The sequence below is a fragment of the Phocoena phocoena genome, chromosome 13, assembly GCF_963924675.1.
Source record: "Phocoena phocoena chromosome 13, mPhoPho1.1, whole genome shotgun sequence".
NCBI lineage: Eukaryota > Metazoa > Chordata > Mammalia > Artiodactyla > Phocoenidae > Phocoena > Phocoena phocoena.
This window is the reverse complement of record NC_089231.1, coordinates 78,238,058-78,381,492: the sequence shown is the minus strand read 5'-3', so window position 1 is coordinate 78,381,492 and position 143,435 is coordinate 78,238,058. Positions and strand designations below refer to the sequence as shown.

At 47.0% G+C, this 143,435-nt stretch overlaps 3 protein-coding genes and 1 non-coding gene across 6 annotated transcripts; 2 read left to right on the top strand and 2 right to left on the bottom strand.

Annotated features, from left to right (window-relative positions):
- The first annotated feature begins 10,713 nt into the window (after positions 1 to 10,713).
- HRK (harakiri, BCL2 interacting protein) lies at positions 10,714 to 10,989 on the top strand. Its single transcript, XM_065890556.1, has one exon. It carries the CDS (start codon positions 10,714 to 10,716, stop codon positions 10,987 to 10,989), a length of 276 nt encoding a protein of 91 aa, XP_065746628.1.
- A 25,131-nt stretch (positions 10,990 to 36,120) lies between these two features.
- Positions 36,121 to 94,693, bottom strand: RNFT2 (ring finger protein, transmembrane 2). The gene is made up of 11 exons (XM_065889526.1): positions 94,674 to 94,693; positions 94,011 to 94,062; positions 93,439 to 93,497; positions 87,879 to 88,357; positions 85,425 to 85,501; positions 81,936 to 82,036; positions 78,626 to 78,779; positions 44,100 to 44,249; positions 42,709 to 42,774; positions 42,471 to 42,572; positions 36,121 to 36,448 (listed from the first exon to the last, which is right to left on the bottom strand). The coding sequence occupies exons 1-11, from the start codon at positions 94,691 to 94,693 to the stop codon at positions 36,314 to 36,316; spliced, it is 1,395 nt and encodes a 464-aa protein (XP_065745598.1). The 3' UTR covers positions 36,121 to 36,313.
- A 1,432-nt stretch (positions 94,694 to 96,125) lies between these two features.
- Positions 96,126 to 113,409, top strand: SPRING1 (SREBF pathway regulator in golgi 1). Of its 3 annotated transcripts, XM_065890123.1 has the most exons (5): positions 96,126 to 96,379; positions 105,661 to 105,817; positions 109,677 to 109,828; positions 110,221 to 110,334; positions 112,422 to 113,409. In XM_065890123.1, the coding sequence occupies exons 1-5, from the start codon at positions 96,269 to 96,271 to the stop codon at positions 112,503 to 112,505; spliced, it is 618 nt and encodes a 205-aa protein (XP_065746195.1). In that variant the 5' UTR covers positions 96,126 to 96,268; the 3' UTR covers positions 112,506 to 113,409. The 3 variants fall into 3 exon arrangements, with proteins under 3 accessions (XP_065746195.1, XP_065746196.1, XP_065746197.1); XM_065890124.1 differs by lacking the exons at positions 105,661 to 105,817; positions 109,677 to 109,828 and having other exon boundaries at positions 96,269 to 96,379; positions 112,422 to 112,505; XM_065890125.1 differs by lacking the exons at positions 105,661 to 105,817; positions 109,677 to 109,828; positions 110,221 to 110,334 and having other exon boundaries at positions 96,269 to 96,379; positions 112,422 to 112,505.
- On the bottom strand, positions 98,577 to 98,649 carry TRNAE-UUC (transfer RNA glutamic acid (anticodon UUC)). The gene has a single exon. It is a non-coding gene; the product is annotated as a tRNA-Glu (tRNA).
- Positions 113,410 to 143,435: the final 30,026 nt, after the last annotated feature.

Below are 143,435 nucleotides of genomic sequence, written 5' to 3'. Positions count from 1 at the left end.
CTGGGGAAGGAAAATCGGAGCTGTAGTTGATGAATTGCCCGAGGTTCAGTGTGCACAAGTCTGAGAGTTAAAAGCTCCAGGGGATCCAGTCACAGTGGGGCTCCACACTTTTCTGAGGTTTTCCTCCAGAAGCTCCACCAAGGTCTCACAGTAAATATCAGAGAAAAGTCCCCTCATAGTTGCAGCAGGGAGACAGGAAATGAACCATTTTGAAATACACCAGAGTAGTCTGTTCTTCTTAACCAGGCCTGCCCTTAGGAGAAACTAGTTAACCACAGGGTAACCTGCTAGGGTATTATCAGAACCTAACTGACTTGGAGGAAGGGAAATGTCCAAATCCAGCAGCTCCAGCCTCCACATGGGAGAAGGGAAAAAAGGAAAATGGATGTAAATTACTAATATCAGAAATGAAAGGGGGGATAGCACTACAGATCCCATGGACATTAAAAGGATAATAAAAGAATATTATAAACAACTCTATGCCCACAAATTTGATAACTTGGATGAGAACCCACACAAGAAGAAATAGATGATCTGAATAGGCTTACATCTACTGAAGAAATGGAATCAGTAGTTAATAACCTTCTAAACAGAAAGCACCAGGCCCAGATGGGTTCACTAGTGACTTCGATCAAGCATTTAAGGAATAAATTATACAAATTCTCCACAATCTATTTCAGAGGATAGAAGCAGAGGGAATACTTCCTAACTCATTCTATGAGGCCTGCATTACCCTAGTACCCTGACAAAGACATTATCAGAAAACTACAGACTAATATCTTTCATGAAGATAGATGAACATAGATGCAAATAGTCTCAGCAAAATATTAGCAAATCAAATCCACCAATGAATAAAAAGGATTACATACCATGACTGTGATAGTGTGACTTTTAAGAAAGACATATCAATATAATTGGTCATTCGGATGACCAAATATATTTCTCACACGTATTTGGTTTTCCTCTTTGTTTCCTGGCTCACAGCTCCTGAAACCTTTGGAATTTCCTAAGTTTTGAGAATGGCCAAGTTACCTTTTGTTACGCTAATGAGGTGACTTTTGGAAGGCACCTAAGGATGGGCTGGCTGCCCATTGAACTAACCATGTGATTAGAGGGTTGGAACTTTCAGTCCTACCCCCCTGACCTCTAGGTTAGGGAGATGGTCTGGAGATTTGATTCGATCACCAATGGCCAATGATTTCACCAATCATGACCGTGCAACCGAGCCTCCATAAAAATCCAAAAGGATGGGGTTTGGAGAGCTTCTGGATTGGTGAACATGTGGAGATGTGGGGAGAGTGATGAGCCTGGAGAGGGCACACTCTCTCCCCTCATACCTTGCCCTATGCATCTCTTCCACCTGGCTGGTCCTGAGTTATATCCTTTCGTAATAAACCAGTAACATGTTTCTGAGTTCTGTGAGCCACTCTGGCAAATTAATCAAACCTGAGGAGGAGGTCGTGGGAACCTCTGATTTAAAGCCCAGTGAGTCAGAAGTACAGGTAACAACCCAGGCTTTCGACTGGCATCTAAACTAAGGTGGGGGGCAGTTTTGTAGGACTGAACCCTTAACCTGTAGACTCTGATGCTCTCTCCAGGTAGAGAGCATGAGAGTTGATTTGAATCGCAGGACACGCTGCTGGTGTCTGGAACCCTCCCCACCAATGTTAGAACTGGATCCAGGAACCCAAAAGAATGACCAAGTAGGATTTATCCCAGCTATGCAAGGCTGGTTCAATACTCAAAAATCAATTAAGGCAATTCATCACATCAGCAGGCTAAAAAAGAAAAATCGAATGATTATGTCAATAGATGCAGAAAAAGCATTTGACAAAATCCAGCACCCATTCATGATAAAACCTCTCAGTAAAATAAGAAAAGAGGGGAACTTCCTCAAGTTGATAAAGAATATCTACCCAAAAAACCTATAGCTAACTTCAGACTTAATGGTGAGAACCTAGAAGCTTTCCAACTAAGATTAGGAACAAGGCAAAGATATCCCCTCTTACCACTCCTTTTCATCATACTGGAAGATTCTTAGGTTGACAGAAACAGAAACCCAACTTAAAATGACTTTAGCTAAAAAGAGAATCTATTTTTGCTCTGGGAAGTTCAAGGGTAAAGCAAACTCAGGCTTCAGATCTCTCTTACTCCCCCGCCTTCCTCCCCCACCTTCCTCCTTCTCTCTCTCTTTCTTCCTCCTTCTCTCTCCCTCTTTTTCTCTGTTGGGCTCACTTTCTTCTGCTGCAGTTGGGGATAAGCATTCCTGGAACATCAGGTGGCATAAAGGAAAGAGAATTAACTTAACACATGTACTACAATCCCTGACTCCATCGAGTACGGAATCTGGGGACAACTGGTAGGCAGTGTTGAGGAAAGAAGAAGCCCAAAGACATTGGCTGCTGTTCTAACACATCCAGGAGCTAGCTCTGTGATCTTGGGCAAGTCACCTGACCTCTATCATTCCCACTTTCCTCATCAGCAAAATATAAAAAATAACCTAGGCCATCAGTTTTCACACTTTAACGAGCATCAGAAACACAGGGGTTGGGACCCTACGCCACAGTGCCTGACTGACTGGTCTGGTTAAAGCTGGAGAATTTGCACTGCCAATAAATTTTCAGATGATCCTATTGCTGCTGGTCCAGGGACACACACTTTGAGATGATTTCTGGGGACTTTCCAAATCTGAGATTCTATGGATCTAAAAGCCGTGGGGATAAGCAAAGGAAAAGATTAAGAACGATAAAAGGTTTTTAGATTTGGAATCATGATTGTATGAGGGTGCTCTGTTGCTGTTGATTTGATTTTTTTTTTACTGTGCTAAAATATATATAACATTGGGACTTCCCTGGTAGCGCAGTGCTTAAGAATCCGCCTGCCACTGTAGGGGACACAGGTTCGATCCCTGGTCCGGGAAGATCCCACATGCCGAGGAACATCTAAGCCTGGGCGCCACAACTACTGAGCCTGCATGCTGCAACTACTGAAGTCCATGCGCCTAGAGCCCATGCTCCACAACGAGAGAAGCCACCGCAATGAGAAGCCCACGCACTTCAATGAAGAGTAGCCCCAGCTCGCAGCAAGTAGATAAAGCCTGCGCGCAGCAACAAAGACCCAAAACAGGCAAAAAAAAAAAAAAAAAAAAAAAATATATATATATATATATATATATAAATAACATAAAATTTACCACCTTAACCATTTTTTTTTGGCTGAGCCACATGGCTTGCAGGATCTTAATTCCCTGACTGGGGACCTCAGGCCCCAGCAGTGAGAGTGCCGAGTCTTAACCACTGGACCGCCAGGGAATTCCCCCATCTTAACCATTTTTAAGTGTACAATTTAGTGGCATTAAGTACATTCACACTGTTGTAACCATGACCACCGTGCATCTTCAGAACTTTTTCATCATCCCCAAATGAAACTCTGTATCCATGAAACACTAAATACCCATCTCCCCTCCCCCCAGCCCCTGGCAACCACCATTCTACTGTCTGCCTCTGTGGGTTTGACTACTCTTGAAACCTCATATAAGTGGAATCATACAGTACTTGTCCTTTTGGGTCTGGCTTATTTCACTTAGCATGTTTTCAAGACTCATTCACTTTGCAGCATGTATCAGAATTTCCTTCCTCTTCAAGGCTGAATAATATTTCTTTGTATGGATAGACCACATTTTGTTTACCCGTTCAGCCATCCATCCATAGTATAGCTGTCTTTAATATGTGTCAGGACTTTCATTTCAACAAAGGTGGAAGATTTAACATGGTTATTGTAGGGTTTCCCAGGAAGCCAATCTGAGATGGAGATTAGCATACAGGGGTTTGTTAGGGACACCCTTGGGATTGCCACCCAGGGAAGGGAGGAGAAAGAAGCAGGACTGGGCACAGGGAGAAGTTGAACTATGATGTGGTCCCCATGACAGACAGCTCTGTACCTTAGTCATTTTCCCTCTGTTTACGTCTATGTCCAAATTTTCCTCCTCTTACGAGGACATCAGTCATTGGATTTGGACACACCCTAATCCTGTATGACCTTGTCTTAACTTGTTTATATGTGCAAAGACTCTATCTTCAAATAAGGTCACATTCACAGCTTCCAGATGGAGACAAACTTTGGAGGACACTATTCAACCCAGTACACATGTGATATCTGGAGCTGTGGCAGCCATCTTGCAGCCATGAGGCAATAAGCCTGAGGACCAAAACCAAAATACTGAGGACTGTGGAGCAGAAGCAAAGACATAGCCTGATTCTTCATGAAATAATTGTACCACAAACCCAACCCTGAGCTTGTCTTCCTCCACACCAGGGGTTGACATACATTTTCTGTAAAGGGCAAGATAAGAATATTTTACCATTTGCAGGCCATATGATTTCTGTTACAACTATTCAACTCTGCTGTTGCAGCAGAAATGCAGCCAGAAATAATATGTAAATGAATGAGCATGACTGTATTCCAATAAAATTATTACAAAAACAGGCAGCAGACCGATTGGCTCACATACCATAGTTTGCCAATTTCTGCTCTGGACTCATTGTCAAGTAAATAGTAAAAACTCTTATGATTGAGCCTCTACCAAATGTATACCACCTGCTATATCTAGGACAGGGTTTCCCACACTTGGAACTATTGACGTTTTGGGCTAAATAATTCTTTGCTGTCTGTGCATTGTAGGCTGTTAAGTAGCATCCCAAGTTTCTACCCATTAGATGCTAGTAGCACCCTTCAGTTTTGATGACCAGAAAACACCTCCAGACTTTGCCAAATATCTCCTGGGGAGCAAAACTGCCCTTAGTTGAGGACCACCGATCTAGAGTAAATAGCTAGAAATGCAATCAGCAGGTCATAGGGCATGTGAATTTCCAATTTTTCCAGGTCTGCCAAATTGTTCTCTAGTATTTATCCTCTCATCAGTATAATTTCAAGTCTAGTGATTCACTTGTTTAAAGTAAGCTCAGTTGCCTACAATAAAGTGATTATTGCCTGAGCAAAGGACAATATGTCTGAATTTTCACAGCACGAGTACAAGTTTAAATTTATATTTTATTTGTTTTTTGCCTGCATTGGGTCTTCGTTGCTGCGTGTGGGCTTTCTCTAGTTGAGGCGAGCGGGGGCTACTCTTTGTTGCGGTGCACGGGCTTCTCATTGCGGTGGCTTCTCTTTGTTGCGGAGCACAGGTTCTAGGCATGTGGGCTTCAGTAGTTGTGGCTCGCGGGCTCTAGAGCGCAGGCTCAGCAGTTGTGGCACACGGACTTAGTTGCTGTGCCGCATGTGGGATCTTCCTGGACCAGGGCTCGAGCCCATGTCCCCTGCATTGGCAGGCAGATTCTTAACTACTGCACCACTAGGGAAGCCCCATGGGGGTACAAGTTTAATCAGCCTTATCTCCTTTGACTCCAGTAATCAAGGAATTAGGTTTTATTTAAGTGAGCTTCACCGTTTACACTTTAAAGTATTGATGAGACTCTAATTATGGGCTGGTTAATCTTTTCTCTCCTGCTGTGGATATTCGTCTGCTGTTTTCTCTTTACTTACAACAAAAATATCCTTAATGGAGAAGTAGCAAATGAATAATTAGGAGAGCCCTAGAGGAATTACCCCATCTTTCCAGGTATCAGAGGGTTAAATAGGATAAACGTGAGAGATGAGCTCCATGCTGCTCTGGCTCTATTGAATGCAAGGGACTTACCTAGGAATAACTGTGATGTAATTGAATATTGGACTCACTGAAATATTAATCCTCTTGTTTTCCCAGTGGGTTTGGGTCATGGTCCCCGTTCTGTTTCTTAAGTGGATGCTTAATAATCCTGATACATCAACAAGGGCCATAACACATATTTACTGAGTGCCAAGCACCATGCTGAACGCTTGATAACATTCTTTCTTTTAATCCTCACAACAACCCAGTGAGGTAGGTGTTTTATTATTCCCATTTTACAGATGGGAAAGTGGGGGCTCAGAGAGATGAAAATTATGCCCAAGGCAGGGCCCAACATTGCATGATGGGGCTAGAGTTCAAAGACAGGTTTCTCTGGCACAGAGTGTCAAACCACTGTGCTATAACTCTGATTTAGATTCAAGAACTCTGTTGTTCACCAGGCTAACACCTGGCATCAAATCTGGCCCTGGCATTAATACATGGCTTCAGGAAACACAGCTGTTTGGAGGAGGCAACAGCTGTTCATTCATTTATCACTTCACGAAGCCACATGAATTAAAACACCGTAAGGTAAAGCTCAGTTGGTCTCCAGCACCAGGATAGGTTATTATTGATTTAATTAAAGAAAAGAAATACTACCCACCCCCCCCCAATACACATACACTTCCTGCTAGAAACACTTGAGTTTTGATTTCTGTAGAGGTAAAGGAATGATTTGCGGCAACATTTTTTTTAATGTTATTGATAATAACAATTCTATGTACGTCACCATGCACGTCTGAAAGTGGGAAAGACAAATCAGGATGCTTGCCATTCACTCATTCTTTCCTTCTTTTCTTCCCTCCCTCTTTCTTTCTTCTTCCCTTCCTTTCTTCCTTGCTTTCTTTCTTTCTTCCTTTTGACAAACATTTACCGAACACTTGCCATGGGCTAAGCCCAGTTTTAAGCACTGGGGTACCATAGGAAGTCTTCATGGACTAGAAAAATCTATCTTATTTCTTTATAAGAGAGAGGCTGCACATCCTTGCAATTGGTATGGAAAGTTTTCTCTGGATAAAAGTATCAACTGGATTTCATGAACTATTTCTCAAAATAATCCCCTTAAACTCCTCCTCCCTTAAAGATCTCCAACAGGACACAAAGGAGGAGGAAGGGAAACGGATGAACAGTCCTAGAAAAATAGTGCTCGGCAGTAAAAGTGGCCATAGGCCTTTCTCACCTTCTGAGATGGCCCACACTCTGTCCGGGGAGTGTGTTTCTCTCTAAATAAATCCACTTCTTACCTATCACTTTGTTTCTCACTGAATTCTTTCTGCGGTGAGACATCAAGAACATGAGCTTCATTAAGTCCTGAAACCAGGTGTGTGATCTCAGTTGGAAAACCGTGGGTTTTGGCCGGGTTTGAGTCCTGGCACGTGGGTTCAAGTCCCAATCTGAGGTGCACAGTTTCAGAATCAGTAAGGTCTGAAAGCAAATAAAGCAACCTAAAAGAGAAAAAATAATGGGGGATGGCGAGGAAAAAGAAAAGAAAAAAAAAGTAGCCATAGTCTGGTGAATATCTGCTTCTAGCTTCCCTTTTAGGGCATTTTTCCCCTCTCACTCCCTCTGTATTAGGGCTGCCACAACAAAGCACTACAGACTGGGGGGCCTAAACATCAAAAGTTATTTTCTCACAGCTCTGAAGGCCAGAAGTCCAAGATCAAGGTGTCAGCAGGGTGGGTTTTATCTGAGGCCTCTCTTCTTGGCTTGCACATAGCCATGTACCTGTGGTGTCTCTCCCTCTTCTTATAAGAAGACCAGTCATATTGGATTGGGGCCCAGCTCTAATGACCTCATTTTAACTTAATTACCTCTTTAAAGGCCTTGTCTCCAAATACAGTCACATTCTGAGGTCCTGGGGCTTAGGACTTCAGCACAGGAATTTTAGGGGGACGCAGTTCAGCCCATAACAGCCGCCCTCCCTCCCTCTTCCTAAGTCCCCAGTGGTGACATAATGCCAAAGAGCATTAACTCTGGGGCCCGACAGCTGTATGACCTTTGGTCAAATTATTTACATGCTGGGATAGGGAGGGTGGGAGGGAGGGAGACGCAAGAGGGAAGAGATACGGGAACATAGGTATATGTATAACTGATTCACTTTGTTATAAAGCAGAAACTAACACACCATTGTAAAGCAATTATACTCCAATAAAGATGTTAAAAAAATTATTTAAATGCTCTGCCTCAGTTTGCTCATCCAAAATAAAGGACTAATAATCACACCTGTCCTATTACATAGGGTCGTTAAATGAGTTGATACATCTAAGGAACTTAGAACAGTGCCTGGCACAGCGTAAGCACCGTGTAAGCGTTTATTAAACGTGAAAATCAAAAATGCATTTTTACTAAAGCGTTAGGAGAGTGTTACATGTCACTCTCCCAAAGAATTTGCTTTTTCTAGACAATACTCAACATCAGTGACAGAATCGCTGGTTCACAATAGGGGAACCATATATATTTGAGGGTGCGGGCCTTCCAACATTCTTCAAAACGCACTGCTTAGCGAGCACATGATCTACTATAAAATAGTAACAGTAGCCAACATTTATTAAATGCTCACGGGTGTGCTGGGCACCGTGCTCAGGGCTTGCTGGTATGATCTTATTTATGAGGTAGGTACTATTGAAGTAGGTACTATTATTCCCAATTTACAGTTGAGGAAATGGAGGCTCCAAAAAGCCTCATCTCAAGGCCAAGTTCCCCAGTTAGTGAATGAGGAACTTGGTGGGCCCACTCTAAGGTGAGCCAGTTTAGGGACTGACTGTCACCTGCAGAGCATTGGGGGGAGAGAAGGAGGTCTCCTCTTCTCCCCCACTTTTCCATCACCCCCTCTTCTCCCTCTGCTGAAGGACACGTCCCCAGTGCCCACGGCCAAAGCTGCACTCTCTCTGCTACAGAAAACATCCAAGCTGCCGGGACCCGACCCAGCGGCACCTCACGAGCCCAGCATTTTGAGGGGCAGGCTTCCAAACAGGGTAATAATCGTCCCATTAAAATTAATGTCCATGAAGTGAGCCGTTAAAAGCGTGCAGATTAAAATGGGGGTGGGGGGGAGGGAACTGTTCAATTTAAATCCAAAGGGCTTTTTAAATAGACACTGTATCTTCATTCTTGGAACACTACCCTGGGCAATGGATCAGGTCCCCTCTGCGAAGACTAGGGGGGATTAAGGAGGTGAGTCCCAGGAGAATGGGGAAGTGGTTTCTGGCCAGAAGCAAAGGGAACCAAGGTTTATCCAGGGCCTGCTGCATGCCAGGTGCTTGGCAGACATTTCTCTCATTTAATCTCTGCCCCGATCCTAGGAGGGAGGTATTATTATTCCCAGATTACAGGGGGCAGTATAAAACCATGGTTAAGAGTTTAAAGTCTGCGGCAGACTGCCCTAATTTAGATCCAGGTTTATTCCCCATTAACTCTGTGATCTCCCGGCAAGAGACCTTACCTCCCTGTGCCTGTTTCCCCATCTGTAAAACAGGACAGTAACAGCACACTCTCACCACCCTAGAACGTGGAAACTCACTTTAGGCAGTGTAGACAGGGGCCTTAGCCCAGTAACCTACACAGAAGGCACTCAGTAAGTGTTGACCATTATTAAATAGGAGAATTGGGGTTGGGTGGATCTCAAGAACCACCAAGATCACAGAGCACAGCTGGGGTCTGAGCCCTGACTGTGCTGCAGGTCAAGGGGAAATCTCTCCATGATAAATCCAGACCCAAACTAAGTTCATAGTCTTGAAGAATCTTTTCCAAGTGACCAAAGGACTCCTCAGGCCTTGGCAACATCCTGCCGGTGGGAAGAAGAGGATCCGAGCTGCCTCAATCGGGACCTAGAAGGCTGGCTTGGAGCCAACTCCAGGCTCCCCCAGTTTTCTGAATCCCCATGGATTCAAGATGGGTGAAGGTCTCATTCTCCTCCAAAGAATCCTGAGAGTCCCTTCACTCATCTGCACCTTCACCAGCATGGACAGTTCCAGATTTTCTAGTCTGGAGGGTCATAGGGGCAGTTCTCGGATTGGAAAAAAAAAAAGGAGCTAGAATTCCCTGCCGGCGGCCCGCATCCCCGACCCCGCCGACCCCTTAGCGTCGCCATTGCGCGTTAAATCGGGATCACTGCTAGAAACTAACCCCTGTAGGAAAGTAATCTTGACAAAGGAAGCAGACAAAAATAAGTTTCCTTCTGGAAAACCCCTTGTGAGGGTCTTTCGGGCGGAGGCGCGGTGTGCCGGGAACAGCCGAGACTAAGGGCCGACCCCCTAATCCTCTCCCCGCCTCCATCAAGGTTTCTAGCGGCGCTGTGGGCGTTTAAGGGTCTGGAGGCCTATCTCAGATGGGGGTGGGGTTGTGCGTCGTGTGTGCTCATATCCGCAGCCTACAGGTGCGGAGTCAGACCTGAAAGTAGGCAAGTTGGGTTGAATCCGGCCCTCTCATGAGCTTTTGAATCGACCCACCTCCCCCAAACCAAACAATAGCTTCGGAACATTTTTTGAATAATGCAGCCGAATTCGATATCGGCTTCATCCAAAACGGCAAAAAAGCCTGCCCCCCTCGCCAAATCGGAATTGGATCTGAATTCAGGAAAAAGAGACGGAGCAAACCTCCCCCGGCGCTCCACGCCTCCGCGAGGGTCTCCGCGACCCCTGAAGCCAGAGACCCAAGCGGCCGGTCGCCTTCAGGCGTCCCAGCGCCCCGCGCTCCTTTTCTCCCAACCCGCGCGCCCCCTCACTGCCGGCGCCGCTAGGGTTAAAAGTTACCTCTCGGTTTCTTCTGCCTGCACCCCCCCCCCGGGGCCGGATGATGTAACCCCCCTCTCCGCGCCCTCCCCGCCCCCTCCACCATGTGACACTTTAATTAATAATAGCGCCGTCAGCACAACAAACGCACAACACAAGGAGAAACTTGGTGTCCAGGGGAGGCCCCCGGCGACTGGAGCGCGGCGGAGGCAGGCGCAGAGGCCGAGGCAGAGGAGGCGAGGGGCGGCCCGACGCGGGGAGGGAGCGAGGCGAGCGGTCATGTGCCCGTGCCCCCTGCACCGCGGCCGCGGCCCGCCGGCGGTGTGCGCCTGCAGCGCGGGCCGCCTGGGTCTGCGCTCGTCCGCCGCGCAGCTCACGGCCGCCCGGCTCAAGGCGCTCGGCGACGAGCTGCACCAGCGCACCATGTGGCGGCGCCGCGCGCGGAGCCGGAGGGCGCCGGCGCCCAGCGCGCTCCCCACCTACTGGCCCTGGCTGTGCGCGGCCGCGCAGGTGGCGGCGCTGGCGGCCTGGCTGCTCGGCAGGCGGAACTTGTAGGAACGCGGGGCTTCTTGGTGGGGCCGAAGCCGAGACCCAGCCGGAGCGAGCAACAGGTACGCTAGCGAGCGAGCGCCAGCGCGCGGTGTCTGGGGACTGGAGACTTGCGGCTGGCTTGGGAGCGGGAGAGCCTCAAGTTTGGCGTTCTTCTCTTCCCATCTCCTTCTTCTGCCGCAAGGATCTCGGTCCCGCTCCTAGGCAGTCCCCATCTCTCCTTCCAAGTACCGGCTCCACCGTTTCTGCCCCTTCTCTCCGAGTCCGTAAGCGCATCTTGCCACTCTCTCCATCGGGGTGGCTTTGGGAGGACTTTAGCCTCCGTAAGCCCCACCAGCGGCTCAAGCAAACACACAGTGCAAGTAAAAACTGGGCTTGCTCTAAGAACAGTTAAAGGCCAAGCCAAAGAATTATAATCTATCGCGGTTTCAAGACAAGCCCTCAGTCCTCTTTCAGACGCCTGCCACTCCAGAGTCGCCACCGTTTCCATCACCGCCGCTCCAAACCCCCTTCTCCTTAAGTGTCACTTCTCCAGTTTCTGTTGCCCGTCTCCCGGCGCCCCGAGCACTTCTCGCGACTTCCTCCCCTTCCTGGTTTCTGGCCGGCTCCGTCTTTCTCCCTACCTAAAACTTTGCAGTTTTCCTCGGCTCTGGCAACTTCTTCTCCCCTCCAGCGAGGTGTCCCGTTTGAGGAGCTTGGCCTCCTCTTCACCAAACGGAGGAACTGAGATGAAGGAGATGCCCCCAAGTGAGCTGGGATCGGAGGCTCTCAGGGAAACTCCAAGGGGAAGCCTTAATGAAAGAGCATCAGCTGAGCTCTATCTGGGTGCTAGGCCTTGTTGAGGGAGGAGGTGTTTGAGAGCCTGCAGTATGCTAGGCACTGCGTGGCGGGGGTGGGGAGTGAGTATGGAGCTAGTGTGGTACCAGTAGGAGAAAGGTACTGAGCACCTACTGTGCGCTAGGCCCTTGGGATTGGGGAATTACTGAGCACCAGCTGTGCGCCTGGCACTGTGCTAGGCGCTTTAGGGGAGCAAACGTGTAAGAATCGTCTTTTCAGATTCTGGAATAGAGAGGAGAGCTGCAGTGAGTGCGAGTGGAGAGAATCAGGCCGAGCCCACCAAAGGTGGGTCTAGGGCCGGAAGGTGAAGGTCGAAGGTGAGAAAGCCAGCCTCGGGATGCCATGGCCCACAGAAACAGAGCTCTCGGGTCGCGGCTGAGCCCCGCGGTGCGCCAACACCCTGGGAAGCTGGCGCGGCGCCCGCAGGGAGAGGCGGCAGCCGGAGCGTGGGGGGTGGCAGCGCCCGGGGAGATGCGGGGGTGCGCGGGGTGTGAGCCGGGAGCGCGGGCGACAGATGTCTCGTGGGCCGGCGCAGCCCGGGCGCTGGCGAAGAGAGGTGCGCGCTTCGGGACGCTCTCTGCCCGGCTCGGAGGTCACATCCGATTCCCCTCCTCCCGGAGGAGAGGCCCGGGGCTGCCCTCGACCGCAGAAGCCCAGGCTGGGGCCGCCGAATCCTAGAGGCAGGAACAGAATTTTGGATGGGGCACGGGGAGGTGGGGCAGAAAAAGGGAGCCAAGCAAGAGACGCGAAGCCCAAAGTGTTTAATTTAGGGAAAGGCGGAATGAAGATGGGAAAGGAGGCAAAGAAAAAACGGGCGGCGAGACGAGGAAAGAAAGGCGGGGGAACTGGAGAAAGAGAGCGTTCCTGGAGAACAAGATAGTGGGAACGTGGGTTAGAAAGATGGGAAGCGAGGGGAATCCAGTAGAAATGGGGAGGAGGGCTAGGACACCGCTTCCTGCAGTCTTGGAGACCAGGCGAGGCCGGGGAGGCGCTGCCTTCTCGGGACTAGACGGTGCAGGATGCTGGGCGTCCCACCTAGGGGGCGGAGAGCGCCCACCAGAGCCCGACTGGCGCGCGTCGGGCCGGGGGTGCTCCCGGGGCCCTCAGGAGGAGACTGCCGCCTTGGAGGTGGCCCGAAACCTCCGCGAGGGCGCGCGGGGCGAACGCAGCGCGTCTCTCTGAGCTCGGGCGCGGGGAAGGACCCACGCGACAAGGAAGGGGGACGGGAAGGAGTTTTCGCCGGTGCGGCGTCAGCGGATAATTGTCGTCGCAGAGTTTATTTCCCCTTCCTGACTCTGCTTCTGCCCCAGAGCCCCGTGCTACGTCCCGACTCCAGGCCACCTCCTCAGCATACCCCCGGGTTCTCCTCCATCCTGCTGTGTCCCGTCCGGGCGTCCCCAGCAGGCACACCCTCTAGGGTCCTCCCGCCTCGGGTGCCCTGACCCCAGGATGCCCGGCACGGCTTTCCTGCCGCGCTGCACCTCACTCCCTCGGATCGCCGGTAGAATGGTATTGAACAGAACGTATACCACTACCATCCCGGGGTTCGCCTTGCTGGGTCTCCCAGGCTCGGCCCCTATCACAAGGACTTGGCTTCTCTCGCTGCTACCTCCATCTCGGGGCTTTCTTGTGCTTTTGGCTTAACCGGGGGAAACCCATCTTTCCCCAGCCTTCGGTAAGTTAGCAAGACGTGAAAGGAAATCCCCTGGAGAAAGACAGTTTGTTGAGTTGTGTGTGGTCCTCTCCACATTTCCTACCCCAGAAGAGAAATGGGAATGCTCACAGGGTGCCTTATTGGTTTCAGGGAGGCCTGAATCAGCCATCTAGAGCAGACCATTCTCTTAGGTTAAAGGTGAGCTTAGCTATATGCATGACAGCAGTTTCAACAAGCTTGTTTTGAGCCTCTACTGTGAGCCAGCAACAGTTTTCTTAGAAGTCATCATTAAACAAACAAACAAAAATCCAACCTCCCCTTTGAGACTCAGTTTTCCCATATGTAAAATGGGGACAATAATAGTACTTGAATGCACAGCTGTTGTCAAGAGGGTAAAATGAAGTCATTTACAGAGAGCTCTAGAACACTGCCTGGCACATAAGAAGTGAATATAAATGTGAGCTATCACGACTATGATTGTGCATTTAATATCTTTCTTTCCGAAAGCAGACAACACTTTGCCATTGTCATTTCTGGTGATTCCACACCATTCTTACTTGCCATTTTGGGGAATCAAGGCCACATGGGCCAGGATAGTATAGAGGTTAAGAGCATGGGTTTAGGGATCAGATGAAACTGGATTTAAGTCCCAGCCCAAGAACTTTCTGGCAGTGTGACTTTGGGTAAGAACCGTAACCTCTCTGAGCCTTTATCTGTAAACCGGAGCTGTATCTCTATCAGGACTGTTGGGAGGTTGACAGGAGAGCATCTATTTCACGTGCCCAGTGCAGTGCCTGGCACTTAGTTCAGTTGTCAGAGGATGCTATGAAATGGTTAATGCCATTCAAAGGGGAAACTGAGGCAGAGAGAGTCCACCTGAGTTGTCCCAAAGGATCGATCAATGGCAAAGTCAGAACTGGCATTGGAGCTTCTGCCTTTGAAGGCCTGCAGCACACAGCCCGTTGGATGACTTGAGGGATGCAGGGGAGGAGATGATACCAGGGAGGCAAGCAGAAGGGGTGGTGAGCCTCGAATTCCTGCACTAGAGAGATTCCCTTTCTGAGGGAGCCTCGGGGGAAGGCTCCTTGGAGGCTGGGGAGGCCTGGCGGAGAATGAGTGTGATTTAACCAGTCACTGCTCCAAGATACAGGAGAGGGAACAAAAGATGCTTTATGGTGAGCGCTGGCTGGTGGAAGCGTGGGAGGGAGAAGTGTCACTTGCCTTGGGTGGGGGTGGGGGGAGAGGGAAAGAGAAGGAGGAGGATTCGGGCTGGGGTGGGCAGAACCTTGCCTTAGGACTAAGGAGAGGGGAGAAAGGGGTACTCTGTGCACCCAAGAGGCGACGTAGTCAGCAGCAAGGAAGATAATGGGCCAGCAGGAGCCTGCTTTAATGAATTAATGACGGTCTGGCCTGCCCGCCAGACATGCTAACTGGTTCTTGGCAGGTATTTTGGGGATTAAGTGGTTAAACCTGGAGGCGCATCCCTCAGGCCTCCCTCCCAGACTGCTGCACCCCTGCCAGGATTACTTTTAGAGCTTGAAAGCCTAGGCAAGGAAGGAAAGGAGTGAGCGGAGGAGGAGACAGCTGTTGGGGAGGAAACCCCTGCCGCTGCCCCCCTGGGAAGCGGCCAGATGTGCAGGACGGTGGCAGCCTTCCTGCCACATGGTCGCTGTCTGGAGTCACTCTCTTGCCTCCTGATAGGCCAGGACTCAAGTGACTGAGCTGTGGATGTAAAAACAGCCCCACCCGGGAATAATTAAATACACCCGCAGATACGGGCTGGGTGGATTTGGCAACCACACCTCTGGGTTTTGAAAAGTCAGCTTTTCAGACCTACATTGGGGGTGGGAGGAGTGGAGTGGGGGCTTCTGTCGCCCTTCTGGTCATCACTGTGTGTGACAGGATTTCATGGTAACGGTGAGCTGCCCCCACACTGTCCCTAGCCCACGGCAGCTTAGCTTGTCACATAGTAGGTACAAAATAACTATGATGAATACATGAATCATTCAGAAACTGTGCACGATGAGCATCAGTGTTTCCTAAATTCGGCTTCTTTCACTTTTTCTCCTATTAATTATTGAGTTCCTACTGTGTGCAGGGCATGGTGGACACAGGAAGGACCAAGACATAGAAGCCCCTGCTCTCATGGAGCCTACATTTTAGTGGGAAGAGACAGATGATAAATCAGTAAAGATTGTTCTGGTTACAGCTGCTGTGTAACCAATTACTCCAAAACTTAGTGGCTTAAAACAACTATTCAATTAGGCTCATACATTCTGTGGGTTAGAAATTCAGACAAAGCATAGCAGGGGTGACTTGTCTCAGTTCCAGGCTGACTGGGGGCTGGAGTCATGGTGATGGGATCTTCATTTATAGGCCTGGCTGTTGATGCTGGGTGCCAGCTGGGACTGCCAGTCAGAGCATCTACACTCAGTCTCCTCTTGTGGCTTGGGCTTCCCCACAGCATGGCAGCCTCACAGTAGATGGATTCTGACCTGGTATCTTAGAGCTCCGAAGGCAAGTGTCTCGGAGGGTCAGATGGAAGCTGCTTTGCCTCTTTTGACCCAGCTTCAGAAATCACTTTGGTTCAAAGCAGATCACAAGCCAGCCCAGATTTGAGGGGAGTGGAATTAGACGCTACCCCATGGGGGAGTGGCAAGGTTCTAGAATAGCAAATGGGAGAGAAGATATTGTTGTGGCCATCTTTGGATTATGCAGTCTAACACAGAATTTCGGAAAGTGTTCCAGAGCCCTGAAGGTAACACACGAAGATAACGTACAGGCATACCTCGGAGACATTGTGGGTTTGGTTCAGACCACTGCAATACGGCGAGTCACAATGTTTTGGTTTCCCAGTGCATATAAAAGTTATGTCTACATGATACTGTAGTCTGTTAAGTGTGCAGTAGTATTACGTCTTTAAAAACGATGTACACACCTCCATTAAAAAATACTTTATTGCTAAAAAATGCTAACCATCACCTAAACCTTCCATAAGTCATAATCTTTTTGCAACAATCACATCAAATATCACAGATCACTGTAACAAATTAATAATGATGAAAGATTTGAAATATTGCGAGAATTATCCAAATGTGACACAGAGACACGAAGTGAGCAAATGCTGTTGGAAAGAAAGATGGCATCAATAGACTTCCTCCACACAGGGTTGCCACAAACCTTCGATTTGTAAAATATGCAAACATCTCCGAGGTCTGCCTTTCATAGCGAGAGCCTGGGGCGCTCCTTACCTGCACTGGTTGGAGATGGTCACTTTGAGGAGGAACCAAGGAACCAATGCTGTGAGTGACGAAAAGGAGCCAACCACGTGAGTACCTGGAAGAAAGGTGTTCTGGGGAGGTGAGACTTTGCACCGTGTGCTTGAGGAGGAGGAAAACGAGCAGTGGGCTAAGACCACATGAACTTGGGGGAGAGGAAGACAGAGGGCAGGCAGGGGCCAGATCAGGCCATGGTAGGGACGTTGAGTTTTGTTGTCAAGGGATTCACAAGTGCTGACAGTACATGAAGAGGTGCTTTATAAGAGGAGAATTAGATGTGATGCAGTGAACTACCCATCCTCATGCATTTGCAAATATGAAGTGAGCACCAGCTCAGGGCTAGGCACCAGGATGCAGGGATGCAGAGATGAGTAAGTCCCAGAACCTGGCCTCAGATGCTCCTAGACCTCAGGGGCGGGAGACCCCGGCTCTGACCCCCACCCTAGCCTACTCTCACTGGAGGAGACCTCCCACCAAGGTCTGAGAGATTCTGGCCCCTGTGCCAGCTCTGCCCAGCCCTCAGTGCCCTCAGAAGGTTGTGGATACTGGCTGGATTTCCATTCAATTCCGTATTGCCTCCCCACCCTCCTTCCTGCTTTAAACTGGTGCCCCTGCAGTTGGGTGAGGGATCTCTGTTTTAGGCCACATCAGTGAGATGTGTCCTTTCAGTACTGCTGGATACCCAGGAAGAGAGAAAGCTCCTTTCCCTGCCCTGTGGAGAGAAAATTGGCTGCCCCACAGAGTGTTGCCATCTTTGAACTTTTGCCCCACAGGCCATGGACTTGGGCAAGATGGAATTAAATTGTTTTGGGAAACTTTATGTAATATTCCTTTTTTTAAGAAAAAAATAGCTTTTTCTCGATTACGAAAAATATTACAAGCACGTTATCAAATACTTGGAAAATACTGAAAAAAAGAAAGATTTAATCGATTGTTTTTATCTCACTACCCATTGTTAACATTTTGAGAGGTTTCTTTCCATTTAAAAAAAAATGCACTGAGAGGTACTTTAACAAATAGAATCCCTCTAAATGCATTCTCTGTAATTTGACTTTGTCATTATATCATGGACGTTTCTCCATGCTTTATAATATTTTCTACGACACGCTTTTTTTTTTTTTGGCGGTATGCGGGCCTCTCACTGTTGTGGCCTCTCCCGTTGCAGAGCACAGGCTCACGGGCCCAGCCGCTCCAGGCATGTGGGATCTTCCCAGACCGGGGCACGAACCCATGACCCCTGCATCGGCAGGCGGACTCTCAACCACTGCGCCACCAGGGAAGCCCTACAACACGCTTCTTAGAGGTTGCTTAGTATTTCTGTTTGACCCCTCCACCATTTACCTCCTCGTGCAGCTATTATTGGACATTTAGACAGTTTCCAGTGTGATGCAGAACATCCTTGGGTGTAACTCTTTGGGTACACCACAGATGATTTTCTGAAGAATGCCCACAAGTGGAACTTTGATATCAAAAGTGTAGGTAAACATTCTTTTATTCTAAAGGTCGTCTAAAAGAGTACAAAATCTTGTAGTTTCTAAATAAACTCCGCTGCTAGTTCCCTTTTCTCATTTACGTCCCTGGCCACTATCCATAATGTGGTCATTGGCTTGGCTGTGGAGCAGGCTGTTACCATCCCCAGCTAAATCTGTGTTATCTTTTTATGGAATATCCTTCACGGACCGCATCTGTAGCCGTTGTTGGAGTGCGTGAGTGAGATGACTGCTGACATGCCCTTTCCAACTCCAGGGAAAGGCTGCAGGTCATAGCAGTGTCACTAAGAGTTTGAAGAGCTTCTCTGCCTGCCTGGCTGTACTTGGATCTGGTGCATGGCAATTAATAAATACTGTAGGATGCTAACATATTGATGGTGGGGAAACTTAGACAAAGTGAGTTTGGAGGGGTCTTCAGAGGGTGGGAATGTATCGAGGGCCACGGGATAGATTTAAGAAGAGGTGGCGTTTTCAAAGACAGCCCAGATTTATAATGTTTCAGCCTGTTGGCGCACCATGGGGCCTCATTCTTGACTCGGAAAATTTAACTGCTGGAAACTGTTTCTCTAATTCACCTGGATTTTATGCCGAGGGAGGACAGCTTGATGGACGGTGACATGAACTTTGGAGTCAGGCTGACTTTCAGATCCGGTCCTGATCGGCCATTTCCCAGTTATGTGACCTTAGGCATGTCCCTCTACCTTCTGAGCAGTATAAGGCATATCACTGCTGTTCAGAAAAGGGTAAATGATAGTGCAGGATATGTGTTATTCTTATTTGGTGTAAATTTCAGTCCGCGGGCCCATATTCAGAGTATGGTGGGAACTCTTAGGGGACTTTTCTGAGCTTTTTGTACAAAGCAGTTGCTAATCCTGCCCCCGCCCCCAACTCTGTGGATCACCAACAGCCTTCTTAAGTCACTGCGCCGGGGCTGGGGGAACCTCCAGGACAGGACTCCCCAACCTGGGGGACACTAGCCTCCAGGTCCCGTGAGGGCCCCAGTCCTGGCTTTTTGTCCATCACTGTATCCCAGCACCTGGCATGGTGACCAGTGCAGAATAGGCATTCACTAACTACTGAATGAGTGGATGGATGAATGAGTAAATGAATGAATGAATTTGGGAGAGGCTCAGGGAATTGGGGACACCCCCCCCAGAAATGAGACATAAAATTGGCTGACTTCATACTCCTCTGTTCGCCGCCCCCGCCCCCCGACTTCAGAGAGAAATCATTGCTTTGATCTCAAAAGATCTATGACCCAAAGAGATCACTGTTCTAAAAACACAGCCAGAAATAGACAGGACTTTAGAAACCACCTAACGCAACTCCCTCACCTTATAGATGGGGAAACCAAGGCACAGAGATGGCTTCTGAAGGTGAAAATGAGGTGGGCTTACGTGCCAGCTGTCTCTGTCGAAGAATGTCTTAGCGTCTAGGCAGAAGTCGAAACCTGGTAGTTTCCTGGCTGTAATTGGCCTGCCTTTTAGCTTTATTTGACTTGCATGTCTTCTGCCACACGCTTAAAAATCAGGCACTTTGGGCTCCCCTGGTGGCGCAGTGGTTGAGAGTCCGCCTGCCGATGCAGGGGACGCGGGTTCGTGCCCCTGTCCGGGAGGATCCCACATGCCGCGGAGCGGCTGGGCCCGTGAGCCATGGCCACTGGGCCTGCGCGTCCGGAGCCTGTGCTCCGCAACGGGAGAGGCCACAACAGTGAGAGTCCCACGTACCGCAAAAAAAAAAAAAAAATTAGGCACTTTCATATTGAAGTCCAGGTTTCCAGTTTTTATTGAAAAAACTGGAAAGAAAAAGAAAGATCTAACAATACCAAGTCCCATGTGGCAGCAAAAAGCTGGAGATGAGTGGCAGAAACCTCTTTAGATGGGACACAAACTCTTCAGTGACCCTGGCCCCTCCTGGGCACATGTTACTGGGGCCAATGCATTTAAGTTTATGACCTCTGGTTTTGGAGACCACCCTGCCAGACTTCCCTTGATGCGTAGACACACCCACACTTGTATGCTATTTTAAGTAAATGAGATCATACTGTTCATGCTCTTTTGTAATCTGTTTCTTCCCCGATAAAAATAGGTTGCTGAGATGTTCCCACGTCAGCAGAGGTTTTCATCATCTTTTTTTATGGCTGCATGGTGTTCCGTTGCTTGGATGGACCACGATTTCCTTATTTGGTCACATCCCCAGGGATATTTACGCTGTTCCCCATTTTCTGATAGTTCGTAAGTGAGGTTTAGTGAACATTCTTGTTTGGACAACTTTGCAAAAAAAAAACCACAAAAAACTGAAGTTCCGGGCTTCCCTGGTGGCACAGTGGTTGAGAGTCCGCCTGCCAATGCAGGGGACGCGGGTTCATGCTCCGGTCCGGGAAGATCCCACATGCCGCGGAGCGGGTGGGCCCGTGAGCCATGGCCGCTGGGCCTGCGCATCCGGAGCCTGTGCTCCGTGGCGGGAGAGGCCACATCAGTGAGAGTCCCGCGTACCGCAAAAAAAACCCCAAAAAACCAAAAAAAAGCCCCAAAAAACTGAAGTTCCTAGAGGTGAACTTGTTGGGTGAAAAAATATGTGTGTTGTAACATGTGATACATAAGGCGAGATTGCTTTAAGAAGGGTCTGTCCATTTGGTTTGGTGTCGATTGTGTGCTGTGCTACCCCCAACTTCTCAGTGCTTATTCTTTTGGACATCAAGTTAGTTTGGCATTCAAGGCCCACCTGCCAGAACTTCATAGTGGGCAGAGTTCTGAGGTCTCTGGGCTGTCTCCACAGACTTCATATAATCAATAACTCTTCACTGATAGCATTGATAACTATTCCCAGTTAACAGGGGCAATAGATAGATAGGCAGAGAGAAGGAAGCACATCTTCCAGGAGCTGCCAATGGCCTCTTCCTTTCTCATACACCCCACACCTAGCCTTCTGCTCTTTTAGTCCCCTCAGCCACCGTCTCCTCAGAGCCCAGTGTCCTAACTGGCCAGCATGAGCTACATGGACAGAGATTTAAATGCTAACATGGACCAGAGCATCTTCCCTCTAGGAGGATTCCACATGGAGAGCTTTGTACCCATGATTCTTAGACATCAGGACCGACCACTGGTACCATTTGAACTCCATGGTCAAAATCAACCCGCTGAAACCAAAGATGGAAGAGTGGGTAATAAGAACCTACTGTCTAGCACAGGAAACTCTACTCAATACTCTGTAATGACCTATATGGGAATAGAATAAAAAAGAGTGGATATATGTACATGTGTAACGGATTCACTTTGCTGTGAAACTAACACGACATTGTAAATCAACTATACTCCAATAAAAATTAATTAAAAAAAAAACAAAGATGGAAGAGTGGGGAAGTTACCACCATTATTCACGTGCTCACTTAGCCACTGTCACTCAACAGGTTGAATTGAACACCTGCTCTGTGCAGGGCATGGTGCTGAGCCCTGAGGATGAAATGGTGGGTCAAGGGAAGAGACGAGGTGTGTGTAAATGCACAGAAAGTATTTTGGGAGGCTTAGGAGTGGAGTGAAGGTGGCTTTCCTTTTATTTCTATATCCTTCTCTGCTTTGAACTTCTAACTTATCACATATGCAAACGGCAAGAGCAAAAAAGATGTTTTTTTCAATTAAAAATTGGGACCTCTTAGGAGGGAACCCAAGAGTCCTAACTCTTCTCAGATGTAGGGAAAAGGGGGTGTGGCTCCTGCTGTAACGCTGCAGCGGGATTCACAGCTCACAGCTCTCCACCTGCAGCGCCCCAGCCCAGGCAGCCGGTCTCTTGAGGCTTCTCCCCCTTTGTCCCCCGCCCCTCCACTCTGTGGGCGCAAAGTGGAAATAGGGACATTTAAGAACAGGCATTTCATGAATCTCTTCAGTTGTGAGCTTTGGTTGTGAGTCAGCATTTGAGAAAGTGCTTTATGAGCCAAGTTTGAGGAAAAACATCCCAGGGGCAGTTCAAGTGGTTCATAGGGAGCTGTGGACTTTATGTTTTTAAACTAGTTTGAAATTGTACAATGACTCCTTACTCCTTTCAAAAAAAAGAAAAGAAAAAAATAACATAAACAATACAGAAGTAAAGTGTATAAAGTAGAGCGCTGTAGTTGTTCTTTTACTCCACCCCCAAAGCCACTCCCCTGGGGTAACTTTCAGTCTGGAGTATATAACAACAATAACAATAAATAACAAGTGCAGACCTTACTATGTGCTGGACTTCTAAGTCCTCACATATGTTAATACTTTCAGTCCTTACAGCAACACAGTAAGATTCGATATACTCCCCCACCTTTTCCGTATAAGGAAACTGAGACCCAGAGAGGTTAATAACTGGCCCAAGGTCACACAGCTTTTAAGTGTCTGAATCAGGATTCCAACTCAGGTGTCGAGCTCCAGAGTCTGGGCTCTTAACCATTATACTATTTTGCCTCTCTGCCATACTTTTTATATGGATATATAGATAGATATAGCTATCTGTGTACGCACACACACATATTCATTAAAGGAAAAAAATCTGGGGCATTTGCTCTTTTCAATTAAAAATCATAGCCATCTTTCTGTCTCACTACATTTAGATTTACCTCTTTCTAATAGGCAGGTGGCTTAATTTGTTAATCCAGTCTCCTGTCAATAAACACATGGGTTGTTTCCAAACTACAGATTTGTAATAAATTCCAAATTTATTACAAATAAAGCTGGAGGGAACATCCTTGCGCACATTTATCTGACTGCTCCTGTGGGCTATTGGAGGGTGTCCAATGTAAAGTCCCCCAGAAGAAACAAACAAAAATGAGTTATACTTACTGACATAACGTATCCTGAAGTGAAAAAAATGCTAACTAAAAAACAAACAAACAAACAAATCCTCCAGAAGTGTATGCTTAGGCCCACCCTCTGATTGTGGAGCGTGCTGTCATGGTGTCCACTGGCTGGTTGATGCCGTGCAGAGGTGTGCTTCTAATGTTCATCCTTCACTGTGGACGCCAACCGGTAATCAGTATACAAACGGGCACAGGAATTTGTCCATTTAGCAGCCCTGGGAAACCCTTAGAAAGACTCATTATAGGCTCAATGATTTACAGGTAGGGAAAGTGAAAATCAGTTGCTGGTCCTAGTTTTGCAAGGAAACAATACAGTTTCTTGCCTGATGCCACTGTTATTTTCCCTTCATCATCTCCATTCAACTCAGGTATCGACACAGCCTCAATTGTCACAACTTTCAGATGCAGTTCCCTGCTCGTCAGGGTCCCCTGTTTGAGCCATACTTGTCACTGCCCTTGCGCCTTGCTTAGGGCCTTTCCCCACCTAAACGATCCTGCCTTCTTCCAAATATGGCAAAAACATTGTCTGGGGCTTCCCTGGTGGCGCAGTGGTTGAGAATCTGCCTGCCAATGCAGGGGACACGGGTTCGAGCCCTGGTCTGGGAAGATCCCACATGCCGCGGAGCAACTAGGCCCGTGAGCCACAGCTACTGAGCCTGCGCGTCTGGAGCTTGTGCTCCGCAACAAGAGAGGCCGTGACAGTGAGAGGCCCACGAACTGCGATGAAGAGTGGCCCCCGCTCGCCGCAACTAGAGAAAGCCCACGCACAGAAACGAAGAGCCAACACAGCCAAAAATAAATAAATAAAATTAAATAAACAAACAAACAATTTAATTTAAAAAAAAATTGTCTGTGTATCTTCAAGGCCCAGTTCAAATCCTGCTTCCTCTCTGAAGCTTTCCTGGTGAGTGTAACCGCATATCGACTTCTGGGCTCTAAACACACCCAGACCAATGTGTCTGCACACTCGTTGTCTGCAGACAATGGTCTTTTACAGTCCTGGCCTCTGGCATTTCATGTCTTCCCCAGTAAGACTGGAGGCCAGTTGAGGGCAGGCACTGAGCTTTATCTTGTGCAGAGAACAATGCTTAGCACGAAGTCAGCACACTCCATAGCACACAGTAGGTGCTTAATAAACGTGGTTTCTTTCTCGCCCTCCGTCGTTCCTTTTTTGTACCCATGCTTAAGGCACATAATCACCTCAGGCTAATGCTGCAGGGTTCCACTGACTTTGACTCTATAGGTCAGTATGACTAGACACCAACAAAGTGAGATTTTTAGGGGTTACAGAAGCTGGTTTCCATGAACTAATTGAGTGTGCTTCTCAGTTGAGTTGACGGTGACTCTGAGTCAGTACTCCGTGAAAACATCTAGCAGCTACACAGTAAAGCAGAATGCCTTCTTCGCTTGTGCCCTGATGGGACAGGAGGGGAACGGGGTGGGTGTTGGTGGTTGGCGGGCTGCAGGGGTCTTCTCCCTCCACCTGAGCAGGTCAAAAGCAAAAGGTTTGAAGTTGCTGATTCAGATCCTTGTGACCAGCAGCTAAGGTCGATTGTGGGGTCCCTGTGATTATGGATGCAGTTGTATGTATCTATCGGTCAGGGTCCAAGTAAGAGGCAGAGAGCACCTCCAAACTTAGTAATCAGAGGAGAACTTAGTAAAGGTTCGATGGCAAAGTGTGCGCAGGGTTTAGGAAATCAGTGAGGGATCCTGCAGCCTCACTCCCAGGTTGGCAGCCCCCCGCCCCGGGCCTAAAGGCGAGGCGAGGGGACAGGACCCAGAGCCTGGAGAGGGGCTTGGAGCTGCGCCAGAGAGCTTCCTGGCAGGTACTCCGGCCGACCTGTGGCCCTGTCTCGCCATGCCATTGCCGCCTTCTGTGAACCAGACCCCGGAGGAGGCCAGAGGCCAAGGGAGGCTGTTGGTGCAGTTCATACAAGTCAATATCCCGGACTTTTGTCCACTTGAAGGTCATAAAGTCATCTCTGTCCTACACCATGTGGTTTGTATCACACACATGGCAGTTTTCCCACCACCTGCTTTAGAGTAATGTACGAATTGTGTTTATCTCCTCTGCTGACTCTCCAACCTCATCTCCCCCCTGGCCCCAGGGCCCAGTCTTTGGTTGAGGCTCATCTAGCTCCCTGACCTAGTCATGGTATGTCCTTCCTCTGTGTCCTGTTTCTTCTCCCTTCCTCCCCTCCTCTCTTCATCCCCTTCCTGTCCTCCCTCCCTCTCCTCCTCTCCCTCTTCCTCTCCTCCTCCTGATAGACTTCACATCCTTTTACATTATCCTTGTGTGTTACCTTTAGAGCCCTGAACACTTTCTGAAATTCTGTGTTAGACTGCGTAATCCAAAGATGGCCACAACAATATCTTCTCTCCCATTTGCTATTCTAGAACCTTGCCACTCCCCCATGGGGTAGCGTCTAATTCCACTCCCCTTAAATCTGGGCTGGCTCGTGATCTGCTTTGAACCAAAGTGGTTTCTGAAGCTGGGTCAAAAGAGGCAAAGCAGCTTCCATCTGACCCTCCGAGACACTTGCCTTCGGAGCTCTAAGATACCAGGTCAGAATCCATCTACCGTGAGGCTGCCATGTTGTGGAGAAGCCCAAGCACAAGTCAGTGGTGTTTATTATATTTCCAGAGTTGTGCAGCCATCCCCGCAATCAATTTTAGAGCATTTTCAGTTCCCCAACAGAAGCCTCGTACCCATTAGCATTTAGTCCCCAATTGCTTACATTCCTCCCCAGCCCTGGGCAACCACAAATCCGCTTGCTTGCTTTATAGATTTGTTTATTCTAGACATTTCCTGTAAATGGAATCATACAACATTTGTCCCTTTCGTGTCTGGCTTCTTTCATTTAGCAGCATGTCTTCAAGGTTCCTCCGTGTTGTAGCATGTGTCAGTGATTCATTCCATTTTATGGTCAAATAATATTCCATTGTATGGAAATACCCTACTTATTTATGCATTCATCAGGTGATGGGCATTTGGGTTGTTTCCACTTTGGGGCCATTATAGATAATGCTGCTCTGAACATTTGTGTACAAGCTTTTGCATGGACATATAGTTTCCATTCTCTTGGGTATGCAGTTTTTCTCTGCCGTGCCGGAATACCTCCCCTTATCCTGGCGAATTCACTGGCATCGTTCAGTACTCAGCAGGGGTCTTCCTCTTTCTCTGACTTCCCCTCCTCCCTCTCCGGTGGGCTCCCATAGCCCGTGTCTACCCAGATTGCAGGCTCTTCCCATGACACTGTCATTATTGATTTCATCTCATCTCCCTTTGTTGGCTTTTGAGCCCCTTAAGGGTAAGAACTGTGTCATTGGATCTGTAACACCTAGTATGGTGCTTGGCATGTTCGTCAATGAATGAGTGAATGGATGGATGGGTGGGTGGATGGATGACAGCAGAGATTGTCCTACAAGTCTGCCTTGAATATGGATCTATGAAATGAATAGATGATGGTCCCGTTCCTGACACGGAGGAGCAAAAAATGTAATGTGTCTCTACATCGTCTTTTTAAATCGCAGAAGATGCCTATGTAAACATGTAGGTCTGAAAACAAGAGGGGTGTGTGTGCACGTGCACATATATGTTTAAGGAAGGCTGCTATATGGACAGAGCTTTGGGGGAACCTTTCCTTCCAAATCAAAGCTTTGGTATCTAGCAGCTCTTGCCTATCCCCCTCCCCCTCCCGACAAGCGGAGCTGGCTGTGCAGCGGCCCAAGGCGCTGACGTCATCCCCAGTGGCTGTCTGCACGTGCCTACTGACTGAAATACAAATCTTTATTTCTGCAGGTTGGTGAAAACCCTGTGTCCTTGGAGAAAGCCGGTTCCCATTTTCCTGAGGGGGGAGCCCAGAGCTTGAAAGGCCGCAGTTGGCACTTCGAGAAGGAAGTGGAGAATAAAGACGGTGCCTGGAGCAATAGTAGCAACGCGGAATGGGACTGGGGAAGCCCTCTTTGATATCCAGCTGCAGAAACAGACACCCCAACGCTATTTACATACAGCTCTATATATATAGAAAAAGAAAATATGAATATTATTCTTCAGTGCATGCCTTGTCGAGGACGTGGTCCCCTCCCTTTTCTGCACCTTCCGATGTGAACTTTGATGCTCTTTCATGTCTGGGGCACTGGAAGAGAGATGCTTACTGTGTACCTAGAAATTTTGCAAAGACTGGTGGGAATTAGCCTCCGAGGCGACCAACTGCCTGGGAAGGGATGCCGGTGGAGGAGGAGGTGAAAGTGCAAAAAGCAAAATAGAAAACAAAAAGTGAGGACTCAGGGCCAATTTTGTAGGGGCAGTCTGGGATACCTCCATTTCTAAGTCTTGACAAGTCCTAGCCTCTCTGTCTCTACCTACCTAGATAGATGGCTAGTCCCACTGTCATCAAGACAAATGGCATTCACCCCCCACCACCACCAATCTGGTGTCTCTGGTGCTTCGCTTAAATTTTGCTGGTGCTAAGTGTGTTCTTGCTGGTGCTGTCATGGTATGCTGTTGCCAGACCTGCAAGGCCAGGGGACGAGAGAGGTTTCTATTTTGCTGTTTCAGATTCTTATTTTAAAGGAATCAGTCACAAAAGTGCCACTTGAGAGTCTTTTCTCTTTCTCTGTGTGGGGATGAATATACAGAGGTGTTTTGGAGCAAACCTTGGGCTCTGGGAGGGAGGAAGGGTGGGTGATGGCACTGAGTGGCTTGCTGGTTACGGGGGTGGAAAACTGACCTCACGTGTGACTTGTTTGCTGCCTCCTCCGCCCGCAAGTACCCTGTGAGTTCAGACCACAGCCTCCCCGACTCCCCAAGGGGATTTCAGGGCTTAGGTTTTATGGATTGAAGAGCCAAGAAATGGCTACCTTCTGGTCAAGGGTGATTTATAAGCCAGGGACGTTGGGGGAGGGAGAGGGTCATTTCAATGAAATGCACCAGCATCTCACTTTCTGAGGGTCTGATTTTTTTTCTTTTTCCCCAGGATAAGCTACTATTTTCAGAAGTTTCTAGAAGGGCTAAAAAAAGATGTGTGCTGGACTGAGACTTGGCTGCAGAGACTCTTCAGGGAGTGATGATTATGTTTTGCTTTCATTAAAAAAAATATCCAACAACAGGTATTATTCCTCTGTGCAGGGCTCACGCTGCCCTTTTCAAAGCTGAGACGGTGAGGCACGAGGCAGAAGGTTCAGTCATTCTACAAGGCTGGATTTGCAGGTCACCACGCGGTACCTGTGGAGAGGGGGTCTGCTGGGCTGGTCTGCAGACACTCTTCCAGTTCTAAGAAACCAGCAGAGGGACCAGCCGTTTTCAGGTTGATATGGGTCTGAAACGGCAATTCTTTCTCATGGGCGTTGCTGAAAATTACCAGGTCCTTTAGAATGCAGGGGCTTTCAGGGCTGCTGCAAGCTGAGAGCTGTCTTTGTTTAAAAAGAAAAATAAATCCATGCCTTATGTTTTCCTAAGTAGCCCTTTAAAGAAAAATGCAACCCAGAACTGCTGAATGTGAGGGCAGCTTCCCACCCACCCCCTCCCCCCGGCCCCCCCCCCCCCCCGGCCCCCCCGCCCCCGACAGCTTGGAACTCGGCAAAGCCAAAAGGAAAGCTTGTTTATAAAGAATTTGTTTCCCTTCATGGCTGGAGCCCTTCCTGCAGTTATGTTTACAGGGGATGAGTGTGTAGGCAAGGTCGTCAGGGAGCAGCAGGTGACATCCCCGCCAAGCCGTGAACTCAGAGAAGGCAAATTCATTAGAATGATATGAAATACAGTCTCTGCTTTTATTTAGTCACTTTCCTAGCCAGACGCTAGACTTTCCAGCTGACCCCATTTTCTGGGGAGGGGCTTTTCATTACTGTAGTTGTACGCGATCGTAGCTCTCTGCTGCTTTAAGGCTGAACCTTCAAGACCACAGTGGGGACGTGCTGACTACCTAGACACAGGTTAAAGGTCAGAGGATCCTTTTTTTCGACCCTGACTAGCTTATGACATTCCCGCTGGAGGATCCAAACTCCAAATGCTGGGGTTTCAGGCAATTTTGATTTCAATGAAGCCACATCGCTTGAGAGAACTGGGCACCCAGGACCCTCCTCATGGAGCTTTACAGCCAAGTCCCTTGTACATATTCTCTTATATTATTAGAAACTGTGTATTTATCTAACCCTGGCTTTTTCTTGCACATCATTAATTTGAGTGCATTTCTCAAATGCCCCGATTTTTGACAAGGGGTTGTTTTTAATGCTTGTTTTTATATGAGATTTGACTTCTTGATGGACATTTGTATTAGGAAATTGAAGCATGATATATATGTATATATTGTCTCCACCGTCTCTCCTGTTGCATTACTTGGATTGCATGAGATAGTGGGGTGGTGGTTTTTAAAAAAAAAAAAAAAATTCCACAGTGTGCAAAGTGCTGGCACCATTCCCCCCCCCCCCCGGCTTTTCTCTGGCTGCCAAGGAGTCATTGATTTTGATTAGCTTCACTGCAGAGCGTCTGTGAAGAGAGAGAGAGAGAGAGGGAGGGAGGCTTTGAAATAAATTTTAAAAAAGACCTCATATCAGGTTTCAGCAGACAGCAGTGTGTGTGTGTGTGTGTGTGTGTCTGTGTGTGTGCAAAGCAGAGGGAGGCTTCTGAGATCATCGTTTAGGTAGCTTGCTGCATAATGAGGTGAGAAGCAGACAGAAGGGCCTCCTTCTTTCTGGTTGCTCTCAGAGGGTGAGGGTACAGGAGCCACAGGGATTGGAAGCTCTTGGGACCTCAACATTCCAAATTAGATCCATTACCTTCTGGAAGGTTCTCTCCCTTACCCCAATGCCCACGCGCAAGTAAGATCTCTTTTCCCCTTTTCAATTTTGGGTTCCATTTCATAGTCCCTTGAGCATAGCTCGATTAACGGTTTCTTTGGAGGAGCCCTGCACCTCTCTGGCTGCTGTCCATGGTCCTAGGCTGTACGTCTCCTAGAACCCAATTCCCATTTTGTTCCTCTTTCATTGGGATCCTGGAGATGTTTTTTCCACTTCTTCCAGTGATCTCATTTTTTTTTTTTTTTTTTTTTTTTGGTACGCGGGCTTCTCACTGTTGTGGCCTCTCCCGTTGCGGAGCACAGGCTCCGGACGCGCAGGCTCAGCAGCCATGGCTCATGGGCCCAGCCGCTCCGCGGCATGTGGGATCTTCCCGGACCGGGGCACGAACCCGTGTCCCCTGCATCGGCAGGCGGACTCTCAACCACTGCGCCACCAGGGAAGCCCCAGTGATCTCATTTTTTAATTCTTTTCTGTTTTGATGAGGGGAAAAGGGTGATTTAAACAATACGGTCGCAGTACAATGGAGCTGTGACTTTGGTTTCACAATTTCTATGTCTGATCTCATGTACTCCTAGCTTTATTATCCTGTTTCTGACAGTGACAAAATACCACTTGCCCTTGCTTGGGAAATTGAGGGAGTCCTCCTCTGATGCTACCCACGTGTCTTTTGGGGACACTGGCTTGCCACTGTGGACTTGTTGAGTGTCCACCTGGTATTAGAAGTTGCAGTGACCAGAACACAGGTTTTGTTCTTCCGTGTGGATACCATTTCCTTTTCTGAATGTCCCCTTAAGTCCACCTGGGCCCATCACAGGGTCAGAAGCTGGTTTGGGGGCGGGGGTGAGGGGGCAGGCCTAGTCCCACGGGAGCTGATGGAGGAAGCTGATACCAAAAGTGTCATTTTGAAGTATAAATCGTAACCTTATTTTTAAAGTTTAATTAATTCATTCAGCACCTACTTACCGAGCACCTACAGTGTTCCAGGTTGTAGACTCTCCTCTGGGAAGAGACTTACGTATCGATCGTGGAGGGGTAGACCTGCTCGGCAGCAGATGTTGCTCAAATGTCCCTTTCCGTTATGGTTCACAGATTTGTCGCGTCATCACTGTGACCCCAAGCCTTGCTGGCAGATCGTTCTATAGAATTTATATGTACTGAGATCTACGCTATCATGAAGGCAATTCAGAAGCCGACGACCTCAACTCATCCCCAGCACGGAAAGGCTGGTTCTTGCTGCTTCCCACAGTAAAGCAGCACTGTGCCTAAGAGCTTTACATGTTTGCCCCTGAGCGATTCCTCACGCCCACTCTGGAAGACAGTGCTGTGATTATTCCCATTTTACAGTCGAGGAAGCTGAGGCTCAGCGAGGTTATGCAACTTGGCCAAAGTTGCACGCGAAGAGTGAAGTGGCTGAGCCGAGATGTGGACTCAGGTGTGCGTGGACCCCACCCCCACCCTGGCCCCACTTCCCTCCAAGCCCCCCAGCTAAGCTTCCTGCTCCACCGGGTTCCTTCCTGAGCTGGTCCCACTGGCATTGCTAGTTCAAGGGCAAGCACGTGCCTGGGGCCCAGCAAGGAGCAGGGGAGCCTAACTTAGGTTGCATTCGGGGACACTAGCACAGCCTGGATGGTTCAGTTGGAGATTTTATGTATTTGTCCCCTGCCCTTTGTGTTCCTGACTTCTGTAAGGTCCCTGGGACAAGCATCTCATTTGCAAACAAGGCCTGTCTGACCTACTTCCTAGGACACGGGAAGTCTTTCTCATCTCCTTCCTGTCCCCTCCCCCACCCGAACGCCTGTTTCCTCCCCTCAAGGTCTCCTGCACTCTAAGCGCCCAGGAACGCCTGTGCGCGGTGGAGATGGCTGTGGGGCTGTCTGGAACCTCAGTGAGCCCTCTGACTCAGCTGGAGAGGCGATACGCTTGGGGACATTCCGTTCTGGTTTCTACCCTTGCTGGTTCGCTGTGCTCTTTTGTAAGAGGAATTTCATACCTTGGAGACGCTTTGTACATATTTGTAATGACTTTATTAAAAAAAAACAAAACAAAACTGGTTGTGTGCTTCCAGCCAAAGGCCTCTGCGTTTTCATTTCCTTTTGGAAGGTTGGTCTCCAAAGACTACGGGAGGATCTGGCTACACACGCCAACCTTCCCTGGGACAGAAGGCCACACACTCATCTCCTGTCCCTGTTGTGTTCCTGGGAACACCCCAAGGGGAGGCTTGGCCTAAGCGGTACCCTTGGGTTGAGCAACACGTTGGGGGAACTGGTCCAACAGTTCAAGGTCAGTGCACAATAGCATCGTTTATGCATGACATGACGCAGATACGCAAATACGCAAGTGAGCCTGCAGACTGATGTCTCCAACTATGGGTGAATGGACCGCTCAGGGTGGGGTACTTTCACCTGCATTTACCTGGTCTGAGTTGTACCAAGAGACCAAGTTCTAGTTTATTCCTAAGAATGGTAGGTTGAGGACAGGTGGTTTTTCTAGATAATAGATCCTTTTTTCTTCTTTGGGGACCCACCCCTTTCCGACTCTCAGTCCATGCAACTCGGAGGGATGGACTTCATTTCCCACCCACCTCCGTTCCCACGTCCAGAGCTCAACAGCCGACCGAAGCTTGTCCAGCGCTGAGTCCCCAAGGCTAAAGTGATTGGTTTGGGGGCAAACTAATGAGAATCAACCTCAAAACTCCTGCTGGAGCTTTGGGGAAGCAGGGGCTCTCTTTGCTGGGGTTGTGAAGCTGGTAGAACATAAGCTTCTAGAGGCTCTCTTCCCACCACGTGGGATCCGACTGCCTGAAGACTAAACCATCTCAAAGGAAAACACTTGAGGGATGGAAAGACATGATTCTACTATCACCCCTGGAGCCCCTGAATCCAGCTGGACCTAAAGCCCACACTGTTACATGAACCAAATAAAGTCCTTCTTTTACTTAAGCTGTATTTGGCTTGGCTCACAAATAATTTCAACCAGAAAGTTCTGCTTGATGATGCTTTTGTGGCTGGCTTCATAACGTTGCCCTGAGAGGCACCAATTGTCACCTAATGCTGTTTACGTTTTAAATATCCATCGTCATCTGAGAAAACCCTTCTCGAATCAGCCCATGCATCTGGGGTCCAATCAACCTATAGTTAATGGCCACAGTGGGCTCTGTAGCTGCCACCTCAAGATCCCTTCTACCAGTTCTGGGTGCCATCCTGCACCTTTGTGTGCTTTGTGGCACCCGACACCTTCAGAGGCCTGGGCCTCCTCAATGGAGTGCCTGAGAGGTCTCCCACCCCCCACGTTGGCCCACAGCTGGGAGCACAGAAACCTCAGGGTGGGACAAACTGAGATGCAGCTGATGCTCCGGAACTCCCGGCAGGACCAAGCTGAGCTGGGACTTCTCTGAGAGTCGCTCTCTTGATGGGCTTCATCCCCTCCCTCTTCTGTTTCACTCATTCCCTTACTAGTTTCCCCTGGGAGCACTTCCTTAATAAATCAAGCGCCAACTCAACGGGATCTACTTTGGGGAAAAACTGCCATCAGATGACCACCCCCTGCATGAAGTGTGTCTTCGAATTTGTCCTAAAACGGGTCCACCTGGCTTTAAGGGGCAAATGGAGACTCAAGACCGTGGATGTAACTTTCAATGACAGATCATATTTATTGGCAGAATGGAACTTAAGGGGACATTAAAAACACCGAAGGCAGCTCTGTTTGGCCCAGAGCAAAAGTACTAAAAGATTCCAGGGCTCCCTTTTTACATTTTCTCTTTCCAACCCCAAGTCTTGGCAGCCTGGAAGTCTCCCAATGCCTCTCACACGTTCCCCTAAGGAAGGTAATGAACCTATTACATCCAGGTCCAGAGCTTGCTTTTTTTCATCTCATATTTATTATGGTCAAGACCTTTTACGTTAGGAGGGTCATTTACAAAGACTTCTTGGAACTTGAGTCAGTGAGTCATAAAATATTAAGAACAGGATTCTGCAACCTGACACTCGATTAACCCTGCTTCTAACAAATGAGTTGCAGAGCCCAGACAGGTAAACGAGGGTGGCATTGCTCTTCCCTTCCAACGGTGGCTCTTGGCTGCTTCTACTAAAAACTCATGCTAGGGAAAACATGCTGCTTTATGTTTGGAAACCTCTGCCCTGGCCACTGTTCCTCCCTAAAGCAGAAGTTAAATCCTCCCACCCAAAAGAAAACCTCCAGACATGACTTTCCCCCCAGAGGGTAGGGAATGAATAAATAAAATCCTAAACTAAATCATCCCACCTGCCCCCAAGTGTTCCCCACATGTGACACTCTTTAGAGTGTCAGAGACATGGCTCATTATTTGTGGAATGTTAAGAGGTTTTTTTTTGGTGGCATGAGTGTAATTGACAAAACCGTCGGGGTAGTCACCAGTAATCTACATTGTTAGTTTCCCTGGTTCCAGTAGACAATACACTAGGCTTTGTCACCCTGGAGATGGCTCCAGGGAGGTGAAGTGACTTCTCAAAGTCGTGCAGAGTCTGGAATCAGAATTCCAGCCCTGACTCCCCACAGACCGATCTATCTGCTGTGTCACATGCTGCCACTTTAATAAGTAAGTCTTCTCCAGCTGCAATTTCTCATGCTTCTTTGATGGCATCTGCAGGCAGGGCGATCTTTCTGATAAGAACCAATTGCAGAAGCTCCTGTTGCTTCCCTTCAGTTCTTCCTCAAGGCAGGGGGTACAGAGCAGCCGAATCTGCCTGGCCCCATTTCCCTCCACTTCCCCTTCCGAGCTGATTATCCAGGCAAGTGGGATTGTAACATCGTGGCCATTGCCATAGTAACAGAGCTTGAAAGATGCCACGCTGTCCTGGAAGGGATGTCTTGCTGGGTATCAGGAAATAGCCAGGGATGTCAGGCAAAGGAAAAGGTCCTGGCTTGACAGCACACAGGGGTGAATGCTCTGAATCTCTTGGGGACAGGATGGGCATGTGAATACTGGCTGAGAGTGAGGTGGCAGCAAGGCTCCCACCATTTCTCCTGGGGCTTTCTCGCTAACCTGCTCAGTAGCCACACAGATTGCTTTCTCTGTAATGCCGTTGGCGCTAGCCTGTTGTGCTGAGGTTGACAATGAGAGAATAGAGTTGGGAGGCGGGTAGGGCAGACAAGATTCCAGTGGCTTCTAAGGGATCACCTGTGCCTTCTCCTCCCAGATTTCAGGGCAGGGAGGGTCTCATGGGTGGAGAACTTGTGTTACAGAGATTAGTAGCTCTGGTATAGAGATTCCAGAAACACTGATCACTGCTGTGCTCTACACCACCACCCTGGCTTGTGGAAAAATCCATAACATGGATCATGCCTTTTGCTCTGAAGGCTACCAGGAGAGAAGGCAATGGCCACAGGAGCTGTTGACAAGCCTGAGTCTTAAGTGAGGGACAGGACAAAAGGAGGAGGAGAGAAATAAAGACGGGAGTGGACACCCCATGACATCTGCACCTGCACCAGAGCTGGCCTTTCTTGATAGCCAATCACGATTGAGCATCCCCGCCAGAGTCCAGCTAAACGGCAATTTTAAGGACCAAGTCTTTCCATGGACCCAACCACGACTAGATTTCAGGAGCCAGTGTTCACTCTTAGCGTTCTCAGTGCTGTCCAAATCGAACGTGCTATGCACCTGAGCCACTGACGGGCGTCAGAATCACCTCTTGTGCTTTTAAAGAAACATGTCTGGGAGGCCCCACACCTGAAGTGTCTGAGCAGTGGGTCAGCATGTGGTTAAGAGTCAGGCTCTGAAGCCAGACAGGCCCGGGCTGGAAACTTGGTCCATCGTTGCTCACTGGGTGACCCTGGGAAAGTTTCCACATGGAGCTCTATGCCTCAGCTTCCTCATCTGTGAAACAAAGGACACAACAGTACCTCCGCCATAGGGCTCGTGAGGATTACAGGGGGTCGTCCGGGCAGGAGGCTCAATGCTGTGCCCGGCTCACACTAAGTGTCTGGTACACAAAGTTACTGTAGGTATAAGGTGGGGCTCAGCATTTGTATTTGGAAAATACTTCACAGTGATTCTCACCTGCGGACTTGGGCCATTTAGGGGGAGACTATCTCCAGGCTCCTCTCTAGTTTGCAGCATCAGGTATTAGGTCACCACGAGTTAAAATAATCAATAGGTGGGACTTGGTCCATTACCAGTTCCTTGACTTGGAGGGAAGTGGGAGACCTACATAGGTGGAGACCGAGTCTGAGTGAGAAGGCGTCCCCATGTGTAGGGGTAGGATGCACACACCATGATCAGAGCAAGAGAAGAAGGTGAAGGTGGGGAAGGGGACAGGGGCCTGGCTTTAGAGGAAGAGATGGAGAGAGGCAGGAAGGAGGACAGTCAGTGCTTGAGGACTTTTTCCCAGGAAGCCCCCAGAGTTGGACCCAACACCGCTGACCCTCCGTCATCTCCCTGGTGTGCCTGGGAGCACCGATGCTGAAGTCTTCAGCCCTAGTACACCTGGAAGTGTGCCGAAGTGGCCCCGTCCTTCCAGCAGCGCAGGGTATCCACGGCAACCGAGCGGCAGAGTGGGCAGGTGCGCTCACGGTCCAGCCAGAGGCAGAGGCACTCCTCACAGAACACGTGCTGCGGGGACAGCAATCAGGACCATTGGGGTCACTTTCCCAAGCATCCACCCTGTGCCCGCCTCGGTCCTAGGAGCTGGAAGTCAGTAGTGAGCAAAACAGACAATTCCTGCCCTCACGGAACTTGTATTCTAGCTGGGGAGACACATAGCAAGAGGAATCTCTAAGAGGCAGAGTTTGCCAGTGGTAAGTGCTAAGATGGAAAAGCAGGGAAGGGGGGATAAGAGGGCTTGGGAGGCCTGTGATGGTGAATGGGGTGGCCTGGAAGGATGTTCCTGAGATACTGATATTTAGGTAAAACTTGAAGGAGGGTGAGGAGTGAGCCCTGGTGATATCTGGGAAAAGAGTGCTCCAGGCAGAGGGAATAGCACGTGCCAAGGCCCCGAGGCAGGAGTGTGCCTGGTGTGCTGGAGGAACAGCAAGGAGAGTGGGGCTGAGCCTGGGGATAGAGGGCGGGATGAGGTCAGAGAGTTGTGTAGGGCCTTGGGAGGGCGTTGGCTTTTATTTTGAGAGAAGCAGGGAGCCATGGCAGGGTTTTGAGTAGAGGTCTGACTTGATATGATTTGTATTTTAAAAAGATCCCTTTGGCAGCTGGGTTGAGAACAGACCACAGGGGTCAAGAGAAACATGGGCAGACTGGAAACATTAACGGGTTCCACTACCCTCTGGCTACATAACTTGGACAAGTGATTTAACCTCCCTGTGCCTCTTTTTCCTCACCTGTAAAATGGGGATACTACTACTGCCCTCATAGGAAGATTAACTAACATTAAAGTACTTTCACACGACAATCAAATGCACTATATGATTCTTGACTGGATCCTGGATGTGGGGAAAAACCCTAGCTATGAAGGATATTGAAGACGATTAGAGAAATCTGAATATATATTTGAATATTAGTATTTTATATCAATTAAAAATTTGATACTGTGATAGTAGAATTGTGGCTATGGGAGAGAATGTCCTTGTTCTTGGGAAATGTCTGCTGAAATATTTAGGGATGATAGAATCGAAATGTCAGCCACTTATTCTCAACAGGTTTAGGGGGAAAAATCTATACTAAGAAAAGGCAATGTGGTAAAACGTTCACGATTAGTGAATCTAGATAAAGGATAAAAGGGTGTTCATTCTACTATCCTTCAACTTTTCTGTAGGTTTGAGATTTTTAAAAATAAAATTGATAATATAAAAATCCAAAAAAATGTTTTTTAAAAAAAGGCACTCAGACCAATGAATGCCTGGCAAATAATAAGTTTTCTATAAGTGTTGGCTTGGCTGTTATACAGTAATAGTTATTATTACATTATATCTGTTTATTGTTTATCATCTGTCTCTCCATGGCAGACTGTAAGCTTCTAATAAACCCATTCTGGTACAGTATGCAGTAGGTGCCTAATTGTAGAAAGTGTTCTAAAGAAGCGCTCCATGATGCTACAGAAGTATGTTACAGGGGGACTAGTCTGATCTAGGGGGTAGTCGAGGAAGGCTTCTTGGAGGTGGTGACACTTGTGTTGAAGCCTGAAGGATGTTCGGGAGTTAACTAGGTGACAAGCGGGGGTGGGGGCTAGAGCATTCCAGGCTGAAGGGAACAGATGTGCAAAGCTCCCAAGGATGGCCAATGTGGCTACAGTGAGGTGGGTGTAGGGGAGTGTGGGAGAGGAGGTGAGCAGGCCACACAGAGTCTGGATGCCCATGCCCAAATTCTCACCATGGGCTGAAGGGCAGGACCCAGGGGTCAGCAGACCCAGCGGGCCCCATGAGGGCAGTGACTGCTGCTGTTGTCTTCCCACTGCCCAGCCCTGAGCCTGCACAGAGCAGGGGTTCTGACAAACAATGCCTTTCCAGGCAGGTTAGGTGGGAGATTCTTGAGATACTAGGATGATGAAGACCCGGTCCCTGGCCTCCAGGAGCTCACAGTTTCCTTCTCAGATAATCAGGCAGGACCAAATCTGGTGCCAAATTAAGAGATTCAAAGAATACAGGACCACCCAGGGGCTGGGCTGGAGGAGTTCATGACCCAGGACTGCCTCTAGCATTTGGAGAAAGGAATGAGACCCTACAGAGGGAAGGGGAGGAGGGGTCCTTCCAAGCTGGGTGGGTTTGTGGTCAGTGGGGAATGCAGGTGGCGCTGGATTGTTAACAGTTCCCTGGCTGTGTCTCCTGGAGCACGGAGTCGGGAGAGGTGTCCCTAGGGTGGGACAGGCTGCCCCACCCTGATCCCAAGTTCTATCCAGACTCCGCATGTCTTGCTCAAAGATTAAGAGCAGGCTCTCGGAGCCCGTCTCCTTCTCTGTAAAAGAGGGCTACTATTTCCCTCACACGGTATCTGTAAGGACGCAAACAGGTAAAGCCCATCATAAAGCATCAAGTGTGAGGCACGTGTAAGGAACAAATCAACGGGGGTCGTTATAGTCTTGCCCTCTTTCCTTTGCATCACCAGCCCTCTGAAACCAAACTCCTGGTAGTGACCAAGAACCAGAGGGCGGTTTGTTCTGGAACATACTCTGACCCTTCTCTTTGGCAAGGAGGGCTTTAAATACGGCAGATTTCTGACTTCGTGTTCAAAATGCCCTTTCCCTGACCCCCTGTAGGCTGGCAGGAGGCATGCCATAAATACTGTGGAGTGACCCATCAGGCGAGGGTGCTCCGTCTGAGCGGGAGTTCTAACCTCTGGACATGCTCAGTGGCTGCCTGACTAGCTCCAACTGACCGTCTGCTTCTCAGGCCCCAGCTCTGGGAGGCGGTGGGAGGTGGTGGGTGTGAGTGACCCACTGAGCTTAATTTGATGGCCCTTTGAAGGCGAGATAGGATGTTCCTTTAGCCCAGTGGGCTCTTCATCTATGCATGCATGCATCTGCCCTTCTATTCATCAATCCAACTATCCATTCATCCACCCATCCATTCCCCCATCTACCCATCTATTCACCCACCCATCTGTCAATCCATTTGCCCATCCACCCAGTCACCCACACATTTATCTTTATCCACCCACCTTTGCACTCACCCACACACCCCTCCACTTGGCTACCATCCATCTCCATCCCAACCATCCATCCATCTCCTCTATCCCATCCATCCAACCATCCATCCACCCATCCATCCACCCATCCATCCATCCATCCATCCATCCATCCATCCATCCATCCATCCAATGTTTACTGAGTCAGTACTGTGATTCCATTACTAAGAAAAGACAGACATGGTCACCACTCTCAAGTGGCTTATAATTTGGCAAAGAGGAGACAGACCTTACACAACCAGTTGCCCAATTAATCATCTAGCTGACAACTGAGGTAAGTGCTATGAAGGAAAAACACAGGATCTGCAAGGACATGTAGCTGGGGGCACTGACGAGACCGGGGAAACAGAATCAGAGAAGCCTTTATTGAGGATGTAAAGGCTCATTACTGACTCATTCATTCATTTGTTCATTCGTTCAGGGCATTTAGGAATTAACAAGGTCCTTTCCACCTGTGGAAGTGCCCTTCTAAGCCCGGCTCACAGCAGCAGAGGAAGACTGAGACGTGTGCTATGCCTGGCCACGTATGTGGGCTTCAACCACCACTGGATGTGGCCCCTGCTCCTGGATCTGGAGTGACGGTGTCTTGTCCACCCCCACCCACTAATTCTAATCCAGCTGCGGGAAGACGTAGTGGTACCGGGAGAAGAACGGAAGAGAGGCAAACAGACTAAGGCTTGGAGAGACTGCCAGCAAGGAAGAAGAAAAGCTTTCACCTTGACATCCTGTTCAAAGGATTGCTGCTACCAAAAAGAAAATACAGATGCTCTGAAGCATATGAGAAGATGCTCGTCTGCTCTCATAATTAGGCAAATGCAAATGAAAACTGCACCAAGAGAGTGTTTGTCACCTGTCAGATTGGCGACGCTCAAAAAAGGCTTCATAACACGGTATGTTGGTGAGGGAGGAGGGCCAAGAGGGTGCGTCATGCTCCGCGCTGGGGTTGCAAACGGATACACTCTTTATGGAGGGCGATTTAGCCACATCTGTCAGAACTGCACACCCTCTGACCCAGTAATTCCACCACTAGGAATCTATCCTACTAAGAGCTTGCACACATGTGAAATGGTATACGTGCCAATGAGATCTAATATTTATGGAACCCTGACCACGCACCAGGCATGGTTCTAAATGCTTCACCGGAATTAACTCATTTAATCAACACGATGAGTCCAGGTAGGTGCTATAGATCTCCCTATTCCTGATCTCTCATAACAGCCATATTTGTCATAACAAAAGATTCTGAACTGCTAAATGCCCATCAATAGGAGAATGGTTAAACAAATTACGGTCTCTCCATAAAATAGGATGTTACACAAATAAGGAACAATCTCTTCAGGCAGAGGTTCAAGCAAAAAGAAAAGATGCAGAATGCAGTTTGGGTGGAATGTGCCACAACTTATGTCTTTTTGGAAAAGATACGTTTTCCAAAGATATGTATACGTGTGTGTATATATATTTAAATTCTGCAAAGCATCTCTGGGAAGATACAAAGGAAACTTCCCCAGGTGCCCATGTGGGTATTTAGGGGCCTAGGGAGCTGGGGATAAGGGTAGGAACCCTGTCACCACTTCCCTTTTTGTATCTTTGAAATATTTTTTTAATGAGCTTTTTATTTTGGAATAATTTTAGACTTACAGAAAAGTTGCAAAGGTAGTACAGACAATTCTTGCATTACCCCTCACCCAGTGTCAGTATCCCCTAGTATTATCCTCTTGCATCACCGCGGTACATTTGTCAAAGCTAAGAAATCCACATAGATGCATGACCATGGACTAAACTCCAGACTTTCTTCAGATTTCATAAGGCTAGTTTTTCTCTCCTGTTCTCTGTTACAGGTCCCACACTGCATTTAGTCATCATGACTTCTTCATCTCCTTTTTGAATTTTTGAGTCAAGCAAATTTACTCTCAACTTAAAAATAAGTACAGTTAAAGATTAAAAACGAACCTCCTAAACACCCCCAAACAGCAAAACCAAAAAAATTTTGCTGATGCCAAAAGAGGACCCCACCTCCTGTCCTCCTACCCCTGGAAGGTGCGGGGAAGCCCTATGCTCTCCCATTCCTTCTAGTCTGCAGGCTACGCCTCCCCCAAAGTCTTCTCAGCCTCCAACTCATCGCTCTCTGGCCTGGTCCCCTGGGACACTGCATGACTCTCTCTTACACAGCACTTATCACTGCCTGCCTTGTTTCATAGTTATTTATGTATGCGTCTGTTTCCCCAAGGAGACCGTGTGTTCTAGAGAAGGGGACAGGGTCTATGTGCCCTCTGCCTGCCTCCCCTCCCCGGTATCTGATAGGATGCTTTGACTCATACACATTTGCTGAATTGACATCTTAGCCCCTTATGCGGGGAGGAGGGGGAGGGGGAGAGCAGGGAGGAGGCAAAGGGATACATTTAGGCAGTTAAAGGTAACTGACCAGTGCTGACTACTATGGGTTGGTGACCCACAACTGATAACGAAAACAAACGGTAATAATAATTATAATGATACCAATAACCATAATAATCGTCAGTTTTAGGGCTGAATAATTAAAATTTAGCTCTTTCCAGAGATGATCTCATTCAATCATAATAATAACTATAAAGTAGGCATTATTATGATGCCCATTTTATAAATGAAAACGACCAAGGCTCAGGGAGATGGGCTGAGCCACTCGGGGTCCACACTGCTGCTGAGATTCAAACTCAGGATATTCTGACGCTCTACCCTACTGAAATTTTCATTTTCTACGTTTTACCACTGAAATCAAAGCTCAGAGAGGTGAAGTAAACCTGCCCAAGGGCAGCCAGCTAGTAAAAGGCAGAACTGAGATTTGACCTTGGGTCTGAGGGACTCCGGGCTTGACTACACTGTTCCCAAAGACCCATCCCAGAGCCCCAAGGTTTGGTCATTTGGTTTTGGTCAAGCGTCCCATGCAGGCACTTGGGACTTCTGCATGGGGCAGGGCCCTGCGGTCCCCCAACCTCCGTCTCCAACGGCCCCGCCCAGCCCTGCTCACCTGGCACATAAGGATCAGAGGCTCTCGGAACTCAGCCTGGCAGATAGCACAGATATCACCAGCTTCTGTGCACTGCTGCCCAGTGGCCCGGACTCCATAATTCTGTTTGATGGAAGGGAGAGAGACACAGACACAGCTGTGGTCCCTCGCTGGAGAGACACCCTCAGAAGCACAGCAAGGTCTGTTTCCGGCTCCTGGCTCCTGTGACCTCGGTCAGGACCATTGGAAGCCAACTCACCTGAGAGGTGCAGAGAAGCTTCAGGGCTTTCCTAACTCCACCCACGCGGCCACAAATGTCGAAAGACTGAAAGGAGAGCGAGGTGATGGCTGAAAAATATTATCCAAGGATTGTTCGGGATCTCTCTCACCATTCCTGAACAACCACCATGGACCCTCCTCATCTGTGACTCCAGACATTTTCAGGGCACATCCTCCCATTTGAAACTCCTCATTCCCATCAGTTTTGCTTGGCTTTTGTCTTGCTGCCTTCCATCAGCAGTCTCCCCTGCCAGTGGGGCCAGGATAGCGAATATATGGCATGCCTACTGTCTTTTTCCCCTCCCAAGCCCCAGGCAGGCATTGCTAATTGATCACAGCACTCTTCTTCTGAGTCAGGGCATAATCGTTCTTCTCTGTCCAGCACTCCAGTCAGCCACTGCCAGCAGATCAGAATCAGCAGAGGCAAAATAAGCCCCAGTGGTTGACAGTGCATGGGTTGCCTGGCTAGTCCTGCTTGGAGGAAGGAAAGGGAACGCATGCATTCCTCCAGAATTCTCTAAAGCCTTAAATAGATAAGGGAAAAGAAAGAGGAGGATGTGTGTGTTGTTCGGGAGGAAAACCTGATTTGTACTAATGATGAAAAGAGAAGCACTGCATACTGATTTGCAGAGCTGAGGGTATGCGATTTCAGAGGAACAGAAAACAAATTCTGTAGCGGTGTTGTCGGTGGGTTGAGAGCTCCAGACTTGGACGCTTGTTCTGTGGTCACTAGCTGAGTGATGCTGGGCGAGTTACTTCTCTCTGAGCCTCAGTACCCTCGCCCATCATCCAGGAGTGATAATGGTATGTATTTTGAAGGGTTGCTGTGAAGAGGACGACATGAAATGATGGCATATGGTGAGGTTTACGGGCAAGAAGTTAGGATGGCTGTAACCATAAAAAGGAGTGAAGTACTGATGTATGCTGTAACGTGGAGGAACCTCGGAAATGACGCTAAGTGAAAGAAGCCAGACACCAAAGGTTACATAGTGAATGATTCCATTTATAGGAAATGTCCAGAAAAGGTAAATCCACAGAGTCTTCAGAAAGAAGACTAGTGGTGGCCAGGCACTGGTGGAGGAATGAAGAGTGATTGCTTCATGGGTACAGGGTTTCTTTTTGGGGTGAGGAACGTGTCTTGGAACTAGACAGAGGTGGCAGTGGCACGACACTGAGAATCTGCTAAATGCCACTGAATTGTTCACTATAAAATGGTTAGTGGTTAATTTTGTGTTGTGTGAATTTAATTTTTCAATTAAACAAAGAGATGAGGGTGTTATTCCAGGCTCCCCACTTGCCCTCGCTGCCAGGCCCAGCTAGTGAATGGGTCTTCCTCAGGCCAGCCCTCCAGCCTCTCCCAGGCCACCTCACCTTGCAGAGGCTGTAGAGAACGATCAGGACCCCTCCGAGGAAGTAGCTGTTGGAGGCATCGTCACCCATGATGTATTTATACCACAGCTGGATGGGAACGAGTGATCGGAACAGCTGGCTCAACTCCTCGATGACCAGATAGAACTTTCCCTGCAACCACACAGAAAGCATCAATTATGATTAGCAGTAAAGACCCAGAGGACCCAGCTGGGGGGCCCCCCAGCCCAGGGAGTAATGACCTTCCAGGTCACAGGCAGCCCATTAATCAGCTTTGTAAAGCACTCAGGCCTGCTTCTAATGGGCCTGCAATGTGGCCGGGGAGACACGGCCCCTGCCCGCTGCCCTCGCCCGCTGCCCACCAGCCCAGTAGATCAACACTCTGGGGATCGCGTCTCAGGGAGGGAGAAACTGGACACCTCTGGCCGACGGTTGGAGTGTGGGTCACTCCCTGGTGCGTGCTGTGGCGTTGGGGGCTCAAAGCCAATCATGGGGGCACAGTCCCTGGCCCTGCACTCGGATCACTCTCATCTCTCGGGGGCTGACCCAGGCACCGAGGGCGACTGCCCTCAGCGGCGTGGGCAGGGCGGACCACAGGATGCAGGAAGGACAGGCAGAGAAGAGGAGAGGGGGGAAGACGTGTTCTCGTCCCCAGCTGCCCCACCTACTGTCTCCAAGGAGGCAGGATCCTATCTGGTGAAAGAACACGGACTTGGGCTCTCAGACCCGGGGGACTCAGAACCTATCTTGCCTCACTGCGCTCATCTACAGAATGGGAATCACAGCTGCTACCTTCTAGGGTGGCTCTGAAGATTAAAGGAAATAAACAGGAGAAGCATCTAGCGTTCTCTTTCTCTTCCTCTTTTGGCTTTTATTCAAGTCCCTCAAGCTTTCTGGGGCCTGTGCTATAAAATGGAGAAGAAAATAACCCACCCTGTCGTGTCTAATAAAGTTAAACAGACACCTGCTTAGGACTCAGTAATTCCACTCCCAGATGTGCACCTGAGAGAAATGAAAACATATGTCCATCTTTAGGCGAATGTTCACAGCACCTTTATTCATAATATCTTCAAACTGGAAAGAGCCCAAATGTCCATCAATGGAAGAATGGATAAACAAATTGTGGTATATTTATATAATAGGACATTACTCAGCAATAAAAAGGGAACAAATGTTTGCAATACACAGCAACATGAATGAATCTCAAACATTCTCTCCTGTCAAAGGAGACAGATACAAAAGAGTACATAGTGGGTAATTCCGATTAATATGAAGTCCTAGAATAGGTAACATAAAACTGCACTGAAGACTTCCCTGGTGGTGCAGTGGTTAAGAATCTGCCTGCCAATGCAGGGGACACGGGTTCGAGCCCTGGCCCGGGACGGTCCCACATGCCACGGAGCAACTAAGCCGTGTGCCACAACTACTGAGCCTGCGCTCTAGAGCCCACGAGCCACAACTACTGGGCCTGCATGCCACAACTACTGAAGCCCGTGCGCCTAGAGCCCGTGCTCCGCAACGAGAAGCCACGGCAACGAGAAACCTGCGCACCGCAACGAAGAGTAGCCCCCGCTCGCCCCAACTAGAGAAAGCCCGCGCGCAGCAACCAAGACCCAACGCAGCCAAAAATAAAGTTAAAAAAAGTAAACTGCACTGATGGAAATAAGATCAGTGGTTGCCTGGGGTGAGCTGGGGGAGGAATGACTGCAAGGGGGCGTCAAGGAATTTTGGGGGATGAAAGAAACTGTAGATTGTATATGTAAATTTTATATTTTATATAGTGATGGGGGTGGTGGTTACACGTAGGTATACATTTGCCAAAACTCACTGAAATGTGTGCTTCAAATCTATGCATTTTCTTGTACAGATATACAATGTTATACACCTCAATAAAGTTGATTGAAACAAATAAACATAGAAACAAATAGTACCGCCCCAAGCATACATAGCCTTAAAGATGTGAATAATCTTGGCTCCAGCAATTCTACTTCTAGGAATTTATCCTAACAATCAGGGATATGTGCTAATAGATATGCCAGTAGGAATGGCCACTGTAGCATTCTTTGAAACAGTACAAACAAAAACACGTAACAACTAAATGTGCAAAAAGAGGGTCTGGTTATGGTAGGGATCGATAATGCAAAGCCATACAGCCAATCAAATATCATCCTGAAAAGGAGTGACTTTGCAGTGAAGAAATCCACTACATACTGCCTTAACCAAGTGATCAAGGTTAACATCCCCAGTAATAAGTCATATTGAAGCCTAAACCCCTGATAAGATGCCCTGAGAAAAATATAGCATCATCCTGTGTATTCTGGTCAAAAACTTACAAGCTCAATTGAATCATAAGAAAACGAGACAGCCAAGCTAAGGAACATTCTACAAAATAACGGTCCAGCATTCTTCAAAAGTGTGAAGGTCATGAAAGACAAAGAAAAGACCAAGGAATTGTTAGATTAGAGAGGACTAAGGAGACATGACAAATAAATGCAACGTGGGATCTTAGATTCGATCCTAGACCAGGAAAAAGACGTTTGTGGAACAACTGGCAAAATGTGATAAGGTCTGTGAATGTGAATTTCCTGGCTTTGCTAATTGCACTATGGTTATATTAGATGTTAATATTAGGGGAAGCTGGGTGATGGATATATGGGAACTCTCTAGTATTTTTGCAACTTTTCTCTAAGTCTAAAATTATTTCAAAAGAAAAAGTTAGAAAAGAAATAAAAGTTAGAAAAGAAATGGTTAAGAATATCTATTGATTCAGGGAAGTGCTCATATTATAGTTCCAAGTGGAAAAGATACAGAATGCAGAGACTACTCATCTTCGTTGTGGTTTTCTGCCTTTTCCTCTTTTTTTTTTTTTTTTTTTTGTGCTGAGCATAGTGCTTAAACTAGAGGGAGAAAAAAGTTATAAAAATTCATTGTGGGGCTTCCCTGGTGGCGCAGTGGTTGGGAGTCCGCCTGCCAATGCAGGGGACGCGGGTTCGAGCCCTGGCCCGGGAAGGTCCCACATGCCATGGAGCAACTGGGGCCGTGCGCCACAACTACTGAGCTTGCGCTCAAGAGCCCGCAAGCCACAGCTACTGAGCCCGCGTGCCACAGCTACTGAGGCCTGCGTGCCTGGAGCCCGTGCTCCGCAGCAGGAGAGGCCGCCGCAATGAGCAGCCTGCGCACCGCAGTGAAGAGTAGCCCACGCGCAGCAACGAAGACCGAACGCAGCCAAAAAAAAAAAAAAAAACCCAAATAAATAAATTTATAAAACAAAAAAAAGTGTTGTGTATCCATCAAATGGATGATGTACAGAATGTGGACAGAAACTTTATATCTACCCCATTATATTCTGTCTTGATGGGCTGAGCACAGGTCGCTTGGAAGAGGACTCATTGAGGCAGATGTATCCACATCTGCTAAGGACCAAGGAAAGGCATCCGGTCATCCACTCACCCCAGTATCTGACCTTGCAGAACTGGAAACGTCACCCGAGACCTGCTGAATCAGAACCTGCAACTTAACAAGGTTCCCAGGTGACGTGTGTGCACGTTCAAGTTTGGGGACCACTATTTCAATGGATAAGTGGAACAAGGGCAGTGAAGGAATATGGGCAGGATGAGGAAAGAAGGGTATTCCAGCAGCCCAGAGGTGATGGAAAGGATGGTCAATCTTTGGCCATCTTGCTGGGCAGCCTCCTGCTTTGTCCTCCTGGCCTCATGGTGGTTGAGGCCATGACCACCTCATGAAAGGTCCTATGTCCCTGTGTCTCTTGAAACCCCTGCATGCTGGCATCTGGTTGACTCTGGAGACAGACCCTGCTGTCCCCTCTCAGGCTAATCTTGCACAACCAGCCTGGCTTGGTGGTTAAGAGTGTAGCTCGGGAACCAGACAGCCTGGTGTCAGATCCTGTTGCCAACCACCTTGCTATTACTGATCCTTGGTCACTGTCTTTGGATCCCCCAGTTCTCAGGCTCCACTAGCTGCAGGCTGGTCTCCTGGTCCAGACCCCAAGCTTCCCACTCACCTAACGCGTGGGTCTGGAACAGAGGTCAGCAGTCTTTTTCTGCAAAGGGCCGGATAGTGAATACTTTGGCTTTGAGGTCATACAGCCTCTGTCACCACCATTCCCCTCAGCTATCGACAACAGGTAAACAAATGGGCATGGCTGTGTTCCAATAAAACTTTACTTACAAACACAGATGCTGCGAGGCATATTTGATCTGCAGCTTGTGGTTTAACAACCCCTGGTCTATAACATCAGAACCTAGATAAGTCAAGTCATGATGGGGACTCCAATACATCCCCAGAATTTCAGAGAAGACTCGGGGACCAGCTTCTTGGCCCTTCTTTCAGGTGCCCTGCTATGTAGACCAAGCTCTTCCTCTGTAGATGGACTAGTAGTCCCCTACTCTCTGCCGAGCTAACACCTGTTCATCTTCTGGGTCTCAGCTAACTGTCACCTCCTATAAGAAGCCTTCCCCAACTCCTTAATTAAATTAAGGGCTCCTGTTACACCCTTTAAATCACCTTAGAGCACTTCTCACAATATTAAAAAAAGTACTTCAGTATCTCTCTCTCCCACTGGACCGTAAGCCCCATTAGCATGAAGATAATTTGGTTCCTGGTCATATTCCCAGCACGCAGCACACAGCAGGTGCTTATTTAAGAGCTAGAGACCTCTGAAGCGTAAGATTTTCCACCCTTATTACTCAGGTCAACATCTAGAGTTTGCTGATGGAGGAGAGTTGGAACATGGAAGAGAGTACTTCTCTTCATAGGCAAGCCCTGATGTCACAGAAAATAAAGGGAGAGAGTGCTAAAGGCAGCAATCAGCTGCTGGGGGGCCGGCCACTTGGAGAGGAGGTAAAACCACCGGGAAAAACCGGGCATATCCCAGTGAAACCACCTCTCTCTAATTAAGCAGTTTTATAATTCCAGGTTGCTTAAGCATGTTATTTCTGACGACCACCGAACGGAACATATGGTTTCTCCGGGGTGTCAGACAACAAGGAAAGCGATCAGATTATGACCCGTCTGCCCTCCCTGCCACCCATAAAAGGGGAACAGTAGCAATTGGTGCAGAACTTAGGCACAGAGAGCTCGCTGCTGGGATTCTGATAAAGGGGGTTGGGAGCAGTCAAGGAGGGGAAGGCAGGTTCTGTTCTGACTTTTACTGTGAGGATGGGGGAGGGACCAAAAGTGAAGTGGGAAGCAAGGAAACGACAGAGGGCTGACTGGAAGGGAGTGGGAAATGATGGCGAGCAGGATGCTGAAAGCCGAAGAAAGGAACAGGTTAGGAGACTTTTGAAGAACGTACCTACCTGGGAAAGGTGATGTGAAGGATCATGGGGATGAACAGGAAGGGGAGGGAGACATAATCAGAGCTGTTAGCAGCGTAAATGTACAAAGATAAAAAGAATGGATAAACAGGGATAAAAGTTTTTTTCTGCATCAAAATTAATAATGAATATTTATACGGCTTTACCTGTTTATAAATCTCTTTCATACACATTTTCTCACCGACAGAAGTAGGACAGCACAGCAGTTAAGGGCATGGGAATTGGGCCTCCAAAGTCAAATCCACTACCTACTAAATTGGTTGATTTTGGACAAAAATTTAACTTCTCTGAGCCTCAGTTTCCTCATCTGTAAATGGGGTTGAAAACACATACACACAGACACACACACAGAGACACACACACACACACACACACACACACACACACACACACAGTGGTGTGCTGGCAAATCAGTTCTCCAGAAAACAACCAAAAAAAAAAATGGCCCTGATATGTGTGCTTCCAATTTCTGTGGTCTAAGTACTCCCACAGGGCCAATTTCAAGCTTCCTAGGGTTTAAAGACTGCTTGCAAATTTCCTGAAAATGTAACCATTGGCTTTCACAAGCCCACGCAAACTTGCTCCAACAGGCCAAGGTGATTGTGAGGATTGAGTGAGCAAATGCACCTAAAACATAGGTACCCAGGAAGGGCCCAGTGCATGATAAGAGCTAGTAAAGACCCTCACGATGATCTGGGGATGTGGGCATTATTACTGTCACTCACGTTCTTTTAGAGATAGGACACCTCAGGTTCAAAAGAACTAAGGAATGAACGAGAATGAGGCAGAGGTGCTATCTGGGACTCCCAGGCCCAGGCTGCACGAGACCTGGCAGCTGTCACTGCCTCCCTCTTGTTTGCCCTTCCTCCCCTTCCTTCCTCCTTTCTCACGTTGTGAGAAACCCAAGGGACAAGGGGAGACCACGTGCAGAGGCCAGGTGCAGAGGGAGAGGTTCTGAGCAACACTACACAGGGGAGAAGCAAGGAACCCAGCCAACAGGGAGAACCGAGGCCCCAGATATAGGACCTGAGCAAGTCTTCCTACCCATGTCAGCTGAGGCATTAGACCTGTGAGCAAAAAAGCCATTGTGGATGGTCCAGCCTCAGTGGACATCACATGGAGACCAGCTGTCCCCAGTGTACCCTGGCTGAACTCCTGACCCACAGAATCATGGGAAATAAAATGGTGGCTGTTTTAAGCCAAAAGAAAGAAAAAAAGAGAAAAATGAACTAAAGTACTCATCTAAGGAGGTGATGGTGATGTTTGCCAGTGCTTCTTAAGGCTGGCTTGTTGGGTCAGCACTCCAAGATCCTGTGCCAAAAAGCCAGCCACACTGCCATGAGGAGAGCGATATCTGTGCTTCTTTCTAGAATGTTCTTTGAAGAACACAAATCTGATCATTGCGGACCCCTGCTTATTACCCTAGGCCAGGGGGCCTTTGGGAGGTAATCAGGTTATGAGGGTGGAGCCCTCATGAATGGGATTAGTGCCATTATAAGAAGAGACATGAGAGCATCCTCCCTCCTTCCATGTCTGTCTGTCTGTCTGTCTCTCCTAAACCCCTGCAATCATTCTTGACTCTCCTTTCTCTCAGAACCAACATCCAATTCATCTACAAATTCTGCTGGAAACAGCTCCCTAACAACTTCTGTTGTCGTCCCCCTATGATTTATTCCTGACACGGTATCCAAAATGAGCTTCTCAAAATACAAGGCAGAACAAATCATCCCAGGGCTCAAACCTGCCAATGTCTTCTATCTCCCTCAGAGTGACATCTGAAACTCTCACCCTATCTTCCAGATCCTATAAGATCTGTCCCCTGCCCACATGTCTGATGTGCCTGATTCTCAAAAACAAACAAACAAACAAAAAAAACAAGCACAGTTCTACCTCAGGGTCTTTGCACTTGCTCCTCCCTCTTCCTGGAGCACTCTTCCTCCTGATGTCTGCCAGCTGGCTCCCTCACTTCCCTTGGGTCTTGGCACGCATGTCATCTCATCAGGAAGGATCACTGAACAATGTACATAAAATAGCACCCCTGCACTTCCTACTTCCCCCCATCCTCCCCAGCCTCTGTATTCAGCTTTCATTTTTCTTTTTTGCATTCACCCCTAACATGGACTATATTTCTTTGTTATGCTCCTGAAATACAGGGGCTCTGTGTCTTTTTGGCATTACCATTTCTGTTTGCAGAATCTAGAGGAGTGCTTGGCACCAAACAGGGTGCTCAGCCGAATGAATAAGTGGGCCTCAGTCTCTTCATCTGTAGACTTCAGGTAATAATAGTATGTCCCTCAAAGAGTTGTGATGTTAATAACAGCAAATACATACACTGAAGGCTTATTACTTGCCAAGTGCTGTTCTAAGCACTTTGTATTAATTTAACCCTCACAACAACCTATGAGATAGGAGCTATCATCATCCCCATTTTACAGAAGAGTAAACTGAGGCGCAGGGAGGTTAAGTCACTTGCTCAAAGTCACACAGCTGGTACGTGGCAGAGATAGAATTTGAATCCAGGCAGGCTGGTTCCAGAAGCCACTTTATAAATCCTCTCTCATCAGAGAAATAACGTGTAAAGATCTTAAAACAAGGTGTGACAATGTTCATTGCAGCACTATTTTTTTTTTATTTTTTATTGCAGCACTATTTACAATAGCCAGGACATGGAAGCAACCTAACTGTCTGTCGACAGATGAATGGATAAAGAAGATGTGGCACATATATACAATGGAATATTTCTCAGCCATAAAAAGAAATGAAATTGAGTTATTTGTAGTGAGGTGGATGGATCTAGAGTCTGTCATACAGAGTGAAATAAGTCAGAAAGAGAAAAACAAATACTGTATGCTAACACATATATATGGAATCTAACAAAACAAAACAAATGGTTCTGAAGAACCTAGGGGCAGGACAGGAATAAAGACGCAGGCGTAGAGAATGGACTTGAGGATGGGGGAGGGGGAAGGGTAAGCTGGGATGAAATGAGAGAGTGGCATTGACATATATACGCTACCAAATGTAAAACAGACAGCTAGTGGGAAGGGGCCGCACAGCACAGGGAGACCAGATCAGTGCTTTGTGACCACCTAGTGGGGTGGGATAAGGAGGGTGGGAGGGAGACGCAATAGGGAGGGGATATGGGGATATATGTATACATATAGCTGATTCACTTTGTTATACAGCAGAAACTAACACAACAATGTAAAGCAATTATACTCCAATAAAGATGTTAAAAAATAAATAATAAATAAATAAATAAAAGGAGGGAAAAAAAAACAAGGTGTGACATACCATACTATTAAATGTTGGCTATTATTATTATCACTACTACTTGCTGCCTGTTAAAGGAAGCTCATTTTGGACTAAGGGCTAAGGAGAGATAAGTCATAGCCATCCTGGGTGCTGACTGTCCCATAAGGCAAGTCTCTTGGGTGGGTCTGATGTGTGGATGGCTGGTGATGTTTGCCAGTGCTTCTCAAGGCTGGCTTGTTGGGTTAGCACTCCAAGACCCTGTGCCAAAAAGCCAGCCACACTGCCACGAGGAGAGCGATACCTGTGCTTCTTTCTAGAATGTTCTTTGAAGAATACAAATCTGATCATTGCGGACCCCTGCTTATAACCCTCCCTGGCTCCCCACTACCCCCAGGGCAAAGGCTAAACTACTTACCAAGCCCTCTCGACCTGGCCGTCTACAGTGGAGCCATAGGGCACTATGGAGGCTCCATGCATGTGCCACATTCTGGGGAAAATTTGTCACCTTGATCGTGACTACTACATAGGGATACTGTAAGCATCTAAATCAGCATTCCTCCAAGTGTGGTCCAGGACGCTGAGGGTCCCCAAAACCCTTCCAGAAGGTCTGTGAAGTCAAAACTATTTTCATCGTAATTCTCAGACATTAACTGACATTTTTATTCTCTAACAAGTATACAGTTGAGTTTTTCCTGAGGCTATATGACATGATTTGCAACAAATGAGAATGCAAGTATCTTCTATCAAGCCAGATATTAATTTATAAAAGTGTAAAAACAAGTCCCTTTTCTCATTAATTAAAAAATAGTTATGTCTCTTTAAAATGTTATTTATTTTAACACATAATGGGTTGATTATTATTTTAAGTTAATTAGTGAGTACTGTAAAAAGTTCTTGGTTTTAATTTCAATTGTGGTGAATTGATTTTAATTTCTATTATGGTTACATGGGTCATAGCAATAACCCATGTAAGCAAGTTCTTTAGGGTCTTCAATACTTTCTAAAAGTGTAAAGAGGCCCTAAGTCTAAAATGTTTGCAAATCCCTGAGAAGCATGTGGAATAGCGTAAGTATTCAATAATTTTGACTATTATTATTTTTTTTAAGAAAGCTTTTTTTTTTTCCTTTTTTTGCGGTACGCGGGCCTCTCACTGTTGTGGCCTATCCCGTTGCGGAGCACAGGCTCCGGACACGCAGGCTCAGCAGCCACGGCTCACGAGCCTAGCTGCTCCGTGGCATGTGGGATCATTCCCGGACCGGGGCACGAACCCGTGTCCCCTGCATCGGCAGGCGGACTCTCAACCACTGTGCCACCAGGGAAGCCCGAAAGCATTTTATTTTTAAAAATTTATTTTTATTTAAAAAAATTTTTATTTTGTGTTGAAGCATAGTTGATTAACAATGTTGTGTTAGTTTCAGGTGTATAGTTTCAGGTGTATAGTAAAGTGATTCAGTTATACATATATATGTATCTATTTTTTTCAAATTCTTTTCCCATTTAGGTTATTAAGAATATCAAGCAGTGTCCCTGTGCTACTCAGTAGGTCCTTGTTGGTTATCTATTTTATATTATTATTATTATCTATTTCTTTGATAGGCTGTGAGCTTCATGAATGCAGAGAACCATATCTTGTTCACCATCTTTCCCCTATGCTTAGTCAGGGTGTGTCCCTAGTTGCTGTCAGCTTACATTCTTTCTCTCCTTCTTCCTTAGCACTAGAGTCCTCAGTATTTTAGCTGGATGATATCTTAAACAGAGACTACATCTCCCAGCTTCTCTTGCAACCGGTGCCATTTTAGTGGCACTTCAGTGGCACTAAGCTATAGTAGAAGTGTCATGTGACAACTTCAGAGAAACTTTCACCTTATTCTTCCCCCTGTCCTCCTTCCTGCTATCTGGAACTTAGATGTGATGGCTAGTGCTCTAGCTGCCATCTTGGACTATGAGGAGGAGTCCCACACCCTAGGATTGGTGAAGTAGTAACCTGGAAGGTGTCACACTACCAGGTTTGGACTGCTTACCTTTGGACTTTACATGGGAAGAAATAAACCCTTCTTAAATTTAAGCAATTATTATTTTTGCTGTTACTGGCTTACCCAATTCTAACTAATGCAAAGGATTTGGCACTGAGTAGGTGATCAAAAAATGTTTTTTGAGTGAATGAATGAACAAATGAACAGGTGGGCTAAATGACCTTGTAGTTCAAATAGCTAGGTTTTCCACAGGTGTGGCTCATAGAGAACCCTGATGCCAAAGGTGCTAGGAAGCAAGGGTCGGTGTATAAGGAAGGGTTTATAAAAAAGATGAGGCTAGGAGAGAGGAAAAGGGGCTGTCTAGTGACTGCTGGGTTCAGCACAGAACACCATGAGAAAGGTATGCAGTGTAGAAGAAAGGACGATGACTTGGCTCTTACTACGTGCTAGGCACCTACTCTCTGCACAACACTGAGAGGTAGGTGCTATTAATGCTCCCATTTCACAGATAAGGAAAGTGAGAAGGAGAGGATAGCCCCAGGGGACACAGCTAATAGAAAGTTCTGGACACCTACCTGGTAGGAAAGATGGCCACTAGTAGCCCCAGGCCAACACTCTCACAGCTTAACTCCAACAGAGAGAGAGAGGGGCCTTGTTTCTCCGGCGGGGTGGGGGGGAGGGGGCATTTGCCAACCAGGACAGCGAGCCTTGGATGGATTGGTCAGATGGGGCAGGGGGTGCGCGGGGCGCCGTGACTGACAGCCGCATCAGGACCACAGGGAGAGGGAGAGGCGGTTCCCCACAGAGAGGGGTGTCAGGAAAAGAGGCCGGAAAGCTTCTCCGAGTTCTGGGCCAAAGGGACTCCTCATTGCAGAGCCCTCCCCTAATGTGGGGAAAATAAGCAGGAACTGCGTCCAGCTTCCCGGGTGCTTTCCCTCGTTTGCTTTTCTTGCCCTGAACCGCTGGTTAGCTCCCGGCCGCCACAGGGGGCAGGGCCACGCTTCCGAAGTGGGCGGGCTGGGCCCGCGCAAAGAGCTGAAAACAAAGACTTCTTTTCTTGGGAAGGCGGCCTGCAGGTCTGTTATGACTGCAGGCTGCACGGGGGACCGCGGCTGAAAGAGCCCTTCAGAATAGAACAGCCGCAACATCGACCCGCTGAGGAGCAGGCGGGCCCGTCTAGGACTTCTCAGACTTGAGAAGGCTTGGCGGGTGGGGAAAAGCTTGGTAACTGACCTCAGAACAACGGCCAGGAGTGCTGGGGGCAACAGGTGTTGAGGGCACTGGGACTAGAAGAAAGGCTAGAGAGAAATGTAGGGGGTGGGGGAGGAGAGGGACACCGGAGAGGAGCTAGGGGATGTGGGCAAAAGAAGAGAGGGGAGAAATGACAGAGTTAGAGGACAGAAGGAAAAGGGCACCCAGGAGTGAGAGACCAGGCAAAGAGGGGGCCAAGGAGGAGAAAGTAATCTCATTATTAAGCACCTACCATGGGCCAGGAATTGTGCATCAAATGCTCCCCTGGTGGGGTAGTTATGACCCAGTCCCATTTCTCAGATGAGAAAGCTCAACATAGGCACGGGAGGCAGGAAAAAATCGTGGGAGACTGAGCTAATGAGATAAGTACAAGGGGAAAGAGACAAGAAACTAGCAGCAAAAGAGAAGAACTAGGGCCAGTTAACAGGTGAGAAAACAGAGGCTCTAAGAGGTTGTCCAAGTGCTAGACAGGGGTAGAGCCAGGTTTAAATCCAGTCTGACTTCCTGTCTCGTGCCATTTCGTGCTTTGAGTGCTATGAGGAGCGAAGAAAGGTAGACTCTAGTAGGAGTTAAAGTGAGATGTGGGGAGAGAGAAAGAAAAGATACAAGGTGTGTGGGAGGGTGGAGAACTGAAGAGGGAGGATAAGATTCAGGATAATGGGCACCTTGGCAGGGGTACTGACCAGAGCGGAAACGAAGGAGCCTTTCGGGTGCTGGAAATGTTTTATATCTGTGCTGCCCAATACAGTACAGATAGTACTGTAGTAGTCACATGTGTCTATTGAGCACTTCAAATGTGGTTAAATCTGCACTGAGATGTACTGAAAGTATGGAATACACAGGAAATTTCAAAGTCTTAGAAAAACAAAAAAAGTAAAATAGCTCATTAAAATTTTTTATATTGATGACATGTTTAAGTGATAATAGTTTGGACATTCTGGGATAAATAAAATATATTATTAGAATTAATGTTACTTGTTCCTTTTTGCTTGCTTAATGTGACTACTTGAAAACTGTAAATTGCTTATGTGGCTCGTATTATATTTCTATTGGAGAGCGCTGGTGATATCTTGACACATATGGATATACATGTACATATTTTACATATGGATACATACATATGTAAAAACTCATCGAGCTTGTATACTTATAATTAGATCACTTTACAATATGCAATTTATGCCTCAATAAATAAAAAAGGAAAGAAGAGTGAGCCAGGTTGGGTACAGGCTGAGAGCGCGGCAGGTGGGAGGCGGGGTCGGAGGGGGCGGGGCCAGAGGCAGGCGGCCGCACGTTACCTGGCAACGGGCACTGCAGGTGACGTCACCGGCCAGCGGCCCGTCAGTCCCCCTCCGGGTTGGGCGGGCGGGCCAGGCCTCCTGCCTCCTCCTCCCCCTGGCCCCGATGAGATCACCGCAACGGGCGGCAGGCTGTCCCCGCGCTACCAACAAATCGACTCCTCGGCGAGAGCCAGCATCTCATGATCTCATGGTCCCGCGGGACGGCGCCGGGCGATGAGGTCACAGCCCCGCGACCCGGGCCTGCCCGGGTCTGCGCACCGGCTCCGGGCCGGGACCTCTGGGCGCCCAGCATCAGTACCAAGCAAGCCCCCAGCCCCCGGCTCTTCAGCCTTCAGGGACAAAGGAGGTGGCTGTTTGCGAAAGGCAAAGCTGCCCTCTCCACTCTTTTGCTGCATCTTTCCCCGCCCACTTTATTTGAACATTTCACCCCTCAGGCCACGTGTCTATCAGGGAGTGACCGCACCAGCTCTCCAGGACTTGAGGTCAGGCGCAGTGCGAGGCGACTTGCACGCATGATTTCACAGCCGCCCAGTGAAAGAAGTTCTATTCTTAGCTGTCTGACAGTCTAGGGAACTGAAGGCTCAGAGGGGTAAAGGCCCTGCCCCAGGTTACCCAGCTAGGAAAGGGTGGCTCTCCCTTTCCTCTCCCTTGCTGCACCCCAAACCTCTGCTCCTTTGTCCCAGTTCCTCCTTGCTCTGGTGGAAACAGTGATCATGGCCACGCTTGCTGGGTGTCCATGATGTGCTGGGCACTTTATATTAAAAGTCACTGCTCCACATGCCAAACCCACAGGAGAGGTATATTATGGACTAGTTTGTGGATGAGAACCAGAAGGCTTAGAGGGGTGAAATGACTTGTGGCAGAGCTAGGGTTTGATTCTACAGCACAGTCTTTGTATTACTGTATACCACATTCCCCAGCAAAAGATGGAGCTTTCCTGTTGACAGCGGACAATATACCCTCTCACCTCTCTCCCTCCCTCCTGGGGTCAGCCATCAAAGGAAGTCAAAGAGGGGCCAGTGAGACCCTCTTAGAGGGCGTCCCAACTCCTTTGCCAGCAGCAGGTTTTCCATCACCTACTGCTCACTAACACAGCTACTCATTCAATCTCCAGCAATATTCACTGCTCAGGTCAACAGGGAGGGAGGGGGATGACATTTACTGGGTGGCTGAGCCAGACACTGAGTCACGGCCATTACCAAGAGCAGAGCTGTGAGAGGGTCATTTCCAGCTTCAGTCTGCAGATGAGAAAACCGAATTTGTTTTTTTGAATGAAGTTTTATTTTACCATTAGTTTTTGGCCGTGCCGCACTGCTTGCAGGATCTTAGTTCCCCAGCCAGGGATCGAACCTGTGGCCCCTGCAGTGGAAGTGCAAAGTCCTAACCACTGGACTGCCATGGAATTCCCCTGAATTTATTTTAACTAAAGGCAGATAGATGGCAAGGAAGTACAAGTCTCAGCTCCAATATCATTTCCACAGAGAAAGGCCTTCCCATCTTCCCAAATCCTCCATGAATTCTGTGTTTATTTTCTTCTTAGTGCTTATTACACTTTGTAGCTTTATGTTTGTGTGTTTGTTTAATGGTGATCTCCCCAACTCAATGAAAGCAGGGACCCTGTCTGTTTCATCCACCACTGCATCCCCACACCTATGTAGTGCCTGTCATACAACAGACACTCAAGAAATGTTTTTAGAGTGGGTGCAAAGAACTGTTAGCTCAGACTGGTGGGTAGTGCTGATATTCAAACCAAGGCTCATTTGAGCATAAGGCATGGGCTTATTTTGTACTTTCTAGGAAGTCCAAGCCTCTTTGTACATGTGCTTTATTCACAGCAAAGTCCCTTTAGTGCTCACTCACAGCCTATTAATTGTAAGTTTACTCACGGTACTGACAAGCTTGGTGTTCTGGTTTCCCAGCCAGCAGTGTCCTTGCTTGGTAACAGAGAGGAGAGGGCAGGAGGAGGAAGTTGGTAGGAAATTAGGTGTGGAAGGGAGGAAGTTATACATGCTTATGCCTGCTCGGATCTTTACTAATAGCTCAGCAAGGAAGGAGACATAAAAACTACAGAGAAGCAGACACAAGGAAAATGAGGGAGTGGTAACCACAAAACTCTGTGGTTTCTTATGTGCGAAGGGAGGAAAGGAGATGGATGGAACCCAGGGGGTAGGCACAGGGAGTTTCTAAGCCACAATTAATTTTCTGCTTTTTAAGCTGGATACATGAGTACTTATTGTTTACAGACATACAGAACACATTGTTTCTTGTTAAAAGAAAGAAATACTATGCACCGTGTTCTTTCATAGAATGGAAGATATATTTGAAGTGTGATGCATGTAGTATATTGTTTAAGAGATCTGTAATACTGCTCTTCTAAGCCTTAGAATCTAAGGTACTTTAAGCTGCATGAATCTCTGTGTTCTAAAGGTGAGTAAGATGAAGGCCGTTCACAGAGTAGGAAGGAAGCTTGTTTCCCATACAGAAAATGTGTATGTTTCTTACAAGCTAGGTGAACGAAGTTTTGTACAGATTGTTTTTTCAATGTATGGAACTTGTACACAGGATTTGGAGTAGCCAGTGAAATGTTTGAAAAACCTGCAAACCTACTTTTTCCAAAGTTTAACTGAAAGCTGTATGAAACTGTGTTCAAAGCCCAAATAAGAGTGAAAGCCTTTCAGACTGCATGGAAAGGCTTGTTTCCCATTTAGTAAATGTATGTGTCTCTCATAAGCTAGACGAAAGAAGTTTGTGTGTGTGTGTGTGTGTGTGTGTGTGTGTGTGTGTGTGTGTATACACCTTACACATGTTATCTTAAAAAAACCCACAAGCAGAACATTTGCTTGCTTGCTTTTTAAACTGACTATAACAACCCCGTAAGGCAGGGGGCAAATTAGTACCCCCAATTTCCTAGAAGGTACAAAATAAACCCCAGCTTTATGCTCAAATGAACCTGGGTTTGCCCACTAGCCTGAACCACCAAATCTTGGGAGAAACTGAGGCTCGGTGTCAGAGAAGGTTGTCATTTTGCCTAAGGTCACAGAGCTAATAAGTGGCAGAGGTGGGATTTGAATCCAGGTCTGTCTGATGTCAGCATGGATGCTCTTACCCACCACTACATCCTACCTTCTGATAACTAGAGACTTGTTATTAAAGACCAGAGCCGGTGAAAACACCTGCTACCATCTCCCTCCGACCTCCAATTTCCTACATTGGTCCTCTCTCTGCTCTTCTGGCTTCCATGCCAATGGCTGGGATTGGCCTCTGTGCTGTGGCCCCAGGGGCCAACTGACAGAGAGCCCTTGGGGCTGGGCTGAGGCCACATAGGAGTCTCTAGGCTGTGAGGAGAAATCTGCCCCTCAACAGCAGCAGTCAGGCGCCCAACTTCATTGGCTCTGGTTCGCCTGATTTAAAAGCCTCCGCCCCATGAACAGGAAGGGCCCAGGCCACGTGTCCCAGCAACACGCATATCAGGAGCTTCCTTACAAACAGGGCCCTGCTTCTTGGGACCCAGGAGAGGCCTAATTATAAGGTGTTGATGATTAAGCCCGAAGTGGCCTGGGACCCTGTTAGCTGCAGAAAGGCGGCCTCTTCCCTCTGTCCCAGTCCCAGGTGGATGGATGTGCTTATCTGTCCCCATGTCAGCTATAATCTTAGGCACAAATGCTCTGGGCCACAACTTCCCAAGCCTGTCTATCTCCTAAAGCACTGGGGGTTGGGTGCATGGGGAGAGGGAGGCCACGATGGGCAGAAGGTGCCTCCTTCCTGGTGGTCTAGAGATCATGACAGGAACTAGACAGACATGGGACCCAACTGCAGGTCTGTCCCTTTTCTGGGAGGGTGATTTTGCCCAAGTTACAGCACCTCTCTAGGCCTCAGTTTTCTATAAAGTGCGGGAGGTAGTACAGGCTGAGTAATGGCTCCCCCGATATGCCCACATCCTAATCCCTAGAACCTGTGAATGTTACCTTGCATGGCAAAAGAAATTTTGTGCATGTGCAGATGTGATTTAGTTTTAAGGATTTTGAAAAGGGGAGGTTATCCTGGATTATCAGGGGTGGGGTGGGGGCAATGCCATTACAAAGGTCCTTATCTGGGAGGATGGAGGGTCAGAGTGAAGGAAGCAGAGGTTGGAGAGATGTGCTTTGAAGACAGAGGAAGGGGCCACAAGCCAAGGATCACAGGCAGCTTCCAGAAGCTGGAAGAGGCAAAGGAACAGATTCTCCCCTAGAGCCTCCAGACGTAACCAGCCCTACGAACACTTTGACTTTAGCCCCATGAGACTGAGTCTGGACTTCTAACCTCCAGAGCTGTAAGAGAATAAATTATGTTGTTTTAAGCCGCTAAGTTTTTGGTAATTGTTACAGTAGCAAGAGGAAACTAATACACCCTGTATTAGTTCCCACTGTCATGAGGATAGTGTCAGGACCAAATGGTCAGAGAATCTTAGTTTAAGGCCTCTCCCTGAAGGGTTGGATCTAGGGCAGGATGGGAGGAGGTCAGAAATCACGCTTGGGGCTGGGAGTGGCGTCTGGTGCTGTGGTCCCCTACTGCCTCTCTGACTGTATCTCCTATGACCAGGACTGGCTACCTAATTTGCAATGCTCGGTGGAAAATGAAAATGCTGGGCCTCTTGTTTAAAAAAAAGTTCAGAATTTCAAGACGGTGACAGCAGATCATTAAAACAAGTGTGGGGCCCTTCTGCACAGGTCGCACACCCATGAGTCTGGTCCTGCTCTGCATTCTGCTCCACCCGTACTGACCTGCTGCTCCTTGAACTTGCTAAGCATTCTTCCACCTCAGGGCTTTTGCACATGCTGTTTCCCTTGCCCAGATATCGGCATGGCATATTCTCTTGCTCCTTTCAAGTCTTGGCACGAATGTCACCTTCCCAGTGAGGCCTCCCTAGCTACCCTATCTAAAAGAGCATCCACCACCACGACACTCCTGGTTTTACTTTTCTCTACCCGATATATGGCTTATTTATTTCAGCCGTTTGTTTACGTAAGCCCCTTGAAAGCAGATACTGTGTTTATTCACTGCTTTATACCTAGGACCTGGTATAGGGCCTGGCACAGAGTAGGTGCTCAAAAAAATACTGGTTCAACGAATGAATGGGTGGATGGATGGGTGTAAAGAGACTAGGATGGTGCTTGGCACGTAGTACGTGTGCTGTGATTGGCTTTTGCAATGACAATTCTTATCCTCATTTGTTCCTAGGTAATAACAGGGGTAGGGGTGGTGTCATGCCTTCCAGGGCCCCCTTTCCTCTGCTTACCTTGTATTTTCAGTAAATAGTATATTGTGGCTACAGTGATAATAAATTACTGAGCTGCAGTGATTAGACGGCTTCATTCGTAAGCATAATCTTGTTTACTCTTCACACCAGTATGATTACCATCCTCATTTTACAGATGAGGAAACTGAGGCTTGGAGATGTCTACTGACTCACCCAAGGTCCCATGGCTAATAAGTGGAGCAACTGAGATGGAGCCTGCTTGTTTGATTCCAAGTCCAGGAGACCCACTCAATTCACCGCGCACTCAGTTTGCCTTTGCAACATTCTCATTAACTAATTACTTAGTCAATGTCTGTGTTTTTGAGTGCCTACTACATGCCAGACACCATACTAGGGAAAAAATGAAACGTATGGGAGACCTGGTCCCTGGTCTCACGAAGCTTGCAGTCTAGCTGGGGAGACAAGCCAGCAGTCACAACGGCACACGATGAATACGTGGGAGCACAAAGGGGAGTGGTCCAGGCCCACCTGGGGCCAGGGAGACAGTCTTCCCAGCAGAGGGAACAGCCACTGCAAAGGCCTGGAGGTGAGAGAACAGGAGCAATCATGGGGGTGGGGGGAGGGACCAAGAGAAGTTCAAAACATCTGGCAAGTGACGGATGGGATGTTAGGTTGGAGAGAGAGGCAAGGAACAGGCAGGTGCGCTGAAAAGGACTCCAGTGCGCTGAAACCATGGGGATGATGATGGTTCCCCCTCTTCAAATAAGAGCAGCCCTGGACACAGAAGGTGGCTGCAGGGAAGCCTCCGCCTCACCTAGCGTGGGGACAAGTCTGCTCTGGGTAATACCAAGCCCCAGAGGCCTGCAGCAACCCGGTCAAGTTCATCAAGGAACAGAGCACTCTCCCCTCCCCTCCTCAGCCATCCCGCTGCCCCTGCTGCCATCACTCAGCACGTATTTATGCAGGGACGAAATGTGCCAGGGACCTTGAACAAGGACACGGCAGAGAATAAGTCTCTGTGATCCGGGTGCCTCTCCCTCTGCCCTGTCCTTGTTCTTTTGTGTGTATCTCCCTCCCTGTCTCTGTCGGCCCCTTGAAGGCAGGACCAGCTCTTATCCTCACAGCAAAGATTTTGCAGGCACTGAAAACTCTGTGCTAAGCCTTCTAAATCCATGAGCTCATTCTCTCCTCACCGGGCTCCTCTCTGACATGGGTAATATCGTCTATTAGCCCCATACACAGAGGAGGCAGTGGAAGCTCAAAGCCCTCAGGTACACAGCTAGTGGCAAAGCCAGATTCAAAGCCAGGCTGTTCCAAGACCCAGCCAGGGTAGGAAGTGTAACATTTCTTTCCTTCTCTGGCCCATTCAAGGTCTGACCTTGGCACTCCTAAGCCCTGAGGAGAAGAGGCAGGGGTCCGTCAAGCCTTAGTGGGCTCTCAGCCGCTGGGCAGTAGGCCTGGTGTTTACCTCCAATCTCTAAGCTCCAGCAGAGTCCTGACCCGTGGGTGCCACAGGGGAGAACACACAAAAAGAGAAACATATACACACGTATTGAGAACCTACTACGTGTCAGGAGTTGCTGAAATCACCTCCACCTGCGTTGTCTCAATTTATTTTTTAGCTTATCTCAAATCTCCCCTAAAACCTGAGGAAAACAGCATTATCTCTTTTACAGATGGGGAAACTCAGGCACGGAGCAGGGAGGTGACTGGCCAGACGTGATACTGATGGAAATGGCAGAACTAGGGTTCCAACTGGGATTCACCTCCCTCAAGAGCCCAAGGTCTTTCCAAATGACTCTGGAATGTTTTTGGACAAGCTGGAAGCTGAGAAGTGGAAGTGGTGGGCTCCTCGGACCAAATCTCAGCTCTAAACTCCTTTCTTGCCCCTGGGGGTACCTGGAGGAGATGTGAGAGCAGGGCAGCCCTACCCACAGCAGTGGAAGCCAACCCCAGAAAACCAGCAGAGCGGCGGCCCCCCCAGCGCGACTCCAGGCCCCCACCCGGAGGGAGGGAGGAGGTAAAGGGGATGCCTCCGAGGCCACCTCAGGGAGTCTGGCTGCCTCCCTCATCATTTAGCTGCAGAAGAGCAAAATAATCACCACTTAGCTGGCTAATTAATCCCCGCAGCACCCCAGAGCAGGGGTTGCTCCTGCATAGCCATAATGTGGTGTAGAAAGGTACAGGGTGGGCCTCCCTGCTCGCCCTGAATGCAAATTCACACCAGCCATTTGCATAACTCATCTGTTCGTTTGAGAGTCACTACACACCTACCACACATCGCCTCATCACGAGCACGGTAGACGTCACCCCTGCCCTCCTGGAGCTTAGAGTCTGGTAGGGAGGAGATATTCAACAGTTACCTGGGAAAATGCATTCGCCAAACTGCTTTCCATTTTGGTACCGTGGCTCTGGCTGTCCCCTCTCCCTGGCCCGCCCTTTTGGTTTGCTTTTGCCTGGCTAACTACTACCCATCCTTTAAAACTCAGTTCCAAGGTCACCTTATCAAAAAAGACTCTGCTGGGGGCTGGTTTAGGTACCATCTCTGTTTTCCAAGAGGGCTCTGCTTCCCTGCCTATCACCCCATCAGACTGTGAGCTCTGAGGTTGAAAGTGCTAGGTCTGGGTAGCTCCCGTGCCTAGCAGGGTGCCTGGCACTCTGTTGATGGCTAATAAATACTTGTAGAATGAATATATGAGAGGACAAATCATGTGATCTGGAAGCAGCAACTTTTGGGCCTTGGTTTCCTCACGTGTAGAATAAGAAGGTCTTTCTGGGTCTAACAGTCTGTGAACAGGAGGGCAGGAGTATAGCCCAGCCTCTGAGGGATTGGGGGGGCTTCTGGAATGTCCAAACTGGGCATTAATCATGGTGGTTTGCCCCCTGCCAAAGCCACAAGCACGCCAAAGCCTCTGAATCCCTCCAGCCTCTGCCAAGGGAAGTGGTGTATATGTTAAAGTTCTCTCTGCCTGCAAGGAACTGAAACTGACTCTGACCCACCAAAGCCAAAAGGGACTCCGGAAGGATTCTGGGTTCTCTCAGGCTTCAAGGGAGTGCCGGATCACCAGGCCACCTCACAGCCAAAGTGGAAAAACCTCTCCTCTTGACCGGTGTTTTTCCAACTTTCCCATGCACACGAACTACCTGGGGATCTGGTTAAAACACAGACTGATTCATGACACTGCTCCCAAGTGTTGAGTGAATGAATGTAACCAGCCTCTGTGTTCCTCTTTCCCTGGAAGGGCACTGGATGGGTCCTGCTCGGGCCAGGTGCCTGCCCCAAATTTCCAGCGGTGGGCCGGGCACCAACAACAGCCACTGTAGAGGCGCCAACAACAGCCACGGCCCCAGCCCTGTTCCCAAGTATCCAGTTATTCCCAGAGAAGCGTGGGCCTAGGGATGGGCCGGCCACCCTAAGACGGGTTGACTACCGCTGCGCGAGCCGCACCAGCTCCCTGCGTACCCAGTGACCATCTGAGCTGGTGAAAGGTATCATCTTTCAACCTGGAAAGTGATTTCCAAGGGCCCAGTGCTAGGGGGGCAGGTGGAGGGGAGTTTAAATAGCAGCTGTGCTCCTAATTTCCCCAGGAGGAGGCCTGGCCGCCCCTCCTCCATGTTGGGTGTTTGCCATTAAAAACAGACAGTATCATTTGGTTCAATAGAAAATGAATTAAAGGGAATTAAACGGCGGGGGCCATGCGACAAGCCCTGTCCCCCACTGTCTGAAGCCGTTTTTCATCTTCCCCAGTGGGGAGCACCAGCTTGGGGGGTGTGGAGCTGAGCAGGGCTAGATAGATAAACAAATAACGCAAAAGACCCCCCTCCCTCCCAGGGGCGGAGGCTGGGGTGCGGGAAGTCCTGGGTGCCCGCTTGGGCCCTGTCCGTCTTGTGTCCCTTGGAGGCAGAATGTAGCCCTTGAGAGTCTCCCAGGGAACGGAGGGAAGGGAAACAAATAAGAACAAGAAATGATACACAGGCCTCTGAGACAGAAGGCGGGTCAGGCTGGCTGAGGGAGGAGATTATGGACCAGAGGGGCTGGGAGAGGGGGACTCCGGCACCTGGATGGTAGGGGGCGAGTCTGGCTGTCCCTCAGCTACGCGAAGCAAGGCTGCTGCGGCCATCCGAGCTGGGGTAAGTGAGTCAGGAGGGCAGGGGTGGGGAAAGATGGGCAGAGAGGGCTGGGGAGCGGTTAAGAGTGGGGGTCCTGGAACTAGACTGCCTGAGTTGAAATCCTAGCCCTGCCACTTACCAGCTATGTGCCCTTGGCAAGTCACCCTCTCTGTGCCTCCGTTTCCACATCTGCAAATTGGGAGTAATAAATATCTATCTCATAGGGTTGTTGCGATGATTAAATTAGTTCATGCCTATGAAGCATTTAGAACAGCACTAAGCACACTGGCTACTTGTTACTGCTATATCTTATTATCACAGAATATTGATTATGTTATTACTGTTGGTCCCTGGGGGCATCTCCCTTGGCATCTGAAGACCTAGCCATAAGCCATAGCTCTGCCCCACAGACTTGCTGTATGACCCTGGGTAAGTGAACACACCTTGCTGAGTCTCGGGTTCCTCATCTACAAACCAGGAACAATCATCCTGGGACAGAGGGTGCTGGTGCCTCCCAAGGTCCGTTCTTCCCTTCCTCCTTCAAAATAAGAATCCTGATTTTTGCTTAAGTCTACTGGCACCCAGCTGCAAGAAGATGCTCCCCAGCTCCCATGCAGTGATCGTGCCTGAGTGGTGGCCAATGAGATGTAAGTGAAAGTGACAGGAGCAATTTCCAGGAATTGGAAATGCTCACCAATGAAGGGAGAGGAACACTAGTGACAGCTGATGCAAAAACCCCATGTAAGATGGTAGCATGCAGAATCCAGAAGCATATAAAAAAGATAATCTATTATGACCACATGGGGTTTGTTCTAAGAAAACAGGGCTTAATAGGAAACCTACTAATGCCATTCTTCGTATTAACAGATCTAAGGAGAAAAATCACATGATTTTTGATCAAATTCAACAATCAGTTTTTACTTTCAAAATTTTAATAAACTGGACTTTATGGATAATTCCTTGACACAATAAAGCATTGGCCTCAGTCCCAAAGTCTATATCTTGTTTTATGGGGGATTGTGATGGTTAGTTTAATGTTTCAATTTAGGCTATGGTATCTAGTTATGCAGTCAAACACTGATCTAGATGTTGCTGTGAAGGTATTTTGTAAGTCTGAGAAACATCTACAATCAGCTGACTTTAAGAAGATTCTCCTCAATAGTCTTGAGGAGACTGTCCCTGCTGTGTCCCTTGGAGGCAGAATGTAGCCCTTGGGCCTCATCCAAACAGCTGAGAAGCCACAGAGCTCTGCAGAGGTCAGAATGTTCCACTTTCTTTAACAAGGAAGAACTGAAGGTAAAGGCTTAGGCTTCATCTTTTGTGCTGACATTGATTGGTAGAGGCTGTCTGGATTGCTGCACTGAGAAAGCTGTATCTGGGTAAAGCAGGGTCATGATTGTTTAGTGATTCCTGACACAAGCACAGGTTGGCAAATGGTACCTCCTAGGGTGTTTGCCATCTCCGGATTCAGCGCTGCTCTAGGGATTAGTGGGCACCTGCGCTACAAACGTCAAGCAGAGCAAAGAAAGGACAAATCCTAGGGTTGTGTGTGAACATCTGATGCTTTGGGGTAAAACTAAAATTAGCCTCCTGATTTCAAAGAGTTAAGTTGGCCAAATTCACTTCTGATGGCTTCCAGCACAGACCCCTGGCCACATTTCACTCCTTGGGGTCTTCTATTTCCCAAAGTATCTGTGTGCTGCAGAATACTGAGTCCCCCACTCAGACAAAACTTTCCTGCAAAGGCCAAACTAGAAGGAATTAGGAATGCAAATGAATTCAAACTCCTGACCAGGGTTAGCAACATTTTTCTTAAAGGGCCAGATGGTAAATAGATTAGGCTTTGTGGGCCACAGAGATTGTCACCACTACTCAACCCTGCCATTGTAGCATGAAAGCAGCCACAGACAATACATGAATGAGCATGACTATGTTCCAATAAATCTTTATTTATAAAAACAAGCACTGGGTCCATAAGTTGTAGTCTATCTCTGAAGTAGGTTTTGCAGCATATTGTGCTCCTTAATACAAGGTTCCATGGTTAATAAGTTGAGAAAATGTCAGGGAAAACAAAGTGAAACAATTTTCTTGGCTGCAGGACTTCTCAGAGCCTTTACTGTGGCAAGTGGAGGATAAAGTTTAAAGCATTTCCCAAAGTCCTCTGACCATGGAACACCTTTTAACAAAATGCCTATCAACATCTCCCCAAGGCCCCAGAATCATAGTTTAGTAAATGGTATTTTCTTCCATCTGCTTTTGGTTAGATTCTGACTTTCTTGCTCTCCTTGAACTATAAATGGGTAACTGCAAATGCTCTCTACTTTCTTTAGAATAACAGTACCTAATAAACAACAAGGATTTACTGTATAGCACAGGGAACTATATTCAATATCTTATAATTAACTATAATGGAAAGAATGAAAAATGGATATATACATATATATGTATAACCAAATCACTTTGCTGTACACCTGAAACTAACACAATACTGTAAATCAATTATACTAAAAAAAAACAAAGCATAACTAACCAGCCATCATTTGACTTGTGTTATCTTAATCCTCACAACAATGCTGTGAGTCCTAATATTCCCATTTTAAGGATGGGGAAACTGAGGCTCAGTGAGGTTAATCAGGGTCCCAGAGGGTGAATATCTTACGGGCCTAATCTAATCACATGAGCCCTTTAAAAGCAGAAGGGGAAGTCAGGGAGATGTGAAGCACATTCTGGCTTGAAGATAGAGGAGGCCACGTGAACACACCAGAATGTGGTTTCTGGGAGGCGACAGTGACCCCTGGCCAACAGCCAGCAAGAAAGCGGGGATCTCAGTCCTACAACCACACAGAACTGAACTCTGCCAACCTGAATAAGCCTGAAAGTCAGTTCTCCTCAAGAACCTTCAGTAGGAGCCCAGCCTAGCTGACACTTTAATTTTGACCTTACGTGACCCTACACAGACAACACGGGCAAGCCCACCTGGCTTTTGACCTACAGAACTGTGAACTAATAAACGGGCGTGTCTTTCAGCCACTGAGCTGGTGGTAATTTGACAGGCAGCAATTGAAAACTAACACGGGTCCATACTATTGTGATCTCATTTTATAGACGAGGAAGTGAAAGCCCGCAGAGGTGAAGGAACCCGCAGGGTGACACAGCTGGTAAATGGCAAAGGGTTTCTCAAACAGGAGTTGAACCCAGGCAGTCTGGCTTTTTACTGTTACGCTGTGTTTTACATATGTATTTGTCTGCAACAATCTCCAACATAGATGGTTAAGTTAAAAAAAAAGCAAGGTGGGAGCTGTGTATAGAATATTACTGTTTGATTACATGAAGATGAATAGGGAGAATATATACATGGGTCTGCTTGTATATGTGCATGGTAGCTATGAAAAGAGACAAGGATGATATGATTATTTCCCGGGGAGGGGGAAATGGGTATCTGGGGGCAGGACAGGGAAGGAGAGTTTTCACCATATATTGTTTTTGGTGTTTTGACTTCTGAACCCTGTGATTGTATAACGCATTAAAAAAATGAAGTATCCTCAATAATGAGAGGAATGGGGAATACTTGGGAGACATATGAATAGGTGGAAAAACACTCTCAAAAGGGCCCAGTACTGTAGGTAAACTGGTTTGTGGGTATATTAATTTGCTAGGGCTGTCATAACAAAGTACCACAGACTGGGGGGCTTATACAACAGAAATTAATTTTCTTACAGTTCTGGAGACTAGCAGTCTGAGAGCAGGGTGTAAGTCCCTTCTGGGAGCTGTAAGGGAAATATCTGCTCCACGCCTCACTCCTTGGCTTACAGATGACTGTTATCTCCCTGTGTCTTTACGTGGTCTTCCCTGTGTGGTGTGACTGTGTCCTAATTTTCTTTTTATAAGGACACCAGTCATATTAGATTAGGTCCCACCCTAATGACTTCACTTTGACTTAATTACCTGTTTAAAGACTCTTTCTCCAAATATAGCCACATTCTGATGCACTACGGGGTTAGGCCTTCAACATATGAATTTTTGTGGGGGACACAATTCAGCCCATAAAACGAACATTTAATCCAGGGTTTCTCAACCTTGGCACTACTGACATTTGGGACTGGGTAATTCTTGGTCTCAGGGGACTGTCCTGTGCACTGTAGGATGTTTAGCAGCATCATTGGTCTCTACCCATTAAATACCAGCACCACCCCCCATCCCATTATGACAATCAAAAATGTCTCCAGAAATGGCCAAACATCCCCCTAGCTGGGAACCACTGCTTTAACCCCTTCTAGCCCTGCTGTGTGGGAAGCTGCAGCAAGTACAACCGGCTCCTCCAGAAGTTCTGCACTTTTATACACAGAATGATCTACTGTGAGAACCACAGCTGAGACCTAGCAAACTCAGACCTGCCCTGGTGGAGACCTGCCTCTGCTCAGGAGGGGAGGGGAGAGAGAGAGGAATGACTGACCCCCAGGAGAGAACATGACTCAATCAATGGGAAACCACTTTGAGAGCAAAAGTGCTGGGTTCAGGGCCCAGGAAAGAGAGGGATTTTAATGGCACAAAAAGCCTCATGAATCCTCTTGGCTCTCACACCCAAGACAACCACCTTTCTTGCTCTTGTCTGCTTCCCCCTGTACTTAAGAGACGAACCATTGGGGCTGAAAGCTCGTGGAATTGCGTCCTGTGGAAACCTCTCATCCAGGGGCTGGCTGTGCAGGCTGCACTAGGGGTCAGCTAAGATGATTTCAGACATGGGAAGGGCTTCCTCCTTCCCGTTCTTATGGGAAAAGACAGGAAGGTGGTCACATGCTGTGTTTTTTGGAGAAACAGGTCAGCTAAACGTTTCCTTGTTTCTGATACAGCTGGTCCTAGTATCCACTCAGCAACTGGATACCCAGCATTCTACCTTCTGATAACCTTAATGGGATAAAAACAACCATTTAAGAGATGAGGAAGCCAAGGGCTCCAAAGAGTGAGGTCACCTGTCCAAGGTCACATAGGTAGTAAGTCCAAGAACCAGGATTTGAACCCAGTTTTGCTGACTCAAGGCCAGTTTTCTTCCTGCTGTGCAGTGTTTACTCATGACACACCCGCTACTGAGAGTTTTTAGAGAAGTAGCTGCTTTTATATTTCTCCATCTGAAAAATGGGCAGAATGGCAGCTGCCTGCTACCTATGCTAGTGAGAGGTTGAACGAACCCTGGCCTAAGAATGTTCTAGAACAATGCTGTCCACCGGAATGTTCTCCATCTGCTTTGCTCAACACTGTGGCTATAGAGCAGTGCAACGGAGAGACTGAATTTTAAATTTAATTAATTTAAATGTAAATAGTCACTGTGGCTTGTGGCTATCATACTGGACAGTGCATTTCTAGAATCTTTAGGCAAGAGGATTTCATTTTAACAAAAGGAAGGAGCAAAGTGGACAAGTCAAGTTTTAAATTATCACTACTATTAATGCTAGGAGTTGGAGCGTCAAGAAAATTTTCCAGGACAAGAAAATTTGCTTTCTTAACTAGGTTCAGGTTAGGTTAAAACAAAAGTTTCACTCGCAGAGAATCAGGGAGTACACAAAGGTGAGGAGGGCGTCTTACTCGTTTTTATATTCTCAGGGCCTAGCATTGCCTTTGTAAGCAAATAAGTCCCAAATAATGTCCACTGGATCGAGGAGAGAAAGGGGATGTGTCTGAGAAGAACTCTACGTGGTGGGGTAGCAGCAGGCCTAGTTTTAACCCCCTAACAGGAAATGAACACGAGGCTCTTCATTCAGCCCGTAATATCCATGTGTCAAGACAGACCTAACAGTCCTTGTTCTTATGAGTCTATACTTGAATCGTGGGGACAGAAAATAAACGCAAGACAATCCAATCATTTCAGATATTGGCACACGCGAGGAGGGAAATAAAATGGTGATGGGGTAATGCAAACTGGGGACCACCACTCTGAACAGGGCGGTCAGGGAGGCGACAGAGTCTCAGAGGAAGTGACACTTGAATGATGGGAAGGGGACAGCCGTGGGAACATAGAGAAAAACCTCCCCAGGCGGAGGGAGCAGTAAGTGCGAAGGGCCTGAGAAGGAAGGTGCTGGCTGGTCCAGGGTGAGCCAAGGGAGAGGACAAGTCCTGGGTGATGAGGTTGGAGAAGTGGGTAGGAGCCTGATCAGGCAGGGCCAAGATGTATGAACTGTATAAGTTATCTGGATTTATGATGACAAGTGGCTGCTCTAGACACCCGGCCAGTGTGATGGTTTGGGACTGAGGTTATAGATCGGTGGCCGTCATTGTTAACCCACCCCCTTCTTGGCCGGCCAATGAGCATGGCTGTCCTGGGAGGCCCAGGTATGAGAAGATCCCGGACAGACCCTCTGGTGTCCAGAGGCACGTGGGAATCAGCGGCTCACCCAGCCTCACACATCAGGGACCGTGGGGCCATCAAGCAAACCCAAATACCAGAAGCCCTTCCAATATAATTATAATATTAAAAACCAACCCACCCTCTCAGTGGATGGCATGGAGGCGCAGGAAAGAGCATCTGTGCTGTGAGCCATTAGGGGTCCCTGACAGATGTGCTCCTCTCCCCCCTCCCCCACCAGCTGCAAATGAAGACCCATCCTTTTCTTCTGCCCGGACAAGGATTGATGAGGATTCGGGAGAGCACTCAGACAGGCAAGGAAAGGCTGTGAACCTTTTCCAAGCCTGCAATTTATCTTGAGGAGACTATTCACATCACTTTTTACAGGCTGGATTATGCTCTGACCTGGCACATTAATCTCGCCGAATAAAATAATAATAATCAGAAAAAGGGAGCTGGACAGTTGCCAGGGAGGCATTAATAACTGTCGCTCACACCTCGGGGGTGCAGGGAAGGGGTGCCACCTCCCATCCCCGCCCCCTGGCCCCCAGCGGTGCCCGTCGAAAGGGAAGGAAGTGAGGTAGGCATTGCCCGAACTTGGGGGAATTTTATAGAGATGGTGTATGGGGACATCGCTCCTCAGTCAACTCTGATGAATTTTCCAAGCACATCCAGAGAACTTCCGTGGGAGGGAGTGTGGTCTAGTAACTCCCTCCCAGAGCAGGGGTTCTGGAATCAGACTGCCTGAGTTCAAATCCCCACTCAGCCACTCATACACTGTGTGACCTTGGGCTACTTCTTAACCTCTCACTGCGTTTGTGTTTTCCTCTGGAAAACAGGGATAAAACCAGCAACTGCTGGGAGTGTAAAATGGTGTAGCTGCTGTGGGAAACAGTTTGGTGGTTCCTCAAAAAGTTAAAAATAGAATTACCATATGACCCAGCCATTCCACTCCTAAGTATTTACCCAGAAAAACTGTGTTCAAACAGATACTTCTACACAAATGTTCAAAGCACTGCTATTCCCAATAGCTAAAAAGTGGAAGCAATCCAAATGTCCATCAATGGATGAATGGATAAACAGAGGGTGGTCTATCCACACAATGGAATATTATTCAGCCATTAAAATGGAATGAAGTGCTGATTTCTGCTACAATGTGGATAAATCTTGAAAATACGATGCTAAGTGAAATAAGCCAGACACAAAAGGTCACATAATGTATGATTCCATTTATATGAAATGCCCAGAATAGGTAAATCCATAGAGGTAGAAAGCAGATTGGTGGTGGCCAGAGGGAAGGGGGAGTGACTGAATGGGTACGGGGTTTCCTTTTGGGGTGATGAAAATCTCTTAGGACTAGATAGAGGTGATGGTTGCACAGAACCGTAAATGTACTGAATGGCACTGAATTGTATACTTTAAAATGATTGCTGGGACTTCCCTGGTGGTCCGGTGGAAGACTCCACGCTCCCAATGCCGGAGGCCCGGGTTCGACCCCTGGTCAGGGAGCTAAGATCCCACATACCACAACTAAGTCCGTGCACCACAACTAGAGAAGCCCACAGGCCACAATGAAGACCCAGCACAGCCTCAATAAATAAACAAACAGACAAATAAATAAATAAATGTCAGTTCCTGAAGACCCACCGAAGCCAAAATAAACAAATAAATGTCAGTTCTAATTCATAAAAATAAAATAAAATAAAATAAAATAAAATGATTGCTGGTTAATTTTATGTTATGTGAATTTTACCTCAATTTTTAAAAAACCCACAAAACAACAGCACTTGCCTTGTGAGACAGATGTCAGAGGGAAAAGGGTTAGAGCAGGGCCTGGCCCACGTGAAGGGCTGACTCCACATCAGCTGTTCCTATTGCCATCAGCGTTGTTACTCTGAGGTTTGCAATCTCTGGCAGGTTATTTAACTCAGTTTCTGCTCTGTGCAGAGAGATATCAACAGTACCTACCTCCCAGGATTGCTAAGATTAAACAAGACGATGTCTTCAGTAGACTATAAACTCCATGAGTATGTAAATTTTTGTCTACTTTGTACTTTGATACTGATGTATCCCTGTGCCTAGAACAGTGCCTAGCACACCTCTGGCATTTAGTAACTATTTCTTGAACAAATGGCAGTGCTTAACACACTGCCTGACTCCTGGTAATTGTTCAGCAAGGTTTACTTGCATTTATTACTATTGGTCTGGTTGCTGCATTTCTTTGAAGGTTTGCTGCATGTTCCTTTCTAGCACAGGGAAGTGAGTACTACTTTGCCTTGTAGATTTTGGTGTCTTCATGACAGAGGTATCTGGACACCTACCATATATGAGAGGTTTGAGCTGAGCTGACAATGGAGTCTAAGCTCTCACTGAGGTTACAAGAGGAGGTGATGAGAGTTAGTGTAGCTGTCTAGACTATCAACTCATCCACTCACCCGTCCATCTACCAACCTGTCTGTCCATCCTTCTAAATATCCATCTACCCATCTAAATATCCATCCATCCATCCATCCATCCATCCAAGTACCCATCCATCATCTATCCAAATATCCATCCATCCATCTACCCATCCATCTATCCACACAATCACTGGACTATCCATCTGTCCACATATCCACCAACTTTCCCATCTAGCCATCCAATGCATCCATCTACCTATATATCCATTCACCCATCCATCTACCCACCCAAACATATATACATATATACAATGAATGCTTCCGAGTGCATATCAGATGCTGGTGATCCATCAACAAAGAAACCAGATGCATTCATTTCCTGCTGTCACAGAGGTTACAGTCGAGCAGAGCAGGCAGACAATTAAACAAGCAATTACACTCAGGGTGGTGAGTGCTAGAACAGGGGAAGTACAGGATGCTGTGAGAGTCCCCAGTAGGGGCACCATACCTCACCTGAAGGGGCAGGGGAGGTTTCTAAGAGGCTGTGATCTGCAGGAGGAGCAGGAGGTGGTTAAGACACAAGAAAGGAAAAGGGTCTTTGAGGTAGAAGGGCAGCACACAGCTGACTCTGGAAGCTGTAAGGGTTAGTTACTCAGTCTCAGTTTTCTCATCTGGAAAATGGGGTTAGAACATCTACCACATGTCAGATTGGCACTAGTTGGTGTATGGAAGGAAATGAAAGAAGAAGGGTCTGGCTGAAGCACAGGGAACAGAGGGAAGAGGGGCAGGAGAGAGTGAGAGGAAGACTAAGGATGCTGGATAGGCAGGTGGGCTGCAAAGCCTCACCTGCTTCCTCTCCAGGCAATGACAACCCACCCCTCATTTCACCCACATACATAAAGTCTTTTTATGTTTGCAGCATCTCAAACGGGGTTTTGTAAACATCTCAATTTTCTAAGGGAAGAAACATGTTCAGGCACACGTAGTGACTCACCCAAGGCCCCGTGGCTGGAAAGTGGCAGGGTCAGGAATGGCCCAGGAATTCTGACATCCATTCAGTGCTGGGCAGATGATCTCCTGACGTGGCCATGGCCTTGGGAGTTGGAAGATGTGAATTCTGATTCTATAACTGACCAGCTGGGTGTTTTTTGGACAAAATATCTCACCCCTCTTTCAGCCACAGTACAGGGTAAGTGAAAAAATGGCCACCCAAAGATACCAGGTCCCAAACCCTGGAAGCTGTGAATGTGACCTCATCTGGAAAAAGGGTATTTGAAGACACAATTAAGTTAAGGCTCTTGGCACGGGGAGAGTATCCTGGATTGTCTGGGTGGGGCCCAAATGCAGTCACATGTATCTGTATGAGACAGATAGAAGGAGACGTCATACACAGCAGAGGCCAGGTGACCGCAGAGGCAGACTGGAGTGATGCTGCCATGAGCTAAGGAATGCTGCCAGCTACCAGAAGCTGGAAGACGCAAGGAAGGATCCTCCCCTAACATCCAGCACCCCCACACACACCTCTGACACCTAGATTTCATTTCAGTGACACTGATTTTGGACTTCTGACCTCCAGGACTGTGAGAGAACAAATTTCTATTGTTTTCAGCCCCAGGCATGTGGTTATTTATTATAGCAGCCACAGGAAATGAATACAGCGGGCCCTCTGTATCCGTAGGTTCCTCGTCTGTGGATTCAACCAATCTCACATAGAAAATCTGAGGATGCGGAACCGCAGATGTGAAGGACCAAATGTAAGGGACTTGAGCGTCCATGGATTTTGGTATCCGAGGAAGATCTTGGAACCAATCCCTCGCAGATACCGAGGGATGACGGTACTCAGCTTTTCATCTAGAAAGTGGTGATAATAATCTCTCTCTCACTCAGAGGGGTGTTGAGAGCCTTATATGAGTCAAGACATGGGAAAGAATCTAGCAAGAACCAGAATGCACTAGGCAATGAGTAACCATTCTCTGTTTTCCTTATCTTTCTCCCATACCCACTGCGAGGTACAGCTTGGGCCCTGAAGCTGAAGCCCTGGGCTGGAGTCCCAACTCTACCACTTAATAGCTGTCTGCCTGCTCAACCTTCCGTCTCCTCCTCGTGAATGACAGGAACTGTACCTCCCTGAGAGGAATAGCAAGAGGCTACGTAAGGTAATTCATACATGAAGTGCTCTTAGAACAGTCTCAGGTACACAGTCGGTGCTCAATAACTGCGAGCCATTATTATTCCAGGCAGTCAGTGCGGAGCCAGCTTCCTCACATGCCTGGATTCACGTCTCCTGCCTTCAACCAAGTGCCACAACTGCTATGAAGGAAAAGGTTCGGGGCATCTAGAACCCAAGGGGCACTGAACCCAAGGAGGGGGTCATGGGAACCCTGATTTGTAGCTGGTTGGTCAGAAGTACAGGTGCCAACTTGGGGCTGGTGACTGGCATCTGAAGTGACAGGGGCAGTCTTGCGGGACTGAGACCTTATCCTGTGGGATCTGACACTATCTCGAGGTGGACAGTGTCAGAACTGTGTTAAACTGAAGGATACCCAGCCGGTGTCAGAGAATTACATGATGTGTGGAAAACCCACACATCTGGTGTCGGAGGTATTGAGCGTGTGTGTGTACAGAAGAAACACAGGAGTGTGTTTTTCTTATACACCTGGCCAGTGATTTGATCAGTTGTCACTCAAGACAGATGGTCAATTCCAACCTGCTCTTCTGCCAACCAATGCCTGGCACAAATTCCGAGCTTTCTGACCTAACCGTGATGTCTTTTCCTCACACTGCTCAGTCCTCTGAATTACAGTGATTATCCCCCAAGACCTCTTCATCCCAACACCTCCTGCAGGCCTCTCCCTAAGGTACACTCCAAAGAATCATTGTCACCAGTCTGCTTCCTGTGTCCATGGCAGGCGTCACTCATGGATCACAGAGTCCTTTTCTTCTGAGCCTCGGTACCCTCTATATAACGTGCCCCAGAAACCACAGAGAGTCAAAAACCTTTGAGAGCCATCCTTCCCTGGGAGAAGCAGGACCCAGGGCATGTCAATGTGCTTTTTTTCCTTCCTTGGGTGAAATTTAGATGAAAATTGCATCAAGGCCAGCTCTGAACAACAAAACTTAGTAAATGCACTTGGAGAGCAGAGGCGTGACAAAAAGGTCGTGACAATAAAGAATGATGCTCAGCTTCAAGGGATGACAAGAGGTGGGAGACAGGATCTACTAGCTCAGGCTCTGTTCATTTGATGCACTGACATTAGCTCTGCCCAAGTCCAACCTTTCCTTCTCCAGAAGGCATCCTGAAAGCCCTGCATGATTGGCGTGATGGGCCTACCTTGGACTTGACGGCCAGGATGATCTTGGGCAGGGCCACGACAAGGCACTTGAGGGCGATGGTGATGTACTTGAGCACAAAGTCTGCGATGCCCACGATCCACAGCAGGTCAAAGAAGTCCAGCGTCTCCAGGTTGGGCTTCAGGAATATGAGGCTGGGGGAGGAGTCAGAAAGTCAGGATGCACTTAGGGTCACTGGCCCTTAGGGGCCCTTCTACTCATTCTAGGAGCCTTGTAAATATTACCTGTAGAAAGAGCACTAAGCTGGGAGTCAGGTATCTGTGCCCTGTTCCTGAATCTGCTATTAACTTGCTGTGTGACCTCAGGTGGGTATCTTAACCTCTCTGAGCCTCAGTTCCCCTGAGAGTTAAATGATGAGACTGGCCTAGAGCATCATTAGTTAAGGTCCCCTCCAGTTTTATGGGCCACAAAAGGCTTCACAAGAGGAAACAAAAGGAAGGAAGGAAGGCCGACCAATAACATGAAGGAGGGAGAGAGAGAGAAGGAGAGAGGAGGGATTTGGTGTGCAGACGCTGTGCTAAGCAAGTCACTCACTGTATCTCATTGTCCTGCAGAGTGAGCACTGCCCATCCCCACTTTATAAATGAGGCGCTGAAGCTCGGAGGTGTGAAGTTAAGTTGCCCAAGGTCACACTGCATGATAAGCATATGGGCATCAGTATCAGACAGACTTGAATTTGAATCCAGGCCTCTCCATTACTGGACCCTAGGCAGATAATGTTCTCTCTGTAAGCCTCAGTGTTCTCATCGATAAAATGGGAATCGTTCCCTCCCTCAGCGTTACTGGTGGGATTCAATGAGATAATAGGTATACTACTGACTCTGTCACGCAGCAGTGACAACGATAACAACATCTCTACGGGGCAGGCACTGTTATCCACCCATTTTTCAGATGAGAAAAAAGAGGCACAGAAAGGTAAATGAACATGCACAAGGTCCTACAAATATGATGGAATGGTGGTGGATTCGAACCCAGGTGTCCCGGCTACAGTTACTGCTCTCAGTCCTTATTCCACAGCAGTACTACTTGGAGTGTGTAAACCCATTTTACCCATCCGTGACCAGGTAAGTCAACCTCACACTCAATTTCTGTACTTCCCTCACTGGGGACAGACAACAAGTCATTCTCGAATTGGCACTGAGCCATAGACCACATGCTGAGTAGCACTGCTCTCCATCACCTCTGTGGACGATGATGTTAATCGAATTGATAATATCTTGGCCTTCTACATCATGCTGGCCCTAGTCTACATGCTTTACATGTCTCAAGTCATTTCATCTTCCCAAAGGCTCTATGTCGTAGGCACTATGATTATCGCATCTTGAGCTGGGGAATCTGGAGCGCTTCGACGTGGAGTCACCGCCCACGGCATCTCAGCTAGAATGTGGAGCTAGGATTGGAACCAGCACCCAAACTGTGCTGGTCCCCTCGCTTTTCCTCCCGCCAGATTAGAGGCTCCAAGCAAAGGCCACTCCGAGTCCTGCCTGTCCACCAAAAAGCAGGGGACAGTGCGCACAGCCCAGAGTGAATGCTTTCTAAACGCTTCCTACATACTCTGCTGGGCTGGTGGAAAACAGTGCAAACTGAGGCCCCCTGAGGAGAGCATCCTAGGAATGAACTGGTCTGTTTTTGTACTTTTATTTTTAAAAGTCAATTTCTATTTTGAAGAGCAAGAGTAGGGTTAAATCAATGAAAATAATCTATTTTTGCAATCTCTCATGATACCTTTGGTGTCCTTCCACATCTGAGCCCTGTCTCTGTGGGATGCCTTGTCTGCAAGTCTGAGTGGCATCCAAGTTACGATATGGGGAGAGGCTGGCAGCCCTGAGCTCCCCTTTCTGTCTTTGCTCTTGTCCCTCCCTGGGCACAACCCAGGCTGGCTGGTTGACTTCCATGCCCTGCTTCTCTATTATGCATCTCTGATCGCAAAAGAAATGAAGATCTGCCCTCCACTTTCCATTTGATCTCAGAGACACCGATCTGTTAAATTCACCCACGTAGGTTTTAGTTCATTGTCTTAGAGTTTTTTCTGTTTTGGCTTTTGGAGCCAGAAAGATGCCCAAGTGTTTTTCCGCAGATTGATCACTAAGTCCACTTATTTCTAACGTACACTATGAACTTTAATGGATGGATACATTTGATTGTCAGTTTTGTGTCCCATTAGCCATCACCCCCAATAGACAAAGTAATTTATCATAAAAGAATAATATTATGATTATGACATATCAAATGTTTCACAGTTTGCCCAGTACTTTTCACATATTATTAACATTTGGCCTCTCTAATAATTAGCCTGCGGGTGGGTAATGACCTTCAGGTGGGTAAGGCAGAAATTAACTTACTCTCGGTTTCACAAATGCAGAAACTAGGCGAGGTTTGAAGAGGTTCCACTGTTTGCCGAAGGGCACAAAGCTGGTACGTGGCAAGACTAAGAACCTCTGACACTGGTCATCAGACTTCAAATCCTGGGATGATTCAAAGTCTCTGTTACCTACTGGGACTAAGGCTTATTAGAAAGGGTTTCATTAAGCCAAAGTTTCCTCACCTGTAAAACAGGGACACCAATACCCTGCTGAGTGGGAGGGCAAAATAAGATAATGGCTATTGGTAGCATTTACAAACACACTCTAGACCACTGACATCAATAAGGAAGGAGGCTCAGCTCTGTTGCTTTTCTCCGAGGTCACTCTCTTTCTCTTTGTGTGCTGCCAGTTTGCCTCAGCACTGGTTTGATGAGGGCACAGAGGTCTGAGCCTGTGAATGTGATCATGCCCAGAGAATGGCATGAGCTGGAAATTCCTCCAAGGTTCTGAGAGACTCCATCTCCTTTACCCTCCCCCAGGACCTTGATCTTCTGGGCCAGGCAACTAATGCAGTGTGCGGGAGGCATGTTGATGCCTTGGAACTAACTTCCCAAATTGCTTTCATGCAACTTCGGGTGGCCCCAGAAAGTGGTGAAATGGGTCACTCCTCAAAGCCCATTTTTAAAACAGATGGACATGATCTGAAAGCTTGGCTTGAGTTTCAACCCTGTGCCAGAGACCACTACTGGCCAGTCCTCCCCCACGACGCACTATGTGGCTACTAGAAAATGCAAAATGACACATGCGGCTTGCATTATATTTCTATAAAGAATCATGCTCTAGGCACGTGTATATGACAACAGGGTGGGATGTGAAAGTTACAACATGACCTAGAGCTACTGCATTGTTCTCAAATGAAGGGGCTGTGGGTCCTGAGTCCAACAAAGCCCCCCACTTTCTCACTGGGGGTCAGACTCCCCTGCTCACCTGTTATACAGCTGCTGGGAACTGAACGTGTAGAGCACATACAGGGTGTTCCCCGCCAGAAAGGCTAAGATCCACAAAATGACCAGCACCGACCTCTTCTCCTAGAGACAAAGCAAGAGATCTGTGGAGATGCTGAAACGCCAAAGCTGCACCTGGCAGGATATTCCAGAATGTTCCCCGACAAAGGGCAACTTTTCCCTTTCTCAAAGGTTTGGAGGAAGTGGGGCTAATGGTGAAAGGAAGGGCGTTGGCATCTTTCCATCCCACTGGAACCTAAGGGATGGTTACAGAGAAGGTAACAGAAATGTGTGAACCTGCTAGGAGAACAATCCAGAGAGTCAGGAGGGCACCATGGTTAGCAAATCAGACTCTGGAGCTGGGTGGCCTGGGTTCAAATCCTTGGTCTATTATCTGGAGGCTGTCCAACCCTGGGCAATTACTTAAACTTGCTACATTTCTCTGTAAAATGGGTATACATTGTATCTCTCTTCTAGAGTCTGAGAATTAATGTACATGAACTGCTTAGAACAGTACCTGGCATGTAAGAAATGTTAGTTTACATTTACTGTTAGGAACTGAGGCACAGAGAAACTAAGTAACTCTGGCTCAAGGGCACATGTTTTAAGCTCCAGTGCCCTCATTAAAAAATGAGGTTTTGGGACTTCCAGGTGGTGCAGTGGTTAAGAATCCGCCTGCCAATGCAGGGGACATGGGTTTGAGCCCTGGTCCGGGAAGACCCCACATGCTGTGGAGCAGCTAAGCCTGTGTGCCACAACTACTGAAGCCCATGTGCCAGAGCCCGTGCTCCACAACGAGAAGCCACTGCAATGAGAAGCCCGTGCACCGCAACGAAGAGTAGCCCCCGCTCGCCACAACTAGAGAAAGCCCGCGTGCAGCAACGAAGACCCAACGCAGCCAAAAATAAATAAATAAAAATTTTTTTTAAAATGAGGTTTTGTTAAGGATTAAGTAAACTTGATAAATGTAAACATTCAGTCTGGTACAGGCTCACATTTCAGGCTCACTAAATGGTAGGACTTGTTGTTCTGACTTTACAACGCAGCAGTAGATTCAGATCGACAGGTTGGAAACTTCTGTTCTAACTTTTTCCGGCATGGACCTTTGGGCTACTGCCCTGGACTGACCATTCAACATAGGGCCACATTTATAGGATTAAATTCAAACTCGTACACATGGATGTCAAAGCCCTTTGCAATCTAGCCCCGTTTCTCTTTCTCCAGCCTTGTTTCTGATTAGTCCCCAGGAAGACAAGCTGGGAAACCTTCTCAGTTGGCTGTTTCTCAGTAGTCTCTCAGCCTGACAGCAACCTAAGGAAATTTCTAGACGAGGCGTAGAGCAGGGCATTCCTGCCTGTGTACCCTGGGATACATAATCAGACCCCCGTGCTGCTGACAAGCTGAAAAGCTTGTCTTTTCCTGGACCAGGGCGGCTGCATTGCTGGAATAAGATGAGGTCATAACTTTCCCAGTGTAACCTTGCCTGTGGTTTCGGTAAATGCTCCACTGTCTCCAGACACAGCTCAGTGCTCGACACACTGTTACAACACACATTTCCATAGTGTAGACAAAATAAATGCATCTCCATCCACCCATTATTCCAGGAGGGGTCAAGGTTAACGGCCTGAGAAACCACCTCCAACCAACCAACTGCTCTTATCAATGTGATTAATCCACTCGGCAGCCCTTTTTATGCCAATAAATAATAGATTCCGGTTTAATCCCCCGTAAATCCAAACCAAAAGTGGAAGAGAAAGGGAATTAGCAATGCTCCAAGAAGCCAGACTCTGAAGGACAAATGGGGTACTTCTCCAGTAGTAAGTTGAGATTCCTAAACTTACTAAGAGTCATGCAGGCTCTCTTCCACTGAAATATACACAGACAGGCAAATCATCACCTGTGTCTTCATAGGGTTCAAAGACCCCTAGAAGCCTGTCCATGGATACAGGCATCCCCTTGCCCCTAAAATTCAAGTCAAGGCACCACGCGGATGTTACTGCATCTGAGAAAGAGCCACAGTCCCAATAGCCTCCACCATGACACTGAGCAACCTGCTGTTCTAATAGCAGCAAAAAGGGGTCTGCATGAAGAAGATGAGACTGAGGGTCAAGAAGAATCTCTGGCTCCATGCCCAACTCCAGACTTCAATGTGCTCATGTATCAAATAAAAACTGAGCTGGCATCTGTGCCTCATGGATGCCTAGGTGCTTCTGAGAAAGCAGATGACCCCAGAGCAAGGTCAGAGAGGATGGTGGCTATTATAGGGTCACATATGCAGCAGAAAACAGGCTTGTTAAAAATAGCTCAATTAAGTTGTTCCTATGAGCCAGGCACTGCACTAAACACCTTCCATGCACCATCTCATTTAATCCTCTCGATGGGTGTATGAAGTTGGTGTGGCAGTTCCTTTTCCAGAGGTGGCACCTGAGGCTGTGATCAGTGACGTAACCCATCCAAGGGCTTGCAGGAGGGTGGAGGAGCTGGAATTTGAATCTGGGGGGTAGTACAGGCTCTGGGCTCAATGCCTGGGTTCATATCCTGATGCCACCCTTCACGCTGGCTGTGTGGCCTTAGGCAAGAAACTTATGTCTTAGCCAAGAAATTCTGGGCCACTATTTCCTCACTGGGAAAATGAGTTCAGAATGATTTTGCCTCCCTCCCAGGTTGCTGGGATGAAACTGCAAGAGGAGCTGTGTAATGGGTCCAGCACCGTGCTGGACATGGTTAGTGCTCGGCTGATACCAGAGGGCATTCGGGATGATGGTGGTGAAGCCGTACGGCCACCCAGCAGTGCCCGTGGGGCGGCCTTAACCATGGGTGTGGGTTGGAAGTGAGCTAACTGATTGAATGCCGGGAGGATAAGGGGAATGGGCCAGGGGCACATGGGGAGAGGCTGCTGTTGGAAGGGAGAAGGATGGCACATCCGGGGATCTGCCCAGGGTGGGAGGCAGAAGAATGGCCTCCCAAAGGTGTTCCTGTCCTAATCCCTGCAACCTGTGAATATGTTAGGTTACATGGCAAAGGGCAATAAAGGTTGCAGGTGGAATTAAGTTTGCTAATCAGCTGACCCTGTGTGAGGGACAGTCTCCTGGATTATCCAGGAGGCTCCAATGTAATCACAAGAGTCCGTAAAAGTGGAAGAGGGAGACAGAAGAGGAGAGTCAGAGGGAGATGTGTCTATGGAGGGATGGTCACAGAGATACAACGTTGCTGGCTCGAAGAAGGAGGAAGGGGCTATGAGCCAACGAATGTGGGTGACTTCTAGAACCTGGAAAAGGCGAGGAAAGAGACTGTCCTCTGAACCCTTCAGAAGGAACACAGTCCTGTTGACACTCTGATCTTAGGCTAGAGGGACCCACTTCAGGCTTTGATCTACAGAACTGTGAGTAATCCCTTTGTGTTGTTTTAAGCCACCAAGTTTGTGGTCATTTGTTACAGCAGCCCCAGGAGAGTAATTTACCAGGTGACTCACCTTTAGAGAGACCTGTTCCCGGAGCGTGGAGTTGGCGTAGGCGAAGGTGCTGGCCATCCCGATGCACACAGCAATGCCTGCAGGACAGAGGAGGGGCCGAGACCACCCACTTAGACTCGTCAGACCTGGCCTGGGCTTACTACGGACAATCCCTGGTCCCCTCGGGGTTGACACGCTAACCACAGAGGAGAGAGAAAAATCCCATTTCTGGGGCATTTGGGCTGCCATGTATATCACTGGGAACCCCAAGCCACTCTGAGAAGAGGCCTCTGACTTAGGGATGGGATTGAGGCCCGCCACTGTGGGCGTATTTTATAGAACCAGTTAGAAGCATGGGCTGTGCAGTCTGGTAAGACCTGTGTTCAAATCTTGGCTTGGACTAATCACTGCACCTCTCTGAGCCCCAGTTTCCTCCTCTGTAAAACAGACAGAATAATAACAGTACTTAACTCAAGGAGGGATACTGCTTACAGTGTACAATCTCTAGAAGTTAGGAAGTGGTGCCTATTATTATTTCTACTTCCAAAAAGAATCTGAGGCGTGTTATTTGTAATAAAAGCATATGTAGAAAAAGACCACAACACCATAAGAAATTGAAGTTTCATGTTAAAGGGGAAAGAATTCCTAGCTGATAGGAAAACATGACCCTTGCAGAGTAGGGAAAAAGAACTGAATTTTATTCCACAATTTAGCAAGCTACTATCTTGGAATTCTCCCTAAATAGGGATTTTCGAATCCTACTTTTTGTTCCCTGTGGAAAGGATTCTGCTTTCACATGACATGCACAGTTCCCAAGCTTGGAGTTCACTTTTACTTTTTAAATAGTACGTGTATTCCAGGCATTCTTCCAGATCTTCTTTGTAAAAGACGTGTTTCTTCATTAAAAACATATAAAATCAAAACCAGTAACCCCACAATCTCTTCTTGTACTATTCTCTTTGATCAAACAAAAAACCTGCCAACTGAGAAACAAAATGACCAAACTTGAGAATAAAAATTAGTGGTGAGTTTGCTGGAATTCAGGGTAAGGGAGAACACGCCAGGTTCCATTTCTAGGAATAAAAAGGGAGGGGCTGGGCTTCCCTGATGGCGCAGTGGCTGAGAGTCTGCCTGCTAATGCAGGGGACACGGGTTCGAGCCCTGGTCTGGGAGGATCCCACATGCCGCGGAGCAACTAGGCCCGTGAGCCACAACTACTGAGCCTGCGCGTCTGGAGCTTGTGCTCTGCAACAAGAGAGGCCATGACAGCGAGAGGCCCATGCACCGCGATGAAGAGTGGCCCCCGCTTGCCGCAACTAGAGAAAGCCCTCGCACAGCAACGAAGACACAACGCAGCCAAAAATAAATAAATAAATAATTTAAAAAAACAAACAAACAAAAAAAAAAACCCAGCTTTTAAAAAAAAAAAAAAAAAGGGAGGGACTGACATGGTAGCACCCCAAAAAGGAAGGAGTGATCTGAGTCAGCTGGAACCCACCAGAAAGGGGCAAATGAGACACAAATGATGGCCTAAGCTCCTCTAGATATTTCTTGTGGGATGTAATAAGCCATGAGACAGTAATTAGTACCGTAATTTCTACCATAAGATAAAAACAATAGCCTAAACTCTCCAGGACACAGCAACATCATGATCTAATAACAGTACGTAACAGATAATAACAACAGTGGACCAGAAACCACGTTTACTGACTGTTAAGTGTGTGTCAGGTGCTAGGCTAAGCACTTATGAATCATTATCTTACTTCCTAATAATAATATTAGGTAGTATTTACTGAGCACTTGCTATGTGCAGGGTTCTATGTTAAGTATCTTACATGTATTAATAACGAATATAATAAAAATAATAATCTACACTTGCACAGCACTTACTTTCTGCCAGGCACTGTCCTAAGTGCTTTACATATGTTTACTCATTTAACCTCACTCAATCTCACGAAGGCAGATGCTGTTCATATACTATAACAGTATCTGTAACATACTATTAGAGTCTATGTATAGCTATAATACATATGTAATAGTATTTGTAATAGTACATATACTATTTTAACCCCCATTTTATGGATGATTGGATTGAGGCACAGAGAGGTTAAATAATGTACCCAGCGTCACACAGCTAGGAAGGGGGCAGAGCCCAGGTTCAGACCCAAGCAGTCTGAACTCCTGGGTAGTACACTCTATTCCTTCACGTCACCCAACCAGCTGTGGGAGTTTCTACCACAACCCCGCTGGAGAGATGACGAATCTGAGACTCAAAGAATATGAGTGGCTTGCCCCAAGTCACACAGCTAGTCGGCCAGGATTTGAACCCAGGTCTGACTCAGAATCCTGGACTCTTAAGGACTTTGCACCATAAGGACCTCTACTGCCTTCCCTTGGCACTTGGGATGGAGACGCCATCCCCCTACCCAATGGGTGAGGCGGCAGTCTTTGCGCCCTGCATCCCTCCACACTCACCAAGCTTATGTTGGAAGCACACTTTGGCCAGCAGGATGAGGATGAAGGGCAGCCCTTTCTGGAGCCAGCAGATCACGGCCTTCAGCTCGGACAGGGCCGGGGCGGGCGTCCCCGGCTGCTCGTCGCCCGCTTCGTCGGAGTGCGCGCGGTGGTCCCCGCCCACGTGCTGCAGCAGGGAGCCCCCGCGGTGGCCGCCGTGGTGGAAGTGGTGGTGGGGCTGGCGGTGGTGGTAGGCGCCCCCCTCACCGCGGCCCCCACCTTCCTCCCTGGATGTGGGCATCTGGAGGAACACGTCCCCGCCGCCCGCCGCGGCCCCCAGCACCAGGCTGGATGGGAAAGGGGTGGCGGGGAGGCTGCCTGTCGGGAGGCCCGATAAGCCGGAGAAGAGTGCTGGCGGGGAGGCCGCTTCTGCCTTCAGACTCTCAAAGACTCCGCCTTCGTCCACACTCGCCTCAGAGCTGAGCGCTTGACTGCGATTTCTGGGCCAGAAGGGAGGAGAAAGCCGCCACCAAGTCAGGCAGTGGAGGATGGGGGGCAAGGGACCCTATCAGTGATGTTAGGGGCCGAATTGGGGCCCCTGCCCCAGGAAAATCATATGTTGAGACCCTAACCCCCAGTACCTCAGCCTGTGACAGTTTTTGAAGACAGGGCTTTTGCAGAGGTAAGTGAAAATGAGATCATTAGGGCCAGCCTTAATCCAATATGACTGGTGTCCTTATAAGAGGAGGAAATTTGGACACAGACACGCAGGAGGGAAGACGATGTGAAGACACAGAGAGAAGGTGCCCATCTGTGAGCCAAGAAGAGAGGCCTCAGAACAAACCAACCCTGCCGATGCCTTGATCTTGGACCTCCAGCCTCCCGAATTGTAGAAAATAAATTTGTGTAGTTTAAGCCACCTAGACTGTGATACCTTGTCACCCTGCAGCCCTAGCAAACTAATATAAGTAATAATAGCAATAGGGTCATAATCTTTACTGAAATTTTACTATGTGCCAGATACTTTTCTAAGTGCTTTCCATTAATTAACTCATTAAATCTTCCTATCAACCCTGTGAACTAGGTACTAATAATACCATCTTACAGATCAAGAAACTGAGGCACAGAACAAAGCAACTTGTCCAGGATCACACAGCTGGTAAGGTATGGAACAGGGAAGAGTCAAACCCAGCAAGGCTACCTCTGGAGCCTGCTTTCTTAACCACTATACTTTACTGAAAAGGGAGCACAGAGTCCTCTGATTCTAGAATAACCTCAGAAGCTCAGGTACCCCTGGTTCTGTAATCTCCAAGTTCAATGATTCCCAGTTCCCAAGAGGATCCACCTTGGTCACAACTGGTATTTGGAGGGCAGCAGAAAGTAATGGGAAGAAGATTTAATTGGAGAAGCCCACATATGAACCCTAGCTCCACCCTTCCCAGGGGTCTTAACAATCCTACACTCAGTTTTCTCACCTGGAAAATGGGCATAAACACCATTCATGCATAGAATTCCTGGGGATCAAATTTAGAATACCCCTTTCAGTGTACCTGGCACTTAGTAAGTGGGAACTATTATCTCTAATCCCTATGGAAAACCTCCAGGGCTAACTGCCATTTCTAGTTCCAAGCACAGGCCTGTTGTACTGGAATCAGGTAAAGGACGCTGATGCTCTTTCAGAGCCATTGCTGGAGGAGCAGAGAGCCTAGAGTTACCCTTCCGAGAATGGTGAGCCCCAAACTGGGTGCCCTTTCCCATGAACACCATGCCCCAGAGTTCTGGATGTCATGTGTCTTCTCTTGGGCTTGTCCTTTTCGAATGCAATCAGTCTACACAACAGGTGGAACTGATTAGCTCAATGTGCTGTGTCAGTGGGAGGGGCAAAGAGCCACCCTCCCCTCCTTATCTCACCCCAGAGTAGGGTTCCCAAGGAACCTCCACAGATCCCTATGGTACTCTAAATACATCCTGAGTTTACTGAAAGTGAGTGCTGAGTTCCACTCATCCTGTGGACCCCACAACCCAGGGCATACAACCCAGGTGCTTAATAAAAGTATGCTAGTTATCGGGCTTCTCTGGTGGTGCAGTGGTTTAGAATCTGCCTGCCAATGCAGGGGACACGGGTTTGAGCCCTGGTCCGGGAAGATCCCACATGCCGCAGAGCAACTAAGCCCACGTGCCACAACTACTGAGCCTGCGCTCTAGAGCCCGCGAGCCACAACTACTGAATGAAGCCTGCGTGCCACAACTACTGAAGCCTGTGCGCCTAGAGCCCGTGCTCCACAACGAGAAGCCACCGCAATGAGAAGCCCGCACACTGCAACAAAGAGTAGCCCCTGCTCTCCACACCTAAGGAAACCCTGCACGCAGCAACGACGATGCAATGCAGCCATAAATAAATAAATTAATAATAATAATTTAAAAAGTATGCTAGTTACCATCCAGGCACAAAATGGCCCCAGAGGGAGGCTGCAGGGGAGGTTTTACACTGCTTTCACACTTGATCTTATGTAATCTATTCTCCACTCAGAGACAAGGGTGCATTAAAAAAAAAAACAAAAAAAAACATGTATTTGATTATTTCACTAACCCACTAAAAGGGCTTCCCATTCTAAACTCCTTCCTGCAGTCTCAGATAAACCCTAAAGATAGGGACTAATATCATTTCCATTTTACAGATAAAGAAACTGAGGCTTAGAGAGATGAACTTGCCAGATATCTTGGATTATCTTGCCCTGAACTCCAATCTCACCATGTGCCCGTTTCTTACTGCCCAAGGGCTTCCAGGGCCTTTGCCCAGGCCATCCCCTTCATGGGCTGTCCCCCTGCCCCACCCTGTCCCACCTAGGTAACTTACGCTCATCCCTCAGATTCTGGCTAAAAATCTCTCTTGCTTGGTGGAGCCTTGCCTACCTCCTGGACAACAACAGTCTCCTTGCTCTTTGTCCTCACTGCACTCTACCTTCCCCTGCACATGACTGATCATATTTATTGTTTTACTCCTTACCTGTGACTCTCAACCCTGGGTGTACATTATAATAACTCGAGGAAGCTTTTGAAAAATACAGTGCCCTGGACCCAATGTTGACCAACTGAATCAAAATCTTTGGGGTTGGGCCTCAGCACCCCTATTTCTTCAGAGCCTTCTGGGTGATTCTAACATGCAGTCAGCACTGAGAATGGCACTTGAGACTGGGCCCTGCTCCATAAGGTCAAAGACCATGACTGTTTGCTCCCCACTGGATTACCACTACCCAGCACAATGCACCTCACGCACAGAACATGATCAATATTATTTGAAAGAGTGAATGAATAAGCATACTAAAGGCTCTGAGAAGGCCTGCAACTGAAAAAATTAACTTTGTTAAACCTAGTGTTTCCCAAACTTATTTGACCATGGGATTATTTTCTTCCATGGAAAACCTATTCAATCTTGTGGAATACCTGTGAAACCCAGCAGGGGAGATGCCGGTCTGGAGAAATCTTGGGGTTGGCTTCGCTGGCCTTACAAACTTGAGCTGGGGGTAAGTTATCATAAACCACCAGGTTTACACCCAAGCAAGGGAGGGAACTTGAAGATGGTTACCCACCCCCCTACCACCCATGGCCCATCCCTCCTGGCTCCAAAAGCCCAGGAAAGGAGTGGTCCTATTCTCTTGGGTTTGGGATAATGATAAAGATAGTATTAATAATGATAACAACAACTAACACCATGGCTATGATCGTCAAGGGGACTTGAGCTTTTTCTGCACTTCAAGAAGCTGAGCTCAGAAAGCAGGAGTCCTGGAAGGTGCCCACAGTGGCCGCCCTCTCTCCCCCACCGTCCCACAGGGACCTGGAAAGCCTCCTGTCTGCCTTGAGCTTGCCAGCACTCTGAGTCCACTGGGCTCAGGGGGCCTCCAGTACAACAACCAGGGAAGACTCAACCCACCAAGGACCTTTTTATAGCTGGCCTCTCTTCTCTGGGCCTAAATGGGAAAGAATATTCCTTGAGGGGCAGAGGCTGAGCTTCCAACTTAACCACTTAAAGGCTAGAACGTGAGGTAGCCCGGGAGAAGAGTGAATCCACCCAGATAGGAGGCAGATGAAATGTGGTATCTCAAAGCACAGACTTTGCAGGGGTCAAATGGACCAGGGCCTGAATCTCAGTCCTGCCACTTCCTGGCTTTGTGACTTCAGGTAACTTACCCTCTCTGAGCCCCAGTTTCCTCATCGATAAAATGGTGATAAAAACAGTCCTCACGTCCACAGGCTAATGTGAGGGTGACACAAATAAGCACACAATACACAGTGGCCATTATTTCTCCAGCATGGTCTCTGTCCTCAAAGACCTCACCGTTCATTTGAGAGCAAAGAGTAATTCTGTCTTCAGAAGCTGGAAAAGCTCCAACAGCCATGCTTATTAGATGCTGGGTTCCGTGTTTGTGCATCTTCACTCATTCATAAGCAAACCTGAGTTTTGCTATCTGCCATTTATAGATGGGGAAACTGAGGCCTAGAGGTGAAAGTGCTTGCCAAAGGCAGCAAAGGGGGAAGTGGCTGAGCTGGGATTTTGGCCAAGGGTTGTCTGACTTAAGGCCAGTGCCCTTCCCTGCAGAACAGGCAGGCTTGATGGAAAACTCAATACTGGACTGGTGGGTACTTCGTGATTGTGTGGCCAATCTCAAGAATTGCACGGGACTTGAAATGGGCTGCAAGGGGGGAAAAGCTTGGCTGCCTGTTCCTTGGATGTACGGTCCAGCATGGTGAGGGGGTTGTGGCTGGGAGACTGTCACAACCTGAGAACAGGTCCCCATGGTCTGTACTCTCTTTGGCTTAAGTAGATGGAAGTTCTAGCTTATTAGTGTTTTAACTGCATTTTCTTAGATTCTGTACTTGTCTATTTGGCATCTGCACATTATAGGGTCAAACTAATGGCCAAAGTTGTTTACAACTCCCCTGTGATCCAGAGCTCACATCCCCAACCACCTCCTTTATCTAGTTCCCATTCTCAGTCAACATTTCCTCTGCCCCAAATCACTCAGGGCCAGGTACAGACAACTAGAGACCACTCCTACAGCCTAGAGTCCACCAACATTATTCAAACTAGTCAATCCTAAGTTGTTTCCCCTCCCCTGCCTTACTGTGTGTGGAAAACACAATAAAAGCTGTGACCTATGCTTTCCCTTTGCTCCTTTCTGCCTCCTGGCTAACCCCGGTGCTTCCCCATGTGGCCCTGCATAGGGTGACATGCCTCCTTATCTTGGAAAATGCAAGTAATAAAAATCTTCTTTCAATGTCATCCGCCTCTCCATGTTGCCACTCAGACACCTCTATAAATTAAAATCCCCTGGGTACAACCACTGATACAATGAGTCAAGTGGATCACTGTTTGCACAGGCTTTGAGAATTACCATAAGAGCAACAGCAAGCTGTCACGTGTTGAGGATATGAGGCCATTGCCGTGCAAAGCAGTGTCCAATCAGATCTCCTCTGCTCTTCCAACGAGGAGCCCTGAGGGGCAGGTATTACTCCATCCAGTTTTGGGTTGCCCTTGACCACCTGAAGCTCAGAGCCTCAGATGGAATGAGGGGATGCCTACCTTTCAGGTGGAACGTTATCCGTGTTGCTGCTGTGGCGTCTCTGCATTTTCCTTAAGACCTAAAAGTCAACACATGCATGAGCCAGAGTCTCCCAATATTCTCAGTGCCTGTCAGATCACCATGGTAACCATAAACAAGTACTACTTGTATCTTACTTCCCTAGAGCTCTCTGACATTTTGCAAACTGTGTTTCAGTCTGTTATGCCATTCAACCCTCAAATCAACACCCTGTCCCATGAAGAAAGTGTCATCAGCCCATTTCATGGATGAGAAGGATGAGACCGGAGGTGGAGGAAGTTCTCATGTCAGAGGAAAAAGAAGTGAACTGTAAAGCAAAGAGGTGCTGGAGGAGGTCAAGTGAGCTGCAGACAGTTAGGAAACATGGATCCTGGACTGATGCCACCCCTAATTTGCTGTGTGACCCTGGACAAATTGGTAACCTCTCTGTGGCCTCAGACTCCCCATAGGTTAAATGGGAGAGGGGTGAAGTGTCCGAACCCAAAGCTTCCTTCCAGCCCTCACATTTAATACAGTGGTAACGAAGATCTGAATTCTCATGGAGACACGTCACCTGGTTCACTGTGAGGAACCACAGGGACTTCAGAACTCCATGTTGACGACACCTGAGGTGGGCATTCAGGTGGGGATGTGACCACTGGATTCCAGAGAAAGCAGGCCTCTCCCTCTTCTTCCTCTCCAAAGGGATGCACGGGTCACAGGAGCTTATCAGAGGCTCCAAACCCTGGATGGAATAGAACACTTAAGTGAATAGTCCATGGGATGCCTTGAACCTGAGAATAAGTCTTAGGGCTTCATGGGTAGTTATAAGCAGATGGTTCTGTTGCCTCCTTGTCCCTTGTTAGCCTTCCATTGATACCTTGTTGGGACTCCTGAGGACCGTTATGATCTGAATGTATTAATATCTTGTCCTATTGTCAAACTCTGAGTCGTGATTGGGGAATACAGAAAATATGTTTAAGGCCCTCCGCAGGCTACCCACTGCAATCAGAATAAAATTCAAGCTCTGTTCCTGGCCTGCAGGCCTCACCTGTTCCTAACCTCATTTGCCTCCACTCTCCTCCAACCACACTGGCCTTTTCGTTTTTCAAACGTGCCAGCTTGTCCCTGCCTCCGGGCCTTTATACTTGCTGTTCCCTCTCCCTAGAATGCTTTTCCTTCTGGCTAGCTCCCTCAGGACAAATGTCACCTCCTTCCAGAGGCCTTCTCCTCTCACCCTCCTGACCCAACATACATTGCCCCGTTTTACCTTCTTCATAGCACTTATCATTTATTTACATATTTGCCTATTCATTTATGGCCTGTCCTCCATTAGAATGCGAATGCCACAAAAGACACGATCGGCCTGTCTGGTTTGCCCTTCTGCTTCCACATCTAGAACGCTGCCTGGCACAGAGTAGCACTCAACAAGTATTTACTCAATGAACAAAACATCAATGGGTCTCTCACTTACCTTTTTCTACGTCCCTTGTTCCCTCCCTGACCTCTCACTCTAGAGAAGAAATAAAGGCCAGAGACTTTTCATGAGTTGGTTTAGTTTCCTTGAATATTTGTTTTTGTAGCAGGACCAAAGATGGCGCTCTTAGTTCAGGGTGCCATACGGGTTGTTGAGTGACTTCCTGATCCTGACCAGTCTTCTTCAGGGGACAGCACTGGTATTACCAGGGCCACTGATGAGCGAGACAACCCACCAGCTAAGCCTCCTTTCTCATTTGGAAAATCAGCCAAAAGATGGGTCAGTAGCACCATCTTCATACATGAAGGAAAGCTCATCCCCTAAATCTGTTTCAAGAACTTGCAATCTCACCTTAATGCCCCCTCCCCCCGCAATGATTCCTCATCACCAGAAAATCCCTGGAGAAAATAAAATACAGAATCTCAAGTTTCCATCCATAAATTTGACACAGCCCCCTAAATAAAATAACCAAGATTTCACTTTCAGATGCTTGCTTTCGAGGGGGCTTCAGGTCCTGTGTTGGCAGCAGGCCGTACATAATTATTCCAACATCGAATTCTGTAATAAAACGTTTGCACGTGGGATGCATCTGAATGACTGAATGAAATGCCTTTTTACCCTCTGCTCCATACATCGCGCTCCATCCCTAAGGAGGATTTCACCAGAGTTTTCAATGTATGAGAGGTTTTAGGTTGCACCCCCGAGCCGTTATATGACTGCACCGAAATGCACGCAAGAGAGCATCTCCTGCATCACTTGCACTGGAAGCAGGCAGGTGCGCTCCGTATACAATGCTGCAAGCGTTTTTCATTCCTGCAACCAAAGTTTACCGCGAAACGCCCCAGGACTGAAAGGGCAGGAGATTACGCTGACCATACCTGGGGGAAAAAAAATAACGTTATCTTTTTACCTGCCCAGACGATTCGGCAATCTCAGTGGCATCATTCTCGTGCTTCCAAGCCAATCACTCGCTCGGCCCGGGGAGCACCTGACTTCTGAGTGCTTCCGGCCTCTCCCCAGGTTCTTTCTCAGGTCGCGGCGCCCGGCGCCGAGACCCGGGCAACAACTCCACCGGCCGCACGCACACGATTGCCCGCCCCCTTCCCGGAATTCAGCCAATAGGAAGCCGCCGCTATGCAGGGACCAATGAGGAGGAGGCCGAGCGAGGCGGGCGGGTGACGCACGAGGTGTGCAGGCGGTGTGTGGGGCGAGGTCACGTGGGGAGGCGCGGGGTGGCTGACGGGAGCTGGCTGGGCTGAGGGCCGCGGGGCCGGCGCCCGCTGCGAGCCATGGGGCTGCCGGCCGCGTAGGGGCCATGCCGCCCGGGCCCCGGGCCTGTCCCGCTCCGCGCCGGGATGGTGAACCTGGCGGCCATGGTGTGGCGGCGGCTCCTGCGGAAGAGGTGGGTGCTCGCCCTGGTCTTCGGGCTCTCGCTCGTCTACTTCCTCACCAGCACCTTCAAGCAGGTCAGTGGCCGCCCTCCCTCCCCGGGTGAGGGAAGCTGCCTCTGCAGCCGCGCTGCCCGAGTGTCCGGTGCGCCGGGCCGCCTCCGGAGAGGTGGGCGTTCGTGTCCCGGGGCTGAGGACGGGCGAAGGGACCCGCCCATTTCGTTGGTAGGCCAGGGGCAGAGCTGGGACTCGAACCCGGTGCTGTGGGCCCTTACGCTGTGCTTGTTATCACCCTGAGGGCCGTCTCCTTACCTCCTACCTGCCAGGCCGAGTGCTGAGCAGGGGCGAGCATTTCTCCCTTCTCCTCGCGGCCGTTCTGGGGGGCGGTGTCCCCGGGTTCCAGCAGGGTAACTCGAGACTGGGAAAGGTGGAGGTGCCTGGGCCAGTAAGATGCCCAGCTGAGCTACGAAGCCAGCGCTGGTGTGCCTGGTTTTCATTTAATTTAGGGGCTCGGTTGTCCGGCAGGGAGACGTCTCAGGACCCACGAGGTGCTCTTTCTGTGCATAACGTGATTGAGTGGAATTTTTTTTCACCTCCCCATCCGCTTAGTTTTTCTTTTCTGTGCGAATCTGTGGGAGAAAAGGCAGGATGCTTTGGTGGGAAATGTTACCTAGAGCACTGTCCCTTCGTTTAGAAGTCCAGTTCAGGCGTTTAGGTTTTTAGAAAGGGTGAGCATATGCCAGGGTGTACCCGGGACAACCCTGGTTTATACTCTTGCGCTGATGCAGTTAGAAAAGCTCCCCTTTTCATTCTCAAGGGTCATATTCGTATAAAAGTTGTCAGTGAATAGAAAAGAAATACTAAGTGATATGGTCACCTTAGTTTTAGGAGATTGTAAAACTCCTAAAAGTTAGGGGACTGTAGCCCACCTCTCAACCTCAGGCTAACAGAGAGGCTGAGTGTTGTAAGCCTCTTCTGGTGACTGGGATGCGTCGGTGACATTCATGCAGACTAAGTGCTTGCACTTGTGTTTTCACAACTTCGCAGACACCTGCTCATGGCCACGTGTTGTTCCTTCCCTGTCAGGTGGGTGCTGTAGTGACCCCGGACTCAGCCCTCTACCTTCCTCCCAGCTGACCCAGCTCATCTCTAGCACCATTGGTTTAAATACCAGCTGTATGCTGTTGCTGTTTCTAACTCCAGCCTTGACCTATCCAGAAACCCCAAGGTTCTTCTATCGCGTTGCTTGCTTGACGTCCCTTTTTGCGTGCGTTGTCGGCTTCTCATACTTGGCCAAAACAGAACTCCTGATTCTCCACCACCACTTCCTCTCCAGTCTTCCCAGCCTCACTGAGTGGCACTACCATTCCCCAGCCACGGATACCTTCTGCTTTTCCCTGCCTGGACTGCTGTAGTAGCCCACCAACAGGTCTCTGCTTCCTTTCTTTCTTTTTTTTTTTGCAGTACGCGGGCCTCTCCCCGTTGTGGCCTTTCCCGCTGCGGGGCACAGACTCCGGACGTGCAGGCTCAGCGGCCATGGCTCACGGGCCCAGCCGCTCCGCGGCATGTGGGATCTTCCCGGACTGGGGCACGAACCCCCGTCCCCTGCATCGGCAGGCGGACTCTCAACCACTGCGCCACCGGGGAAGCCCTGCTTCCTTTCTTATCCTACAGTCTATTCTCTAACCAGCAGGAGGAGTGATAATCTGAAAAGAAAAAAAAAATCCCAGCACTCCCTTGTGTATAGTTCTTCTTTGGGTTCCTGTTGCACTCAGCTAAAACTCCAGATGCCCGTTCCAGGATCTCTGCATTGTGAGTGTTTTTTTTTTTTTTTTTTGTCAGTTCAGGTGAGGCTAACTATTACTGCTCCAGGTCACACCAGGTGACACAATCTCAGTGATGTCAGTTCCTTGCCCATAGTCCTGCTTTATTTTCTCTGCGGTAAGCATCACTTACTGAGCATTTCTGGATCACTTACTTGTTTATCTGTCTTCCCTCACTCTCCCTTCTAGAACGTAATTTTTTTGGACACCAGGGACCTTGTCTGTGTTGTTCATAGAATCTCAGTCCCTAGAATAGTACCAGGCACTTCATGGGTATTCAAATATTGGTTGAACAAACAATCACATCTTTTTAATTGGGGTGACTCTTCCTTTCTTCCCAGCTTGGCACACTCCTACTAATTTTTCCTGTCTGACTCGGATGCTGTCTACACTGTGACTTTCCCTACAACCACTTTTTTTTTGGCTGCATCGCGGGGCTTGTGGGGTCTTAGTTCCCTGACCAGGGATCGAACCCGGACCCTCAGCAGTGAAAGTGCAGAGTCCTAACCACTGGACCACCAGGGAATTCCTCCTACAAATGCCTTTTAGGTATTCTGGTGTACCTTGTTCTTTTTTTATTTTTCCCCGTGTGTCTTTTTTTTTTTTTAAACTTGTGATCTGTGACTACAGTCCTAGGGGTGTGTGTATGTGTGTGTGTGTGTGTGTGTGGGGGGGGGGTGATCGTGAATCCCCTGAAACTTTCAGCGACAGTTTTGTTTTGCAGATATTTCTGGATCTCATTCCCCCCACTGCCTAAGAAACGCATTAGCTATAACCTCTCTATCCCTGCCCATCAAGCCCCTGGCAACCACTAGTCAACTTTCTGTCTCCATGGATTTACGTATTCTGGACATTTCATATAAATGGAAACATACAGTATGTGGTCTTCTTTGTCTGTCTTCTTTCAGTTAAAAGCCAGTCTTCAAGTCTCATCCATGTTGTAGCATGTGTTAGTACTTCATTTTTATGTCTGAATAATATGCCGTTGTAGGCATCTAACATGTTTTGTTTAGCCATCATCGTTTGATGGAGGCTTGGCTTGTATCTGCCTTTTGGCTATTATGACTAGGGCTGCCATGGACATTGGTGTACAAGGTTTTGTTTGGAAATATGTTTTCAGTTCTCTTGAGTATTGTCCTAGGAGTGGAATTTATGGGTCACTTGGTAACTCTGTGTTTAACTTTTTGAAGAACTGCCAGGCTGTTTTCCAAAGTGGCTGCACCATTTGCAGTGAACTTTTAAGAAACTATACTTGTCAAGTTTTGAAGTAGTATCAAAGAAGATTATCCATAATTATCTGGAAGAGCCACTAAAATACTCCTATTTCCAACTGCACATTTGTGTGAGGTAGGTTTTCTTCATAAGCTTCAACCTGAACAATGTATTGCAATAAATTGGATTTAGAGGCAGTTGTGAGAATCCAGCTGTTTTACGTCAAGCCAGACATTAAAAACATTTGCAGAAATGTAAAGACATTTTCTCATCTCACCAAGTATATTTTTTTGTTTTGAAAAACATTTTTCCCTCCACACACATGAAAAACTGTTGACATGTAATGGGCTCATTATTGTTATTTATTATTATTTTTTGCGGTACGCGGGCCTCTCTCACTGTTACGGCCTCTCCTGTTGCGGAGCACAGGCTCCGGACGTGCAGGCTCAGCGGCCATGGCTCACGGGCCCAGCCGCTCCGCGGCATGTGGGATCTTCCCGGACTGGGGCACGAACCCATGTCCCTTGCATCGGCAGGCTGACTCTCAACCACTGGGCCACAAGGGAAGACCTCATGATTGTTATTTTTAAACGAATAAATAACTTATTTAAATGTTTTAAGAATTGGTTTTAATTTCCAGTATGATAAATATCAGTAGCCATAACCCTCATTAACTCACATACTGAAGTCCTCAATAATTTTTAAAACTGTAAAGGATCCTTGGAGCCTATTCTGACTGATGCCCCTCCTGCGTGCCTGTGAGTTTGCTCCTCTGCTCTATTCTCTGCTGCAGTTTCGGTCTTCCAGCACTCCTGAGCTGTGTGGCTTGAGGGAGTCTGCTGCATTTTGCCTAGCCTCAGGCTCCATCTGTAAGGAGCTGTGCTGTAGCACAGCTGCCTGTCTATTGGACGGGAAGGTGGGGTGGGTGTGGTTAGAATTAATTGAGAAGAGGCTGTGAAAAACTCGAAAGCTTTGGAGTTTTTCATATGATCCTTAGCTCTGCTTCAGTGAGACTGTGAACTTGTGGAGCAGATGTGGCCACTTTTTGCCTAGAGAATAGTTGATTATTCTCTACAGCTTTGAATTCCTGTCTTGATTTTCATGTTAATTAATGCTTTGGGGGATAGTTTAAATTGTAGGGATGGGAGCACAGGAGAAATTAGTGACCTTGGTGGGGATGCCATTGGGGTGAGGACTGGGTGCTAGGTGACTTGGGCACATTGATTTAACAAATGTTTAGTGAACACCAGCTGCACCAGGCACTGTCTGCTAGATGATGGAGGTACAGTGAGGGGCAAAGCAGATACAGTCTTACTCTCGCAGAGCCTATGTTCTGTAGGGGGTGAGGGGTAGAAATGGCAAATGAGCAGAATTATTTCAGATAATAATTTGTGATACAAAGAATACAAAACAAGGTACTGTGATAGAGCGGCAAGGTGGGCCTAACTCTGTGGGGCATTTGAGCTGAGATTAGAGAAATCCGTCTTGGAGTCAGAAGGGTCCTTAGAGGTCCTCTCATGTAAATAACTGTTCTCATAGTTGTTAAAGTGGTGCAGTTCCAGACAGTGTCAGGGCTATTTGCATAACTCCTTGAAAATATATGAATATCTTTAGCTTTAAAGTGATTAAGTAGGTAAATTGGTTTCAAGTTAGACACTATATAAAGTGTAATAAATCATAAGAGAGAGTTGCTAATCTGTTTTTCTGCTCTGTTTTTCACCGTATCACCAAGGTACATATACCTGTCAGAGTCTGTAAAGTGCTGCACAGGGTAGAGGAGGAAAGCAATTATCTTTAATCTCACCAAACAGAGGGATTTACTGATGATATTTGGGCATATTTTCTTTCTTCATATTTTAAAAATATAATTAGGGCCTACTGTTTCTTCACATATATGCATTTTCCTCATCTTTAAAAGCTCTTTCTGGGTGTAAGTTTTTATAACTAAAAATTTCCATGATCAGGCTATATTTATTAGCTATTCCCCAAATATTAGACATTGGGATTCCGTCTGGCCTTTATCCCCTTTTTTCTTTTACTTTTGAGAATCATAAGCGATTCTTTTAATGACAGTGCCTTATGTTTAAGTGCTTCACTGCTTACATGGGACACATCTCATTTGACCCTAATGATAACCCCCGAAAAAGAGACAGGACAGTTATTAAAATACCCCTTTTTAAATCAGAGGTTAAGTAATATACATTAGTAATAAAAACATTTCTCTAGCGCCTTGTAGTTTATGAAGAAAATTCTGGATGCTCTTTTTTTTTTTTTTTTAAATTTTATTTATTTATTTATGGCTGCATTGGGTCTTCGTTGCTGCGTGTGGGCTTCCTCTAGTTGACGTGAGCGGGGGCTACTCTTTGTTGTGGTGCGCCGGCTTCTCAGTGCGGTGACTTCTTTTGCTGCAGAGCACGGGCTCTAGGCGCATGGACTTCAGTAGTTGTGGCATGCGGGCTTAGTAGTTGTGGCTTGTGGACTCTAGAGTGCAGGCTCAGTAGTTGTGGCACATGGGCTTAGTTGTTCCACCAGTATGTGGGATCTTCCCGGACCAGGGCTCGAACCCGTGTCTCCTGCATTGGCAGGTGGATTCTTAACCAATGCGCCACCAGGGAAGTCCCTGGAGGCTCTTTGAGAATAGAGAACCTGCCTATCTTTGTCTCTGTATCTTTAACACATTGTAAGAACTTGATACCTTTGAATGAATCTTGAATTAAAAAATACACACACACACACACACACACACACACACACACACACACACACACACACACACACACACACACACACGGGAGGGGGTGCTTAAAATTGAGACAGCCTAGTAGGGTAGTTTCGGAAAGGTTTAAAGCCACCTATCCAATGAAGGAATCAACTCAGTGCCCCTTCACCACACCCTTGCAAGACTGGACCTTCAGGAAAGCGATCACGTGCTAATTCATTACATTTGCCATTATGTCTTACACAATCTCTTGTATGGTCTTTTCTGGTTGTACAACTCTTACCAGTTCTTTTGGAAAGGTCTTAAATATTCATGTTTGAAAACAAGTACAAGTGCTGGGAGAATTGCCATCCTATTTACCAGGAACACAGTAATGTGAAAGAGGTCCTTCTGGGATGCCCTTGTCCGTGAACTCTTCATTTTCTTTCAGAAGGAATAACAGGAAAGTTTGAGAGTGATGTCAAGAGCACTTTCAACCTTGTTGTGAGATCCAGTTTACTGTACTTTGACCAGCTTCTTAAGTCTTTATGGCTGTTAATTTATCTAGGGTAGCATTTCAAGTGCACTTTAGTTTGCACATAGCTTGATTATGCCGTTAATTGACATGGTCCCAGCAGAACTCATGAACTTACAGGTGGTTAAGCATTGTGCACCTAAATGATTTTTCCCATATTCTCAAGACTTCTGCATTTAAGTCCTTTTCTTGCCCCAACCAAGGAATACAGATGTTGTTTTTGTATTGATATAACCCATCCTGTTCCTGCTGGTGCCAGTTCTTTCCTATAAAAGAAACAAAAGAGAGGGGGCAGAATAGAAATGAAAGCCACCTTGAAGGACTGTTTTACCTTTAGTAAATTAAGGAAAAAAATTCAATAGTGGAGTGGCACACTGTTATTTAAATTCTGGTAATGTTACAAATGGCATATATAACTTTTGGGAAATTATCAATATTTGCCACTATTTAGCATTGACTGTACTAATAATAATTCCTACCACAAATTACTCAAGAGAATAAGCAAAAGGTCTACATTTTTATTGCAGTGCTATTTATGATAACAGACACCTGGGGTGGGCTTAAACGTTGATCTGTAGAGGATGTTTTTACTAAATTACAGCACATCAAGGTGATGGATTATTATATAGCCTTGAAAATGTGATTATCAAGATAATGTAGGTACTTGAATGGTTTACCATCCAATTAGTGTCAAGAGGAGCTGAATGCGAAGCATACTAATTTGTAGTATAAATGCTGGGGTCAAAGGCTAGAAGTTAATATGCAGAAATAGATACAGCTTTATTCAAGTGATGGGATTGTGGGCAATTTATGTCTTTCATGTTGGCAGTCATTTTTTTTTAAATAAACTTTTAATTTTGGAGTAATTATGGATTTACAGAAAAGTTTCAAGGATAGTACAGAGTTCCTGTAGATTCCTCATTTAGTGTCTCCTGTTGTTAATGGTCATCATGTTTTTAATAATTTTTTATCATTTTATTTTAAATTAAAAATGAAACTATTCCAACGATGATGAAAAATGTTAATAATCACCTATGTCCTTTCCACGTTAATGGTTTGTAGTATCTTTGCATGCATTTATCTCAGCTCTTATAAACCCATATGTGTGTATTAATACAGTTATCATAATACAATGTGTGATAATATGCACATTATTTTGTAACTTGTTTTTTTCCTTAATATACTATGGACATCCACCAGGGATCTGCAGCCCTCTGTATTAAAATTATCTGAGTGCTTTAAAAATATTGATTCCCAGGTCCCATCCATAGAGCTTTTTACTCAGTCTGGAGTTGGGCTCAGGAATCAGAATTTGAAGTCCTTACATAATCTGATGTGCAAGTCAGGTTTAAGGACTCCTGCTCTAGATAAATACACATCAGTCACACATAATTTTTAGGTAATAGCTATGGCTATCCAGTGTTTATTCATTCATTTCTCTGTGGTTGGGGTTCCAGGTTTTTTCCACCACATAAACGGTGCTGTAGTAGACATCCTAGTGCACCCTTACACATCTGTACTTTCCAGAGGCTAGGCCTCAAACATGTGTTTGCTGTGCCAAAGTAGATGTGGATTTGCATGTCTTAAGTATTAATAGCTCTTCCCACATGGCTTTCCTAGAGATATCTTAGTAACTGTATAGCTCTTTCCCATTGTCTTAAAGTATAACCTTTGCCATCAACTTTCAAGGTTAGTCCCTTTTTCTCAAACAGTGACACATGACAGATCATTCTTAATGGCAAAAGCCACAGAGCTCTATTAAAATGGTAGAATGGTTAAACTATTATGTATAAAAATCCTCTTAGAGGGAGTCTTATCATTGTTTTGTTTTCCAGTGATAGGTTGAAGAATCCTCTGAGAAGATGGCTCTTTCTTGCATGGCTTGTTTTTTTGGCACTCGGGCATCTTACTTAGTTTCTTTAAGAGTATAACAAAGGCAATTTGGAAAGCCCGACTGTGCCTTGGGGGCTAGGAGAAAAGATCTAAACTCTTGCCTCTAGAGCAACTCCTCACTTTGCATGTCTCAGTAAAGGGCTGACTGGCATGGGTGTCTTTTATAAAGAAAGGTATGTTCTGAGGGTCACATACTTAGTATTTTTTCATAGAAGAAATTTGCAAGTTGACATGCGTCTTCTTGCCCCTGAAATCAACCTCCCAATTCAGCGTTCCCCTTAGTTTACCACTAAACTCCTTACTGCAAATGAAAGTAACCTTGTGCCCTAGACCTGTCCAGGTATTGTCTGAAATGACAGTTGGAAAGTTTCTTTGAAGTTTCCTCTTCTATTTTAAACGTGTATTCAGATTTTACATTCTATTCCACAATGTATTTGTTTTAATATAAAAAATATTTTAAATGATTTGCCATCAGAAAAATTTCAAAACTTTTCCCTCCAAATTTTTTTGACAAAATTAATGCTTTTGTACACATTCATAACATGCACGTAGTCCAAGGGCATTTATGTAAGTCTGCCAGTTTTGAAGCATAGCCCTAATTTATTACTTCTTCCTGCAGGTTTATTTTGCATTTTTTAAAAGAAATACATTTATTTATTCTTGGCTGCATTGGGTCTTCATTGCTGCGCGCGGTCTTTCTCTAGTTGCGGCGAGCGGGGGCTACTCTTCCTTGTGGTGCGCGGGCTTCTCATTGCAGTGGCTTCTCTTGTTGCTGAGCACGGGCTCTAGGCACATGGGCTTCAGTAGTTGTGGCACGCAGGCTCAGTAGTTGTGGCTCACAGGCTCTAGAGTGCAGACTCAGTAGTTGTGGCACATGGGCTTAGTTGCTCCGCAGCATATGGGATCTTCCCGGACCAGGGCTCGAACCCATGTCCCCTGCATTGGCAGGCAGATTCTCAACCACTGTGCCACCAGGGAAGTCTTGGTGGGTGGATTCTTAACCACGGTGCCACCAGGGAAGCCCTGCATTTTTTTTTTCATGACTTTGGCTCAGACTTTGCTCATACCAGGGGAGTGCAGATTCCTGTTGTGCAAGCTGTTTTTAGTGTTTCTTTCCTATTACTGTAGTTTCTATGAAAAAATTGGTGAAAATGCAAGAAGTGATACTTTAACCTTGTCATTTATGGTGTCTTTGTAGGAGGAGAGGGCAGTGAGAGATCGGAATCTCCTCCAGATTCACGACCACGATCAGCCCATCCCATGGAAAGTGCAGTTTAACTTGGGCAACAGCAGTCGGCCCAGCAACCAGTGCCGGAACTCCATTCAAGGGAAGCACCTCATCACGGATGAACTTGGTTAGTCTGGCTCCCTTCCTCTCCTGCAGTCCCTGGGCCATTCGTAGGTTTTTAAATAGGGATTTTATATGCTGTCTTTCCCCCTCTTGCCCATTTCCAACACTTCTCACGTCTTTGTCTTTTATATCTGACTCATCATTCAAGGTTCCCCTCAACATCAGAGAAGCTTGGTTTGATAAGAGACACTCTCCAGAGTTAGAATTACGGTTTTAGCATTTTATCATGCGTCAGCCCCTTGACTACTTCCTGCCAGTCTCTTCCCAGCCCCAGTACTTTCAGATCTTAACAGTCGTTTTTTTCTCATTTTGATGGTGAACTCTACAAGATAAACAGTTTTCCTTCTTGGTGACGTGAATCGTATCCACATAGTGTTGGCATTTAGGAAGAGAATGAATGCACTTGTTGACTGTATAATCTCAAGTGAATTATAAACACTTCCAAAATGTTTTACTGTTACTATTAAAACATCAGTCTGTTTCTTTTTTGTTATATTCACTAGTTTTATTTTTAGGTTCCACGTATAAGTGATATCATACAACATCAAAGTATTTGTCTTCCTCTGTCTGACTTACTGCACTAAGTCTAATACCCTCCAAATCCATCCATGTTGTTGCGAATGGCAAAATTTCTTTTTATAGTGGCAAGATAGGGCTAGGGGATTAAGAGGTACAAACTACTGTGTATAAAATATAAGCTACTGAGGTATATCAAACAGCACAGGGAATATAGCCAATATTTTATAACTATAAATGGAGTATAACTCTTAAAAATTATGAATCACTAAGTTGTCACCTGAAACTTATGTAATACTGTAAATCAATGATACCTCAATTAAAAAAACAATCTGTCTGTTTTGGTGCCTTCTCCCAGAGTTTTAGTGTATAAGAAAGACGATTCCTGTGCTGGCGAGGCGTTTGGATTAGACAGCCGCTAGAGCTCTAACCACTCTTAAGACTGGCCCAGTCCCCCAAGGAGAGACTCCTGGTAATGTTCTGCCTGCATTAATTTAGCCCTTACTACATGCTGGGCACTGGGCTAAAAGCTCTCCTTGAATAACATCTCATTTGATTGTTGTAGCAGTCCTGTGAGGTGTAGGTGTTTCTGTCTTCACTTTGTAGTTGAAGATACAGGCACCAAGCGGTTCAGGAACCTGCCCAAGGTGGCAGGGGCTCTTTTACAAACCATAAACGGGATACCATTATCACGCCGAGAGTACCACTTTTCCTTAATGTCAGCTATCCAAACAGTGGTCAGAGTTCCCCGATTGGTTTACAGATTGTTTATTCCCTTTTCACCTGGTGGTTTGCAATAATTTGGTTAGTTTGCAAGAGTAAAATTGGCTCTCTCTTAGAGAGTCTCAGAACAAATGGGTTATGAATGTCACAATACTGAAATTGATACAGGTAACCTTGAATTAGAATCTTCATCGATACCTGATGGAGCCTAACAAAATGAAGACATGTGCTATCTTCAAAATGAAACTATAGTGCTTTTTATATATCTATATTTAAAGTTTGCAACCCCAGCAAAATAACTTAAAAAAAAAACTTTTCCAAAAAGATCTCAAAGGAATCAGAGCAGATGAGATTATTTGGGATTGAAGGAAGGAATCAGGAAAACCTCCCACCTAGATTAGAAGAGCTGGAAAATTTTGCACAAAAATGCACTGCTGACTCAACAGTGCCCAGCTCTGTTTTTAAGATCACATTGCAAAAGCAGATTAAATTGCAAGTAACATTTGTTTTGCTTTGTTTTAACAGTAAAGTTTAGCGAAGGAAAATTACTTCCATAAGATGACCCAGCTAGTCAGTCAGGGGCAGACCTAGGACTAAGACCAGGACTGAACTTGGAGTTCAGTGCTTTTTTCTTATAGGCTTTTGTTTGTATGGTACTTAGTGAGAAAGTGTGAAATCTTATGACTTGACTTTAATATTAGTTATGAATGACAGTTTGTCCTTTTCTTTTGTCATAGCTAGCAAAAGAATGATTTCCCTCTGCTTAATTCAGGTGAGACAAAGACTCTCAGATTTCTTAAGTTCCAAGAACCAATCAAAAAAAATCCAAGAACCATAGGTTTTATTTTACCTCCATGAATGCAGGAGAGGAGATAAGCAGTGTAATAAAGAAAACTTGCAGGAATTTTTGCCTTTTAGCAAGCAGATGCCACCCCCACGAGTGTTGCCAGGGTGACACCTTATTCAGTAAGACAACCAGCAGAGTTACAAACTTTTCAAAGGTTAGAAGTTGGTTTCCCAGTCAGTAGCAGCACACTCTGAGGTTGTGATCTCACAGGACTCCTCATTGGAAATAATGTTTGCAGGAGTACATTTCTGATGCAAAAGGAAAAATCTTGATGGACTTTCACCAGGAGTTAGAAAGACCCGCCTGGTTTCAAAGCTAAATACTTGCAGTTTGTACTGGGGAAAAAACAGAAGGCCTGAGATGCTAACACTTATAACATGGAAAAGAGAAAAGGGCAGAAAGATCATTTCAACAAGTGTAATGTTTTACATCTTTCTGACACAGATCATGTGATAAGATGCTCTGTATCATTTGGGGTAGAATTTTGAGGAACATGCTGGCTTATTCAGGTTTTTAATTTATAACCCTTCTGAAGGAAGTGAGTAAGAATAGTTAGGAAGAATCCCAGAAACATTTAATGTGGCATTAGAATCATCCTGTCTTAATTTAGAAGACAGAAGGCATAGTTAAAACCACAGCAGCAGCGATCTGGTTCTCGTAGGCCTCAGTTTCCCCCGTGTGACGTGAGGGCCATTCTGGTCCCTTCCACTCTTACTTTAATGGTGCCTCCTGCTTTTGCACAGACTTCATTTTCCAGAGTAGTTTCTGAAAACAACCTCATGCTTCACGACGTCTCATTCTCTGAGGATTAAGAAGCTGGAGCATTTAGAATGGAATGATGTGAGGAACAGCTGCTCTGCACCTGTGTGCACCCGTGGGCCCGTGTGTGTACCTGTGGGCCTGGGCCTGCACCTGGGAGTTTCCCGTGGACCACGTGGTGTCCCTAATGGACTTGTTCTTACATTTTTCTGTCCCACTCCCAGAAGGATATAGAGAAATGTGTATTTAGCAGCTATGAACAATAAATTAGCTTTTGTGAGGAGATTCTTAAAGTTGAGTATGAATGAATGAACTAGGTTGGAGGGGGTGTGTTTAGATGATGAATGGAGGGAATTGGGAGGATTTTTCTTCCTTGGTTATTAGAGTACTCTCATTCCCTAATTCTGAGGGGTAGTTGAATCCCTGCAATGTACACTTAAAAGGAGCCTAAATCAGTTTATAAAGGTTAGGTGTGACTACTATTTAAAAAAATCCTTCAAACTACTAAATAAATGGTAAGTATTTAAAAGGTATTTAAATGTAAAAAGTATATGTGGAGGTTTTTTGTTTGTTTTAAATCTAGAAGGATCTCACTTTCAGGAGTGAAAACCTTGGTTTTTTCCTCTTTTCAGATTTTTCTTTGAAAAATAATGACATTTTTTCCCAGGCATAGATGAAAAATTGACTTGCATAGGTTAGCACAGGAAAACATAGGCGATGTGATGATTGCATCAAATATGTGACAGCAGACTAAAAGGTAGTTTTAGGTAGATTAGGATATATATAGCCTACTTACAAGATGGGAGTCCATGTTTCCTGTAAACTGCTGCATGCAGGAAGCAAGCTCTGATTAGACACTCTCTGATTCCAGCTTCTGTGGTCCTTAGGGTGCCCCTGACTCCAGACTCTATCTTTATGTTCTTTGCATGCAGGACTTTCATTGCTGCCTCGTGATCGCCCCTGGTGGGCAGGTGGGGGGACTGCTGGGTTTATACTCAGGTTAGTCTCTGACTTTCAGGTTACGTTTGTGAGAGGAAAGATTTGCTGGTAAATGGCTGCTGTAACGTCAACGTCCCTGGCACAAAGCAGTACTGCTGCGATGGCTGCTTGTCCAATGGCTGCTGCAGCGCCTATGAGTACTGTGTCTCCTGCTGCCTGCAGCCCAACAAGGTATGGAGAGTTGCTCCTTGTGCTGCATCTCCTTTATTTTTTCTGCCTGCGTTTCACGAGGAGCATTAGAATCTTCTTGTGAGATTCTTCTGGAAATAGAAGGGAACCTTGTCGGTGTCAGAAATGGCTGCTGTGAGGTAGCCTTTGTCTACAAGGAAAGGAGGTGGTTCCCAGTTCCTCCAGTGGTTCTTTGGCAGAATGGGCCATTGTATTCCTAATCAGATATCTAAAGAATAAAACATCAGCCCTCCTGCTCACTTGAGCTCCCCTCTCTCTCTCCTTCCCCTCTTCTTCCCCGTATCAGCAGTCTGTTAGTTTAGGAGAAATTTCCAAGGTTACCTTGTACTTCTGAGTTTGAAATTTATTACAGGTACTGACTTTTGTTTCCATAGCAACTTCTCCTGGAGCGCTTCCTCAACCGGGCAGCTGTGGCATTCCAGAACCTCTTCATGGCAGTCGAAGATCACTTTGAATTGTGTTTGGCTAAATGCAGGACCTCATCCCAGGTCAGAAGCTGTGATGCCTCTAGCTGGGGTATTTGCTGGTGGGAGTCAGGGTCTGCAGGAAAACTCGAAAATATGCACTGGGGGCTTTTGGTGGGGTGATAATGGAGAAGAGATTTAAACGACGTTGTGTGGAGCTTTGGTGGATTGATAGTACATCATCCCTTGGTATCCGAGGGTGATTGGTTCCAGGACCCCAAATCCCTAAATGTTCATATAAAATGGCATAATATTTGCCTATTACCTACTTAAATCCTCCCGTATGCTTTAAATCATCTCTAGATTACTTACAATAACTAATACAATGTAAATACCATGTTTTGCTTTTTGGAATTTCTTGGAGTTTTTTCAAATACTTTTGACCCGTGGTTGGTTGAATCCATGGATGTTGAACCCGTGGTATGGAGGGCTGACTGTATTTAGAATGTGAACATGAGATTTATACAAGTTAGGGATGTAAAATATTTATATCAAATCAAGGTCTGACTGACTTGCATCTTCCCTATCTGATTAGCTTGTCTGTATTTTAACTGGAAGCTTAAAATTATTTTAAAGTCTGGGTGGAGTCCTAATAGTCCAATTCCTGAGAGAAGTTCTCTCCTCCGTCTTTGAAATTTAAGGCTTTCCAGCAACCACTCATTTAGAGTGGGTACTCATTTATTCTGGGACAAAGTTGTGGTTTATTTTAGGATTCAAGGGGATGGGGCAGGTGGGTGTTGAAAAATACACAGGTAAATCTGTAGGTTGCCAAGCTCTCAGTACTTTTCAGCATGTTGTCATTAAATGCTTTGCTCTTGGGCACTAAACACGGCACCAGCTGCTGAAAGCGTCTGACGTCTTTGCCTTTCCATCATTCCGCATCCTCTGCTCTCAGCCTTTGTGATCGGGCGGTTGTTGGAGCTCTCTTTGTAAAATCACCAGACGTGTTTGTCATACGGGTGCTCTTCCTCTGGCTTCCATTCATGGTGTCTGCAAGACTGTCCTGGCTCCGTCTGAGATGAATGACTCATTTGTCATTTTCTGGAGCTCTTGTACCCTTTGCCAGATTTCTGTAGTCTGCCTTTGGGTTTTATGCCACTCTTTATGTCTCTGGTCTGCTCTTAGAGCATTCAGCATCACTGGGTAAATGTTTCAGGGATTATAATGAGCATTTGAAACATGAAGAAATTCCTGATGTCCTTGTTTTGCTGGAAGAGCTTTCCATTTGAATGGGCTTTAAAGGAAATGTGGAGGATGGCTGAACCCATGACTTACTTTGATTCATACTGTCATTCTGAGAAATGTTAGAAAAGGCCAAGTATTTTCTTTCTTTAACTGATAAAACCCAGGAGTTATTTCCAAACTTGAGTGAAGATGCTAAAATTTCAGACTTTGCATTTTCATTGTAAAGAGAAATTTACCAGTTGGCAATTTGCCTTTATAAGTGTCCCAAGAAAGAGAAGATTTGGCTGCATGTCTGTAAATTGGATTAATACTTACAATTTAGATGTTTAGCCTTGGTTTTAGGCTAATTAATGAATTCTAGACTAGCCAAAAACTCAAGTTGCTTGTATGAAAACAAATTGCTGAAAAATTAGCCACCATGGATGATTGTCTGTGCTAAATCACACTTTGCTTGGCCAGATGAAGCTTGTGTGGTACTGTGGGATTCGGCTTGTGTACCAGCCCTTAGGTACCTAAAACTTGACGAAAGCAATTTGAAGTGCATCTCCTTCATCTCTGCAGGGTTCAGTGCCGGGAACTGAATTCCTTTGAAGCACGGGGTCGGGTGCAAAACACCCATTGGATCTTAATCTGACTTAAAATACTTTGAGGAAGATTTTTTGTCTCAAGTTATCCTAGTCACAGCTAGGTTGTTAAAAAAAAAACTCACTAGTGTGCATAAAATAAACAGTCCTGTGGTGACACTGTGTCCATTTTCATGCCCTTCATTGGCATTCTGTGCTGAGCATCTGCGTTTGCTCCAGAAAGTACCCTGGACCCTTTTGGTGACATTTGGAGATGGACTCACCCGGGCTCCTGCAGGGAGCGTCTGCCGGACGCCGTCCTGCTCTCTCTCACGGCGCTCTTCTCTTCCCTTTTGCCAACAGAGCGTGCAGCATGAGAACACCTATAGGGATCCCATAGCAAAGTACTGCTACGGAGAGAGCCCTCCCGAGCTCTTCCCCGCGTGACGGTGAGGGAGACTCAACCCACTGGGAGGATGCGCTGCTGAAGAACTTGTAGCCTGAAGCCCTTCTCTGGTCTTCAGGAGAAGACTTGACCTTGACCACTTCTTGTGTTGTGCTCTTTGGCCTCACTCGCCCCCGGGCTTACCAGATGGACTTGTTCCGTAAAGCAGTTGGAAATGCCAGCCAGCGGGTTACATTCAAGAAAGACAAGACTGTGGGCGACCTGGTGAAGGCATCAGCACTCTGAGCGCCTCTCCTCTGCGGCTGCTCGGGGACCTGTGGGCATCTGTGTGTGTTCTCCCCGGGCCCTTCACTGTAAAGTTATTTATTGGACTTCTTTAGAGTAGTGGGAAAATTCTCATGTTTCCTATAGGAAAATTCCTTGATAGTTGAGTATATTCAAGGAGATTGTTCTTGTTGTTTTCTTGTGTTCTTGAGTTTCAAGAATGAGATCGACCCTTCACCCAGATAAAATGTTTGGTCTCTTAGAACATGCATGTTCTCTCGCAGTGGTTTGTTCTTGGTTTTGTTTTAACAGCATCTTCAAGAGTGGGCCCTGAACACCGTGTCCTGACATCTAAAATTGTCTAGAAACTCAGATGCTGTTCCCTTCTCATCCTGTGCCAACTTTCTAGCAGCTGGCACCATGTGCTCTCAGGTTTTTTCCTAGTGGTATTTGGATATGCTTGTTTACCTATGTGCATGCACCGTTTTAACCAGAAATTCTGCCTTGTTGTCCTGGAGGGTTCTGTTCTTGTTTCCACTGCCCCTGTTGAAATGACTGGTCTTCTCAGCCGTGGGACAGTGGGAGCCTCAGGAAAGTCATCTGCTGGGCGGCCTCCTCCTCTTCTGTCATGGAAACCCCACCTTAAGGCGATTCCTCAGTGGAGATACATCTCGCAACTGACTGTAAGTGGTCGTCCTTTATCGCTTTCAGCTTCGGGAGATGTAATAGGTACAGACATTTGGTTTCCCTGTGATTTACAAAGAAGAACAAAACTCAAGCTTCTGTCAGGGTGCCCTAAGAGACTCACATCTACCCTCCGTGGACATTGGATGTGCAGGCTGCTGGTCCGCATGATGGAGGCGTCCTGTTTCTAATATGACACTAACCCTCTCTGGTCAAGGCTGAGAGTATTTGGTCCTCAGATCAAGACGTCCTGCCCCTTTTTCCTCTCCAGAGTCACATTACCGCACACTGTTCTTTCCCAGAGCCCCTCACTAACCCTGGTATTGGGCAGGGTCTTCCTTGTTCTTTTTCGGTTGTTCAGCGGTTGCCCTCAGAGCAGAGCACGAGCTTTACAGCCCGCTTTCAGCATTTTTATTTCAGTGGAGCTTTTTCCTTGGGCCATGTTTGCCTTCCTGTATGTTTCTGCAGTCTAGTCAATGGAATAATTTCCCTTAGCTCCCTCCTGTTACTTACACTTATCTTCCCAAAGTAGTTTGTCCTCCTAAGTCAACTTTCTTAGAGGGTGAACTGTCTGGCAGTTGTTTTTAATGTTAGATCCCAGGAAATCTATTCAGTTTGCATCAGGTTTTTCAGATTCTGTGTGTGTTCACTGGTGCTAAATCAGACTGTGTGTGAAAGTGATGGACACGTCTGCATGTTTCACCAGCTCATTGCTTGTGGTAACTCAGTCTCTTGGTAGTTGTCACTGACCAGCCTCTCCTTTGAGCTTATTTGAACCCTTGGGCAATAACGTAGATTTACTGTGAAAACAGTTTATATCAGAGGTCAGCCATACCTGTTTATTCTGTATTTGAATATCGGCGAGCACGTTTTGCATTTTCACTGCTTTCACAGCCTTTGCAACTTAGGTAGAGAATTAAGCTCGTTTGTTCCCACCTCGTAGATGAGGAAATGGAGTGAAGTGACTTCCCTGGGTCCCGTGACGGAACCAAAACACGACCTTCATCTCCGGCGCTGGGTCCACTGTTCTTCCCACCACCCCTCGCCAGCTCCAACGCTGACTCATCTGTAAACACTCCTCTGAGAGTATACAGATCTCGGTTGTCTAGGCCAGCAGAGGGGAGAGATGGTATAAGTAGCCAAATTGGGTCAATAATCCAAAGGTCATTTTCATTCAGCCCTGGAATATGTTTTTCTATACTCCTAAGAGGCATGTTCGCTGTTTTGGAATGTCACGGTACTGCAGACTCTGTAACGAAGCCACCCAAGGACGTGGAACATCATGGGCCTCTCCAGGCTTCTAGCCTGGACCCCTCGCTGCTCCCCTCTCTGGTTTGTTTCTGGTTCCTTCGACTGAAGGTTTTCAGAATTAGGGACCTTGTTGTAGTTTTGTATGCCCAGAACTTAGCAAAGTGCGTGATACACATTGGATTTTAAGAGAAGATCAGAGAAGGAATGAAAACACCTTTAGTTTAGAAGAAAAAATTTTAAATTGTTATGTTTGGGGTGAAAGGTAATTGGGTAATGCAAAGCATTTCCCTCAATTCTGAATCTTAATTGCCATGCTCATTGCTGGAGCAATAAAGATAAGGTATGTTCTAACAGGGAAAGAAGCATTCTGTAGAAAAAGGCACTGTCTCCACAGGGCCTGGGACTTGGGGTGGCCCTGGACCTGGTGACGCTGGGGCTGGCATCCAAGGGCGAGCTCAGCAGCTCTTGGAAAAGCGGGCGATAGGATTTTAGAGCAGGGTTTGCAGTTTTTGGCCTGCTCCCGGAGCTGACTTGGAGGCTGTCCAGGGGGTGCCTCAGTTGGTGAGGCTGCAAAGGTGCTGTGGGAGCTGTGTGCAAGGTTCCGAGCAAGCTGTTCCCATAGTTGGGATTTGCAGGTAGATTGTAAGTGAACAGAGATGTTGCTTATTTAGTCTGCTCTTTTTTCTTTTTTAATGTTTATCGGAGTATAGTTGCTTTACTCTGTTGTGTTAGTTTCTACTGTTATTTAGTCTGCTCTTCACAGGCTGGAGAGAATTCGGCCTCGCAGTCAGTAACTCCTACTTATTAAGGCATGGCCTTGGGTAGTCTTTCCTCTTCTGAGTCCCAGGCCCTGCTCTGTGATATGGGATTGCATCTGCTCCTTGTGGGGCTGTTGTGAGGTGTTGGAGTGAGTAAAGGCCCAGTGCTGGGCATGAAGTCCACATCTGCAGTCCAGTGGGGGTCTGACATCACATAGTTGGCAAGGTGAGGATGGGTGGGCCCCTTGGGTGGAAGGGTGGCAACTACAGAGTTCTAGGTATTATTTTTATTACTGTTTTTAGAAGAACTCATGCTAAAGATAATTTTTAAAATGCAGGTTATTCAGAAATGTGTCAAAGATGAAAGTAATAATGACCTAAAATCACGCAACCTAGAGATCAGCCCGTTTTTTTCTCTTTCCCTCATGACTTTCTAGGCAGATATGATAATACTTTTTCTTCTTGAAAGCAATCCTCTGATGGACATCCTTCTATGTCACATATAGGCCTATCTAATAATTTTTAGTGACCACCTGGTGTCAGTTTCATGGATATACTGTAATGTTATTAATCCCTGCTGAGGTCATTTAGCTTATTACTGTTTTTTTTTTCTTTTTTGACTGCTACAAATAATGCACTGATGATATGCTTTCACATACACGTTTGTATGTTTATTTGAGAATGATTTTCACCGATTTATACTCCCACCTAAACTATGTGGGGAGTGGGACTTCCCCGGTGGTCCAGTGGTAAAGGATCCGCCTTACAATGCAGGGGACGCAGGCTTGATCCCTGGTCAGGGAACTAAGATCCCACATGCCGTGGGGCAACTAAGCCCGCGCGCCACAACTACTGAGCTCGCAAGCCTCAACTAAAGAGCCTGCGTGCCGCAAACTACAGAGCCCACACGCCCTGGAGCCTGTGCGCCACAACTAGAGAAGAGAAAACCTGCACGCCACTACTAGAGAGAAGCCCGCCCACCACAACGAAAGATCCCATGTGCCACAACTAGAGAAGTGAAAACCCGCACGCCACTACTAGAGAGAAGCCCGCGCACCACAACAAAAGATCCCATGTGCCACAACTAAGACCTGACACAGCCAAAAATAAATAAAATAAATAAAGTATGTGAGGAGTGTCTTTTGTCATATACCTACGAACCCCTTGGTATCATTTTTTAACTCTTTTTGCTAATGGATCTCTATGTTCTAATTGATATTTAATTTCTTCCCACATTTTGATTGGGTGTTTATCTTTCACATGTGGTAAACTGCTCTTCTTGACTTTGGCCAGTTTTACTTTTTTTGGTCTTTTCCTTACAGAGCGTTCCTCACTGAAGGAGGCCTTAAACCCCTTTTCTTGTTTTTTTCAACCCTGCATTACTCAGAATCAAGTGGCTCACTTGTTGACTAGCTTTTCCAGTTGATCTAGGGCAGCAAATGGGGGCAGTTTTGCCCCCAGGGAACAGTTGGCAACGTCTGAGACATTCTTATCACAACTGAGGGCAGGCGGTGTGTGTAGTGGGTGGAGCCCACCACTGCCCCCATGACACAGAGTCATCCAGCTCCACGCATCAGCAGTTCCGGGCGAGGCAGAGAGGCCCTTCTCTTGGGTCACATTTTACCCCCTTTGGTTAAACAGAAAAACTACCAGGAGCTGAGAGCGGACTTGATTATTTCACTGCCCTTGCCTTCTGCCGCACGCAAGTGCTGCTGATTAAATTACCCTGGAATCCCATAGGACGTGCTGCTTCCTCCTTGGTCTCTACCAGCCCAGTGCTGCCTCCAGGAATGGCATTGTTACTCTGCGGCGGCATCCCTCGCGCGCTGTCACAATCCAAGTGCAGACAACTCCTGTGGGCAGAATGACCAGGTTTACAGAGAGCCCCCTCCCCCACCCCGGCAGATCTGACCTCTCCATCCCCCTACGGTGGCTCTTTGCAAGGAGGGCCTTTGGGGGTGGGGCGAGGGGAAATGAGTCACTACAGATTCCATTCGGAAAACTGGTCATTCTACTCTAAAAAGGCACCACATAAGTAAGTAGTAATAATTAAAAGAAAAAAGAATCCAGTGGGATTGTGAGAGTTCTTTCCTACACAGCACTTTTCCTGACTCTGTGGCATCAGTGCATTGCCTTCCGGGCCCTTTGCCTGTGTGGACTCTTGTTGCATGGTGTGTTGTCATGGTGTGAGGACAGTTTTGGGTACCAGGATCCCTGTTTTCGCTCAGTCACATGTCTGCCACATTCAGCGTCCAGTCAGCTTACACAGACATGAAGAGGAACAGGTGGCCCCCGAGGGCCTGAGTGGGGAACAACAGCGGTTGTGTTTGTGCGGCCGACTCCATGTCCCGGCAGCCCCTCGCCGCGTACCTTCAATTGTACAACTCGATTCATGTCTGCTGTTAGAGCTGAACTGCTGGACTTTTTAAAAATAGAAGTACAGCCTTTAATATTATAATAAAACAACTGGCCAGTTACAACCAGTGGGCCCTGCAGTCAGTCAAATGTTTGGATAGGGGTCCAGCTGTGTTGTTTCTCAGGACTGTACAGTCTGTGGGCTCGGAGGAACCAAAACATATCACTGCTAGAAATGCATTTTATTTCTAAGTGGGTACTTTCCAAGTTTTTGGTAGGGTCAGTAGTTCCTCAGGTCTTTGGACTTTCTAAATTCATACATTTTTTTATGCAGCATAGAGTAGGCAAGCTCTCGTCAGCTTACATCCGGTTATCAAAATCAGAAGTGTTTGCTAAATGAGAAAAAGTGGTGTTGGCTATCAGTTAAATTCAAGATTTCAGACTATGTTGGTCACATGTCACTATTACTGAGGGAGGAGTGTGTGTGTTTATAAGTGTAACAGCAGAATGAAGTCTGTGAGTAGCATCCTAATTTTACTGATGAGAGCACAGGCATTAATGACCTTGAGTAAATTAACCTCTTCTGGCTTTGGTTTCCTCATTTGTCAGAGGAGGGTGATTGCTAAGGTATCTTGCAGATCCAAAATTCTGATCTGATTTTTGTGCCAAAGATCCTGCCGCGTGTTAAAGCAAGACCAGAGCCCAGCGACTTGGTTCTTGGCTTTGATTTTCACTGGGTAAGTGGAGACCAGTCATCTGGAGCCTGTTTTCTTCAAATCAGGGCTTCCCCTTCTCTCTTGAAGATTTCAACTGGGGCTCACCACTTTTTGCCTTTTTCTCCTCAGATTTTCAATAGAGACCATATTCGTCTCTGCTGGGACCAACTTATTATGTATTGCTGCTCTGCACCTGTGAAGACAGCTGCTGTGTTTTCCATCATAAAAACAGCTGCCTTTTGGCAGGGAAGCCCAGAATGTGCTATGTAGCTATACCTTAATACAGTGCTAAATTATTTAGGCATGCTTAACCTGAGATGCTCAGAGCATCTTGGAATTCCTATTAAGGGCTTCTGTAGTCATCGCTCAGTAAAAGGTTTCCCTTTCATTTCTTTCGTGATTACTAGGCAGAAACCTGAAAATGTAGGGAATTACATTTTAAAATATAGAAAATTAGAAAGATACTAAATTGTGCCACAATAGTCAGATCCCCAGCCCCCAAAGATAACCACTAATTAAAGGTTTTATGTAAAGTTATCTTTTTTCGTACATGAATGTGTATTTTGTGTTAGTACATAAATAAAGGTAGAATCCTGCTGTACATAATATTTTAAAAGTTCTTGTTGTGTTGGCTTAACCCAACTATAGCTAATTAATTTACAGAGTGGGAAAAGTACACATTTTATTTTTTAAATTTTTATTTATTTTAAAATTTTTATTTATTTGTTTTTTTAAAAGTACACATTTTAATTGTGTCATCTGGCCTCTAAAATAAAGCCAGGGTAGGATTGAAAGCCCTTTTAGAAATGCATACAAGTTTGTCATTGCATTTCTGCATCCCTTTTCTATCTGATTTTTACACAGTGGGGAGACAAGTCTTTGTGTTCTTCACAAACAAGTTACAGACTTCTATTTCAGCCAGAGTTGACCTGCAGGAAATGTGCTGAGGTCAAAGCCTGTCATGGCAGAATCGCACTTTCCTGAGAGAGCTAAGAGAAAAAGATGGGGGGGAGCCCCACTCCAAATCTCTGAAGTACGTCATTCATTTCAGTGAATCACTACAGAATTAAAAAAATAAAAAAATATATAAAATGGCTGGGAAGGACACATGGGGACCATCTTTCTGGATGTCTAGTTTGGGGAAAGGATGAGCTGAGCTCAAAGCAGCCAAGTTTCCCCAAAAGTCAACTCTGCTTTGTCAAGTTTGTGGCGCATATGATGGTTTTTGAGGGCAGGAGGGATGTCATTTTCTAAAGATGTTCCCAGATGCTCTGTGGGCTGCTATTTGGAGCTGGAATCTTCTCTGCTCACCTCCATAGTCTCAGAGGCCTAGAGTTCCCCCCCCCGCACATGCTGGACTCAGTTTCTCTCGGGAGGTTTTTGTCTGGGCAGCAGTCCAGGGCGTGCTCCGAGAGCTCAGGCCCTGACACCCGTGCCCCTCCTGAGCTTTGCCTGCAGCCTGCTGAGTGCCAGCTTGGAGGCCTGAGATAAATAGTCTTGCAGCTGCTTTGCCATCAGCCGGGCTCATTTATTTGACACAAATAAGCTCATTGACCTGATTTAGCGCAGGGAGGAACTACGGAGTCAAGTCCAGTATGATCTTAAAGCCCTGTCTTTTCACTGCAGCCTTTTCAGACCTTCAAGGATGGCCACTGAATTAAACCATGGTCGTGGGCACTCTTTCAAGGAAAGAAGGAGGAAGAGAGTTAGATGGGAGGAAGAGGAAGGGGAGAGGAGAGAAGACGGAGGTGCCAGGGGCACAAAGAGCAGTTGCTGTCTGTGCCACTTGGTGGCACCAATTCCTTAGGTTTTCTGTCCTCAGCATAGTCCTTGTCGGGAGACTGGGACCTGTGCCTGAGTGGATTCCCTCTCCTTAAGACAATGAAGGACCATCTGGTAGTGACGACAAACCAAGACTCTTTCCAGGGCCCGTCGATTTTGTGCACAGGGACTCAGGGGAGTATCCATTGCAAGGAGAAGGAAATAGATCTGCTGCTGGTGCCCTCGAAGACACCAGGCTTAACTCAGTGCCCGTGACTGCCCCCTTCTTCCTCCTCTCCCGTTCACCGAGGCAAAATGTACAATAGTCTCTTGACCATTCCTACCCAGACAAAAAACATTTGCACCATCACTTTCACACGGCACTGTCTTCTGAGGCTGGTATTCTTTTTCATCTTCATTTTAAGAACAAGGCTCTGATGCTCAGGTTAAATTTTGCTCCAGGTTATACTGTTAGATGCCAACTTCAGAGCCCTGGAAGGTGCATGCGGACCCAGCCTAGGAACACTGTGATAGCAGCGACTGTCTTCCTATCATTTCTGGCGCTAAAGGCCTCTTATTTAATCCTAACAACCACGCTTATGTGATAGTAGGTCTTTTTATCCTCATTCTAAAGAAACGAACTCAGATTAATTTCTTCGCATAGGAGAACACTGTCTTAGTGGTTTAAACCAGGATAGTGACGGAACCCAGATCTTTTTTTGCTCTTGGACCTGGACTTTTAGCCCCTGTGATGTAGTAAGTGCCATACTGGGCTCTTGAGCGGTGAGAAGGAGGTCCTAGATGGAGGAGGGGTTATTTGCTCTGAAGCTTGCTGTTTGACCTTGTGTTTGGATCATCCTTGATTTAAGCAGAATGTTTCACCTTGCTGCTAGTCCTGCCAGGAAGGGTTTTTGAATAATGCATTGAAAGGGGATCTTAGCCTTTCAGCACAACCCAGGTGAGAGGGCTCTATCTTAACATTCTTTTTCCCACTGAGCAGAGTCCTTATAATGGGCTGAATTGTCTCCTTCCAAAATCTGTATGCTGAATTCCCAACCCCAGTCCATCAGAATGTAACCTATTTAGAGAAAAGGCCTTTGAAGAGGTGATTAAGTTAAAGTGAAGCTGTGAGGGTGGCTTCTAATCTAATAGTACTGTGCCCTTCTAAGAGGAGGGAGAGACACCAGGGCTTCAGGAAGGCAGCCGTCTGCAAGCCAAGGAGGGCCTCAGGAGAAACAAACCTACTGACACCTTCATCTCGGACTTCCAGCCTCCAGAACTGCGAGAGAATAAGTTCCTGCCATTTAAGCTCCCCAGACTGTGGTATTTTGTTATGACAGCCTCACTGACTGATAAAATCCTTGAAGGAAACGATGCTGAGTTCTACGCAAACCCGAAGGACAGCACGGGGTAGGGAGCAACACTGAGCTGCGTTGCTGAAGCCATCTTGGCTCCAGTGTGTCTCTTCTTTTCTGGGCCTGTTTGCCCATCTGTGAAAGTGTACAGGGGAGCACGTATGAGGGTCCTTCCAGCCCTGGCATTCCAGGATTCTAGTTGGTAGCTTCAAGACCTGGAAAGTGCTGCTTTAAACCTGTGGTGTTTAACTGCAGGGAGATTTTGCCCCCCAGGGGACATAAGCCAATGTGTGAAGACAGTTTTGATTGTCACGAAGTGTGTGTATAGAAGTACTGTGGGCCTCTAATTGAGGCACAGCCCCCACTGTGTGTTGAGGTGGAGAAACCCTGGGTTAAACTTCGTTGCCCCTTGACTGGTGATGACGTGGAATTGCCAGCCCCAGTCATTCATTCAGCACATATTTACTTGGCATTTACTGTGTGATTAGCTCTGTGCTAGGGAGTACAGAGAACTGGAAGACAGTCTTCTGGAATTTAAAATCGAGTTGATCCTGAGCCTCTGGTTTTGGGAACATAGTACCTAAACATTCTTAGGTGTCGATGCTACTGTCTGCCTTAGGATAAACTGTCACTTTGGGTTTCCAGAGAAAGTCTTTTATGCTTGGACATCCAGGAACCATTTATTTAGTCCCACCTCATTCATGGACCTACACTAGTATAGCTTGTTTCTTTTCAAAAAGGATTTGAGGAAACTCTGTGTATTTGTATGTAGTACTGATTAGTAAAGCAAATTAAATTAGAACCAGTTTAAAATAGAATGCCAACATGCAGTTGTGAGACAGCAACACAGTTGATGCGTATACACTATATGCATTTTTCTAATTTTTCCGAATTATAAAGTGACATGTTGCATTATAGAAAATTAGAGAAGAGAATAAAAGCTTTCATAATCCTTCCATTTGTAGATAACCACTATTTGGTATGTATCTCTTTTCATATACATGCACATATATTAATATATTTAACAAAAAAGAAAATTGTGATCCTATTTTACCATTTTGCAACCAAATGAATGACCCTCGAATGGGGCTTTGACATCTGATTTGGTGATCACAAGACAGAGAAAGTGGCCTGCATGCCAGGCTGGCTGTGGAGTTACAGAACCAAGGTCACTGCCCACCAAGAATGCATTGATTCAGGGAGGTGGGTGAAGGCCCACATTTCATTTCACAATTCCAGGGGGCATCATTCATTTGGTAACAAAGAGAATGGTGTGTTCCACGCCACCCCTTGCCCCTCCCCCGTTGCGTGACCCAGCAGCCCTGGAACTCTATTTTTGGTAGCAGCTTTGTTGAGAATACAATTCACTTACCATGCAGTTCACCCATCTAAAGTGTACAACTCAGTGATTTTAGTGTATTCACGGAATTGTGCAGCCATCACCACAATCAATTTTAGAACATTTTCATCACCCCAGAAGGAAGTCCCATACCCGTTAGCTATTGCCTTCCCATTTCCCCCCAGTCCTTCCAGCCCTAGATGACCACTAATCTACTTTCTGTCTGTAGATTTGCCTATTCTGGACATTTCATATAAATGTAATCATACAATACGTGATCTTTTGTGACTGGCTCCTTTCACAAACACGAAAGCACCATGTTTTCATGGTTTGTCCAATTATAGCGTGTATCAGTACTTTGTTCTTTTTTTTTTTTTTTTTTTTTTTGTGGTATGCGGGCCTCTCACTGTTGTGGCCTCTCCCGTTGCGGAGCACAGGCTCCGGACGCGCAGGCTCGGCGGCCATGGCTCACGGGCCCAGCCGCTCCGCGGCATGTGGGATCTTCCCGGACCAGGGCACGAACCCGTGTCCCCTGCATCGGCAGGCGGACTCTCAACCACTGCGCCACCAGGGAAGCCCCTGTTCTTTTTTAAAAATTTATTTTTTAGTTGAAATATTCATACACCATACAGTTCACCCTTTTTAAGTATACAGTTCAGTAATTTTTCCTATTCACAAAGTTATGCAGACACTACCACTAATTCCAGAACATTTTCATCTCCCCAAAAGAAACCCCGTACCTGTTGGCAGTCCACTCCTCATTCTTCCTCCCTGCCAGCCTGTGGCAACAATTAATTTACCTTCTGTCTCTGCGGATAGACCTATTATGGATATTTCATATAAATAGGATCATACAGTATGTAGTCTCTTGTTACTAACTTCTTTCACTTAGCATGTTTTCAAAGTTCACTCATGTTGTAGCAAGTCTCAGTACTTCATTCCTTTTTATGGCTAAAGAGTATACCATCATATGAATAGACCACATTTGCTCATCCATTCATCAGTTGATGGGCATTTTGGTTGTTTCCACTTTTTGGTTATTGTGGATAACGTTGCTGTGAACATTTGTGTATAAGTTTTGTGCAGACATACACTTTCTGTTCTAGGCATATACCTAGAAGTGGAATTACTGGGTTATATGGTAACTCTATGCTTCATCTTTTGAGGAACTGCCAGACTGTTTTCCCAAACAATTGTACCATTTCACATTCCCACCAGCAGTGTATGAGGATTCCAGTTACTCCACGTCCTTGCTAAGACTTGTCATTGTCTGTCCTTTTGATTGCAGCCATCCTAGTGATGATGAAGTGGTATCTCATTGTGACTTTTGACTTAGCATATCCCTGATGCCTAATGATGTTGAACATCTCTTCATGTACTTAGTGGCCACGTGGACATCTTCTTTAGAGAGATGTCTATCCTAATTCTTTGCCCATTTTAAAATTGGGTTGTCTTTTTATTCTTGAATTGTTCGAGTTCTTTATATATTTTGGATATGAGCCCCTTATCGGGTTCATGATTTGCAAACATTTCTCCCATTCTCTGGGTTGACATTTCACTTTCTTGATGGTGTTCTTTAAAGCATAAAAGTTGTAATTTTGATGGAGTTCAATTTAACTAGTTTTTCTTTGGTTGCTTGTGCTTTTGGTGTCATGTCTAATACCACTTGATTTTTAATGAATGATAATATTCCTTGGAATAGATGTAACATAAGGGGATAATTATTTGATACTAACTTGCATAATGTTTTAATGCCCTTATCCCTACCTCCACCCCCAATAACTTTATTCTGGTGATATCTGGAGTTAGACCTCAAGCCATTTGCAAATTTTGTCAGATCCCTGTAGCCTTTATAAACACATCATTGTTCCTCGTGTCTCTTTTTCTCCCCTGGAATGTGCTTAGCAATGCCCAGACCTCCGCAGTGCAATTGACAAGGTGCAGAAGTCTCCAAGCAGCACAACTTCAGGTGCCCTTTATCCCTGTGATTCCGTCGCCAACGTTGCACTAATGCAACCTTGTGGGACCACGTCGCCATCTTCTGGCAAAGATGGGAAAGTGCAATGCCAGGAACTTGAACGTTCTGTGGAAGGTCTTTTCCTTTTTTCCCTTCTCCGTGGTAGATTGTCAGGTACCAACTAATTGTTTTCATTCTGACCTACTTCTGTTGCTTTAAAAGGTTTTTCCACCTTCGGAGGTAGCGTTTAAAGATTCAACCACTTATGAAAACCAAATCTGTTTTCTATAAGGCAGGGAAGCTTGTGTGTTTCTCATTCTACAGGCAGTTCCTGGTATGTGAAACATTTCATCATTGAGTAGAAAGCACTGCTTTACCTTAGGTGAGGAAAGGAAAATGAATGCAAGTCATTTCTCTTGTCATATGGGTCATATCATCATATTTGTTGAGTGCCTGATAGTCTAGGGCTCTCAGGTGTATCATTATACCTTCTTCTCCCAGCCCTCCCAGGTATACCCAGGTGTATGTATTGTCCCTACTTTGCTGATGAGAGTGAGGCCTTGGAAAGATAAATGACTGACCTTTGTTTTCTAGGACAGAATGGGCAAAAGCTTTTTTTTTTAACGAATGATAGAATGGTCAGGAGGTGAAATCATTAGTATCCAGTATAATGCCTTATACTGTATTTTAATAGGTCTTTATTGAATGAATGAAAAAAGTAAATTCTGTGCCCTGACTCCTGACCTACTTTCTTTTCACCGCATCCAGCTGCTTCTCCTGTCGTAAATGCCTCGTCATTTTAGCAAATATTTGCAGTGTTGTTCAATGAGAGAACAGGTGTTTATAACTTTCAGCCTTTAATAAAAGTAAAAATGTGATTTTTAAAAAAACGTGCAGAAAAACACACAGATATTCATACCAGTGTTGTTCACAACAGCCAAAAAGTGGAAATAATCCAAATGCCTGTCAGAAGATGAATGGGTAAACAAAAATGTGGACTATCCATACGATGGAATATGATTCAGCCAGAAAGGAATGTGAGGTACTGACACAAGCTACAGCATGGACGACCCTTGAAAACATGATGCTGAGTGAAAGAAGCCAGTCCCCAAAGACCACATGTTGTATAATTCCATTGCAACACATGTTGGGGTGGCTGCAGAATTCTGAATACACTAAGAATACACTTGAAATAGGTGTGCATTTTATATTTATATTATGGCCCAATAAAGCTGTTTCTAAAATGTGTACAAGAAGCTCTGCAAAGGGCTGGTGTGGGTGTTGGGGAGAGGTGTTGTGCTTGGGACCCCCACGGAAGAAGTGGAACCCAGAGTGGAGAGCCAGGCTCAGCCAGAAGGACCTGAGCTTAAACTCCAATTCTGCCCCTGACAAGTAGTGTCATTTTACCCTAATACTTAGTTGCTCTGGAGTTTGGTTTTCTTATTTGTAAGACAGGCATGACAGTACCCTCCTCACAGGCTCTTTTTGGCTTAAATAGATTATGTATGTAAAGTTTCTTGCACATGCCACGTTCAGCAAATATTCATTTCCGTCTTCCAACCCTGAGTTGCTGTGATTCTGTGACTTTCAGGCTGTGAACGGGCTGTTAAGCCCCTTTGTCTTCAGAAGCTTCTAGTGGGCAGTGCAGCTGAGTGGATCCAAAATGTGAAATGAGGGGTTTGGACTAAGCCAAAAGCCTGGCCACTTGCAGGAGTCTGTGGTTTCCTCGTTTAGATGCCCTAAGTTAGCGGTCTGCTTGAGCCCTCTGTGGTCTACACTGCAGGACCCCAGTCCTGCCCGTGGCGGTTTGTGAGTCTGTGGGACACACACGCATTGTCCTCTGATTCTGAAAGGCCTGTGCAGCATCTGTAGGCAGGGCCCTTCTCCTGTCTGCTGGTCACCCCCAGCTCTGCCTCCCCAGTTCCTTCTTCAAGGGGCCGATTGGCAGAGGGGCCTTGTTGTAAGGGGGATGCTGGGAGTGTTTCCAACAGCAGAGTTTTTCTTTACCTTCGTAAAGCAGTTTTGTTCTGGATGAATAAGGACCCTTCAAGCTCCTCCACACAAAGGCAGATAAGCATGTACCAGTGAGGCTGGGGGAAAAGTGGAAGGGGGTGTCCAGAATGTCTCTGCCACCCCCAAGCCGACAAGTCACATCAGTCCTGCTGTCGGACACCTTGGGACCAGAGGAATTGACTCCATTGGTGGCCCCTGACCCCTCCCAACAATCCTAGGCAACCCCGGGACCTGGCGAGCTCCATCCTTGTGCTCTTCCTTGAACTAGAGGCCTCACCCAGTGGGCGGTGCGCAACACAGGGGAGCGAATTCTGAACACGGAATTTTCAGATTGGGTGGTGGGGCCTGGGGAGGGAGCGATGTTGGGGATGAATTGCAGGGGAAGGCAGGTCCTGCGATTCTTATGAAAATGAAATAAAAGGGAGAGAGAGTCTATTGGGTTTTGGCATTTCCTAATTGTCACTTTTACACTGGGGGAGTCAATTCAAATTGCCCTCTTTTTAAAATTACATAACCTTTCTCCTGTCCAAGGACACTTATTCAGGGGCCTTCATTTGGGGTCTTGTGCTAATAACCGTAATGAGACTCTGAGAGGAGAGCTGTGGGGCCAGGACCAGAATGGGGGGGTTTGAATAGGGGGAACACCGGTTAACGGGGGTCGGTCCTCCCTTCTGGCCCTCAGTAGAGGGAGCGTTGTGTGGCAGCATTGACAACGGAGTCTTGAAAGACGTAGTGAAACACAGCACAGCATCCCTGCAGAGCAGGTAATGTTTCCCACTTTACACAGGAGGAAACGATCTGTGAGAGGGGATGCAGTTTACCAGGCCCGAGGAGCCAGGAAGTGGGGCTCAGACCCAGCCCTGCATTTTGATGCGATGCAGTGGCCTTAGGCAAGAAGTGACTTAAAATGAAGGCCGTCTGTGCTCTTTCCCGGGCCCTCTCTGCCCTTCTGCCAACAGCATGCCCATGTCTAGGCTGAGCCCCTTGTCCTATACGAAGGTTTTCTCCCCACATGGGTGTGCTGGTTCTTGTTTCGGCCTAGAGTGCAGAATCTCAGAAGCCCTATTGATGACATAGACACTTGGAGATGGATGCATGAGATAAGCCTGGTCAGGGCCAGGGACAGTTTGACTCTCCCAGGTGGAAGATCACGGTCAAGGCAGATGTGAAGTGCAGGAGTCAACAAACTTTCTCTGTAAGGGGCCTGAAGGTAAGTATTTCCAGTTTTGAAGTTATACGGGCTCTGTTTTAAATGTTTAACTTTGCTGTCGTAGCTTGAGTGCGACCAAAGACACTATGTACACAAGTGGGCCTGGCTGTGTTACAATAAAACTTTATTTACACAGGTCGGGGGGCCAGATTCAGCCTGCAGGCTATAGTGTACTGACCTCTGGCTTAGCGAACCAATCTTAATTGGTCAAACTCCCTTCTTAGTATTGTCCTTTATTTTTGAGACAAAGTGCTAGACAAGATGGAGCCTTTTCAGTGATCCCTAGAAGGTTGCTAACAACCATGAAAGGCCACCTTCAGAGAAAGACCTCCATCAAGTGAAAGCAACAGTAATTCAGAGCTTTTACCCTCCAGCAGATGCTCAGAAATGAAGATTCTACTTTCTTCCCATTGTCCCTCAACGGAAGGCTGGGTGTTTTAATTAGCTAATGTTGGCAAATTGCTTTGAAGAAGATTGTAAAACGATCGTGCTACAAGTGCCAAGAATCCTAATTAGCTTTCCTTAAAGATACCACCTGGAAGTGTGATAGCTTATTGCTAGAGGTCCAAGCCAGCAAGAATAACCTGCGGACCCAAAACCGGTTTTTAAGCAAACACAACTGAATACAATCGGATCTCTACATTGACGTCACATTTTCTTCCTTCTGCCGAATCTGATTCCTAGCAGCTGGGATATTAAACCATGAAAGTCTGCTAGCGACAGGGGCATGAAACAAATTAACCCATCCATTTGTTGCCGCCGATGTTGCCTTTTGGATTTTTAGCTTGTGCGTTGGAGGCCCTGCCCTGGTGTGTCAAGGTTACAGGGAGGAGGAGGCTGGCAGCCACTTAGTCATACAGCAGGGCTGGCTCCCTGTCCCCCAGTCTGAGAGAGACATGTATATGCTGTTGCTCTTAACAGCTGGATAATGAATTTGCTCTCCAACACTCTTGTTTCATGTGGTGGCAGCGGCGACAGCAGCAGCATCTGATCTGTGTCACCATCAGAAGCAAGTGAGATGTAGTTAATATGGACCTTAGCCACTGACATGCATTGATTCGGAATCTCCAGTCTCTGATGAAGTCCTGCTAAATTGGTGCGGCCGGGCCCTGTGTGAGAGGATGTGGCAGGGGGCAGGGATGGGGAGGGATTCCTCAGCCTCACCACTGTTGACATTTGGGGCCAGATGATTCTTTGAGGTGGGAGATGGGGAGGCTCTGCTGTGCACGGTAGGACGTTGAGTAGCATCCGTGGTCTCTACCCACTGCCAGTAGCAGCCCTCATTCCCAGTGGCGACAGCCCACAATGTCTCCAGACACGGCCTAATGTTCCCTGGAGGGGACAGTCATCCTAGTTGAGAAACACTGGGTTAAGGGGAGGAGGGGGGCATGGAGTCATGTTTTCCAGGGATGCACTTGGACCAGGGACCTAGTGGAAAGTGGGCTCCAAGCATCACTCTTGACTCCTCTGTCACACCCTCATCCAATCCATGAGCAAGTCCCAAAGGCTCTACCTTGACGACGTGTTCTGCACCAGACCACTTCTTGCCACCCTGCCTCTCCTGCTCTTGTTCAAGCCCCTGCGTTTCTGGCCTACATGATGCTAGCCGCCTCCCAGCTGGTCCTCCTGTGCCCCTTTGCTCCCCATAGGCAGAGGGACTCTCCGGAAAGGTAAGCGAGAGCGTCTCAGCATCTTGCCAGGAACCCCCAGGTTCCCTCGCACTTACACTGAAATCCCTAGTCCAACCAGGTGCTGTGCCCTGTGCGCGCCTCCCCTCTGCCCATAGACGTCCTTCACTCCCCTGGGTCTCTGCTCAAATGTCCCTCTCCAGGGGCCTTCCCGCACCCCTATCCTGAAGAGCACATCTCTGTCTTCTCTGCGCTAGGGGTCCTCAGCCTCAGCACTAGTGACATTTGGGGCCAGACGATTCTTTGCAGTGGGGGCTGTCATGGGCATTATAAGATGTTGAACAGCATCCATCTCCCTTCCCCACCAGATGACAGTGGACCCCCCCCACCCAATTGTGACAACCAACAATGTCTCCAGACATTGCCCACTGTCCCCTAGAGGCAGCATCACCCTGGTTGAGAATCACTGCTGTCCTGCAAGTGTTTTTCTTCACGGCGCTCTCCGACAGCGCATCCTGTTTGTCTTCTTCACTGGAATGCAAGCTTTAGGAAGACAGGACTTAGATTTTTCCCCTTCTATATTCTCAGGGCATAGAATAGAGCTTGGGACATAGTAGGTGCTCTGTAATTGTGTTGAATGTTATGAACTGCATGCTTCTAAAGCAACCTGTGAGGTGATGGGGTCATGGATTGGGGCAGGACTGACCGGCAGAGTGTGTCTTACTGGTTATAGACATCGAAATGCTGTGCCTTGGACATCTGCAAGCTCTTTAAAGCACAGAGAAATCTTTGGGAACCCTAAGCCAGGGCTCTGGTGGAAGGGCAGCTACAGAGACCCTCCCTGGAAGTGCTTATTCCGGGGATAAGGTGCGTTTTCCAGGGGCACCCAGATGAGCCTGCAGACCACACTTGAAGAGACACTAGGCTCTGTTGAGAGTAAATGGTTTCTGGCCAGCAGACATTTCTCGAACTGAAGGGTTTGTGTGGTCTGGAGAGCCAGCGAACATTCTAGCTTCTGTTCGTGGGTGCGTTGAGGATTTCTTTCCTGGCTACAGGTGGTACCTGGAACTTGGCTGATGAGAGCGATTCTCCTCCTTTCCTTCATCCCCCTCTCTCAGCATCACCAAGACATCCAGATGGTTGGCTCTGGTTGGGTGTGGTGAGCCCTACGAACACAGCCATGCACCAGTGTCGTGGGGGGGTTGGCCATGTGCAAAGCCACTTCTTCCTCCTTCTGGTGCTACTCTTCTAGCTTCTGGTGTTTGCATGTTATTTCTCCCACCCTCTATTCATAGTGGAGGGGACATACTGTAAAGTGTAGCAATTATGAGAAATCTGACTTCAAACTGAGACCCTTCCACTGGCCATGTGACTTTGGCAACTGACTTAACTTTTTAAAAACTCGGTTTGCCCATCTCTACAGTGGGGATAATACCCAGCTCTCTTTTTCCTCCTGAGGATGCCATGAAATGAGCAGGGTTCCTCACCTGGCCTGGCCAATGTAAGTCCTCACTGAGGAGTTGCTGTTGTTATTTCCTGCCTACCAGCGGTGCCTTCCTTCAGCCAGCTCAGCCCTCAGCAGGGTTCACCTGCCTCTTCCCTTTTCCTCTCGATTTTGGCTCCTGTTGCCTCTTTGGTGTCATCGTCCCCACTAGCAAGCAGCTTCCCCCTCCTGACTCTCACCCCCTCTCCCTCCCTTCCCAGCATGCGTATCTCATCACTGTGATTACACCGTATTAGCCACTGTGATTGTTCCATGCCTTGGCACCTCATTACTGAAATAAAGTTAACATTAATGGGAGTCCTGCAGCTAATCCCTCTGCTCACCTCTCCTGAAAATGCATTCCAGTGATTAGCGGGAGAGACACATGCATATATTCATTTTAAAACTGTTCCCTGGCTCCCCACCCCTCCCTCCACATCTCCTCCTCAGTCACTGCAGAGACGGAGGCCAGGGGGCCTTTTAGCTGCCAATGGGTGGAGGGGGCAGTGAAATCTTTCCGAACCGGGGCAGGCAGGATTTTGGGAGCAGCCAACTTTTCCCCCTAGAAAAGAAACGCATTGGTTTTCTTAGGGTGGGTGCAATTAAAAACAAAACCAACCCACAAACAAAAGGCCTTAGAGTGAAACAGACTGGGGGTGTGTCCTCGTCTTGCCACTTTCTCCTAGGAGACCTCTGTAAAATTGGTTTAACCTTCCTGAAGTGCAGTTTCCTCCTCTGGTGAAGGGGAGGATTATGTCAGATGAGGAATGTGGAAGAGCCTAACGCCTCAAGGATCGCTTTCCTCCCCTCCCCTGGCCTGCGAAACCAGAGGTCAGGGGTGTCCACGGGGCTCCTTGAGGTCCCCAGTGTTGGGGTGGTGCTGAGCACGATGAAGATGAATTTCTCAGTGACGTATTATTTATAAGAACTGGGGTGAAAGTCACTCCATCTTCCTGCCCCCTGCCCCGGGGAATCTGCAAATCCACAGACTGACAAATACCCTCCCTCATGGGGCTCGGGAGCTGGGCTCCTAGGTCCTCTCCTTTCCCGCATTTCCTCTGTCCTGATTAAAACTGGGGCCAGGATGACTCCCCCCGCCCCCGCCGTGCAGCTCCCCCTCGGCATCAGCCAAGAAAAGGGAGCAGGGGAACAGCAGAGGGAGGCGTGGGGCTGTAATGAGATTCACCGGCGCCCTCACTCACCCTCCGTGTCAAGGAGACATTTTCAAAAAGGTTTGACACAGCATCCTCGCAGAGCCCTTTGCCAAAACGCAAGGTGGAGGCCCCCGGAGTACTTTAAGCCGGCTTCTGTTAACAGAGGGGCCCGTCTGCATATTATAATCACGCCGCTCCAATTCCCCGTTAAGCAGCTGTTCCCACAAAGAGGGACAATAGCTCAGCCCCACCCCTTTGAGAGCTGATTTCAGTCTTGTCTTTGCCGGTGCCAATTCTTTGATCAGTTTTCACTTAGGATCTGGAGGGCATGTTACAAAGTGCTTTGGGATGGCTGCCAACAGGCGCCTCACTGGAGCATGACAGGGGCCCAGAAGTGTCAGCGTTGGGAGAGAGACAGAGCTCACAGGATGCCTTTTAAAAAATAATTATATTTGAATTTTAAAAGCAATCTTCATATATGTTAGTAGATTCATTTATATGGAAAGCTATGCCAGTTCCTCTACCCTTTTAATATTTGATGTTGCATCAGCTTCCTTCACAGTTGGGATAAGCGTTCTCTGGCATCTTGGAGACTTTTGGGACTCCTGGGTTAAAGAAAAAGCAATGAGAGGCTGGATACTGTCATTTCTTTCCCATTCCTCATTGGCTCTCCTTCCTCCCACCCCTCAACCAGATGCTTTGTTTCTAAATTGATTGTAGAGGATCCGAGGGAGCAAGGCAGGAAATGGGGGAGGGGTCCAAAATACATTTGGTTTGTTGGTGGTGGGAGTGGTAACAATATCTATCATTTATTTTATTTTTTTATTGTGATAAAATATACCTAATATAGAATTTACCATTTTAACCATTTCTCAATGCACAGTTCAGTGTAATGAAGTACATTCATATCATTGTGCAGTTTTCACCACCATCCAGCTCCTGAACTCTTTGCATTTTCCCAAACTGAAACTGTACCCATTAAACACTTACTCCCCTCCCCACCAGCCCTTGGCAACCACCTTTCTACTTTCTGTCTCTATGGCTTTGACTTCTCTAGGTACCTCATGTAAGTGGAATCATGCAATATTTATTCCTTAGTGTCTGATTTCTTTCACTGAGCATATTGTCGTCAAGATTCATCCCTGTTGTGGCAGGTTTCAGAACTTTCTTTTCATAACTGAATAATATTTCATTTCTTCATATACTACATTTGCTTATCCATTCATCAGTTGACGGCCACTTGGGTCGCCTCCCACGTATTGAATCTTACAGTTTCCAGCCGGCCACGTGAGGTGTTTGCCTACCTACAGACATCGAATTTAATTCTCACCAATGCCATTTTATAGTTGAGGAAAGGGAGCCTGGAGAGATGAAGGGGCTTGCTTGAGGTGACTTGCTGTTAATTGGTGGGGCTGAGATTTGGTTTGGGGAATGTCTCACTCTAAAACTATAGTTCTCAAACATTCCAGGATTGCTTAGGAGGTTCCTGGGCCCTGTCTTGACCTATTCCGGTTCAGAAAGTCTGCAGTAGGACCCAGGACTTTGTGTCTTAACAGGCACCCTTCTCCAATACAGGTTATCAGAGAACTAGAGTCTGCTTAATATGTGTGAAGTCTAGGGTTTTGACAACTATCCTATATGACCTTGTTCCTAAGGGAATTGGAGGCAGCTTTCCCCCAAACATTTTAAGATAAACAGAAGTGTTCTGCGTAAAGGGAGAGTTGGGAGAGACTTCTGCATGCAGTCCATAAGGCATTCATACACAGGGGCATGTGTGAGGGGCTGCGGTTTGGGCTGCATTGTCACCTCTGAGCTTCCTAGCAGCCCAAGCAAGGAGTGAAACAAGATTAGCCACAAGATGTATCCAGCTCACAACATAAAACATACCACCAGGAGCACAGCTATTGTGTGCATTTGGTCTGAGGGCTCCTCACTGAGAAGACCCCGTGCTGTGATGGAAAATAGTCATAAGCCTCCCTGAATCAGTTTGACAGAACTGTCGTAGGGCTGTGTCTTTAGGGCAAACTGAGGTGCGATGCTAACGAACCCTTCTGGTAGAGACAGACCTAGAGAAGACTGCACTGAGCCATTTCAAACCTGCTTTCTGCAGGGGTGTGATAGAGTTCTTCGTGTTCTAAAACGGATCCCCTGGCTTTTTGTTAGGTTGCTGGCCTGCCTCGGCAGCTCCATTCTTTCCAGCTCCTCTCCTGAGCCTGCAGGTCCCCCTGCCCTGGAGAAAAGAGCCCAGCGGGGGGCCTCTGCTTTAATGACTAGGATGCTTGTCTTTAAAGTTTGCAAAGCCCTTGGCCTCCAACCAGTGGCCAGTGTGGCCCTTCTCTCCTTCGGCATGCAAGAAAAGCTGCTGTCTGGTTGAGTGAGCTCTGCTATAAATCAAAGTGTCACCACTTAGCCAGTAGAAGTGATTTAATTAATCCGCTGTGTTGTCCCCTGAGCATCACTCCTCCTGACTGCTAATCAACTTCCATCAGCAAGAGGAAAATACAGGCCCTCTTTTACTGAACCGCATTGCATGAGATAAAGGAAGAGAGGGAGGGGGAGAAAAAGTTAATTGCGGCACGGGAGCTCAAACTGTCACAAGAAAAAAGTCTCTCGTCTGGCATCTGCCTCTTAATACACTGTTGTCCCGTCTCGGGTGAGCTGCAGGAGAGGACCACATTTCAGTGATATTAATAGAGACATTATCTATTGTCCATATCTATTTATAAGAAATAATATCTTGCCTGGAAACCCTTGACAGCTGGCATATTGCAAAAAGGAACTGTTCTTTTATCATGCACCCAATATTTAGACCTTAAAAAAAAAACCCACACAAAACCTTCATTGATAATCAGATAAGATTGAAAGTTTATGTATCTATCTTTCGGTCACAGGAACATTTTTGACAGGTGACCACCCCAATTTCTGTCACATTCAGGCGAAATAAATGCAAGGCATTCCTCTGCAATGTAATTAGGCAGATCTAGTTAATGCTCTAGTGCTTTGAAGGTGAAACGAGCTTTTGTAATGAGAATTATAAGTCCAGGATTCTTGAAACCTTTAAGAGCCTTATATCTCAAACCTCATCACTAACGGGAGCTCGCATGGCTCCATTTTACAGTAGGAGAAACTGAGGCAAACAAGGGTCAGGGAAATTTCCAGAAAGTTGCAGAGCCAATATGAGTGTTCTGAAACTGGGATCCATCCCTTGTTGGGGTGGGGGGAGAGGAGGTGCCTAAGATTCTGTTTTAAAGCATGGGCTTATCTGGAATTGGATTCTTTTCTGATTGCTGAGCACTTACTCGATAAAAAGAAATTTATAAATTCTCTTAAGCAGGATAAAGACCAGAAAATCTTTCATCTGATCCAAAAACTGACATCTTGCATCAATTATGCATAAACCTTGGTTTTTCCCCATCAGAGGACTCCCCTTCCTCCATCCACCCCCACTCCCTGCCCCAAGCAAACGTGGAATTCCTGTCCGTGTTTTGTGGGTGAGTCATTGTGTCTTTAAAGGTTAGCGGCAGTGTTTACCTGCTCAGAACACTGTGTTTCAGCAAAGATGTGCTTGGGATCAGAGCCTCTGCTGTACTAAAGTTGATGGATGTGCCATTTAAAAGAAAGAGAGCCCTGGAATCTAATTCCAGTGACTCTGAGTGCCCAGGGCCGTTAAGGACTTCCCTGGGTATCTGCACACGTGACCTCTTTATGTGCATTATCACTGCTGGGCCAGGGCCACCCCTACAATTCTGGATGGGTGACAGGGTGGATGACAAGGGTGCTTCTCCATTATTATTAAGTCAAAATCTGATTAAAATGGATATCTGGGGCAGCTTTAAAGGGAAAGAGCTGCCATAAGAGATGCAGAGGTGTGTGTGGTCCGTCGAATGCTAGAGGGCAGTACAGCCTTCTCCCCTACCCTAGGATGTGGCTTCTCTAGGCGGCTTTCCTCTTGCCTGAAGGAAGGCCAGGGCTGCCTGGGCAGAGGAAAGAGGGAGTCACTGGCTTCCACCAGCTAAAGCTCATGGGCACCCAAAGGGCAAGTGCTCCCTCCTTGTAGAGGGCGAGGGCCTGCCCCAGTCTGTTGCTGGGGGTAGTGCAAGGGCTGGGATTGGAGCCCCATGGAGCTGGGTGGAATTCTGACTGAGTGCCCCTCTCTGGACTCAGTTTCCTTATCTGAAGAATGGGAATGCCCATCTCCCAGAAGGGACATCAGGATGAAATGAGATCGTATATACAAACGTCCCCAGCATGGCACTAGGCACATAGGAGCTGCTGGATAAATGCAGCTTCTTTGTTCTCACCTGCACCCTCCTTCCTCCACTCCCCCATTCTCTCATTCCTTTCACCAGCCCTAGAATCTATGCTACAAAGTACTCGATTTGAGAGAGGGGACTCAGATCCCAGAGTCACGCAAAGATCCAAATCCTGCCAAGCCTCCCCCTGCGCCCCTGCCCCCCCAGGCAGGCATCAGAGAGTGTCCACCCCTCAGCTCAGGGCGCTGAGACCCCCCTCTCTCCACCCAGCTCTCTTTTCCTTTCTTGCATTTCTACCACAGCCATTGAACCGCACTCCAGGCTGACGCTGGGCATGTGGGAGCCAGCCAGGGACCCTTCATTGTGGCTTTGTTTATTTTTATACACAGTTTAGAAACATCTGTTCTGACATTTTCCGGGGTCGAAGACAGGAAGAGAACAAGGTTGATATTTCTCAGGTGCTGGTGCGCTAGTGCATCTGTAATTGGAAAGCAGAATGGTTGGGTTGCTTCTCCATTTGTCATAAACATTTCATTTGAAAGAGAAGGCAGTGTTATGGTGCCCAGGGGTCCCATTGTATGCAAACAGGTAAACATTAAAGGGAAGTCTGAGAAGTGAGAAATGGCAAAGCATTAAGAAACCCATGGTAAAGGTCTGTGCAACTTTCTTTGAGACAAAAGACCGGCCATGGGGAGATGACTGCAGCCCTTGTCTGCTTTCTTGAATTGGAAGCCTATTTTCCTTTTCTCAGTTAATCCCCTTCTTAAGATGAATGTGGTAAAGGTGGTGTCCAGAGGTTCACTGAGGGTAGGTGATGAAATGTATTCATTCAGAAGATATTTACTGAGTACCTACTCTGCCCAGATCTGTACTAAGTGATACATAAGACACCGCTCATGCCCTAGGTAACATAATTATAATACAAAGTGGTGAGTATCACCATGGGCAAGTGAATTAATACTAAGGGAAGTCAGAGAGGGAGTCAGGAAAGACTTCATGAGAAGTTTGCCAGGCAGAAGAGGAGGAAGGAGATCAGGGGATAGAAGGCAGAGCTTCTACCAAAACCAGAAGTGGTAACAAAAAAAGTGCTAAAGCCATCAAATAGCATCATTCGATTATATACCGAACAGTATGCTAACTGCTTTCTTGTTAAATCCTCCAACGTCCTGCACGGAGTAGGTGGTATTATCCCTGTGTTTCAGATGATGCTGGGGGGAGACTGTATTGCTCAGCAGAGGTTAAGGCTAATGTGTGGAGAACTAAGACTTCTCCCCAGCCCTGCCTGTCGCTCGTGCCCGCCATGCTTTCCCCCAGTGCGGCACTGCGTGGTATGACTCGAACGTGAAGGATGAAGCTGGAGAGGTTAGGGGGACGGATTGCAAAGGACTTTTCATGCTGTGTTATAGAGTTTGGACTTTTTCCTGTAGGCAGTGGGAAGCCACCACGGGTTTTTAAGTGGATATTGATTCCGTTACCAGTGGGAGATGGGATGGGTGAAATAGCCTATGCCAGACTGTGCCCAGAACCTTGACCGGCCGTCAGATTCAAGTCCTGCCCATCCAGCTTCTTGCCCAGCCTCCGGGATGGCTGGCTGCTCAGTTGAAAGAACTAGACCATTGGGGAGGACGAGTCTCATAAGTGATGTGAAAAGAGAGCCTTTTTCTGTTCTTTATGTTTTTTGGCTTGGGTATGTCTTTTTGTTCTTTGCTATAAAGCTCACATAGGCATCTGAGATTAAAAAATATAATAATGTGGTATAAAAAGAGAAATGAAAGTAAAAGTCGTCTTCCAGCTCATCTCATTCCCCAGATGTAAGCACTGTTAACAATTTCTTGTATAGCTTTCCTGAAATTTTCTATTCAGGTATAAGGATATGTATTTACATGTAACCTTTTTTAATTTTTAATTTTGTCTATTTCTGAACAGCTGATACATGTACATGGTTCAACATTAAAAAGGGTTTTACTGTGAAAAGTCCCTCTCCCACTGCTGTCCCCCGTTTCTCTGTTTTCTTCCAATGTCACCATCTTCTTGTGTTTACGCATGTGCAAGCTCATACTTCGCACGTGTGATGTCTACTTTTCCCGTAAGTACAAAAGCTACGAAGAGTGCTATCTGCACCGTTCTATCTCTTGCTCTTTCGCTTCATGGTAATTTTAAAAATTCCAATATTTGGATAGTGCTTACCAACTGCCCCAAATTCATCTAAGTGCTTCATGTATGATCCCACTGAATCCCTTGACAGGGGCAAGTGCTTACAGTCCCCATTCACTTGGAGGAAACTGGGGCACAGAGAGATTGAGTGACTCACCCAGGGTCGTTCAGTTAGTAAATTAGCCCTGACCGTTGGGCTGGAATTGAAATAATGCAAGAGAGGCGATACCACTGTTAGTCAGGGCCAGTCTGAAGGTGTTCGAGTCTTGCTTTTCTGGGGCTATCAGCATACCTTGGAGATCTTTCCAGATCAACACATATAGACTTAGTTATTTTACAAGGCTGGATGCTTAACTTCAGTTACTTCATCATTTGCCTGTTGATAGATGTTTGGGTTTTGTCCAATGTTCACCTCCAGATAGTGCTGCTGCTGGAACTTCCTTGTATGTACACCTTGCAGTGCTAGAGCCAATGCACCGTAGAATAAATTACTAAAGTGGGCTTGCTAGTCACCAGGCATGCACACTTTACATTTCAGAGATACTGTTAAATTGTGCTCCAAATATCTGCACCGGTTTACTCTCCCCAAGGATGTGTGAAAGTACCAGCCCCATATCCTCACCCTCCCTGGGCATTATCAACCTGTTTCATCTTTGACAATATTCCTGCTGAAAAATTGGCTCATTGGAACGTGTGTGCATTATGAGCACCTTTTTTCATGTGTTTATTTGGCCATTTATATTTCTTTTATGAACTGGTTTTCCGTGTCCTTTGCACATTTTGTGTTTTGACTTTGTCTTTTTTAATAGAGATATATAAGAGCTCTTTGAATACTAAATAAATGTGTTACGTATATTTTTCTAGTTTATTGTTTGCGTTTGTATTTTTTTTCCACCATGGAGGAGATTTTAATTTTTATGTAGTTAGGTATATTAATCTTTTCTTTATGGCTGTTGGGTTTTGTGTTTGCCTTTTCCTCTCCACAATTATATATTTTTTTAATGACCAATTTTTTTCTCCTTAGCCTTTTTATGGCTTTAATTTTTAAATTGAACGCTAGTGTGTTTGGAATTTATTTTGGTGTAAGGAGTGATATAGGGGTCTGGCTCAATTTTTGGCTTTGGGGGGAACCTGTTTGGACTCCTTGGTGACCAGGCTTCACCGGATTGCGGGGGGACCACTAGCAGAAGGCTGGATCGGGTGGGAGAATTTCCAAAGGGCGGGCCAGCGCCACAGCACGCTGGGGCCTCAGCCCCCAGGGGCTGCCGGAAACCCAGAGTGCCCAGCCCTCTGGGCACCTGGAGGAACAGGGACTCCTCTGGGGTGCATATCTGAACCAAACACAGAGGCCTTATCGTCATAGGGAGAGAAGTGCATCTTATCTGTCTCCGTGTATTCTCAGTGCTGCTCTGAGGCCCTGGCACAAGCTTGATAATTGTCACATTGTATGGAATCAACTAATTCTGACCCCCAAGCTGCTGCTCATTTGGTGCATTGTGACCTTGGGTTGTTGAGTGCATCCCTCCATGTCTCTGAGCCACACTGTCCCCATCTGTGAAGAGAAGATGGGTGATCACAATACTTAACCCAGGAGCTATTTCAAGAGGTTTCTAGAGTAAAGGGAGAAATGGGTGTGATTGCACTTGATGAACCCCAACGAGCTCTGTGGATGGAAAGTTGAAACTCTCAGCCACTCTCTGCTGCTATTCATATGCCTTAGCCTGTAATCAGTTGAAGTTGTAAAAATTACAATTCATCTCCTTGTGAGACATGGCTTTTTTATTTTTTAACTCTTAATGAGAAAAGGCAGCTTCTAAACTTTTTTTTTCTGAATGCGTTCTTATACCTGCCAAAAAGTTATCTACCACTATCCCCAAACCTCTGACATTTGAGAAAGTAAAGATGAGCTCAGAACGGGAAGGTCTCTATAAAGCAGAATCAGGTACCTACAAGCAACTGACCAGGGAATTCACTTATGGTTCACGTGGAAGAAAGTCCTGGGCACTCAGGCTTGATTTGATCCTGGGTGAGACTTGGGCCACTTGCGTGCTTCAGTTTCTCTCACCTGGTTAAAAAAGAGAGCTCACACCCAAGAAAAATCAATCTAGAATAGCCATCTAGACTAGTAGTCAAGAGGGTAGGTTCCAGAATCTGACTGCCTAACTTCAAATCCCAGCTCCACCATTTACTGGTTGACTTTGGACAACTCACTTACCTTGTTTGTCATGGGGTAGGTGAAAACCTGTGTACCTGAGTACCTAAGGAGCTTAGAGCAGAGCCAGGCATACAGCAAGTGCTTAATGAATGCACCTGTTATCATCTTCAAAGATATCATTGGAATTGGCAGCCTGTTATATATCAAGTCATCTTTGGTTGATAGTCCCATACGAGGTTGATAGTCTCAGGGGCGGTGGATACAAAAAGAAATTAGAGGGATGGTCCTCAGAGAACCTAGGAGATACGCTCAGATAGGAGAGATGCCACAAACACATATGAAAAGACTGTAGGCTTGGGACTTCCCTGGTGGCGCAGTGGTTAAGAATCCACTGGCCAATGCAGGGGACAAGGGTTCAAGCCCTGGTCCGGGAAGATCCCACCTGCCACGGAGCAGCTAAGCCCGTGCGCCACAACTACTGAGCCTGCACTCTAGAGCCCATGAGCCACAACTGCTGAGCCCGTGTGCCACAACTACTGAAGCCTGCATGCCTAGAGCCCGTGCTCTGCAACAAGAGAAGCCACCACAATGAGAAGCCTGCACACTGCGACGAAGAGTAGCCCGCGTGCAGCAACAAAGACCCAGCACAGCGAAAAATAAATTAAAAAAAAAAAAAAAAAGACTGCAGGCTTAGGGTTGCAGACTCTAGCGCCTATAGAGGACAGACAGGCATCAAACAGGAGTGATACATACTATCTATATAAATCATACATATATGATTGTGCATATTAAATCACAAAGGAATAATCTTTTTCTCCATAAAGAAATATGCTTTCTCCATTTGTCTTGAAGTTTGCTCAGCTAGATTTTCTCATGTTTGGTGGAGGCCTGGCTGCAGAGAGATGGTTCTCTAGCATCATAAAAACAACAGTGCATGTAAATGATCCATGACAGCTGAGCCTGGCCTCAGAGCCAGGGAGACGAAAGGGAACCGTGGGGTCTTGGCAACTGCAGTAGGGTGACCCCATCTGAAAGGGCAAGTACTTGTGAGGCTAGAGGTCCTACATTTTCAAGAGAAAGCAGAAATCAAGATTTTAATCATATTTTTAAAATGTTGGATACAATAATTTTATCCAACACAGCATGCCTGTGGGGATGAATTTGGCCTCGGGGCCCCAGGTTTGCACCTTTTGCATATGGCCTGTCTCATAAGCGTACAGATGTGCAAATTCACGCACATCGCAAAGTTGTCACATAGGAAGCATTGCCTAGCTAAGCAATTTGGCTTTTCCAAATCATTCAGGTGTTGTCTCTTCACAGATTCCACTGTTCCAACTCATAGGCTGCCATGATCCCTTCACACAAAACTGCCTTTTAGGAAAAGATAAGATGGAAAGCATAGTGTGTTTTCATACACTGTTAGGTTAGAAGAAAGATATGCAGGGTTTGAAGTTGTGGGATAATCAGTGCAATTGCAATTTTAGACGTTACTTGGTTGAGCGTGCCAACATTCACAGCAGCATTATTCATAATAGCTCAAAGGTGGAAACAGCTCAAATGTCCATCAGCTGATGAATCAATAAACAAAATGCAACATATCCATACAATGGAATAATATTTGGCAATGAAAATGAATGACGTGGCACAGGTAGATGCTCCAATGTGGATGAACCTTGAAAATATGATGCCAAGTGAAAGCCAATCCCGAAAGATAACATTGTATGATTCTATTTATATGAAAGGTATAGAATAAGCAAGCTGTAGAAACAGAAAGGAGATTCGTGGTTTCCAGGGGGTGGAGGGAAGGGGAACTCAGGACTAACTGCTCTTGGTACAGGGTTTCTTTTAGGGGAGGCAAAAATGTTCTAAAATTAGATTGTGGTGATAGTTGCACAACCCTGTGAATGTACCAAAAACCACTGAGTTGTATGGTATGCGAATGATATCTCAAAAAGTTGTTTAAAGAAAAAGATTATATGATTCATTCTTTGGTGCTTTTTGCCAGGTACAGGTACGATATCAGCCATCCCTGAATACAAAGGACAGTGACCTAATTAGTGATAATTACAGCCTATTAAATGCATTGGCAGTTAGTTGCCATAGGCAAAGGTAACTGCAGTTCAGACATTGGAGCCCTGGATCATTATTATATTATTTACTAACATGAAGTTCAGAATCCATATCCAGCAGTGTAAACAGTCTTGCTAATTTTAGGTCTGTGAGGACAGGGGAATTTTAAGAATGCTGGTGCCTCTTCCCATAATCTGCCTCGTTCCGGCAAAGGGAAGCCTGACTGCTTTGCCACCAACCCAGAGTCAAGTGTGAACCCAGAGGTCTTGGCTCGTGGCCACCGGTCCATCCTGTTTGCTACCACTTGGGGGTTGTGTGTGTGTGTGTGTGTGGGGTGTGGTTATGTTTTCCTTTTGGCTGCCAGTCAGGCCTCCCCTTTATCCTCTTCACCCTCCAACCCCATCCATGTAA

Bases quoted from the DNA above. Each gene is read 5' to 3' on its own strand.
- RNFT2 (XM_065889526.1), bottom strand. From the start codon at position 94,693: ATGTATGTTGGGTCAGGAGG. The intron at 82,037-85,424 runs GTGAGTCACCTG...CTTTGTCTCTAG, and splicing joins GGGAACAGGTCTCTCTAAAG to GAGAAGAGGTCGGTGCTGGT. The intron at 42,573-42,708 runs GTGAGTTGGCTT...TCCATCAAACAG, and splicing joins AGCTTCTCTGCACCTCTCAG to AATTATGGAGTCCGGGCCAC.
- HRK (XM_065890556.1), top strand. From the start codon at position 10,714: ATGTGCCCGTGCCCCCTGCACCGCGGCCGCGGCCCGCCGGCGGTGTGC.
- SPRING1 (XM_065890123.1), top strand. From the start codon at position 96,269: ATGGTGAACCTGGCGGCCATGGTGTGGCGGCGGCTCCTGCGGAAGAGG. The intron at 96,380-105,660 runs GTCAGTGGCCGC...GTGTCTTTGTAG, and splicing joins TCACCAGCACCTTCAAGCAG to GAGGAGAGGGCAGTGAGAGA. The intron at 109,829-110,220 runs GTATGGAGAGTT...TTGTTTCCATAG, and splicing joins GCTGCCTGCAGCCCAACAAG to CAACTTCTCCTGGAGCGCTT.